Genomic DNA, 144,179 nt, shown 5'->3' on the forward strand with positions numbered 1-144,179 from the left:
AGATGGGTGGACTTTTATTCAAACATGCTGACTGGGAAAATCTGAGAATTGACATCCACTCATCTTAAAAGTTGCCAAGACTGAGAAACACGGCTTTGAATTGTTTTTGCACTTTCTGCTTAAAAAAGATCGTTGAGCCGTCATCCAAAGGAAACTCAACTAAGCTCGCTGTCACTCAAGTACCACAACATCGGGCAAAATAACCCGCACGCTTGATTTCTTGGGTCCCGCTGAAGTCTGAAATGCGCCCCAGCCCCGAAACGAACTACAAGCCCCAGAATCCTCCGGGGCGCAACACCTGCAAGCCGCGTCCCGCCTCTCTGTGAAAGTAGGAGGGGACGCGCCCAGAGAAAGAGATGAGAATGGAACTAGGGGAGGACGCACCGGCTGCACAGAAGGCGACTTCGTACGCGTGGGCTTGCTCGCAGCAGCCGCTTCCCCCCAGCAGCCGAGGCAAATGGGTTCGGCTGAATGTCGGGGGCACCGTTTTCTTAACCACCAAGCAGACCTTGTGCCGCGAGCAGAAATCCTTCCTCTGCCGCCTGTGCCAGGGAGAGGAGCTGCAGTCCGATCGGGTAAGCGCCCGCGCTCCGCCGACCCTCCCAAGGAGCGCGGCTGTTTTGCGAACACGCGAGCGTTTCCCCCTTCGCTTCAATCGCCGGGTGTGGGCAACGCCGAGGCTCCCGCTGTGGCCAGCGATGAAGGGACGGAGGGGAGGGGGGTTGCTCCCTTTGTTTCGGAAGATCGGAGCCCACTTTGTAAAGATCTTGCTAAGCTTTTTCCCCCTCGCTTCACCCACTTTTCGAGTCTCGCCCCATAAGCAGAAGCCATTTGTTGTTGGTTTGTTTTGCAAAGTCACACTCGCATGTTTACTTCGTGAACATGCAAAGTTGTCCGTCCATCCGTCCGCCCCCCCCCCCCCAATTCCTCAGGGGTTTTGGAGCTTTACGTAAGGAACGAGGGTTTCTTCCCGGTTCTCTTCGGCTACACCAATGATTCCCAACATGGGGCGGGGCAATTGGATTTTTGATGGGGGCAATTTGAACCTTGTTTAAACCAAGTTAATGGCCTTTTATGCTTCCTCCGGGTGAGTAGAGTTCGCTTTTGGAGTAAAGAAAGAGTTATAGGTGGGGTGGGGGTGGGTGGGATCAGGATTTTAGAGATGCTTAGGTGGGGTATGGCCCAAAAACGGTTGGGAACCACTGGGGTACACTGTTTAAAAAGCGAGGCAAGTCCTATATAGAAGCATCCGCTTTCTGGCGGGGGCGTCTCTGCCCTGCCTGAGCAGCCAAAGTGTAAGCGATAAAACTTGTTTTTAAATGCCCTCAGGCCAGTCGCTCTGCTGGTTGAAAAATGCGGAGAAAGTTTTCCAGCTTCTGCTTTTTGCACGCGAGAGTGCCGAATGCCGATTAAATGGCTTGGTGGAGATAATGTGGGTTGCCTTTTATCTCCGAAGCGCGCTGATTTCCGTTAAAAGCCTCGATAAAGATCACGAAAACTCCACTCGTCCACCCCCAAAGAGCCTCGAAGAAATCTTGCCCAGTACTCAAAATAGCCGCGTACTTCGGAGTCGTTTCCTTCCTCTTCCTCACCGTAACATCCCTTGTGTTAACCACTGGATCTTTTAGAGCCAGTGGTTCCAAGAGTTGATCTTGGCCCTCGATGCAGCTTTTGCTAAGGCTAATGTAGTCTTGGGCAGCCGTTCAAAAACTTCATCCGCAGGATGTTTTGGGGGTTGTTGTTGATTTATTTTTAAAATGGAGTAAAGCATATGCTCAGTCAGGCCAAGGGCAGTTGACTTGGGTGTTTATCCTCCAAGGATATGCATTAAGAATACAGCCCTGAAATAAATATGATGATAGGATCAAAAAGCTGCTAACTTTGGACAGCATGTTAAGCTAAAATGTGTTTTGTAGTGGGATGGCTGGATTTGCACACAACTAGGCTAGGCTAAGAGGGGCTTTAGCATATTGAAGGAATCCAGCCACTGTGATAATGTATTTTGTGAGCCAGAGTATCAGCTAAAGCCATAATATAAGGATAATTCATTTAGATGCAGCATGTTAGAACTTGGCAAATGCCTTTTAGTCCCTCTGATTTACACTTCCATTACAAACTGAATAAAATTTATATAAAATGTAGTTTGTTGGGTGAACCCAGCCAATTTGATTAATTCAGATCACATCTTAATCTGTTTCATGAGTACTGTGTAGTCTTCGTGAACGCATTGTTTCAAATTGGCCAATATTATTTGGAGGAAGTAAACAGTTGTGCCTGCGCACACATGCACAAACACACAAAGTATGGCGGCCTTGCCAAATCCCTCTCTTCCTATTTTTCTTGGCAGCTTTGCTTTTTTTCTCCCCTCTGATCCTGCAGATACATGCAATTGGTTTTGACTTTGTTTTGCAAACTTAGCCATTGTGTTACATAAATAATAGTTTATGCCATAGCGCAAGGCTTGAATAAACTCAGTATATTGATGTAGTTCATTCAACAAAAATATTTAAATGCTTCACAGCTTAAATATCTTTATAATTATTTGCCCTGAGTCTCCTGCTATTCAACTACATTTAATGACTTAGGGTTCCCATAAATATGACAGACAAAAACCTTTTGCTGAGTGTGCATAGTTTTATACAAACTTCCTTTTTTTGTCCATTGTTCCCCAGTAAAAAAAAAAAAAACCATCTCTGTCAGATGTTTTCTCTTTGGAGAGTTGTTCCAGATTGATTTTTTAAAAAGCAGTTTTGAGATACAACAATTTTTGAGATACAACAGTCATAGGTGAACAGTATATCTGTGTAATACATTTAATGTTGTCAGTACAATTTGTTTTATTTTTTTCCTAATGGATACTATCCTGGGATGTGTCTCTTGTGGGTCAAGGCACTAGGCTAGAGATCAGGAAACCAAAATTTCTGGCCTTAGGCATGAAAGTTGACTGGGAGTTTTCGGGTCTTAGTCATGAAAACTGGGAGTTTTCCAGCCTTAGGCATGAAAGCTGGCTGGGTGACCTTGGGCTAGTCCCTCTCCCTTACCTTCAGAAGTTGTGGGAGCTTCATCACTGGAAGTTTTCAAAAAGAAACTGGACTGTCCTTTGTCAGAAATGGTGTAAGGTCGCCTGCTTGGGAGGTGGGAGGGTGGACTAGATTACCTACAAGGTCCCTTCCAACTCTGCTAATCTATTAAAAGTGGCTGTTGTGGAGAAAATAGGAACAGGAAGGAGAATTGTAGGTGTTCATCACTTTGAGTTATTTATAAAAAAATGATAAAGGCAAGATATAAATAATAAATACCTTCACACTTTGTAGCTTTGTCAAGATCTGTTTCTGATCAATCATTGCCACTTTATTCCCATCAATATAGTAGGTATGAATCTCTCTTATTCTCTCTCTCTCTCTCTCTCTTTTTCTCTCTCTGTGTGTTCGTGTGTATAAAACATTTCAAAAAGTTTTGCCCTATTTTGTATCATTTTATATATAAGCGTATGTTAAGGCATCTTCAACCTTTTTGAGAAGAGTCCTTGAGCTCATTTTCTTTTACCCCTCTTCAGTAATGAAGGGTCAACAAAATTGGTTACCAGACTGCTGATTTCTAAATGATTCTTACTGGTTTAACATCAAGCCTTACATAAGAAGCACGTGTCCTAACTGGTGTTTATACCCCCTTTATTATGAAAGCTGACCCGTTAATTCTTTTTCTGGGCTCTGCTTTTAAGCAGTTAATGATCCAGCATAATGTTACATTTGTTATCCCTGAAAACTAAATGTATTCAGAGGTTTGGGTGAGGGATTGTATTCAAATATCTTTTGAAGATCCGCATAAAGAACTCAGAAAAGTTAGTGATACATGGCTTGTTTGGTTCTTTGCTTTTGGTTTAGGATGAGACCGGCGCATATCTCATAGATCGAGATCCAACCTATTTTGGACCTATTCTGAATTTCCTCCGGCATGGGAAACTGGTACTGGATAAAGACATGGCTGAGGAAGGTAAGTCTGTAGATTTGTATGTTCTGGAACCCAGGTATCAGTGGTGAGATACGACTGGTACACCCCAGTACAGGTGTACTGGTGCCTGCTGGGAGCACCAGGTACTGTTCTGGTATGGTGCTCCGGAGGGCCCACCCACTTACCCGCCCTCCGTACCTGTATTTGAGCCAATCGGGGCTTCCGCGCACACGCACGGAGCATACAGCACCTGTGCGATGCTCTGTCGAGCAGCTGGAGCATCACGGGTGTAAGTAGGCATTCTCGTGCTGTGCATGGGCATGTGGTGGACCATTCATTTGGTGACCATTTGAAGCACTGAAAAAAGTGAATTACGGCCGTTTATACCCAAGGGTGTATGCGATCATTTATGACCATTGCACTATCCTGGTGTCATGTGATCATCATTGGAAACCTTTCCAGCCAGCTTCTGACAAGCAAAGTCAATGGGTCACTTAAATGACAACACAATCCACTTAACAAGTGATTCGCATAACTGTGGCTAAAAAGGTCATAAAGTGGGGCAAAACTCAACAAATGCCTCACTTAGCAATGGAATTGTGGGCCCAATTATGGTCATAAATTGAGGACTAGCTGTATTGTTTATGGTGTGCAATGAACATAATTGATTGCTAAGGGCTGTTTATTAAAGTGCCTCTGAAATACACTTGGGAATACTCTTGTCTCTGTGTCTGTTGTCTAAAATCATATTTCGTGACAGTAATATTATAGCAGGACCTTAAGGACATGTTAAATATTTTCTGGCAATGTGATCTTTTTCATGAAAGTGAACGCTTCACATACTTTCTAAGGAAATGATTCCCCATGTTCTACAACAAGAACATAGAATGATGCATTATACCAAATTAGACTACTTGTCTGACACAGAAATAAACATATATGCAGTGATAGGGTACCAAAGGCATGCAGTGGCTCAGTGGCTAAGACGCTGAGCTTGTTGATCAGAAAGGTTGGCAGTTCGGCAGTTCGAATCCCTAGTGCTGTGTAATGGAGTGAGCTCTGCCAACTTAGCAGTTCGAAAGCAATAAAAATGCAAGTAGAAAAAATAGGGACCACTTTGATGGAAAGATGACAGCGTTCCGTGTGCCTTCAGCGTTTAGTCATGCTGGCCACATGACCACAGAGATGTCTTCGGACAACGGTGGCTCTTCGGCTTAGAATTGGAGATGAGCACCGCCCCCTAGAGTCGGGAATGACTAGCACATATGTGTGAGGGGAACCTTTACCTTTAACTAATAGGATACTGTCAAGCTTCTTTTTACTGACCAAAGGCCCATTCTTTCCATTACTCTTCTTAAAAATGGGTAAAATGGTTTTCTAAATTATTGAACATGAAAAACACAAATGTAACATAATTCTTAAAGGTAGATATAGCATAGTTAAAAGACAAACATCCTCTAAACCAGCGGTCCCCAACTCCCGGGCTGCGACCCACTATTGGGCCACGGCCCATTTAAAAGTGGCTCGCGTAAGCGGGGGTGGTGGTGAGCGTGTATGTGTGTGCAGCTCCACTCATGCAAATGGTGGACTCGGGCGCAAAGCTCCGCTTGCACAAATGGAGATGTATGCCTGTGCATGCGCCTACCATTCACACAGAACCATCCCCTCCCTCCTTCCCTTCTCCGACGTGTCGGGCCGCCAAGTTGGAAAGGTTGGGAACCGCTGCTCTAAACTGGCCCCAATTTACATGAAAAATTCTCCAACATTTGTTTTGCTCACATCTGAGATTCAGCCCTATCTACCATACTTTTTACCCTATTTCTGCCCTTTATGGTCCACAGCCACCCTTTATAAAATATTAACTGTAGCTCTGGTTGCTAAGACTTTCTTCGCTCCGGTTTATGATGACTTATAGCCAAGAGTCTCTGGGGTTCAGAATAGTCTGTCTTAGTCTTGACGGAGAGTCAGATGTTAACCCAGGGGACTTCTGGATGAAAAACAACAGATTTTACTACTGAGTAAATTACTCCTTTATTCCTTAATCAGTTCTTTCTCTTGCCCTTCTATATTACATAGAGATATGCTTATTCAGATTATCACTTATACTGGTTTTGTACCTTTTTCTTCCTATATAGTAGCTGCTTTTGATTGATTTATGCATAATTGTTGTTTTAGCTTTATTTTTATAATATAAGTAATGCCATTTTGGTGAAGAAGGCTGGATAACAAAAATTAAAAAATAGGCACTGCTTAGTTATTTTACCTATCTAGTGGCTTATAACTTGGTATCTCTTTGCTGGGCTGTACTTTCCAGATAGCTCTGCTAAGATGCAGATATCTTCAGAAGATTTTCTCCAGAGAAAACGTGAATTTCTGACATACTATCTGAACTAGCAAATTGCCTTAGTTTAGCACTAATATCTGCCCTAGTGCAGAAGGGTTAGTTTACATTCAAGAGGAAAGAAAAATGGCAGATTTATGGAATGATTCCCATAGACACAAACCTGTCTCGTCATAACAATTGAGCATCTCTATAATCAATTTCAACAACTCCATATTCAGGTAGTCCTTAAGGTATGACAATGGAGCCCAAAATTTCTCTTGCTAAGTAAGATAGTTGTCAAGTGAGTTTTGCCCCATTTTCCAACCTTATGGCTACCGTTGTTAAGTGATTCACTGCAGTTGTTAAGTTAGTAACATGGTTGTTAAGTGAGTCTGCTTCCCCCATTAAGTTTGCTTGTCAAGGTCCTAAAGGCGATCACATGACCCCAGGGCATTGCAACTGTCACAAATACATGCCAGTTGCCAAGTGTCCGAATTTTGATCACAACAAGCTCATGAGGATGCTGCAATAAGTCGTAAGTGTGAAAAATGGCCATGTCACTTTTTTCAGTGCTAACGATCACTAAACGAATGTTTATAAATTGTACTACATTTCCCTTAAAAAAGTTAAATCAGTAGGACATATAAGCATACTACACTAAACCTATAGCTAACATACTTGTTTTGCTGCTAAGATCCAGTTCGGTGCAGGGATTAAGGCACCAAGTTAGAAATCAGGAAACTCTGAGTTCTAATCCCACTTTAGGCATGAAGTGAGTTCGTTGAGAGCCGTGGTGGCGCAATGGTTAGAGTGCAGTACTGCAGGCTACTTCTGCTGATCACCGGCTGCCAGCAGTTTGGCAAATCAAATCTTACCAGGCTCAAGGTTGACTCAACCTTTCATCCTTCCGAGGTGGGTAAAAATGAGGACCCAGATTGTTGGGGACAATAAACTGACTCTGTAAACTGCTTAGAGGGGGCTGTAAAAGCACTGTGAAGTGGTATATAAATGTAAATGCTATTGCTATTGACCTTGGCCAGTTGTTTACTTTCAGACTGAGGAAGAGGGAACCAGCATGTCACTTCTGAAAAATGCTGCAGGGGATAGTTGCTGGGAGACAATACTGACTTGAAGGCACATTTCCCCCTCCCATTGCTGTTGTACCACATCAACCAGGTGAATACTGCACCTGCTGCTGGCTGCCTTCTGATCTTCAGCCTCATCTCCTTGTTGCTTGCACCCAAGGTGGATGCCCTTTCTCCCCCCCGCCCCCCAAATCCCTTTGGTATGCTACTGGACATTAATCTAGCAGCTGAAGTGAGGAGAAGAAAGGAGAAGGCAGGCCAGGCTAGTTTCTTACAAAATAAATGGGTGGAATTATAGTTGCATACTTCACCTTAATCTGGGTCAGAGATTGACGTCTTTTTATAAGTTGGCAGGTCCTACTACCCAACTTGGGAATTCCCGCATGGATATTGTCCTCACCCACCACAACCATGTTGAGTGGGGTTGAGACTCTGAACTTGAAAATAAAGAGCGGTTGTATTTATTTACTTCTGTACTGTGGTCCTTGCTTTGCTTTGGCTCTACCATTTATTTTTAATGGCCTGCACCCCCTTGGTGCAGTTCTGTGTTGGGAAAATGAGAAACAGGCCAAGTAGTGCATCCCAAGGGTGATGGTTTGTACCCTTGTAAATACACTGATGCTTGGTATTCTAAATATTTAGATTTAGAAGCAGCGTCTTTCCTTCAAAAATAAAAATTATCCTTCTGTTGAATGCTATTTATTACTCTGTGTTCAGAAATCCTAACAACCAGCTGCCAGTGACATATTTTAGTGGCACTCTTGTTTGTGATAGCAATCAGCTAATTAAACAGTAGAGCAACCCATCTAAATATATACACGCTATAATTTCCAGTGGTCAAGGAAACGAGTATAAACGCTTTAATTCAATTTCAACCTTTATTGTCAACGCACGACATGTGTACAATGAGATTGGCTGAGCCTTCCTTACTGCACCTTCCCCCAACATAAATACATATCACAGTGAAAGAAAGAAAATCCCATACCCAATAAATCATACTAACAACACACAATCCTCCATACCTATATGTGTGTAACTAGTATATTGCACCAAAATGAACATGTTTCGCCTGCCCTGCAAGTCTATCGTACTACATACTTATGATGTTACCTTGCATTTGGGAGTCTGACAGTAGCAGTAAGAGATAGAAGACAATGGGAAGGAAGGAGGAAGTCTAATGTTGAAAGCTACATCTTAATGTTGTTTTTATGTTTTTATTTATTTTTACTTTGCTCTTGGTATTTCATTCTCTTGTGTCTTCTCTAATTTTTAACATCAGCCTGAAGAGTGTAAAGTGTGCTTATAATAAAGGTTTTTTTCCAATTTAAAAAGAAAGAAGCTGATGAGCTAATTCACAGTGTTACGCCATTTTCAGCTTCTCTGTTCTGACAGTTTCCTTTCCTTGTGGGAGTAGTTGGCAGTGGTGAGAGTACTTGTCTGAATTATTCAAAGCACATTTTTCTTATAGCACAAAAAAAGGAGTAAGAATAGGGAGAAGAACTGACTGAGTTCAGGCAACAGTACATGAGATTTAAGGTGCAGTATGTGTTAAAGAATTCAGCTACATGTTATGGGAACCCATGTCTGGTTTATTTGGGGACATGTTATGTGCAAACAAAAATCATGTCTTGGTAACCTAAGTTTAGAATTTAGCATGTTACAAGAAGCCAACTGATCACTCTTGAAGAATCTGAAATTACAATGTTTTTTAAAAAACTTTTGTACATATAAGAATTTATTTAGGAACAATTACATTCAAATTGAGTTTACAGGGAATTTTGGAATTGCAAATAGGTTTAAGGCTATGTCCAGGCTAAATAAACTCTGACTGTGGTGAATTATATTTGAGAAAAGTAAGATACAATACAATGATAGCAAAGCATGCGAAGAATATATTGTTAAGTACGGAAAAGTATTAACTCTGCACTCCTACATATATTCACTTATCAAGAATAAGTGTTATTGATCTCAAAAGGGGTTGAGTAGACATTTATAGGATCTCACAATAAGAACATAGTCTTGTGCACACTTATTTGGAATCACAGTTAAGCATAGAAATTTATAGATAAATGTGGACTGATAGAATTTTGAAAGGCAAGAAATAACTACCATAACATGCTAAACATTTGGCTTGGTCTCAGTTTTTCTAATGTTAAATCTCATAGTAATCAAAACACGTACTATTGTAATGAAATTACAATATTTAATTCTATTTCTATTGTTCTGGTTCTGGATACTACTTTAGTATTGAAAGAGGCGAAGGAAAAGATGAACAACATTGTTGTCATGAAGATGACAGCAATTCTCTTTGGTGATTGGAAAAGAAACTGTTCTTTGTTTCCCTCCCCACAACTTTCAGACTGAAACTGGCTGTATTTTTTGCTTTGTTCTTTAATATATTCCCCTAATTTGCTGAGGAAGGAAAGTGACATATTGTGAGGTTCCTAATAAGGCTTCAGGTCCAAATAGATTGTTCTGATGAATAACAAAATGCTAGTTCCTAAGTGTAACGTTAGTTCCTCAGTGGTTTCATTAAGTGCCTGGATCCCACATGCATGCTGCTGAAATGCATCACGCAGGTCCCTCTAGGGAAGAGACGTGGGGATGCAAATGATGACAGAGGAATAAAATGGAAATCAACATTTTATTTGCTTATGGAGCAGTAATTTCATGCCAATTTCCCTTAGGCTAATATTTCTTAACCTCAGAAACTTTAAAATATATGGACCTCAAAACTTCCAGAATTCCCCAGTCACCAATTGCAACCTGGTCTCTGATATTTTGGGCTAGAAATTCCCAATTCCTTAATACTGCTCTTCTGTCTGGCTGGTAATTCTGTTTAGTAGATGTTGATATCCACTGTGATAAAAATAATAAGAGCCAAATAGAATCCAACAAGTTTTTATTTGGCCATCATTGGATTAGAGCTAGATAGTGGATATGGCTGAAGATTAAATTTTGAGTGTTTCTTCATGAATCAAATATCTGTATGGTTGGTGATATAATCTGGCTAGTTAGTTAAGGCTAACTAGAGCACGAGTGTTGATTCCAAGCAGTGATTCATTCTTGAAAGAGGGGGTGGTCCAACCCATGCTTAAGAAACCCCCCCCCCCCCAAGAAATCATGCTGGATCTGACTGTGTTAGTTAATTTCTGGACTGCTTCCTTTTTAGGGAAAGTTGCTAAGAAAGTAGGTTGCAGTTTCAAAGGTCTCTAGATGAGGTGGTTTCTGGATCTTTCCGAGTAGGGTTTCAAACCTGGGTACAGTGTAGATATGGTATTGATTTCATTTGTTGACTTGTGGCAGGATTACTGTAGAGATGGCATTTCCACTATTTTCCTTGACAGTATTGATACCATTGATTATTGTATCCTTTTGGACTGAATTAAGCGTTGCAAGTTATGGAATTGTTGTGGTTCTCTTTCTTCTTAGGCCATTTCAAGCTGGTGGTGTTGTGGAGATGAGGAGAGAGGTCTAACTCAAGGTTCTTGCTTTGTAGGATAGCTCAAGGCTCGATTCTTTTCTAACTCCTGTTTATATAAGATTGCTGGATGGGGTCATCCATAGGCATGGAGTTGGATGTACATCTCAATTGATACCATCAATATTCTGTCTTGATGTCTAGAGGCTATAGGGACCTGACTGGTGGGAACAGGCTCAGTCTTAACCCTTGTAATACAAGTAGCTATGGGTTTAGGGACCATCTGATCTAGAGACTTTCCATATTCTTTCTGGATAAACTAGCACTGCTCCAAATCTACCCAATGTGCAGTTTGGGAGATGTACAGCTCTTGTTCTAAGAGGAACAACACCAGTTGTGCCTATGTCTAAATCAGAAGGCTCTCCTCATAGTCATTCATGCTTTAGTCACCTCACAGTTGGATTACTGCAATGGCTCCATATGGGCTGTTCGCAATGACCTCTCAGAAGCTGCTTCTGCTGGCCCAGAATGCAGGGATTTGAATAGGGTAACTCTCTATTTTATGATCTACATTGATTACCAGAGCTTTTGAGCGTAGTTCAAGATCCTGGTTCATGAAGTTTTTTTCATGACACAGGGCTGGGTTATTTGCAGGACTGGAAAATAATTTTTGATTATTTTTGCTCTTCGAGTTAGATCTGGCAGGGCAAAGTTTGATCAGACATGGTTGACAATATTGCGTCACTTAGACAGTGTCATGAGGCAAGACACAGGAGTTATGCCTTCTCTGTTACTTTCCTGCCCTTTGGAACACAATTCCTCCTTGAGATTTGGTTGGCCTCAACCTTTCCTGCCTTTCAGAGGGCATACAAATCTGAACCTTTTCCCAAGCAATGGGGAAATTAAGCCAACAGAATAATTCTGTTGGTTTAATTTTTCCCAGCACTGAATGTCCTTATGTTTTGAATTTTGTTTTTATTTTTAAGTCATTTTATATGGACTTAATTGTTGTTTACAAATGATGTACACTGCCCCGAGTTACGTGCTGAGTGGGAGGCTTTATAAATCAAGCTAACTAAATAGATGAAAATTTATTCTTAAACCATCTGTCGAGTTGGTTAAGTTGTTTTTTTGATAGGCACGATTCTGTCACATTTCCATATGGGAAATCAGTTGGTTTTATTGGCTGAAAAGATTTAACTCACTGGATAGATTTATATATCAAACTAAGTCAGGATTGTTTTTTTTTAAAAAAAAAAAACTATATACACTGTATTGCCAAAAGTATTCGCTCACCTGTCTTTACTCGCATATGAACTTACTGTAAGTGATATCACATTCCTAATCCATAGGGTTCAATATGACGTCGGTCCACCCTTTGCAGCTACAGTATATTGAATAAGCCAGAATATTTTAGGTAAAGGTAAAAGTTCCCCTCGCATATACATGCTATTCGTTCCTGACTCTAGGGGGCAGTGCTCATCTCCGTTTCAAAGCCGAAGAGCCAGTGCTACCCGAAGACTCCTCCATGGTCATGTGGCCAGCATGACTAAACACCGAAGGCACACGGAACACTATTACCTTCCCACTAAAGGTGGTTCTTATTTTTTCTACTTGCATTTTTACATGCTTTCGAACTGCTAGGTTGGCAGAAGCTGGGACAAGTAACGGGAGCTCACTCTGTTACGTGGCGCTAGGGATTTGAACCGCCGAACTGCTGACCTTTCTGATCAACAAGCTTAGCGTCTTAGCCACTGAGCCACCTTGTCCCTCAGAATAGCTTAGTTAGCATATAATGCTTGGGTCTAAACAAGCCATTGGTATGCTCTATTATGGACGACTTAATTACCAACTAGCATTTACTATATTTACCCCAAAAGAATCTAGGTTTCTTCTCGAAGAATTACTTATGGGTGTAGTACATTTTCTTGAGAGAGTTAGAAAGCAACTTAACACGGTTCCGGTATAACTGCTGAACATGAGCAAATGAGTGGGGGTGCAAAGTGTGAATAGATATGCTAATCAAGGTTAGTCTTAAGCACCTCTATCTATTTGCTTATTTAGTTTGTTCATTTGTTAGATTTATTTCCCACCTTTCTATCAGGAGGTCAAGGTGAAATACATAGCACTCTGACCTCACATTTTTCTCCAAAACAACTATGAGATTGTTTAAGCTAAGACACATAAATATACATATGTGAGAGTCTTACATGCATACATTTGTTGAGGGAAAATATACTTCAGGATTGGTTTCAACTAGAGTTAGACATGAAAATGTGGAATGTTCCGGAATACATTGGAATGATTTATGGATTTCTAGGTTACATCAATCCAGGGGATGACTTAGTAGTTTTCAGAAAATTGGTCTTCTGAAACCATATGTTTGTGATACACCTGGTCCTCTTAAATTCACGTTCATCTTTCTTTCGTGTAAATGTGGAGTTTTCTTTTTGCTGGAAAAAAAAATCAGAGAGTGAAACCTCTTCAGGTACCTCAAAATTTGCTATGAATAAGATAAGGAGTATGCTAGTAGCTCCCCTCAGTTCTATTTACTCAGAAGTTCAGCTCATCATGAACAGATCATTAACAATTGAATGGGTATCTAAGGATATGTCTAGAGCTATTATATTTTACTGACTTTCTTAATGGGTTGCTGGAAATGTCAGACCTGGGCGCCATCTTTTACTTTTTGGATTTCAGGCCCACCACACTTTCTACTGTGGGAAAATGGGAGGGGAGATTATACAGAGTATGGATGATGTGTAGCCATAACAACATTCTTTCTCAGAAAGTCAATGTCACTTTGTCCCTGAACCTGGATGGATGTGGATGGGAGGAATCTTTCTTCGTGGCAATGAAGGATTTTGGATCATGTGATAGACTTGTGGGTGTTGGGGCAGGGTCTTGAACTTTCAACTGGGTGGGGAAAACCTGGAAGCTTTCAGATTCAAGTTTTTCCAGATGTACCAACATGACATCTCTAATAAAATGGAATTTTGAGGAAACTCAGGCCTTGAAGTTTTCTTTCGTTAGGGGTGTTTCTTGGAACCCTGACAGGAAGTATGTTTTAATTCAGGGGTCCTCAAACTTTTTGAACAGGCCGATTCATGGTCCCTCAGACAGTTGGTGGGCCGGACCAGCAGGGTGGGTGTGGCTAGGTGGTCATGTGACTGGGTGGGTGTAGCTAGGTGGTCATGTGACTGGATGGGCGTAGCCAATTTAGCAGTCCATTTTGCCTTTGTCGTTGCTGTACTTGCTCAACCCAAGGAATCTATTTACTTAAGACCCCCCGCCCCGCCCATAAAAGGGAAAAAGAGTGCAAACTTTCTTGCCACTTGCCTAACTTTATTATAACAGCAGCTTCGTGCTCCTTAAAATAGGCCATTAAAAAAAGAATAAAACAAACAGGATTTTCTTCAAAATAACTCCTGGTCATATGTTTCAGATAACCGCACAATAAACCAGACTGAGAACTACACCAATTTTGACTGCAACTAAAACCCCCAAGATGGGCATTGAGAGACATTGGAAGCAGGCGGAAGAAGGCGGGAATCAACACACACACACACACACACACACACACACACACACACACACACACGCAGCCTCCAATGGTGAATTAAGGAGGGATAATGGTCCCTCAGACTGTTGGGGGATATAGTTTGAAAAAAACATGAACAAGTTTCTATGAACACTGCACATATCTTTATTTGTAGTGCAACCCCCCCTTGAAATAATACAATATTTAAAATGAAGAACAATTTTAACCAACATAAATATACTACTAATTCAGTGGGAAGTGTGGGCCTGCTTAATTGGGATTATAGGGCTAAAGGTCTTTTAAGCCTGGAAGATTCACAAATGGATTTGCTTTTTGCCACAGTTGTGCATGTGTATATATACACATGGATATCTACCAAAATTGGTGGATGCACTTTATGTATGGGAAGAATCAAAGCAGTGGGTAAATCCTCCTTCAGGCATCATACTGTGGTCACATTTGAATTAGTGTTAGCCAACTTCAGCTGATTTTGAAAAAGCTAGGAGACATGGAGATATGTCCCCCACCCATCCATTTTTAAAGCGCTACTTTAAAAGCAGCCCTTCCCCTACTCACCCATCTGCCCTGGATCACATGACTGCGAAAAACACCTGAAAGGCTGTTTTTAAAACATTTTTAAAGTGTTTTTAAAGACTTTTAAAGCACTACTTTACAAGCTGGCAGCTGCTTTTCAAGCCAGCACCACCCCCTCCCCTACCCAACCACCGGCCCTGGATACATGGCTGTGAAAAACATCTGAAAAGCTGTTTTTAAAGACTTTTAAAGCACTACTTTACAATCTGGCAGCTGCTTTTCATCCCACTTTGCATTAGCGGGCTGTATCCAGCCTGTGGGCTGTAGTTTGAGGATGCCTGTTTTAAAGCTAATGAAGATAGCTGGAATTTTAAAAATGCAGTTACAATTTTGTGTTGGAGAACTAGGAGTGTGCATTTAAACCTCTTACTGTGTAAGAATGTTATGAGTAAGCTGCCAAGTATCTTAATACAATACAATAGCAGAGTTGGAAGGGACCTTGGAGGTCTTCTAGTCCAACCTCCTGTCTAGGCAGGAAACCCTATACCGTTCCAGACAAATGGCTATCCAAGGTCTTCTTAAAGACTTCCAGTGTTGGGGCATTCACAACTTCTGGAGGCAAGCTGTTCCACTGAGTAATTGTTCTCTCAGGAAATTTCTCCACATTTGCAAGTTGCTTCTCTCCTTGATTAGTTTTCACCCATTGCTTCTTTTTCTACATTCAGGTGCCTTGGAGAATAGTTTGACTCCCTTCTCTTTGTGGCAATCCCTGAGATATTGGAACACTGCTATCATGTCCTTCTTTTCATTAAACTAGACATATCCAGTTCCTGCAACCGTTCTTCATATGTTTTAGTCTCCAATCCCCTAATCATCTTTGTTGCTCTTCTCTGCACTCTTTCTAGAGTCTTCAAATCTTTTCTACATCGTGGCGACCAAAACTGAATGCAGTATTCCAAGTGTGGCCTTACCAAGGCATTATAAAGTGGTATTAACACTTCACGTGATCTTGATTCTATCCCTCTGTTTATGTAATAATAATAATAATAATAATAATAATAATAATAATAATAATAATAATAATAATATATTTATTTCTTAGCCGCACCCTCTCCCGAAGGACTCGGGGCGGCGTACAATGAAACATATGAAATAAATATGTGGACAAAACAAACATATAACAGAGACATATACCGAGACACACACAAGGAGGAGGTCGGCTGATAAATAAAAACAATTAAAATACAGTATTTAAAAACCCCTAGATAATTAAATATAATTAAAATATCCAGTTAAAAACCCGTCAGGAGCGATATGGTTGGATCAAAGTTGAGCCAGGCCAGCTGCTTGGAATAGGTGGGTCTTAAGCTTAATACGAAAGGAGCGGAGGTCAGAGGTATTCCTAATATCCGGAGGGAGGTCATTCCACAGGGCTGGGCCCGCCACAGAGAAGGCTCTACTCCTAGGCGCCGCCCCGCGACACTGTCTAGTGGACGGCACCTGGAGGAGGCCCTCTCTGTGCGAGCGAATTGGTCGCAGGGATGTAGCCTAGAACTGTGTTGGCTTTTTTGGCAGCTGCTGCACACTGCTGGCTCATATTTAAATGGTTGTCCACTAGGACTCCAAGATCCCTCTCACAGTTGCTACTATTGAGCAAGGTGCCACCTATACTGTACCTGTGCATTTCGTTTTTGTTGCCTAAATGTAGAACCTTACTCTTTTCACCATTGAATTTCATTTTATTAGATAGTGCCCAATGTTCAAGCTTGTCAAGATCCTTCTATATCTTAAGCCTGTGTTCTGAAGTGTTGGCTATTCCTGCCAGCTTGGTGTCATCTGCAAATTTGATGAGTTCCCCATTTATTCCCTCATCCAAATCATTGATGAAGATGTTGAAGAGTACTGGGTCCAAAACAGAGCCTTGGGGTACTCCACTACATACGTCCCTCCATGTAGATGCAGTTCCATTGAGAACTACACATTGAGTGCGGTTGGTCAGCCAGTTACGAATCCCTTTGGTGGTGATGCTGTCCAACCCACATTCTTCTACTTTATCTAGTAGTAGCTAATGGTCTAGCTTATCAAACGCCTTACTGAAGTCCAAGTAAACTATATCGACGGCATTCCTCTGGTCCACTAATTTTGTCACTTTGTCAAAGAATGCAATAAGATTAGTCTGGCATGACGTGTTTTTGACAAAACCCTGTTGGCTTTTGGCTATTACTTTGTTGACTTCTAGGTGTTTGCTAATTCATTTTCTTGATTATCTTTTCCAGAATCTTTCCTGGTATTGAGGTCAGGCTGATAGGTCTGTAGTTTCCTGGATCTGTTTTTTTTTCCTTTTTTGAAGATGGGAACCACATCAGCTCTTTTCTAGTCCTCTGGCAGTTCCCCGGTACTCCAGGATTTCTGAAAGATATAGTTCAGTGGTTCTGAGATCTCGTCTGCCAGTTCCTTCAGAACCCTGGGGTGTAATCCACCTGGTCCTGGTGATTTGAACTCGTCTAGGGTAGACAGGTGCTCACATACAGTAATAATACAATAATACAATAGTAGAGTTGGACGGGACCTTGGAGGCCTTCTAGTCCAACCCCCTGCCTAGACAGGAAACCCTATACCGTTTCAGACAGATGGCCATTTTCTTCCCTAATCTTATTTTGTTTCTCTTTTTATTTTTGTTTTCCCTTTTCCAATTGGAGGAAACTAGGAAGAACAAAGCTCTTCCCTTCTCGTCCCGTCCCTTTCCCATCTCCCATCTCCCTCTCCTGCCCTATCTTCACGGTAATAGAAAACTCAAGAGAAGCAAACGTTTTATTTAAGCATGCTATTTCTGTAATAAAAATGTCCTTTTGAATCTGAAGCATCTCTTTCTGGATTGTTTTAACAGGCTTGGTTCTATTCACAAGCACACATTCTACTAAATATAGACTCACTGAGCTGGAGAAACTGAAGTATTTCCTCTACACTTTGTTGCATAACAGTAATCATTTGTACACTATTAAGTGTGATGCTACTGAGAATGGTTCTGAAAAGATCATTCCAGCATTCTATTCATGTGCTTATTTTTCTCCATGGGGTTGTTGGGTTGTTTTTTTTTTTTTTTTGGTCTTATTTCATGTCAAGCCAATAAGAATTTATTGAGATAACTGATCGACTTTCAAATTAGGTAGAAAGGGCTTGTATAGAAATGGTGATTAATTTATTTTCTCTTTGCAGAATTCATTCTAGCTTCCTTATGGAAGAAAATCACCCCTCTTTTATTAAATTCTTCATTCAGAAATAGAGCATATTTATTATAATGAAATGAATCTATTGCATTAGAAAATGAGGAAATCGGATCTTTGAGAATAAATGTATTGCAATATGAATAATATTAATATTTTGAAATGATGCATTTCAATGGAAGTATTCTTGCTTGTTTGCTTGCTTTCATTAAGATTCAGTGTGATCTGCAGAGATTTCATAAGTACTATTTCTTTTTTTGCATTTTTATGACAATTCTGTTATCCAGGCTGATGTACCAAAGTAAACGAAAGTTGTGAGGTTTTCTGCCACCTTTACTAATACGTATCTATTTAGGATGGTTACTTCTTAGTTGAGTATTGGCCTCAGTGCTTCATCTCTTTTATCCTTCTGAAATCTGTATTCTTTCAAGTTTATTAAACATACTTTTGAGGTCAATTTTGTTCTTGTTTTTTTAGGGGGGGCTCCATGCAGTGATGGGATTCAAAATTTTTTACTACTGGTTCTGTGGGTGTGGCATGGTTTGGTGGGCGTGGCTTGTGGATGTTGTAGGGGAAGGATACTGTAAAATCTCCATTCCCTCCCGATCAACTGGAACTCGGGAGGCAGAGAATAGATGGGGGCAGGGCCAGTCAGAGGTGGTATTTACTGGTTCTCTGAACTACTAAAATTTTCCGCTACTGGTTCTCCAGAACTGGTCAGAACCTGCTCAATACTATCTTTGGCTCCATGTTTTATCTGATCACCTTAAACTTCCTTGTCAGTTAGCATGACCTAGTAGGGGGGAAAAAGAGAAACTTGTGTTATGTGAATGAACAGCATATTAATTACAAGCTGTTCAGTATTTGTCAGATCATTTCTCTCTTATTTTGACTTTTCAGAGTTTTTTTTGTCTTTAACTTTCGTCCTTTGACCGGTGCTTGGTTTCAATATTCCCCTAAAATATCATTTGGTCTAGTCCAGTCATCACTTTGTTTGAATCAAAAATTAGCACATGGTAACTTTGCATATACAAAACATAGCATCTGCAAAAAACAGCATATGCAACTTCGTAGGGAAGTATTAGAATTAAGCTGTAAATGGCCTGTCAAGCTATTTTCCTAAAATATAGAATTTGTCATTTTATGAAGATCTTGGTTTTATCAAGCCTGGGGCATGGCAAAGAGGATAATCTTATGTAAATGGAAAGGAATATATTTTCCTGATGAATTCAGATAAGAGCCTTATCTATTTTTGAAAAGATTTTTGCTCTAAAAATAAGAACATAAAGCAATAGGTTTCCACATGAGCCAGACGGAATAATAAGATTGTGTATTGAATTTATTCTATATTGATCGTAAATGAAAATTATATGGATATTTCTTCTTTTTTTCTGTTACTAGTTCTCCCACATTTTCTTTTTATTGTGTTTAATCACCCCATGTACATTTTTATTACAAACCACTACATTTTTACCAGTATTGTAATTGCATGTATTCTATTGTTAATAATAATTAGAAATCAAAACAAATGAAAGAAAAATAGATACATGTGCTTATGTGAAACTACGAAAAATAATGTAATTGTAATAGATTTGATTGAAGGTGGATTAATCTTATTGAGTGGAATGTGGAAAAGTGAAATTAAGTTTAATTATTAATGAAAGGATTAAAGTGCATGTCAGAAAGTATGAATTGGTATCATTAGGTAGTTGTGAATGCCCATGAAAGTAGGTATCTGGAGTAATCTTGAAAGGAGGGATATTAAAAATCTAATATATTAATTTTGATGTGGTTTGATTTGGTTAATGTTACACTCAAACGACAAAGGAAGAACCAGGCTTAATTGAATGTGATTCTAGAGAAAAATGACTTGGTCAGATGACTTGAATGAATGGATGGGAATCAGGTAAACATTGGGACTGTTCAGAGTTGAATGAAAATGATGTTTGTTTATCACATAGTTGCTAAGAAATATACATTTTTTATTAATTCAGAGTTTATGTTTTAGTCTGTTCATATGTACACATGGAAAAGGAAGGAATGCAGAAAGTCCTCAACGTACAACCACAATTGAGCCCAAAATTTATGTTGTTAAGTGAGAAATTTGTTAAGTTAGTTTTGCCCTATTTTACGACTTTTTGTTAAGTGAATCACTGTATCTGTTATATTAGTAACATATAACATGATAGAAGATAGATAGTTAGATGATAGATAGATGATAGATAGATAGATGATAGATAGATAGATGATAGATAGATAGATAGATAGATGATAGATAGATAGATAGATAGATGATAGATAGATAGACAGACAGATGATAGAGTATTTTTCGGAGTATAAGACGCAGTAAGATTTTGAAGAGGTACATTTAAAAAAAAAGTTTTTACATTCTGCAGGCCTCCCAAACGCTTTGCATGCTGCGGGGGCAAAAACAAGCAAAAAATGGCGTGTTTTTTGCGAAAATTGGCCTGTTTGCAAAAAACAGGGCATACATAGGCTTTGGGAGACTTGTAGAGTGCTCCTAGGGGCTGGGGGGGGGGCAAAAACAGGCAATAAACGCCCCATTCTTTGCTCATTTTTGCCCTCCCCAGTTTCCAGGAGTACTTGGCAGGCCTCCCAAAGCCTATGCACATCCATTTTTGTGAAGGGGGTGGGGTTTCGGGATGCCAAAAATGCTGTATTCACTGTATAAGACACCCCCAGATTTTCACCCTCTTTTTTAGGGGAAAAAGGTGCGTCTTAACTCCGAAAAATACGGTAGATGGAAGAAGATAGATTTGTATTCCAACTTTATTATTTTTACAAATAACTCAAGACGGCAAATATATCCAACATACTTTCCTACTCCTATTTTCCTCACAAGAACAACACTGTGAGATGAGTTGGGATGACATAGACATTGAGCTATAATATACATTTAGTATTAAATATGTCCCAGTATTAGAAATATTCCCTTACATCAGGGGTGTCCAAACTTGGGAACTTTAAGACTTGTGGACTTCAACGCCCAGAATTCCCCAGCCAGCCATGCTGGCTGGGGAATTCTGGGAGTTGAAGTCCACAAGTCTTAAAATTCCCAAGTTTGGACACCCCTGCCTTACGTAATTTTTCATTGTAGCTTTGCCTGCCCCCCATATATTTTGATTGCCTTTCCAAATTTGATCTCTGTGAAAGACATCACACTCTTGTCATATGAGCATATGATTCTGATGTGAGTTAAGTTTAAGAACTGCTAAATCTTTTCTGTTTAATACCCAAATGTTTATATTTTAATTAACATTACTTGATAGTGAAATTGTTCAGTACTTACTGTTTTAATGATATGCTCTCCGCTATTATTATTAGGCGTTCTGGAAGAAGCAGAATTCTACAACATTGGGTCTCTAATCAGACTAATAAAAGACAGACTGGAGGAAAAGGATTATACCGTAACCCAGGTGGGTTAGGAAATGTAGAATTATATTTAAGAGAAATTGAAAACAAAAGTGCCCAGAATGTTAAGCTTCATTTTACAAAAAAAATTTTTAACAACGATAAATGTTAAAAGACTGGGAATAAATAAGCCAGCATTTAATTGTTAAAGCAGGGGCTGTTTTAATTCAATTAATTTTGGGGTATTTATTATTCAGTGTTAATTATCCAATTGGAAAGAACGATTCTTGAAAATTCAGTCTATATTTGTTGTTATAAGAGAAGTGAGAAGCTGGAAAACCTCCTAGGATTTCACATATTAAGCTGCTTGTCCATATATCTTCTGTTTTGACTGGCAGCAATTCTCATACAGTACTGCAGCTTTTCCCAACCAGGTGCCTTCCAGATGTGTTGGCACAATTTCAGTTTCAACCTCCCATGATCAAAGCAATATGGGCTGGGAATTCTGGTAAATGAAATCCCAACCCATCTGGAGGTTGCTGAAATGAGGAAATCTGTACTTTTTAGATCTCTTTTCACTGGAGATACTGACTAAATCTTTCAAGGTGGATTGAACTTTTTATTCTCATGTGTGGTCTTGCTCTGAATCTCCATGTGAGAATAGTGCAAAATGTTTCATTTCAAGGCATGAAATTTTTCAGGCATGAAATTTGATGTCCCTCTCCTCCTTCCAAGTTCAGAACAGCTCACTCCTTTTGCCTTATAATGAATCACATCATTCATATAATGGCACTACTTACCTTGATTGACAGAATACTCTGGATCCTTAGCCCAGCCCTGCCAGAAGATGCTCACTTGGTGAGCTATAGCTCTTCTCCTTGCTCATCTAAAACTTTTCAGTCTAATGCACATGTGCAGATGTTCCAACAACTATCAATTGCTTCTGTTTTTTCTATAGCAAAGAGCAGTGATGGTTAACCCTTTTCTCCTTGCGTGACAAAATCGCATGCACGCAATAGCACACTTGCACGTTTGACAGCATGTGTGCATGAGCCCACACCCATAATGCAATGTGCCCTCTGCACATGTATGCATGCATGCAACCCTTGTAGTCCCCCTTACATGCATGTGACCCCCCCGCACGCATGTGAACCCCCCCCACCCATTTTGGGTCTAGCAGACTTCCCCGAAGTCTCCTGAAACCAAAAATGTGAGGGGGGCGTTGCACCCCTACCCCCCGTGCATGTCCGTGTGACCCCTCTGCCTCCTGTGCATGCATGGACGTCTCCTACATTTGTGCAGCAGAGACCTGAAAATCAGCTGGCCGGTGGAGCTCAGCTGGGCGACGGCTCGCATGCCCACAGAGAGGGCTCCATGTGCCACCTATGGCATGCATGCCATAGGTTCGCCATCACGGACATAGAGTTCTCACGCATGCCATAGGTTCGCCATCACGGACATAGAGTTCTCACGCATGCCATAGGTTCGCCATCACGGACATAGAGTTCTCACGCATGCCATAGGTTCGCCATCACGGACATAGAGTTTACTAGAACCTAGAACTGAGGATGGGAAGCAACTGTCTGGCTTTGTTTATTAATAGAAAATCTGGACAGGTAGACAGGAAAGTCCTTGCTGATATGGTCTGTTGTTCCTTGTTCTGTTTCTTCTAGGTGCCACCAAAGCATGTCTACAGAGTACTGCAATGTCAGGAGGAAGAGCTCACACAAATGGTTTCTACAATGTCAGATGGGTGGCGCTTTGAACAGGTATGCAAGATTATTTCATTTATTTATTATATTTATTAAAAGTTTATAAATATAGGTTTCCCAGTGTAGAATTTGATAGAGATTTCAGAATCTTCCATTTTTTAAAAATAGAATATGCAGTCATGCTTCACATATACATCTCTCTTGGCTCTTACAAGTGATTCACGAACCAGATTCAAAGAAGGAAAAAAAAACCCATGCTATCGACCTAATAAAAATTATTAGTCATTTTTTTCCACTTATGACTGCATGCCTGGGAATAAGTTCCACTAAACTGTATGGTGCTTAACTTTTTAATAAACCTGTGTTGTTGTGCAAGACATTTCATGCAATCCTGTTTTCAGTGCTTTTTAATAACCATAGGTAAAATTGCAGACATAAATTGTGAATTGGCAATACTCCCAATTCTTAGACTATCTAAGGTTAAGATTTATAGATTTTTTCAGATCCTAGAACATTCCAAACTTAATTGGAGATCGAGGGGAAATATTCCTTAGCCCTTTCTGGCATGATAAAAAAATCTTTTGGCAGATTGAATCTTTTTTTGGCTCTATTGAAAAACACGGTTAAGTTTCTTTTGTTTCTTGTCATATGAAGACCACTGTGAAGGACAAATGCACTCACATGAAGTCTTCTGCACTCATCTAACATTTGCCCTCTTCAGATCTTATGTTCCTTTTCAGACCAGCAATGTTTCTAAATTTTGCATCATTTAGCCTAACAAACATTAATCTCTTTCTACAGTTGGTGAATATTGGGTCATCCTATAACTATGGGAATGAGGATCAATCAGAATTCCTGTGTGTTGTCTCAAAGGAACTGTGCAGCTCACCTAGTGGCCTCTGTCCTGAGTCTAGCCGGAAACTCAAGGTTAGAGCAGTCCTTCAAATTTAAATGACTATGTTCTAAGCTCTCTTTTCAGCTATCAAATGGCAAATGTGTTAAGACTTGGTCTTTGTTGTTCCCTATCACGTCCAACCTAGTTTTAGAAATGTTTATTTCTAAGCCAATGGTCCATGTTTTCTGCCTTTCAAAAATATTATTTCTCGAATGAATGAAGACTCTTTTTACAAGGAGAGATGGAACAGAATTACATTTTGATACCTATTTCCTTTCATAGATCCGATAATCCAAAATTTAAATAAATGTATAGTTCTTCAGAATTGTAAGCATTTTGCTTACCATTCTGCATGGTATTGTCCTGCTTGGTTTTCTGTTACTTGAAATTCCAGAGTGAGGGATTTTCTGAAGTGAGGTGGTTAGTCCCAAGTTCTTCATTGACAAAATATTAATCACATGTGTTGTTGATGTATTTACATTCAAGTACATGATCCAGTTCAGCAAAAGTAACATGATGCCTTTGAGAGAGATTGTGTCCACCAGTCTCCCTATTCCATCTCATCTTTTAAAAGATTTTTTAAATTAAAAAATAAAACAGGTGAACAGAAGATGATATATATGACAAAGATGAAAAAGCACATATTTTCAGGAATGGGACACTAATCAGATTTGTAGACGACATCAAGCTAGCAGGAATATGCCCATACTCCAGAAGAAAGGGTTAAGTTACAGAAGGATCTTGACTTGAACATTGAGTCCTATCTGACAAAATGAAATTCAATAATGAAAAAGGTAAACTTCTACTTTCTAGGCAAGAAAAACCAAATGCACAGGTACAAAATAGGTGGTAACTGGCTCAAGAGTAGTAACTGTGAGATGGATCATGGAGTCCTAGTGGACAATCCGTTAAATATGAGCCAACAGTGTGCTGCTACTGCCAAAAAAGCCAACATAGTCCTAGGCTGCATTAACAGAGGGTTAAAATCAAGATCATGTGGAGTGTTGATACCATTTTTTAATGACTTGGTAAGGCCACACTTGGAATACTGCACCCAGTTTTGATTGACACAATGTAAAAAGATGTGGAGTTTCTAGAAAGAGTACAGAGAAAAGCAACCAAGATGATTAGAAGACTAAAACATATAAAGAACAGTTGCTGTAATTGGGTGTATCTAGTTTGATGAAAAGAAGCACTAGGGATGACATGATAGCAGTGTTTCAATATATTTTGGGGTTGCCACAAAGAAGAGGGAGTCAAGCTATTCTCCAAAGCACCTGAAGGCACAAGATAGAAACTAATCAAGGAGAGAAGCAACCTAGAACTAAGAAGAAATTTCCTGACAGTTACAACAATTATTCAGTGGAACAACTTGCCTCCATAAGTTATGAAGGCACCAGCCAAGAAGAGATTGGACAACCATTTGTCTGGACAATGTCTTGCCTGAGCAGGGGATTGGACTAGAAGACCTCCAAGATCCCTTCTAACTCTATTATTCTGTTATTCCCTAGTCTTAAAATTATTCTCTTAGCCTTTGGGCTATCCCAATTAACTAAACCCAAAGCTGAAGCTCTGTTCCAGAACCTTTTACAAAAGAGGTGGAATCACCAGGCCCCTACTACTGATATTCTTATTTCTGTTGTTCCTTCCTTAGGTGCCGCCTGCTGCAACACAGAATCCTGAGGAACAACAAGACCCAGAACAAGAACAGCAGAACGACGAGGAGCTGCAGCTGCAAGACGTTGAGGGGCAGGAGGAGGCACCAGTGCAAGCCGATGGGGGAGGTGCTTCAAAAGAGGGTGCATGGAATGCCTGTGTGGGCATCAAGCAATACACAGAAGCTTAAGGCTGGTGAGAGGTGGGGGGAAAACTCTGCATTTGGCAGCTGTTGCACTTTGGTCTAAACCGTTTATTTTAATACTAAATTTGTAGCAAGCTCCATCAACCCAAGATTCCACTGATTCTTTTTCTTCTTGTGACCTTTTAGAGGCCTTTTCCTTTCTGCTCTTTCCATTTTGCACTCCTTCCCCTTTTCTTGTTATTTTTTTTTCCTTTGATCCCTCTTCCTATCCTCCATGAGCCAAGAATCCTGCATTGTAGACTAGTTTAGACTTTTCCCTGTGGGCCTCTTTTTCCATTCTGTTTTGGTAAAGATGACACATCATCTGCACAGTCACACCTTTTATCCTTGACTCACCCGGAACCTTCCTTTTTATTGGATTTTTTTTTTTTTTTTTTTTGCTAAGGTGTAGAAATCTGTGAGGGACGCGGTGGCTCAGGGGCTAAGACGCTGAGCTTGTCGATCAGAAAGGTTGGCCATTCGGCGGTTCAAATCCCTACCGCCACGTAACAGAGTGAGCTCCCGTTACTTGTCCCAGTTTCTGCCAACCTAACAGTTCGAAAGCATGTAAAAATGCAAGTAGAAAAATAGGAACCACCTTTAGTGGGAAGGTAATAGTGTTCCGTGTGCCTTTGGCATTTAGTCATGCCGGCCACATGAACACAGAGGGATCTTCGGACAGCACTGGCTCTTTGGCTTTGAAACAGAGATGAGCACCGCCCCCTAGAGTCAGGAATATATGTTCAAGGGGAACCTTTATCTTTAGATATCTGGACTGAGACCATTCTGAATTTGTCTTCCAGAATAAGCCTCATGATTCTGGGAAACGGAGTATCACAGTAGAAGATTAAAGGCAGGAGAAGAGGGACTGTTAAATGACTTCTGAACATACAAAGCAGCCTTTTAAAAAAATGGAATGGAGTGTGACCTTTCTGACTTGGCTGTATCTTTTCTTATGGGTAGGACTTTTCCAGGGTCTCATACGAATGTCTTTTCTACCTCTGTTCTTTGAGATATCATTAACTGGAGAAGCCAGAGACTGGGTTTGCTTCTTCTGCATGCCAATTGTGTGCCTCGCTTTTGGCAGCCACGCCTCCTCCCATCACCAGCAATATATTGTTACTTATATTGTGAATCTAAAAGAAAAACCAAAGTTTCGTATTGCAAAAAAAACAAAAGCTGTTTTTCGCTAAGGGTAAATTTTGCAACTTCTTACTATCTTCCTTACTCCACTGTATCAAGGCACCTCCTGTTTCTTGCCAATCTTCCTTTTACTTGGAAACCAGAATGTTTTGTAATGTGATATCTTCTTCCTGGACAGGGAAAAGTTTTGCTATTGCTTCTGCTGGGAAGACCGTCTCCTTTCCTGCTTGAGTCCTGCCTGCCTCAGAGAGTACATTGCCTGTCAGCTCTATTGTGCACTCCCTCTACCTTGGCTGTTTTCCAGCTCCAGGGTTGTTTTTCCCCTTTGTCCCTTTCCTTAGCTTTTCCCTTCATTCGTATAAACTCTACAGACCTTCTGCCATGGCCATCAACAGCAGTATATTGTTTGTGGAAGTGTCTCCCCAATGGCTGGGGCTGGCCTTCAGTGGCACATCAGTGCATTGTCTTGTTTCCTCTCCCAAAATGTCTCCTGAGGCAGTGACTACAAACACTGCGGCCCCATACTTGGTTGGACCCCATACAGTAACCGCATGCCTTGGGGGACAAAAGAGCGAGATACTGCATTTTTGGGTTTCCCGAATGGATCCAAACATGGAAGTAGGCAAAAGCTATAGCTCCTCTTCTCATCTCCTTCTAGATCTTAATAGGGAAAAGCCAGACAATTAAATGAAAAAGGGCTGCCCAGTTCCTACCCATCCCCCATTATACAATGTACTCAGGTATCTCCCCTCAGGACTGGGTAGATGGGGAAAGGGGTAAGTTGTTTCTGGATGAGGAAGAACAATAGTCATTCTCCAAATCCATCAAGTGCTTCCAAAAGTAATCAGATCTTCCTTAGTATTTCAGGAAAGGCTGCAAACCTCTTGGCCTCAGGAAGTCAGAATCTGTCACTCCCTCATATCCCAAGACATTCAGTCATGTTCTTGAAGTAGAAAAGGATTGTGAGGGATGGCTCCTCCATGCTCTTGAAACCCCATACTTCCCCTCAACTAGAATGTCTCATATCTCTACTGCGAATATCCCTGTGACAGAAATTTCACAAAGATATGAAAGATGGACTCACAAATCCCCAAAGACAGGAAAATGGAGATCCCCAACACAAAGCAAATATTTTCCCAGCTATAACAACCACCCACTTTGTGAAGGGAGAGACAGAATTTACTTCTTCCCCTCTTAGGATATTTGTGGGTGCAATCACCCCATAAGGCAACAGTATATAATACAACAAATATGTAAGTTTATTGAATAAAAGCTTGAGTATAGTTGTGCAGTTAGTATATTTCTCAATTCTAACACAGCTAAATAGAGGTACACATTGCTGATCAATCCAATTTCCCCAAATAGTGGAAGCAAAGATGTTATCTAAATAAATGATCAGTTACTAAAGTTGTTTTAAAGGTCCTTGACTAGAGTGGAAAAGACAGTGAGAGAAGTACAAGGCAAAAGTATCAAACAAAATATAATAAATAAGCTCTTAAACTCTACCTGCACTCTTTTTGTTAACTCTTCACTCAGAGTTCTTTTTCATCTCCTGTTTATTGCATTTATAGTATCAGACCCGTGGTGGTGAACCTACGGCATGCATGCCAGAGGGGTGGCACACACAGCCCTCTCTGGGGGCACGCCCGCCATCGCCTGCTGCTCTTCTGGTTTCCAGCGGGCAAGTGTGCTCCGGCCAGCTGGTCTTCGTGGGTGCTGGAGCACCGGAAAATGGCTGAAAAACAGCCCCCCAAAGGCCCCCCAAAACAGCATGCAGATGCCAGCCAGCTAGTCTTTGAGTTTCCAGTGATTTAGCTGGCAAGTGTGTCAGAAACCCGAAGACCAGCTGGCTGGCATGTGCATGCCTGGTGTTTGGTTGTTTTGGGCTGTTTTTGGCCAGCTGGTCTTCGGGTTTCCAGCTTTCTGACGTGCGCATTTGGGCACTCGGTGCTGAGAAGTTTCACCATCACTGTATTAGACCTCGATCACCTACTTTTCATCAATCCTATCATAAATATTGTTACAATTTCCAAATTGTAGAAAAATATTTGAGCAGATCTTAATGGTGGAAGATATTCTTTTTTTACTTTTTATCCTGCCTTTCGTTATTGTTATAAATAACTCAAAAGCAGCAAATATATCTAATACTCCTTCCTCATCGTTGTCTCCCAACAATAATATTGGGCTGAGAGAGACAGAGAGAGAGAGACACTGGCCCAAAATCACCCAGTCAGCTTTATGTCTAAGGTAGAACTAGAATTTACAGTTTCCTGGTTTCCAGCCTGGGTGCCTTAGCCACTAGACCAAACTGACTTTCTAGTTCTTTACAAGTGGCACTTCTTCGTACTTTTAATCTTTTAATCATTTTTTGTTATTCATTGCTTTAGTGTACTCAGTCATGCTATTGAATTTCCATGCACATAGGTTTTGGATGGACTATATATATATTTATTAAACTAAATATTTGTCATACAGTTTATTAAGCTTATCCACTATGATTCTTAGAAGAGGTTGTTTGCTGGTAATAAATTCAACTGAAATTCCAATTGTCTATGGATCAATTAGCTCAAATAACTTTTCCTGTATACCGTATTTTTGGGACTATAAGACGCACCTTTTTCCCTCAAAAAAGAGGCTGAAAATCTGGGTGCGTCTTATGCACTGAATACAGCATTATTTTGCCTCCAGAAGCCCCTCCCCTTCACCAAAATAGCCGTGCATAGCCTTTAGGAGGCTTTCAAAGTGCTCCTGGGGTAGGGGAGGGCAGAAATGAGAGAAAAACAGTCCGTTTTTTTGCTCAATTTTGCCCCCCACCCCACCCAGGAACACTCTACAAGCCTCCTAAAGGCTATTCATGCCCCCCCCCCTTTTTAAAAACAACAGGCCCTTTTTTCACGAATTTTTGGGAGGCCTGCAGAGTGCAAAAACTTTTTTTTTTTAAATTTGCCTCTTCAAAATCTTGGTGCGTCTTATACTCCGGTGCATCTTATACTCCGAAAAATACAGTACTTTTGCTACCTCAGTCATGGCCAAGGCTTGTACTCTATGATTCAAAGAGGAAACTGGATCCAAATTATGTCAAGAAATCCGAAAAGAAGGAACTCGCACAAGTTATGAACAACTAGCTAAGGTCGCTGCTGCTTTCATGGTAGATTCTTAGCCAGAGGTAAGGCAGTTAGTGTTGCCTCAAGGAAGTAATGGTGGCTGATAAATAGGAAGGTAACCCTAAATTCAAATTGGGCCTAATATTGGGTGTGTGTATATATGGTAACTTCAGTCAATCATAGGTAAGGACACGTCTTAGGGGAAAAAAATGTTATTCATCATCACTCTGTATCTGGACCCTTCGCTTTATGGCTGCTTTTTACTAGAACCAAATTGAATCATTTTCTTCTGCCCCATTTCCAGGATTTAGTTAAAAAGGATTGCCTCATACTAAACATTGGATGACCAGTCAAGATCTATCTGAGCAGAATAGAGAAATATAACTCTCTATTTTGGGGAGGGATGATTTCTCAGAACTATAAAGCCACATTGTCTATTCTCACCAGGTGAATCAAAGCTTGCAACAGACTTTCCCATGAGACCCAGAACAAGGCTGCCCTCTAGGGAGCTCTAGGACACTCACCTAGAAGAATGGCCCCTTTGGCTGCCCTCAATGCTAGTGTCCACTTGGAGACATCTGTGGGGCTTCCACATAGAACTCTTTCTTTCTTTATAGCACAGTGTCAACCTCATTTGGGTAAAAGCATTTTAAAAATTGCAGACGATAACTGATAACAAGAACTAAGATTCCATCTTCAGAGACAGCTGTGGTACGTTTCACTGTAGGAAAACTGTAAAGTTTTTTTTTCTACAATGGGGACAAACATTCAACCCACCCTGATACATTAAAAATAAAATATTTGCCTGCAAAGATCTATAATGTATATACTGTTCATGCACTTCTTAAGGGTTTCTTTTCTTCCTTTGTGATCTGGAATATCAGTCCAAAACTGGGAAGGAGGTATACTCTCACAGAAAGCAATCCCAGATATTTTATAGCTTTGCCTATGGAATGAAGGGGAAGGAATAACTCCCTTTAGAATGTCATGCCTTTGCTGTAAAAACAAAACAAACCCCCACTTTTATTGTAAATCTAATTTCCTGTTCCTATTTTCCCACCTGATAACCTTGAAGACTACAAAGTTAAATTTGATATTCCCAAGAAAACCAGGTTTTGGATTAGATTAAATCCAGTACTGATTTAGGCACTCTTAAAAGCATTGATTTCATCTGTAATCAGAATAGAGAATACGGTAATCAGCTTTACGATTTAAGGCAGGGGTGTCCAAACTTGGGAACTTTAAGACTTGTGGACTTCAACTCCCAGAATTCCCCAGCCAGCATGGCTGGCTGGGGAATTCTGAGAGTTGAAGTCCACAAGTCTTAAAGTTCCCAAGTTTGGACACCCCTGATTTAAGGTTTTCTAATACTGTCTGGCTCATTCTGTAGGAAGAATACTATTGTTGGTCTTTTGTATAGAGGTACCCATATTTACCCTCTTCTCACTGTATAAATTTTTTGCTGTTGAGCAACATTGGCCTTTTCCAAGGATTATGGGCTTAACACGTAGATGAGCTTTGTCTTTTGTTGTAAAGGAAGGATCGAGGCATCACTAAGTCTCAATTCGCAAAGCGTTCCTTTCTGTGATCATCTGCAACGGGAGGCTCTAGCAGAAAAGGTTCCTTAATCTTTTGTCTCTGCAGGAACGTCTTGGCTCTCTGCTGTGGCCTGAAGGTCAGGTAGTCTTTGAGACCACTGGTGCTCTTTATCCATTTGATTCCCCTCCCCCACCCTCCAGCTGCTTTTCTAGCTACTACTTTTAGTTTTTCTCTTGCATCCTGTTCATTTGTTTGTCCTCACTTCTGTTTCCTGCCCTTGTTCCTCCTTGCCATTTTTTAAAAGCTGTTACAAACCAGATGTCTCAGGATATGATGCTAACGATGATCAATGTCTCTCTCTTTTTAAAGTTAACTTTTAAATCTTTATTTTTGTACTGTTATTTAAAAAAACAAACAATGGGGTGGGTTGTTAGAATAAGATGAAATATTGTATTTTCCCCACTTCCAAGCAGCACCCTCTAATTGCTGTCTGTTCTGCTATTTGGCAAAATACTGGATTACTTTTCTTATCCTTGTGTTAACTGTTGGAGACTTGGCATGCACTTTCAGGAACTAATTTTCTCCATGGCCCCCAAAATCGACTTTCCATGCTGTCACAGCTTCCCCTGCTGGGGAGAACAATGTAAAACAGACAGGACTTTCCTTCTAGCCTTGCAAGTTTGCTCAGTGTGGCAATAGACAAGAAAAGGACCTCAGGAGCTTTTAACAATGAACGTGTTGCATCCTGCTGCAATGAATGTCCCACAGTCCCTGTGGCTCTTTGTGGACAACCATCTCTGTTAAATGAGTTCTAACATTTTGGCCTGCAGGAATACTCTTGCAGTGCGAATGAGAGGAAGCATTGAAGAGATGCAGTACCTTCATCTTTGCTCTTTGCATCGCATAGCGTGTTTTTTCCAGAATTCCATTTTTAGCTGCAAAGGGCAGCATAAGAAGTTGTGTAAGAAAATACATCCCTTTTTTTTTGTAGAAAGAAACCAGCTGGAGTCTTTCTCCTTCGGTAGATATGCTTCTAGATGGAGAGCTTGGCTCATGTTCAAATAACAATTCTTCCTTGGGAGCAGATCCAATAATAAACCTTATGCCTTTAGACTGAGAAGGAGAGTGTTGTCCTTCTTGAGCAAGATTTTATTATTCCTGAAAGTACATCACTAAGAAGATCACGTTGGCTAGGTGTGAACTGCACCAGATTTTACCGAAACACAGCAGTGTCTGAAGGGAAAGTCAAGAGAGGCGTTGGAGAGTGGGCGGTGTGGGTATGTAATCTTTCGATATGAGCCCCATCACTTCCGTACACATGTTGTGACATAATATGTACACAAAGGGTAGACTTTGCAGTGCAGTTTTACTCCCCCCACCCAATCAAATGAAAACAAGCTACAGTGGATGTTGCTGCTGAAATGTGCCCCCTGAAGATCTAAAGCAGGGGTGTCCAAACTGCAGCAGGACAAATATTTCATTTTCCTTCCAAATCTGTCGCCAGAGCAGTTTTTCCAGCCGCCTGTTTCCCAGCCCTGTTATAATTCATTAGCTTTCCCAGATTTGCCATCTGGTAAGCAGAACAAGGGAGTGGGTGGCAGGACCTCTAAGAGAACAGCCTAGAGAAGAGGGGCCGGTGTTACTTTCTTTATACGTGTATCATTCCATGGAAGACCTGCCCAAAAGAAAGCATGTCCATGTGGGCAGCTGCGGTGGCACAGTGGTTAGAGTGCACTACTGCAGGCTACTTCTCCTGACCTTGAGCTGCTAGGGGCAGTTTGACAGATCGAATCTCACCAGGCTCAAGGTTAACTTCTGCTGACTACCGGCTGCCTGCAATTTGGCAGTTCAAATCTCATCAGGCTCAAGGTTGACTCAGCCTTCCATCCTTCCGAGGTGGGTAAAATGAGGACCCAGATTGTTGGGGGCAATAGGATGACTCTGTAAACCTCTTAGAGAGGGCTGTAAGGCACTGTGAAGCGATACGTAAGTCTAAGTGCTTGCAACTCACCAGACCACTAGGGAGAAGAAAACAGATTTGACTCAGCAATAATGTTGGTTTGATTTTTACCTGGTCGATCCATTTCACTTCTATTTATCTTACAGTTGCCATCTGTATAGCTGTTTGGAGATACTTTTTTTAAAAAAAGTCCTTATGGAATAGACATTAGAAGTAAAAATATATAGTGGGGAGATGGAGTTATGTGTTCTCTAATTGTGCCCCTTCCAACCTATTGTATGATTCTGTTAAATTTCTACAGGATTGGAGATAGTTCACAAATTCAGGTTCCCAGATACACAACTGTAACTGTAATTAGCCAAATACTTTTCTTACTCACATTTTCTCCATCCCAAAAAGGTCAGGCTGAAGGGAAGCACATACATTCTTCCCTATAGCCTTCCTTTCTCGTGATACTTGAGGAGGGTTAGTAACAATACTCTAACGGATAAGCATCTGCCTTTGATACACTTGAAAGCATGTGTTTCTGCATGCACACACAACCACCTATGTACAGTACATGTTTCATTTCAGTGCTCCAGGAAATATCATAGCCATTTATGTAAATCAACGGGACAGATATTACTTCTGATATAAAGCCACACTTCTAATATAAAGCCACAAAGATATCCATAATTATGTTAATTGAGACAGCAATTTTTAAATTGTGTCCAAGGATGCTGTGTAAAAACTCTTGAATAAATTTCACTATCTCATTACTATGTCTCATGTTCTCGTGCCCTTAGAGAATACGTACTCATCAGAATGTACATAGGAAACACTTCCTTCCATAATGGCATTTGACTCCACCAACACATTTAATTTGTTGGAAAGATAAGATTCTAGAGGGAGGAGGAGGAGGAGGAGGAGGGAGGAAAACAGCTAAAAGGTTGAAACCCAAGGAAATGGAGATTTGGCCTGCTTCTCCTTGGTGCTGGTCAGGCCTTTTTCCAGCAAGAAGAACTACTGCTAATTGGGCCTGAGGTTGTGGGCCTTGAGAGCTATTTTATGTTACGGTGATCTCAGATTAGAATGCAGCTTTCAGATCTTAACATTTCATTTTCCAGTGCTATAAAGAATAAGGAGATCTATTTTTCCAGCTTTTTAAATTCAAGAGAAAGTATGAATTCATGAAATTTATTTTCCTTGGATGTAACTGTCCAACTGTCAGAAACCTTAGGTTGTGTTCAAGAAACATACTAAATGAAACATGTTTTCCAAATATAGTTAGTAACTAACTGGAATTTATGTACTAAATGATATTTCATTTAAGGAAACCATGACTTAGTATAGTATGCAATCTCAGCCATAATTTTATTGATTTTAGGAGTCTGGCATTTAAACCGTTAGCAAAACATGCACAGTTTTGACCTCTCTGAAGTATTTAAAAGTTGTTTTTTCAAGGCATTGCCATTTAGAAAAAAAAACGTTCCAGGTATGAATTCAGCCTTTTATGTGCAGCTATTCACTTCTTTGAAAACATGAATTCAATTTTGTGCCTGAAGAAGGAACTAGAAATACTTTCAGTATTAAAGAATGCACTCTAAAAGGCTATTGATTCAAACCAGGCATGAATGGTCTTATCAGGTTGAAGTAACAGCTTCAGGAACCAGCTATATGTCATGGAAGAATAAGAAAATAGTTACTGGTTTTGAGTTTGTGTGTTCTTTCTGCCCTCTGGTGGAAAGCAGAAGGCCTTAAAAGATTTGGCCCCTTCAGTGCCAAAACAATTTGGACTAGCTTAGAATGCTATGAGCGGTTTCTGGTGGCACCCTAATTGTATTTATTTATCAAATGTATATAACCATCCATATCACAAGAAGTGTGTTTTTAATTAGTCCTGAAACCGGGAAACCGCCCTACGGACAAACCGGAAGTCACTTCCGGTTTGCTCGTAGGACTGGTTTTTGTCCTCCGGAGCCTTCAGGGGTCAAAAATCAGCCCTACAGACAAACTGGAAGTCACGATTCTTGAACTTCTGGGTTCCCCATAAGTCCATAAGCCCAAGTGACTTCCAGTTTGTCCATAGGGCGGATTTTCGATCTACAGAGCCTTCAGGGGCCTTCAGGAGGTTCCAAAGGTCGAAAATTGGCCCTAAACTGGAAGTTCCCGAACTTCTGGTTTGCCCATAGAGCCTCCGGAGGACAAAAAACGGCCTTAAAAAAAGGCCAAAGTCAGCACACATGTGGGCTGGTCAGTTGATAGGGCAACGCCTCGTATGCCCTGACAAATGGCTCCACGTGCCACCTCTGGCACAAATGTCATAGGTTCGCCATCACGGCCCTCTACCATTTCCGACAAATGGTTCTCCAATCTCTTCTTAAAAACCTTCAGTGTTGGAACATCCAAAATTTCTTGTTGTTCCACTGATTTATTGTTCTGTCAGGAAATTTCTCCTTAGTTCTAGGTTCTTCTCCCCTTGATTAGTTTCCATCCATTCCTTCTAGTTCTCTTCTTTGGGGTGCTTTAGAGAATAGGTTGACCCCCTCTTCATTTATTATGAATAAGCACAGGGCAAATGCTAGCAGCTTAGCAGCTGAAACCAGGGGTGTCAAACTCAAGACCTGTTGTCCAAATCCGGTCCATGGGTTCTTTAGATCTGGCCCGCAGGGCCACCCTGGAAACAGCGAAGGACTCACCCGCAGTGCCTGTGCCAGCGAAAATGGAGGTCAGGAGGGCTGTGTGTGACCCTCTTGAGCTCCATTTTTGTTGGCAGAGGGTTGCAGGAGGCCATCACAGCCAAAATTGAGCTCAGGAGCCCATTTTTGCTGGCAGAGCACTTGGGCCACCACAGCTGCCCCCGACACAACTGACGTCGAGCTGGCCATGCCCACCCTGGCTCCCCAAGGTCAAACACAACCCTGATGTCACCCTCAATGAAATTGAGTTTGACATCCCTAGCTTAAACAAAACATGGGGAAGTATCATTATAGGATGATACTTCTAGAACAAGCAAGTTGTCAATTTAATAAGGTCCTCTTGTGTTTACCAGCTCTTCTGTTTTTCAGGAGGTGGTGGTAATTCTACTTCAGAGTGAGTACAGTAGCTTCAACCCATACAATGCTAGCCTGCCACTGTCCTGCTACATTTAAAGTGATTCATAATATCATTGTAAGGAGTATGCCCAAATTGATAGGATGTTAAATAAAAGTTCTACAGTTTTTGCTAAGGACAAATATACCATAATTTTGCAAGTAAAAGTTAAATTTATGCTGTGCAACAAACCACCTCTTTTGGCAAGAGGCACACTAGTATTGGAAACCTCTGAAGTGTGTTTATATCATTTTCAGAATAGTTTCATTATAATTTCTGTACAAAGCTATAGCTCTGAACATAAGCTGAGGTTATTCGGTTACAAGATCCTTTGCATTTATTGACAGAATTTCTCTTTTGCTGTCAGATGATGTAAGGAGCTGAAATCTTATTTAAATTTGCAGTAAACACTCTGACTGCAAAACAGCTCTGCTCTTCAGTCCAGATCGATGAAATGATCTCATGCAAGACAGAGAATCTTAATTTTGCCAAGGGAGTCAATCTACCTGGATGCCTTAAAGTAGAAGCAGCTTGTTTTGATCTGGCTGCCCACTTGTTTCCCGGAGAACTAAAGGAAATGGCTGTCAGATATTGTGCACATGATGGTGGATCAGTTGGCCAAGGAAAGAGATCATTAAGTTGGGCATTTTGTGCAGGCAAGGCTATTATGCAAACTCATGGGACAACAGTCTCAGGGAGTCAAATCAATCTTCTGATTTGGCATTTTAAAGATTTTTATTACCAGACTTAAATCAAGAGGCCTCTCCTCCTACCTCATCCACGCCATAGTTTGGGGGTGAAGCTGCTGTTGGATAATGATGTCACTTTGAAATACATTTGTTTTCTGCTCATTGAGTGTTTCTTTCCAGATACGTCCATTGAAAACTCCAATAATCTTAGCAGTAGGAAAATCCATACATATTTTTTTTTCAAATAATCAGTACGTAGATAAGGCATGAGTCATGTAAGTAATAATACAACATTCACCTGATGCTCTTCGCTTAACATTACACAAACAGCTCCTCCCATTTCTCAGTGTTGTGGTCACTACCATTTGGAAATTGATTTTTAAATAATACAAAAAAAACTTGGATGGACTTCCAATTTCTACTTCCACATTTAAGATCCAAGAGAACCAATTTTCCTAATGCCTTGGATTTTTCATCCCAACTAATATAAGGACCAACTTACAGTCAATACCTTTTGAAGGAGGACACCATACATCTCTATTGTTTCGTTGGAACAGCATCTCAAATTTTATATTTATTTTCAACAATCTTTCTTCAATGGCCTTAGGCTTCTTCACACACTAAAACATCCTTAAAGACCAGAACTTGAATCTCAGATGCAACAGGAGCCTGATGTAAGGTGGGTTGTCTCCACAACTTTGGTTATTTGAAACAGTGGGACAAGGACTAAAGATGTCTCCTCAATAGTGTTTCCTTATAACAAAAGGAGGGATTTAGAACGATGCTCAGTTTGACATAGTTTGTTCCATCCATTCCTTCACACTAGTAATTCTGGTATACACTCCATAGTTATTGGGACGTGCACAACCCATTCCCCAGCTCACCACACCAGCTAGAAACCATTTGCCACTGGCTTCCTGGCAAACAAGAGGTCCTCCAGAATCTCCCTAGAAAAGTGAAACCAAAGAGCAGTCAGAATATGTAATTCAAATAGAAAGAAAAGAGAAAGCTCTGAGTAATGAGCTTTGCAACACTGAGTAATGCAAATGACATTGCATGCCAATAAGGCAGCTTCACGGGAGAGGGAAAAGTTCTTTCTAAATCATGGAAACTAGTGCTTAAAGTTACCTGACAGGAGTCCTTTTTGCCCTCGTGGTAGCCAGCACAAAGCATCCTGGGAGAGACCTGGTAGTGATAAGCTTCACTGCAGCTGTCTTGCTGAACTAATTGCACATCCACTTTTTCCAAAATCTTGCTTGTAGGGCCTGTGGGAGAGGAGCTGCAGGTTAGCAGAACTGACCCGAGGAAGAAGGTATTTCCTGTTCCTATGAAATTCCAATCTCCACATATTCTATAGCAAGCTTTCCTAACTTTGGCAACTTAATGATGCATGGACTTTAACTCCCAGAATTTCCCAGCCAGCCATGCTGGCGGCAATATTCTGGGAGTTGAAGTCTACAGGTCTTAAAAATTGCCAAGGCTGAGAAACCTTGCTTTAGAATATTTGGAAATTGGAATGAAACCCTGTTCTATAGGGAGGAAACAGTTTTTTCAGGTCGATGTTTACCTGCTTTATGCTTAAAAGTGTGTGACATTATAGTCACATTTCCCTGTTTTAGGAAATCTCCGTTGAATAAGAAATGGAATGGTACCTTTAGGCAGGGGTGAAATCAACTTACCTTTGCTACCGGTTTGCAAATGTGAGCGCATGTGTGTGCACACCACCTTTGTGCAAACGCAGGACTTTCCGCGCATGCGCAGAGCATCAAAATGGGACAAGCCTGCTACTGAGCGTGCCTGCAAAGGTAAGTAGAACAGCAGAAGGGGGTGGGATTTGCTGTGCTAGGCGATTTAGATTAGCTAGAAAGCAGGAAATCTGATGATTCTAACTAATATAAATCACATGTCACAGCTAACCGTTGGGAATACTGGTAGCATTTTTTTTACTACCAGTTCGGGCGGACCAGTCCGAACCGGTAGCATTTCACCCCTGCCTTTAGCAAATAAAACACCCTGTTGGAGCCTAACAGAGTGGGTTGAATCCAGTGGTGTTATTCTTCTGGCAGCTGCTGTTCTGGAATTAGTAGCTCTCATTCCAGATGCTTGGAAGAACCTCTGGAACAAACCTAATGTAGTTATGGAGGGGAAAAAGGAAAAGAACAAATCTTGTAAGTCCCCTCCCTGGCATTGCTAAGCATGTTGTGATATTTGCATGATTTATGCAAGGATCCACTAGAGGGAGCTTGTTATCAATCTTGCTGCAAAGCCCTTGCAATGCTTGGCCTGAGTTTAGCACACATGTAGTATTCCTATGAGGCTGAATTTGCTTTCACCAGCCAACCTTTAATAAGCATTGCAGACTCTTTTTGGCAAACGCTTAGGACGCCTTTTTTGATCCTATGATTATATCTGATCCATCCTTATAAATCTTGAAAAAGGGGGCCTTAAGGACACAAACCAAATACTGTACCTCCTTCCTTGACTGCACCCCAGCCTGTGACCCAACACAAGAGGCCAGGCTCAAAGAGATGGGAGCTGGCAGGCAAGCAGATGGGCTGGATGAAAGCAGAATAGATGACTGGGTGGTCAAGCTGCAGCAGAGCCACGTCGTAGTCGTGGCTGTCTTCCTCATAGTAGGGATGCTGCAAGATGCGGTTCACTTTGAAGGAAACCTCATTGTGGCTACTGGCATTCAGAAAGTGCTTGCCCAGGTATACGGTCCAGACTGTGGGGGAAACATGGCTGCAGAAGAGAAGAGTGGGAAATTGCTTAAGGAACTTTGGTTTTCCTCTTGCTAACTTCATTTGTCCAGCTCCCAAGTACAGGTCTGTCAGGGGAAAAAAACACCCTGGAGAAAATATGAGATCAATGGACCGAGGCTGATTCCCTTCCGCATATCTTTTGAGATATTAAGAAAAATAAAAGTCTTTATAAAGTATTCTAATTAATAAACAAACTTTAATAATAAAATAAAACAGAAATAACTAATGGTTACATTTTGATAATAAAAGCTCCGTCTGCCAAGTTCTGTTTGGCAGCCGAACAAAGGAGAAAAGAATTCTGGAATGTGTGACGCATGCGCAATAAATCACTTTCAGATAACATTTTGTTTTATGACCTGCGCAATAAAGCTTTCTTAGTTAACTCTTGAATGTCAGTTCATGCCTAGCAAACTTTTTAACATCGTGACAAGGTCAAAGGACTCTCTCTGTGTCTAGGGAAGAAAGGGAACTGTCTCAACACCTCTGTCACTGTGTTAATTGGTTTGCCAACTTGTGCTTATATTCTGAGTTATACAGCAGACTGAACTATTTCTTATCTGACAATGATTAGTGCGCATGTCAGATATAGTACGTCACACATTCTTTCCTTTCCTTCTGATCTTCCGTTCACCTGCCAAGAAGGATGCAGGCACATTTCTGCCAAAATGTAGTTAATTGAGTTAGCAAGTTTTGTATCTTTATTTTCTTTTATATTAAAGTGTTTTTATTAGAATATGCTTCGGGTTTTATTTCTGCTTATTCGGGAGTATGCTACAAGGAATGCCAAGATCCTCGCCTCTTTAATTCAGGGTGGAACACCCCCCCCCCTTGACAACCTCGTCAAACTCTGCCCAAGACCGAACATTTGTGGAACTCGCTTTAATAATGGGTAAAATTTTATTAGTCACAGGTCATTGCATCTTCTGTAGGGAGGCTTATCCTAAGGGAAGAACATTGTAAGCACGTACTTGCTTGCCGGGAGGAAAGGGAAGAGAGGAAGAGAGAAACTAGGAGCAGTTAAAATTAGCTTAGATAGGGGAGATAAATAAAGGAGTAGACATGTCGGTTTTATGCAAGAGTCCTATGGTATCTCAAAAGACCAACACATCTCTTATCATGTGAACCTATCTTGAAAAAGAAATGGTGAGAGGAAAGCAATGGGGTGGGGTAGAATAGCAGACAGGATGTTGTGCAATATTCTTCCAGAAGCAACCCTAGAACAATAAACAAGGAGAAACAAAAAGCTAGCAAAAGCGTTACTACAAGACTGTGGATTTGCTATAGGCTAAATGTATATATTTAACTATTTGTTCATGGTTATTAATTTATCTGACTAAGGAAACCCAGTGCATCTGATAGTGTGACATAAAGCAAACGTAGAAAGGTGAGTTTTAAGCCACCCACCCCATTTATTTACCTGTCTTCCTGGAAACAGTGAGCTGCCGTGATCACCCAGCGATCTGCAATCAACGTCCCCCCACAAAGGTGGTGCCCCCGCACTTGCAAACTCGCTTGCCAAGGCCACTCCCCTTCCACAGAATGACCCCCACCAACAATTCTATGTGTTGCCGTCTCCTGCACTCCACAGTCTGAGAAAAAAGAGAGAGAAACTTTAGGAAATAGAAAGAATGATAAGAATGAAGGCGAGTGGTAGAAGAGAGTGCGGGAGGAGTGTAATTGCAAGACTCTTTATGATGGATTTTGTTTTTCTGTTTTGAAAAATCATGCCTACAGAAAAATCTAGGTTTTCCTTTCTGATTACCACTCATTCACCCACTGCATTGATGCCACAGGCTTTCCTCTGGGAAGAAGTTTAAGTTGGTGTACTAGGGCAGTGGCGTCTCCTATCATTTTATCTTCACAATCATTCTTGTGAGGATATACAGGTTGCTGATGATTGGCAGATCCAAACTTGAGTTTCTCTGGACTCAGTCCAAATCCCTAATTACATTGAATTGGCTCTCTTACATTAATCACTTGGCATAGGATGCTGGTGAACAAATTGTTGGGAGTGTGCAGTTTGACTTCATTAGGAACAGCTGATTGGTTTCAGTTTGATTTCTTGGATTGGCAATCCAATTTGAGCATCAAATTAATTCAAAACGTTTTCTGAATTTTAGTTTAAAAAGCCCACAATTTGATCGCAATCATTGGTCCAATTCAAAAAATCAGTTTAGAGTCTTCACAGCATTTCCTTCTAACTGAATCTGGAAACCCAAGTATTTCCATAACCATTCAAATTATATGAGATTTTTAGATTAATTGCGTCTCTTTATTTCTTGTGAAATCAGAGCAGATTCTGTGAGAACATAGTCCAAGTTGTACATTGTAAACGGGGGCGCGTACACATGCCAGAAACTCGAAGAGCAGCCGCTCGGTGCCCATGTGTGCACCAGGAAGATGATCTTCCAGTTTCCAGCACTCCCGCTTGTGTGAAGACCAGCTGGCTGGCGCGCCAGAACCCGGAAGAGCAACAGGCAATGGCTTGTGTGCCTGGAGAGATGGCTCTGCGTGCCACTTCCGGCACCCATGCCATAGGTTCACCATCACGGGTCTAGTGCATGGCACTGAGGCCTAGTGTTAGCAACCCTTGATAGAATGAATAGCAGAATAGCTCTGCTACTAGGACCATCCTAAGCAGAAGAAACTGAGATTGCTTTAGATATTCCTCTGACCAAGATGGATATCTCTCCTCTGAGTTGCTTAGTTGCTTACCACAATGCATTTCATCCGATTGATCCTTGCAATCAGGGACCGAGTCACATTGAGGGTTGGGCTTCTTCACACAGTTCCCATCAGCACATTGGTAAGTGTAGAGTCCACAAGGGATCCCTGCAAAGATATATTAAGTGGTGGAAAGAGAATATGGTTTTATTCTTATCAATTGTTGCACTTAGTACAGCACTGCAATTTTCTCACAGGGTAGATCACTGGTGACCTTCCATATGTGCATGAATTACTATGTCCAGAAATGTTAACAATTAACCATGTTGGCTGGGAGTTATAACTTGGCAGTATCACTGGGTCCACAAATTTACCTACCAGCTGCACTTGATTACCGTCATGAAGCTCAGTCTCAAAGGTATGATAATGGTGAAAAGAAAGTGACAATCACAACATCAGTGCCCATTGCTTTAATATTAAGGAACAATTTGTACCCTGAAAACAAAGCTACAAGCAAGGCAAGCTAGACTGCTTTAAAATGCAGATGGAATCATAGGGAAGGAGTCACTTCGGTCATCGAGTCCAGCCTTCAGGAATCCGGATCAAGATGGTAGAGCCTCTGCTTGAATTTCCAGTAAAAGACTGTTAGTTTCACTGCTGGGCTGCTTGAACTGTTAGGAAATTTCCACCCCTTAACATTTAACTGGAATTTGACTTCCTATGTCTTAAATCATTCATTTCACTTCCTGCGTTCTGGAATAAGAAAGAGGAGGTCTTGACCTTCCCTCAGGTGGTTTCCTTTCAGGCATTTCAAGAACGTGTTGCACAAAATAGGGAAACAACAGAGGGGTCTGATTGGTTCAGAATAGAGTGGAATGATTCCTTCCCTTGATTTGAAAATTATACTTTCTATCGATGTAATCTAAATTTACATTTGTTTTTTTTTTGCAGCAGCATTGCATGTCAGCTCTCATTAAATTAATTACTATCCCAAGATCTTTTTCACGACTGCCATTACCGCTCCAATATATATCTATATCCTATCCATCTATCTATCTATCTATCTATCTATCTATCTATCTATCTATCTATCTATCTATCATCTATCTTAATCATCTATCAGTCATGCATCCATCCATCCTATATCTATCTATCTATCTATCTATCTATCTATCTATCTATCTATCTATCTATCTATCTATCATCTATTTCAATCATCTATCAGTCATCCATCCATCCATCCATCCTCTATCTATCTATCTACTATCTATCTATCTATCTATCTATCTATCTATCTATCTATCTATCTATCTATCTATCTATCATCTATCTCAATCATCTATCAGTCATCCATCCATCCATCCTATAGCTATCTATCTATCTATCTATCTATCTATCTATCTATCTATCTATCTATCTATCTATCTATCTATCTATCTATCTACCTACCTACCTACCTACCTACCTACCTACCTACCTACCTACCTACCTACCTACCGATCTATCTATCTATCTATCTATCTATCTATCTATCTATCTATCTATCTATCTATCTATCTATCTATCTATCATCTATCTATCTATCTATCTATCTATCTATCTATCTATCTATCTATCTAGTATGGGTGTGTGTTTATATATTATGTCTCTGCGTGTGTATGTGTGTGTATCCTGTGTCCTGTATTTCCTATATATATGGATATATGAAATGCAATACATTTACATTTCTCCCCAATCTAGATGTATAAAACTTTGTCTCTCAATACTATAGCAATAGCACTTGGTCTCATACACTGCTTCACAGTGCTTTACAGCCCTCTGTAAGCGGTTTACAGAGTCAGCATATTACCCCCAACAATCTGGGTCCTCATTTTATTAACCTTGGAAGGATGGAAGGCTGAACCAACCTTGAGCTGATCAGGATCAAACTGCTGACCATTGGCAGAGTTAGCCTGCAATACTGCATGCTACCCACTGTGCCTCCATGGCTCTATCTCAGTTAAAGTGATTTCTGAGGATAGCAGGTTCTATAAAGTTTCTTTAATAGATGTTCTTGATTCTATACCTTCATTGCATTGCTCCTCATCACTCCCATTGATGCAATCCAGATGTTTATCACAGAGCTTGGAGAACTGGATGCACATGCTGTCTTCCTGACATTGAAATTTTGCAGGGCAGACTAGCAAATTGCAAAGCAAAAGGAAAAGAAAAGAAGAAACATCAGGAGGCAGAAGAGCAACAGGGATTAAAAAGTGAAATGATACAAATGGCACCCAATACCTGATGTATTTTCATGCGTCTTTTTGTGTCGGTGGTCAATTAAAAGGCCTTTGCCTTTATGTTGTTTTTATAAAATAAGTGAATTTTTACTGGCCATTCAATCTAACACTGCTTTTGAAATTCAGCCACCCTGTACTTTATATGAAAATATACATTTACATTTGCTGTTTTGCAGCAACTACGTATCAGCTCACATTCAATTAACTACTATCCAAAGTTCTTTTTCACAGCTAGATGCACAGATGCACACACAGAGAGAGACACACAGGCAAACACACACAGAGAAAACATATAAGCAATAAATGTTTCCTAGAGCATAGTCTCCTCTTTGGATGTGTTTTTTTTTTTAAATCATAAAGAAAAAAAGCACGCTAGAATGTGATTCCTGGAGTTACAGACGTAAATCAACCAGCAATGATGTTGATCAATCCACATTGTAAGATAATGGGGTGGGTTTTTTTTTTGAGATTGTATGTTTGATTGTGTGTGAAAATGTAAGTCTACTCTCCCATGTCCAGGTTCTGTCAGTGGGGTTCATAGCTAAATGACAGAGCAGTTGATGAATGTGGCATCTATTTCTTCATTTATAGAACTCCTTTCCTATAGAAGATTGTTTGTTTCCAATTGTTTCTCACTGATGGCTGCATTATAAGAACTCCAGGTGATCCTGAAAGTATAATGTTCCATGTGTTTTGGAGAAGCTGGCTCATAGATAGGAACAAACTCTTCTGTGAGAAAAGCACATGTGCCCTGCAGAGATCCTCTTGATCAAAAAGGACGATTATTTACTAACAAAAGTCACAAAGACAAGCGGAGGAAATGATAAAGCATTGCTCACCACAGTTTCTCTCATCTAGTCCATTGGGACAGTCTTCAATTCCATCACAAGCTGGCACACATAAACCATTCACAAGGCAAAGGAATTCTCTGGGGCATGCTTTTTTTTAAAAAAAAAAATGGAAAATGAAATGGAATATTAGTTGGTTTTTAATGCATTTTCAAAATTCAATTTAAATATTGAAATATTGTGCTGTGCTTCCAATCTACTTTCCAATCTAAGATGTGGGGACTCTAGAAAGAGTGCAGAGAAGAGCAACAAAGATGATGAGGGGATTGGAGACTAAAACATATGAAGAATGGTTGCAGGAACTGGGTATGTCTAGTTTAATGGAAAGAAGGACTAGGGGAGACATGATAGCAGTGTTCCAATATCTCAGGGGTTGCCACAAAGAAGAGGGAGTCAAAAAATGGTGGGTTCCTACTGGTTCAGCTGAACCAGTAGTGGTTTGGCGGCCTGGGTTGCTGGAACCAGCAGTGACCCAGGTCTGCCAGGCCCCCAAACTGGTTCTCCGGGCAGTGCCATAAGCGGCACTATCTCGTTTTTAGCTTCTGCGTATGCACAGAACAATTTTTATTGTACTGCGCATGCACGCACAGCGGGTCCATGAGAGAACCAGCAGTAGTGGCTGTTGGAACCCATCCCTGGAGTCAAGTTATTCTCCAAAGCACCTGAGGGTAGGACAAGAAGCAATGGGTGGAAACTAATGAAGGAGAGAAACAACTTAGAAATGAGGAGAAACTTCCTGACAGTTAGAACAATTAATCAGTGGAACAGCTTGCCTCCAGAGGTTGTGAATGCCCCAACACTGAAAGTCTTTAAGAAGATGTTGGATAGCTATTTGTCTGAAGTGGTGTAGGGTTCCCTGCCTAGGCAGGGGGTTGGACTAGAAGACCTCCAAGGTCCCTTCCAACTCTGTTATTCTATTCTATTCTATTCTATTCTACTTCTAATTCTATGTGCAATTGAGCGTATAATATAATTTTGAAATCTGAGAATGAAAGATTCCTCTGTCAACAATAAATGATTATCATCAATATTATGCTAAACCCCTAAAAGTCTTTTAATCCATGTAGTATTAGCTGTAAAATTAGGAACTCTCTTTTGGAAGAGTGCATGAGTGATGTTTGCATTTGTGTGCATGCATTTGTACGTGTGTGCCTTCAATGCAATCTTGTGCATTTCCTGGTGTTTACCTCGACTAGCCCCTGCTATTTTCTTGGCAAGCATTTCAGAAACACTTCCTAGAGCTGAAGCTAAAAGAGAACACCTGGCCAACAATATCTAGCTGGTTCTGTGCTAAGGGGGAACTAAAAAGCATTGTCTTCTGGCTTCCAGCCTGGCACCAGCCTTAACTCTATACCAAAACTGGCTGTCACATTAGAAGCTGGAGAGCAGTGCACCACTATCTATGAGTTAAACCTGTGGGCATATTTGGAATGTTGGTTTTTGGTGTTGCATTTAGTTCTGACATTTTAGTATGATCTAAAATGAGGCCTGCCCATCACAGAAGAGAACAGAATATTACCTGATATTTTTTTCCCCAATTCGAAGCACCAACTTGTATGGTAAAAGTGCTGTGCTTTTAAGAAGCAGAAATTAGTTTGTGTGGATGGTATCACAAAACAGCAGGAACCCACCCACTCCTTGTGATAGATCTGGGAGCAGGTTAAGGCAGGAGTCCTGATCCATCGCAGAGTATTGAAAACCTGCAAGTGTAGTGCTGATCATGCAAAAGACACCATTCTAGGGAAATTTAGGGAAATGTCCCCTGCAATTAAATAATATTAATGTTCTGCTGTAAACCATCCAGTTCCCCATTAGTCTGAATCAAGTTTGGCCCCTGATTCATGTTCAGTCACAATGGCAACACTCACAACAAGGCATGTGTTGATTTTTCCATAAGTTTCCAATTACTGCATGAACAGCATCAGAGATGGTATTCAGCAGGTTCTGACCAGTTCTGGAGAACCGGTAGCGGAAATTTTAAATAGTTTGGGGAACCGGTAAATGCCACCTCTGACTGTCCCCTCCCCCATCTATTCTCTGCCTCCTGAGTGCCAGCTGATCGGGAGGAAATTGGGATTTTGCAGTAACCTTCTCCTAGAGTGGGAAGGGAATGGAGATTTTACAGTATCCTTCCCCTGTCACTCCCACCAAGCCCTGCCCACCAAACATCACCCACCAAGCCACACCGACCGAACCGGTAGTAAAAAGTTTTGAATGCCACCACCACTGAACATGTTTTAGAGACTACTATATACTTACGGTCTGACTGATTATATAGACTGTAAACAACCCTCACTCCAGGCCCTGTTAGGGAGATCTGAGAAGTAAAGTTGATGGTGACACCAGCTCTAGACATCACAGGTATTCTTTCAGCATAGGCTTGCAAAATCCGCAGACCACAGAATCTAGATTTTTTTTTAAAAAAAAAGACTAGGGCCATAAATCACAATCAACCATCTTGCCTTTGAAAACACCAGGGGTATAGGAAGAAAGATGCCATGAAATTTGGGGAGCAAGAGAAGGTCAAAATCATCTTCTTCTGGATCTCTTCCAACAGCCAGATTTGCTGATAATGAAGACAGCAACTGTGAGACATCTGCCATTGTAAAATTACCTACAATCCCCCCAGTGGATAAAATTAAAATAAGTTACTGTCTTCCAGGATCAGCTATACAGTGTGTGTGTGTGTGTGTGTGTATGTGTGTGTGTGTATACAGTATATATATATGTTGTATTCTGATCTTTTCCCGTGTAAGATTGAGATTGTCTTGGCAACGTTTTGATGAGGTCTCACTTGCCATCTTCAGGCTGGGTTTTGGGCTTAAAGTGTGGTCAGAGCTGCCGTCTTTCTATAAATCTTGGTGGGTGGGTGTGGAGTGCTGGCTTTGTTTCAGTAAGTGGAATGATTGGTCATGTGGTTGTATCATGATTGGTAGATTGGTGCTGGCTGTGTGTCCGTTGTTGTTTTGTGTTGTAACGGGCTGGGTGATGGGTGGGGCTCGTTTGTTGACTAGGGCTGGTTTCCAGATGTCTGGTAGGCGGGAGGTATCATCATGTTTATTCATGTTGTGGGGGTGTTTCTCTATTTCGATAGCTTCCATAATTATTCTCTTGTTGAAGTGTTCAGTTTTGGAGATTAACCAGGTTCCTTCAAAATTAATTTCATGTCCTGTAGCTTTAAGGTGCTGAAAAAGGGAGGAACTTTTTTCTTTTTTTCTTACTGCATTCTTGTGTTCTGAGATGCATGCATTTATTCTCCTGTTTGTTTGTCCTATGTATGTTGCAGGGCAGATTTTGCATGGTATTTCGTAGACTCCTTGGTTTTCTAGCTGGGTTTTGTCTTTGGGGTTTCTTAAAATGTTGGGTAGTTTTTGGTCAGTGTTGAAGGCTGTCTTGATATTGTGTTTGTGGAGAATTTTGCTGATTTTATCTGTGGTGCCTTTGATGTAAGGGAGGAGGGTGATGCTGTTGTCCTGTTCTGTGTCTCGGTTTTTGAGGGGAGTCTCCCTTTGGATTAGGTTGGTAATTGTTTTTCTTTGGAATCCATTGGAGATTAATATGTTTGTGAGAGTGTGTAATTCAGTTTTCAGGTGGTCTTTGTCGGCTAGGCGTTTGGTTCTGGAGATGAGGGTCTTGGCTACAGGGTCTTTATCTGTGCAGGGTGGTTATGGGATTGTGCGTTTAAGTAGCAGTTGGTGTGTGTTTTTCCCAGTAGATGCTGAGTCCTAGGGAGCCGTTGGGTTTTTTGTAGATTAGGACGTCCAGAAAGGGAAGTTTCTGGACGTCCTAATCTACAAATCTACAACCCACCCACCACCCATCCAATTTCTTGGTGGAAAAGATGTTTTATGAATGCAGATGCATTTTGTAAATTTAAGTCCTGCTGAATCCATTGAAGCTTACTCTGATTAAGCATATCTAGGACAGCATTGTTCCTCTTTAATTGCTTAATTCTTCTCTTCTAGTTCTAAAATATAGCAAGAGAGACTTTTAAACAGAGAAAATTTCTCAAGCTTAGTCCTTTTTATAAACCCTAAAAAGCAGCATGCTGGCTAGGTTGGATGACTGATATTCAGGTAGGAAGTCAATAGTTTTTTTAAAAAGCTTTCCTAGTTGTTTTACTCTCATAGATATGGTTTCTTGTAAGTCACTCCTGTAAAATGAACATACCAAGATCCTTACTTTCTGTTCTGGATGGTCCATTGGCCTTGAGTACATGGAAGGTCATACTTCTGCCTCCTGAGAGCATAAGCATCAAACCAAAGAACAACTCCGTATTCCAGAGATGGGACCTACAAAGAAGGAAATGCAGTGGATGACATAGGCCCATGAGGGAGAACCTATGGCACACATGCCACAGGTGGCATATGGAGCCCTCTCTGCAGGCACATGAGCCGTCACTCAGCTCAGTTCCACCACCACATGTGTGCACGCCTCCCACCAGACAGCTGATTTTCGGGTCTCTGCTGCAAGGTGGGGAGAGGCACGTGCATGCTCAGGGGATCACACAGGCACGTGCGGGGTGCATGAGAGGTGCAGGGTGAGCCCCTCCCTGCACCCCCTTTTTTGTTTTAGGACGTGGGGGAGGTCGTGCATGTGCAGGAGGTGCAGGGGATTGTGCGTGCGTTGCATTATGAGTGTGGGGATGCATGCACACTGCGCAAGCGTTCAGCACACGAGGAGAAAAAGGTTAGCCATCCCTGGGATGGGCCCATGATGGTGAACCTATGGCCCGCGATCCAGAGGTGGCACACAGAGCCCTCTCTCTGGGCATGTGGGCCACCACCAGCTGCTTTCCTGGGTTCCATTGTGCACATGCACACTGGACACTTAGTCTGGCATGCATGCGCACCAGCCAGCTGCTCTGTTCCAGGATCCAGTATGTGCATGCACGCCATCCAACTGGTCTTTGCACATACGCACGCTGGAACCCAGAAGAGGGCAGTCGGCCGGTGCGCATGCATGCCGGACCAACTGTCTGACGTGCAACGGAACGTGGACAGTCGCATGTGCTAGCTGCTCTTTTCCGAGTTCCTGCGATCCGGCACGCATGCATGTGCACTCCAGTTTCGGCACTCAGTGCCAAAAAAGTTAACCATCACTGGTGTAGGCGTTTGTGTGAGTATGTGCCTTTGAATCAGTCTGGATAGTCACTGCTGTTTTCTTGGCAAGGTTTTTCAGAAATGGTTTGCCACTGCTTCCTTCCCAGGGCTGAGAGGGACTCACCCAGCTGGTTTTAGGCTTAAGAGGAGGCTTAGGGAGGGCTGTAAAGCATTATGAAGTGGTATATAAGTCTAAGGCAGGACTAGAATTCATGATCTCTCAGTTTCTAGCTCAATGCCTTAACCAAAACACCTAGTTGTATCTCTTATGACATTGAAAACTGCTGAGAATTTTATTTGCATACATATGGAAATGGTGATTTGTCCCTGGTTCTTACAAAACATGAGGGCCGAGAAAGAGAGGGAGAGGAAAATAGTTTCCCTAAAATACAAAACAAACCATATTAAAATACATCCTTGGTGAGATCAGTAAGGTCTTATAAAATATGACAACGCTGCCACTTTCAGTCTTTTCAATACAGAGGAATTCAAATCTCCATTCTTTCAATGGAATTGTGTTAAATATCTGTTTATGGGCAGTGCTCAGTGCAACTTTTGAGGAACAGTCAAATATAAAGATAATAAGAATTTACAACAATAGGGTAAAGGTATATTGTCTGCACAGCAACTGGCTTCTCTTATTTAAATATAAAAGTACACACAGCTCAGTTTTGCTTAGGAACAGCCAAGATCGTACCATCAGGTGCCAAGTGCACTGTGTATTTGGTGCATAGTAACTTGGGTAGTATGGGGTCTTGATGTTCCCTTGCTGTCCCCAGCTTTCTTGCAGTGTTAGATTCATCTGGCAGGCTGAAAAGACAGAAGCATTGTCACACTTACTGGATCCCATAGAAAACATTGCTCAGGTTTATTATTTTGACAAAAAAATGAGAATATTTAATACAAATACTAACATACTAGGCCAGTGATGGCGAACCTTTTTTCGCTGCCATGCCAATAATGGGGGGAGCACAGGGAGGATTGTGCACCGGCATGCCACACCCATAATGCTATGTGTGTGACACCCCCCCCCCCCATGCATGCACACAACCAATGATACCACCCCTCCTTTGGCCGTGGTTTTTTCAGCTTCCCCAGGCTCCAGAGGCTTTCTAGGAGCCTGGGGAGGGTGAAAACAGCCTGCCCCACCTCCTCCCGGATGCCCTCCAGAGGCCTCAGGAGCTTCCCTGAAGCCTCCGGGGTGCAAAAAATGGACCTTCGGGGAACCTGGAAGTTTGGGAATGGTGGCTTCCAGTTTGTCTGTAGGGCTGATTTTTGACCTCTGGAAGTCACAATTCCTGAACTTCCAGGTTCCCCGTAGGCCCGTTTATCGCCATGGAGCCTTCAAGGGCCTTTAGGAGGCTTTCCTGAAGGCTCCGAAGGGCGAAAACCATCCCTACGAGCAAACTGGAAATGACTTCTGGTTTGTCTGTAGGGCCATTTCTCGCCCTCCAGAGCCTTCAGGGAAGCCTCCTGAAGCCTCTGGAGGGCAAAAAATGGTCATACGAGCAAACTGGAAATCCATTCCCGAACTTCTGGTTTGGCTGTAGGGCCAGTTTTTTGTGTTCCAGAGGCTTCAAGGATGCTGAAATCAGCTGGCCAGTGCACACATGCGTGCTGGCCAGCTGACAGGGCAACGCCTCGCATGCCCTGACAAATGGCTCCGTGTGCCACCTGTGGCACGCATGCCATACTTTCGGCATCACTGTACTAGGCTATGACAGATATAAATGAAGCCACTTATTTCACTTTTCTCATCTGATTCTCACCGGCAAGTTTTGTTTGCCAATGTTTACTATTTATATATACTCCTTGCATATTCACACATTCATTTTAAGCAAACTCCTTCAAGTTATTATGCACCCTGATGCCAATATTGAAAAAGGATTCTGACTAAAAAAAATGAATGTCAACCTTACATTGACTCAGACCATAATTTATCCAACTCAGCCTTATTTATTTCCTGCCTTTTCATAAAGAAGTACTAGACAACCTTCTTCCCATAATTCTCGGTTGGCATGTAAACCCAATACATGAAAAGGTTGAGTAGCTGGCCTATAGTAGGCAGCTAAGTGAACTCTTCCCATAATCAAGCAAAAGATTCCATCTCTCAGATCCACCGCCTAAAACCAGAGGTTCATTTTGAACGGTTTGTAGGCTTTATGAGCTATGTTTATGAACTCAGGGCACAAGAACTCCCACACAGCTCTGCCTTTATCTTTTTTTAAACTGTCTTCAGCTGTTTCCTACCACAGGAGCACTCTGCCCTGCCATGCTGCTGCTCCTTCCAGCTAACCAATGAGAAGATGCAAAACAAAAGCAAAACACTAGGTAGTTTTCTACATTTATATTTACTTATTGTAGCAGGAGCTGGGGGCAGGGAAAGTTTTGGGGGGAAAAAACCTTAACTAGTCCCTGTCCCTTTTGTTGTTATGATAACAACAAAACTGCTCATTGGAGGAAGACAACTGAGATAGTAAAGAACAATTGCAGCTTAGCTGAGGGAAGAACATTCTCCAGACTTTTGATATTCCCAGTTGGGTCATGTCAAAGTTCCTCAGTGTAATTGCACAGTATATTGCATTAATATACTGAATAGGCCTATAGACAGCCCAGTCCATGCTCTACTGAAACACCCTTTGGCTCTTACCTAGAATGTACTATGCTTAATCAGAGCACAATTTTTCTCTCTTTTTTACAATGACCTTAATGTCAGATATCCTTCTGTGTTAATACCAGATTTTATCTGAACTCGTCATCCAAATGTTTGTGAATCCCTTTGCTTAGCCCTACCCAGTTGCAGATATGTGACGTCTTAAAGTTAACAGAAGTAGTAACTGGAAAATATACAAAAAGACAGATCTTTAGAAGAACACAAATGGAATCTACATTTTCTAACTCTTTCTGCCCATATCTTTGTTTACCTTCAAAGGGCACAGCCTGAGCAGAGAGTATGAAAGGATCATAGTAGCTGTACATCCCCTTCTTCCATACAATAGACATGACTGGGCCAGAAGATAGAACTTCAACCACAGGTTCCTGCCGGCTACACCCATATAGTCTAAAGAATGAAAACAGATTGTTATCATATTCGTAAGTTGAAAATGATGAAAGTGGGGGGGAGTTATAAAGAAAGAGGTGCAAGAAATGAGGAGGAGAGGTAAAGAAAAGTCATTACATAGTGAAAAAGGCCAGGAAATAAATAAATGTCCCTAGATAAATAAAACATTCTGGCAACAATAAACAATGTTGGCTAGATAGATCATCTTTCTTTCAAATATTTAGAATTAGAATAACAGAGTTGGAACGGACCTTGTAGGTCTTCTAGTCCAACCCCCTGCTTAGGCAGGAAACCCTATACCATTTCAGGCAAAATTTACCTCCCTGGGGGCTAGAAATATATTTGGCACATTAAAAAATGTAAATATGGTAGTTTCCATATTCTTGTCATATCCTTCTGGCAATATGATGAACACCAAGAAATCTTTTGGCTCCACTTGTATTTTGAGAAGGAGAGGCTAATGTACTTTTCCTATACATTTTGTTTTTGGTTTTTTAATATCAGATTTCAGTGTGTAGAAGACATGGCTAAGAGAGGTTAGAATTCACCAGAATGCTAATTTCGATTTTAACATCAAGCAACAATGCAGGACTAGCCTTGTGAACCAATCGCCACACAAAATTGCACCAGATATTTCTCTTCCTTTCCCTGCCACTAACCAAAACCAAAACAAATTGCTTTGGAGACTGAGCCTTACTATATTCTACAGGATTTGTAATCATTAGTAGCTTTTTCATTAGTTTAATGGGTACTACATCCATTGATTATCTGGATCATCGTTTTGCAAAATGAAATTTCTTGTATATCCTGAACTGAAACTGAAATGTTCACGTAAGTGGATTATGGGAGAGATATCGTACTCATTATTACTCTTCTCCTCTTCCCATTGTTGCTGCTACGAAATGAAGGGTACCTACGAAGTGATGAGCTGTTTCTCCAATGGCCCAGCTGCATCATACATTGCCAACCGGTCCCTGCATTCCGAGAGAGTCCATTCCAGGTGAAGCTTGATCATGTGACCTTTGGGGCCATGGAGATGCCAAAGGCAGCTGGAGGCTACATAATCTGGACCCCTCAGTTTTAGAACCACATCCTCTCTGATGTAGCTGTACCTATAGCAGCCTAAACAGATGATACAGACAGAATTGAAGATTGCACCATGCAGTTGATAAGAGATGACATAAAACAGTTAAAAAGACGTTACAATATAGGACAAAATTAAATATATCTGGCAGCCAAGAAATAAATGTCATCGTAGATGTTAATATCGTCAGGAAATTGGGGCTTCTTTGCATACTTGGGTTATTGGAAAACTTGCTGGCACTGAGGAATAAGTATTGATTTATTGAGAGCTACATATTAATGTGCACCACAAAAAGCAGTTGCTCCCACATCCTTGGACTGTTTATTCCAACTGGATTTGTCCTATGCCAGGAGGCCTTTCCAGGAGAAGCTGCTTATCATATCCCAGTTTCACAAGAATAGATGACATAAAGCCAGAAAATACTTATAACAGCTTCTTCCCCCTGGAGTTATGCTGGTTGTCTTGGTGATCAACTTCCAGAAGTTAATGAAGACTGAATTTTCTGAAAGGGACTTTCAATTTACATTCTTTATTTATTATATATTATACATCTTGGTTTTAGTTAATGAATTGTTTTGGTGTTACTTTCCATCCTTTATTTGGGTGTTTTCTTACACTGTTAGATACGCCTCTGTGAGTCTGGAAAGAGTTGGTGGCATATACATTTAATACCGGTATATACATACACACCTGTGGTGGGTTCCAGCCGGTATGGCCCGGTATGGGCGCACTGGTAGTAGCCGGGAGCAGCGGCCACCATACCGGTACAGTGGCTCATTTGGCCCACACGCCCGCCCGCGTTCCATACCTGTTTTTAAAACTACCAGGCCAATTGCACATACACGCACAGCGTGCGGTGCCTGCGTGACCTCCGACGAGCAGCTGGGTGTCCGACGAGCAGCAGGAGCAGTGGAATGTGCATGCATGCGCAGCGCATGTGCACAACTAGGCCGCCCGGCCCCGTGTGCAGCATGTTGATAGCGTTGGGCAGCGGAACCCACCACTGATACCCACTCAATTAATATCTTACATAGAGAAAGGTATTTGCTTTAAGGTGGTTAGATATTTTTCATTTGATTTGTAAAAAATAGGCTCCTTGCTGAAACACTTAACTAGTGTTAAGACATATCAGGAGCAGAATTAGCATCATGCATGCTTTGTTGATTCATATTTCTTATTAACCATCTTTTTTCGCAAGATGGACTTAAAGAGACACTAACAAGCATTGGAGAAAAAATCAGCCCATACTAAAAATGCATCAGTGCAAAAATACAAGTGCAACATTAAAGTGGTACATAATATTAAAAAAAAATATTTCATTTTGGTCCCTGATGTCATATTTGTCGACAGGGCTGTCTGCAACAGTCTTTACTTCTACTTCACAATGGAACAAACATAAACAAATAAAGAATTAAATAAATAAAAGAAGGGGGAAACAAAGAGCCTACCCAAGGTGGATTTCAGCACTATTATGTCTTTGAGACTGGATTCTGTGGAAAAGAAAAAAAAAAGAAAAAGAAAAAAGGAAGACAAACACATGAGATGCCACAACTAAACTACCTATTGCTCCTTGTTCTGGTTCACGTCAGTTACATTCGTGGCGGACTTTACTTGTCTCTGTCTTGCAATAACACTTCAGTTCAGACCTAATTCTAAACATAGGTTAAACACCCTGCAAATTCACATTGTAAACATCCTCCTCCTTCTTCAACACATGCCAAAAGAGGAAGAGCTAGGTAGCCATTATCCCCTACTTTAAATTATGTGAGGTTTACTATGACAGCTGGATTGGTAGCTATGATTAGTTTAAGGAAAGTGTGAGAGATGGCTTCACACATTCCACTAATTGGGTTAGTCACACTATCTTGAAGATACATTTGGCTATTTCACACATCATTCTAGGCTCAAAACCAGGATCTACAATGATAGGTTCACAAGTTAAAGTCAAATCACAATATATTTTAGCAGTAGGATGTGCTCAGAGATATCTCCCTCAGTACACACAGGCTTCCATTCCCACCTGACCTTTTGCTTCAAAAAAGTACGAATATAAAAGAAGATACATGCTGCAGAGCAAAATGCCAGTTTCCATTTCCACCCACTATTTCCCCAAACAACTTTGACCTGAAATGTGTCCAATAAACTTTGTTAGAAAATAAACATGATATGCTGCTGCAGCCCAGGACTGTAGAAGGGTGTCAGTTTGTCCAAATAAAGGACAAAGAGTAGCAGGGATGGTAGGAATCACCCTGTTGGTAAAGTGGGTATGGTACACGAGACAGGAACTATGTGAGTAAATCAGTGCTTTTAACAAGTTGGTTTAGTACGGCAGTTATTTTGTGAATCAGGAAATCATAATAACCAGAGGTGGGTTGCCAATTTTTTACTACCGGTTCAGCCGCGCACATGTGATGCTTCTGCACATGCGCAAAAGTGTCCGGGTGTTTGGGAAGAGCCTCCCGCCACCGCTACTATTCCATTGCCCGATCCGGGCTCAACCGGGAGCAACTCACCTCTGTTAATAAAACCACGTATATTTGTATTGGTTTGTTGTATTTTTATTATTGATTTTTAAGTTGTTTTTGAGTGGGCGTTGAAATTAGCGTGTGGCCATGCAAATTAAAAGGGATCAAATTGAAATGAATTTCACAACAACACATGCAAATGTTCTAAAGTGCCATCCAGGACAAAACAGGTAGAATCCCATGAGCTACGCAAACCCAACCTGGGGATGAAAAAGCTGCACCACCTGAAAACAAGCTTGAATAGTCACAGCCAGAGCTGATTGTATGACCCCAAAGATTTTAGCACGATGGCCTTATGAAATGTTCCATATGTTGTTTACTCCTTATTTGCCTTTCTATGAGCTTTTCCTCCTGCCCTTATTAAAACATTCTTTTCTTTTTTTGCACATCTGTAACTTCTGTCCTAATAACCTGGGAAACCCTTGGTGCTTTTTGATCACATCCCAATAGATTTCTGAAGCCTTTCTCTGCAATGTACAGATTTTGACTTAAGATATGTATTTTCATGAATTTCCAGCAATCCTGCGGTTTATACTGTAATGCTGAAAGGATATATGGGAAGCACTGCCTGTTAAAATGTGGAAGCATTCACCTCTGAATTAAATTCTGCCCCCTCCTCTCCCAATTTACTTACAAAATGTCTGCCAAGCATGCTAGCCAGCCTTAGAGTGCCTGGGGAGGCAGTGTCAGAGGATAAAAGTGGCTAAAGCTGAAACCACTACAAGTTGTAATTAATTCTACCAAATTCCTTTTGGAGCAGTGGAGGAAAGGAACATTGAAGGATGGATTGAAGGAGCATCCTGACACTCACTAAGAAATGTATTGATAAACCCATTCATCAAATGCATTGATAAATCACTTCAGGATGCAAAACCTATCTGTAGAACTTGAGAGTATGCAACACTGAAGCAAGAGGATGGGGAAAAAATAGAAACAAAATGGTTTAGGTAAGTAAAGTTAAAAAAAAAAAACCTTTCCGTTAGACTTTAATATCAGCTATTTTGACAAGGGAAACCAGGCAAAAGGCAATTAAGGAGGTCCTTGCTTGCTTAGCATGAATAAAAAGGGAGGGAGAAAAAAGGATGACAACTATAACATTCTAAAAAGAAGATTAACTATTTGTGCACTTTATCTGAACTTACAATGCTGCAAAATCTCTGTGTTGGTATAAAAAGTGGTTAGAGGAATAGTAGAGTTACTTTAATGCAATAGCCAGCCTTGCACAAGCCTCCTTGCAAAATAAATATGTGACAAACATTGAAAGCAGATCTGGAGACAAGGACCAACTCTAGTTCTGAGTAAAAAAAGGCAACAGCATGGAGATCAAGTGCCTCATTTTCAGTCTCCCTGTTTCTCGCTCTCACTATTCAATTTCTTTCTTTATGCAAAGCAAGGGAGATGATGAAAGTACTGCAAAAATGCCGACTCATCAAGTGTGAGGTTCTACTCCGTTGTGAAATGGCCACAGGCTTGTGCAAGTACCTCAACTTTCAGTGTGCAATCATTTCTCCTGGGCTTTTCATGCTGCAATTCAGTCGAAAGAAAGTAAGATAAAATAGCACTTCTATTTGCTACTATGATTAAGGGGGAGTTATTTCCCTACAAAATTGTTGGAGAAGGGTCTCTGCCTCTGAAGACATTCTGAAAAAAAGATCCACTGATTACTTTGGTGATAAATCTTGTGCAGGATCTTGTGAGGCTATTGATGTCCGACTCTAATTTGCACAGAGAGGTTAGTATCTGAAATATAAAAGTTTTCAGCTGGTCTTTAGGTAAAATGCACCTCATAAGTGAGAAAGATCTTATCATCTCTTCCTGAATGAAAAGACATCTCCATTATCAATGTAGCACGCTAACCAAGTTATTGACCCACAATCCATCCTTGAGTTGATCAAATTCTCTTCTCGTTTGAAAAAAAATTCTTATTTTTTGAATTAATACAAACAAATTGAAAAGGCCTAGACCTAGATCTAGATCCAGCTCTCTTCATCTTCAGAAAGTACTAGTAGAAAGCAACAATGCTATTCATTTGATGATACTATACAGGGATCCATACAAGGAAATTCAAAGAATTGGAAATAATGATGCCTTTTCAAAGAGATAACCCTTGTTATAAAAGAAGGGAAACTCGTAGTGCTTTTTCACTTATTCCAATGGCCCAAAAGGGCCAAACTGTTCAAATAATCAGACCACCAGATAAATATAAAATACATAGAATATTTTTCTACTGTTTTCATTGGGATGTTCGGTTGAATCAGGTTCCTATGTATATCTTTTAGGAAGTGTAATCTAGCATCTAATAACAATTATTTTGGTTTAAAAATAATTTTTCAGTGTGGTTTATTCTAGAGAAGACATGCTTTACAAGATTAATCCCTCTTGAAGATTATGTCTTCTACATTGGCAATACAGTAGGTATATCTATATGCAATCCCAACCTACATGACTTCATTGCACTTTTCCCCCACAGTATCAAATTGAATTTCAAATTTGGAAGCTGCTTTCTTGGAAATATTAAGGGAAGATATATAGTTAGTACTTACCCAATAAAATTAAAGATTGTGGATCAATTTTGTATTCATTCTGATAAGACAGGTAACCTGTTCTGTTGAAGCTGGTAAGAAGTTCATTATAGAGTGTGTCTTTTACTTCTTCCACTGTCACCTCCACATGCTGATTTTTTGGGACTTGAAGGGCGAGCCAGAAGAAGCATGTCAAAGACCCTTCTCTATTAGACAAAATAATTTTCACATTTACCACCTCTTTTCTAGTTTTCTAGAAACATCATTAAATTATGATAACTAAGTTAAGAAGTTAGAACATTCCCAATCATCACAATAGATAACTCAATCCAATTATCCAGTTCCATAACCAAAATATATCCACAATTGTTTAAGGTTTATATTGCAACATCTAAGGCAGATATAGGCAGATGTCTGACTAGCAAGACCCACCGAGGTTTGTTTTTTGAGGGTGGGGAGAATCAGAAAATTCCCCCACTCTAGAAAATTAACCATTAAAGGCCAGATGCAAAACGATAATTAAGATTAGATAGAAAAGATTTCTTTGGGTGAAAATAATATTCTCCTGCATCCCATGAAGCACAAACCAGAATAACTTATATATACAAGTGTAAGCTCACAAATATTCTATTATTATGAAACAGTAAGTCAATACAAACTCTAAAAGCAGGTTGCATAAATGCACACCAAAGGATGTATAAGCAAGTTAGATCGGGTTCTACTTCTGACACCCATGTTCTATGATCTCTCAAAAAACTAATAATGCTTCACTCACCCAAAGGCATAGACAGCACTGGAGTTGTAGAAAGAGGCCAGGTTAGTGGCATGAATTAGGTCATTTAACTGTAAAGGAGATTAAATTATGTCAAGCTGAGATACCGGTATGTTCCCCTTAACAATACATGTCACCTCTCATTTAGTGTAGGAAACTAAATTGTCTAACTTTAATGAAGATCACCATAAATTTAAATTATCCCTGTTCCAATTATTTTTTTGTCCACAAGGTACAAAACACATTAGCAATATCTGAGTAGATGAAAATGATAACCGGAGAGAGAATATGGACATATTTAATTTTGCATGTAATGCTACTACAAAACTACTGGGGCAGATCAAGTAAAAATGCTGTCGAGGTTTATGCTTATATCAGTGGTGGGTCCCGGTGTCCTCCACATGAATGCATGCAGCATGCACGCACACAGCATGCATGCATCCTACCCTCCAGCGACACTTCTGCGACACTCCAGCTGCTTGGCAGAGCCTTGCGCAGGCGCTGTACGTGCCGTGCGCAGAAGAGTTTAAAGACTGGTAAGGACAAGAGGCGGGCAGATGGGCCCTCCAGAGCACCGTACCGGAATGTTACCCAGTGCTCCGGGCAGGCACTGGTATGCCCTGGTACGGGGCTTACCGCCTGCAACCCACCACTGGCTCATATCCATTAAACTACCTAGTCGAATATGCTATTTTACTCATGAAATCCTACCATCTTCTGTATCTTTGATCTCTCTGTCCAGAAAGCTCTGGATTCCATTCTCCCATGATCCTGGGAATACTGCCGATTGATGATCCTCAAGCTGCCAGAGTAGAAATGCAGATGAGCAGAATCCAGATACCACGATCTGTAGTCTGCCACAAAGAGATATGGATGCTAATTATTTCTGGGTAATAGAAGATTATAAACAGACAGAAATCTTGTTGTTTGTAGCAGTAGTGAAATTCATTTTTTTTACTACCGGGGGCGTGGCCTGGTGGGAATGGCAGGGGAAGGATACTGCTAAATCTCCATTCCCACCCCACTCTGGCTGGCCCCACCCCATTCTGGGGCCAGCCAGAGGTGGGATTTGCCATTTCTCTGAACTACTCAAAATTTCCACTACCGGTTCTCTGAACTACTCAAAATTTCCACTACCGGTTCTCCGAACTACTCAAAATTTCCACTACCGGTTCTCCGAACTACTCAAAATTTCCACTATCTGTTCTCTAGAACATGTCAGAAACTGCTGGATTTCACCCCTGGTTTGTAGTGTAATGATTCCTTGGCTGAAGTGTAGTACCTGACAATTTTAGATCAATGGTATTGGACTTAAATAGAAAATAAGATCTATACACACACACACACACACATGCACGCACACCAATTTAATAACACATTATGACAAAATAATCTCTGTACCTTATGTGGCCTATATCTTGACCATAGGTCAGGGGTGTCAAACTCATGTTTTTCAGATCATCACGTGACATATTGTGACTCCCCACACCTTCACTAAACTGGGGATGGGCATGGTCAGCACATGATGAATCTGGTGCGTAGGCTGTGAGTTTGACCCCCCTGCCATAGGTGAACTAAATAGTCACTGGACATGGCCATGAGACAGTCACATGCAGCTATACTGACTCCTCTCCCTGTAATGCTTTCCCTGAGCACTTTCTCTCCTTGACCCCCAATATTGGAATCAGGAATACGAAGAATGATGCATTGCGTTTGTTACCTAAGAAATACCAAGTTATTGCTCCAGCTCCACTCAACAGCACCAAGACTATCAAAACTGGGATGCAGCATTGCCAGATCATCACTTTACTCTTCTGTCTGTTTTGTGGTGGTAATTCCACTGGATCCTCCTCCTGTTCTTCTCCCTCAGTCATGGTTACCTTACCAAACAGCAAAGCAAGAATTAGGATCCACAATTTATATTTACGCTCTCCAAATGTGTTAGATTCCCACCTAAATACTTGGGGCACATTTATAGATAAGGAAAAATGGAAGCAAGCACAATTTTGAGAACGTTGAAGTATTACTTTCTTGCACTTAGGAGTACATTGAGTCCACAAGAAATAAAAAGAATATGGGAAGACAAGATGCTGTCTTTCTCAATTCAGTAAACAGCAGCCAACTGGCATGTCACTGAATTTTATTTCAGTACTAGATATACTGCTAGCATCTGATGCTACATCTGAAGGCTGCAGGCTACTTCAAGGATCAAAACAAGCACCATAAATACCCAGACCAAATTCTTAACTGCTTACCCATGGAGTGACCTACTGAAATTCAATACTGAAAGTCTGAAATTCACTGTAAATTTATCAGAGAATAAGCCACATTAAGCATAAGGACATCTTTTAGTTAAATGTACATTGGATCAGACCATATGTCAGCTTATAAACCATCCCTTTGCATAGTTTTGTGGTCATTTGATTATACACATTTTCATGATAGGATAAGAAATTAAGTAATGTTGGAAGAAATGTCCATCTGGGTTAAATTCCAAGTAGGGAGAAAGACACTGGAAACATGGAGGCTATTTGGAAAGATGATTTAATGGTGGACAGACCACATGGTTTGTGCAAGTCCTGGGCAAAATGATCACATGGGTGTGTGAGAGAGATTGATTTATAACCTCTCTTGAACCCTGCCTTGGAGCTTCCTGTTCCTGTGTAAGAAATGTATTCTGATTGGTTGTCAAACTCCCATGGGGCCATGCAGGAGTAACTTTGTAGGTTGTCCCATGCCTGGTTGAATCTTGCTGGATGATGATGTAATGCAGGAGCTTTGGGCAATTCCTATTATGGTTTAATGGCTTTGTCCTGGTTTGGGACTTGAGTGAGGGCTAATCCTATCACCCTGGAGCTGAAGGTCATTTGTGCTGTAGCTAAGCTGGCCCAGCCTTTGTCTTGTACAGAGTTCTGAGAACAGAGTTCACAAAAAGGCTCACTACATTATGCCAATGTCTTGGAGGGAAATATTCCTAATCAAAGCAATTGTATAAATCTGTGACGGCAAACCTATGACACATGTGCCAAAGATGGCATGCTGAGCCCTCTCTGCGGGCACACCAGCTGTCGCCCCAGCCCAGCTCCACCGCACATACAGTACATGCACAGCGTGCCTCCCGCTGTCCAGCTGGTCTTTGGGTCTCTGCTGTGCATGCGCTGGGCTGGGGCCTTCCCCAATCTCTGCAGGTTCCCCCCAGCATGCCCTACCTTTCTCCCCCAGTGCACCCTAGTGTTCTCCTGCATTCCTGCTGCCTGTGCCTTCCCCGATCTCCGCAGGTTCCACCCTCTGCAGATGCCTCTCTGTGGCAGGAATGGAGGAGAAAGCCTGGGCACCTGGGGAGAAACTGCTGAGATCATGACCCCCCCCCCCCCAAATGCCCTTTGGGCTTGAAAAGCCTCCTACACCAAACTGGAAGGCAAAATGGAGGGTGGAGAGCAGGCACAGGGAAGGGTGCATGCGCAGAGAACACACACGGGGTGGGGCGGATACATGGGGGGCACTCGCATTCCATTCATGTGCACGCTTTGGGCACTCGGCACCGAAAAGGTTAACCATCACTGGCATAAATTTACCATAAATAGAGGTAGTCCTTGCCTTACAGCAGTTCATTTAGAGACCATTCAATTTACACTGGCACTGAAAAAAGTGACTTAGGACCATTTTTCACACTTATGACCATTGCAGCATGTCTGTGGTCACATGATCTGAATTCACCTGAGATGCTTGGCAACTGACTCATATTTATAACGGTTGCAGCGTCCTAGGTTATACGATCACCATTTGTAACCTTCTGACAAACAAAGGCAATGGGGAAGCCATATTCACTTAACAACCATGTGACTAACTTAATACCTGCAGTGATTCCCTTAATAACTGTGGCAAGAAACATTGTAAAATGGGGGGGGGGGGAATTCACTTAACAAACATCTCATTTAGCAACCCAAATGTTGGGCTCAATTGTGATCATAAGTTGAGGTCTACCAGTATATATCAGGGGACAGACGTCTGACAAAGCTTATACTTGATCTGAATGTTGGGCTCAATTGTGATCATAAGTTGAGGTCTACCAGTATATATCAGGGGACAGACGTCTGACAAAGCTTATACTTGATCTGAAATAAATTAAACAGATTTATGCCTTCCTTTGTTTTCTTTTTACTATGGTGTGTGTGTGTGTGTGTGTGTGTGTGTGTGTGTTAAGGAGAAAGAGATTAAGTTATCTTCTTGAAATATTTATTACGTGCCCTCCCTTTGTGCCTTTTCTTGTCACAGAAAGTTTAATATTACATAGTAGCCCCCTTTGAAATTGGCAACTGAACAAAAATGTAAAGAGTATAAAACTAGTCCAAGTCTTTTAAGTGTGCTACGTTCCAAAGATTACAACTTCCAGAATTCCCAATCAATACAGCAGATGCTGCAAACTGTAATCTCAACATGTGGAGGGCATTAAGTTGGGGAAAGCTTCTTGAGATGAGGCTGCATCAGTTCTTCAAAAGCAGCAAGAACACTATTCTGGGCAATTAACACTGATCTTGGGATAAGTTACTGCCACATGGTTTGACCAGTATTGCTAATTCCAGAAGTATAGTTGGGCTTCAAGTTTTCCCTTCATCCAGGTTTCTTTCCTTTTTTTTTTTTTTTGCTTTCCATAACAAAATCTAAAATGTTAGGCTCAGCAAAGACATTTCCATGATCCAAAAATGGAAGTCACAGAGTTTCTCGACCATCTCACCTCCAGAATTAAGGCAGGAAAGAGATGGCTATACACTATCTCCTCATATAGAAATGCACAAGCACCTACTGTACATCCAGTCATCCATCTACTTACACCCGGCCAAAGACCAATTTGGGAGATATCTCCACTGACATCTTAGCTGCCAGTCAGAAAGACCAATACTAGCTTAAATAAACCAATACTCTGGCCCAATATTAGGTAGCTCCCCGTGTTCTTCTATATTATTAGTGCTGTGGTAATTTATGCACCCATCTTTAGGAGTTTTCTTCATTGGATCCCTTCGAAAATTGAATGTGTCTCAGCCTTCCTCTCCTCAGCAATGTTGGGGACCTCTTCCTTCCCTCGCCACATGTTTTATTAAATAAGACAGTGGTTATCTGGAGAGAAAAGTTGGCATCCTGAGGTCCACGAGCCCCTTCCTCCACCTGGTTCCTACCCCAAACTGCCTCAGCCATGTTTTCCGTCTGCAAGCGGCCTAGGGAAATGGGACTCCCGCCTGCTCCATCCTCCCCCCACCTTGCTTACAGAGTTTACTTCCCACCTTTATAGCTTCTAGTCCAGATCGCAGACCTATAGTTTGCCTTTCCAATTAATCACAGTAATGCACAAAAATATACAGTATATTCTTTTTGGTAGAACTATAGCAAAATGTGTAAAAGAAAATAATTTGGGCTTTCCATAATTGCTAATTCCTAGCAACAGCTAACAGTTAATCCCTTCCTTCCTCCCTCCTTTCCTATCAATTGTAGCACATAAATACCCACTCAACATCCACACTGATATATACGACTTTCCCTCTCCACTGGTGTAAACCTAATAATAGGCTCTTACCTTATTTGAAGCCTTCTGTGGTATTGTTCACTTGACACAGGCTCATCCAAAATGAGGCACACACAAAGCCATGTGTAAACACTGGTGAGATTTAATATTTACTCAGACCCAAGGTCTTCTCTGAGGTGAGTTGTCCAATCCGCTGCCCTGCTTTTTTGGCCTTTGCCCTATTCTCCATGGAAAGCAGGGCTTGTCCTGGGAATTGTCTATCACATGGCTGTCCAGCCAAAAGTTCTGAGTCACTTAACAACTATGCTGGTCTAACAGGTTTGTCAAAAACAACAGCACCACCATACCTGCTTGATACAGTTAATTCCTTAGAAAACTATAGTAGTTTTCAGTACCAAGTGACTTGATATATCTCCAAACAGAGACTAGAAAAACTAATAGCCCACAAGAGTTCAGATGTGGCTAGTGGAAGGTTAAATGGATATTGCAACTGGGAGGATAATGCTGTGCTTACTCCTAGCTCTCCCTCCCTCTGGACCCTGCTCTAGAAGCTGTTACCTAGTCGCCCAGCAACTGTTCCCTGTCTTAGTTACACCCCTTGGCTTCCAGCATTGGTGGAAAATAATAAGTAAGGCCAAAGTTCTTGATTTTAAGGAAATGTGGAATTGAGTGAAATCAAACAAATGCTGTGAACTTCAAAGCAAATAGAATTTAGCAAACTCAAAGAAATGCTAAGTAAGATTCCAAAGCTGGAGACACTGATGGGGAAGTGAGCTTAAAGGTGGTTGAGAGATTCTAAAGCAAAGAAATACCCAAAGCACAATTAACATTTTTCCATTGAGGGGGAAAAACCCTCAAAGACAGCAGCAACAGAAACTAGTGCGTCTGCATAAAAAACTTAGTGAGCAAATAAGAAGTAGAAAAAGGGAGACATCACTAAGGAAGAGAGTCTGTAGAGAAAAGTGAATGTGTAAGGTAATAATGTTGACAAAAAAGTGTAAGAACAAAATTGGTTTTTATTTGGATGCCATTTTTATTCTATTGTTAGCTACTTGCTATAGCAAGGTGGATGGACATATAAAAATAATGAAACAAATAAAAAGCACTTTTTAGATAGATTTAAAACAAAATAAAAATAATCAGTATTCCAGCTGTTCAATGCAGACGGCCGAGTACTAATAAGAAAATAAAGACAGAACTTTTAAACTTTTAGTACCAGGTACTCCCACGTAACACCGCTCCTGCGTGAGCTGCACTGGCTGCCTGTGGTCTTTCGGGTGCGTTTCAAGTTTCTGACCACCATCTTTAAAGCGCTCCATGGCATAGGGCCTAGCTACCTGCGGGATCGCATCCTCCCACACACATCCCTGCGGCCAATTCGCTCTCACAGGGAGGGGCTTCTCCTGGTGCCGTCCACTAGGCAATGCCAGCGGGCGACGCCAAGGAGTAGGGCCTTCTCTGTGATGGGCCCAACCCTCTGGAATGACCTCCCCCCCGACATTAGAACCACCATTGACTTCCGCTCCTTCCGACAGAAATTAAAGACACACCTGTTCCGACTGGCTGGCCTGGCATAATTATAACGTCTACCTCCTGGCATACATATTTCTTACTGGTTTTTAGAGGGATTGTTCTTTTAAACTTAATTTTATAGGATATTGGGGTTTTAAATTTTGTGCATTTTAAATTATTTACTTAGCAGTGCAGTTCTGCATATCTTTTTATCCTCCTCTTATTTATGTATCTATCTATTTAATAATTTTAATTGTCTTTCTGATATGGACTGTACACCGCCCCGAGTCCCTTTTGGGAGAGGGGGCGGTCTATAAGCGCTAAGAAATAAATAATAATAAATAATAATAAATAAACTCATTTTTTAAAAAAATATGAAGATGGTGATTTTGTAAGCTGGTCTAAGAAACAGCCAATATAAGATAATTTGGAAGCAACATTTAATGCCTTTTCCTTTCTTTCCCCTTTCTCTTTCCTTTCCTCTCCTTTCCTCTCCCTTCTCCTTTCCCCTTCCCCTTCCCTTCTAACTAAACTAAAACTGACATTGATTTTACATTGCTCTTTAATATTATCTTTGGATCATCTGAAATGTCTGATGACTGATCCTTCTAAGCCACCACCAGATGGACAACACAAATCCTTCCATTAGTTATCATGCATGAATTCCACGCATGCCTTACCAATGGCTAAAACAGTGAGGTAAGTTACAATTCAATAACATGTGAATAGCCTCAGGATCTGATGCTTATCTTAAAAGACTTAAAGTCAAGTCAGATATGCAGCCTTGTGATTATCTTTGAAAATCCTTATTACATTACTAACAGTTTTCCTCACAGGAATCCAAGGCATGAAATTCCTCCCATTTCTAAACCTGCCCTGAGGATAACTTTCACAAGCAATTATAAAGTTTTAAAAAAAGTGATAAAGATTTCCCTGTCCAGTTGCGTCTGACAGTGGCTCTGTTTAAGATGGCTCATGCCCTGGTAGATAAGGAACGGCAGGAAGACCTGGCCACAGACATCTTTGCCAAATAGTCTACCAGTAGAATCACTCATGTTGCTTGGGTCTGGACAGAGTTTGCTGAGTAGTGCAACGTCTTGCAAAGTCATCTGGATTTTACTTGCAGTCATGAACTTCGAAACAGTGAAACAAAAATGCAGAAATCATGGTCTGGATGTTGGACCAACTGGATCTTTTGGGTAACTAGAAAGGACATGTGTGGCTTTATTTGGGAAGTGTGAAGTGCTTCTTTGAGAGACAAAAATGTACTGTTTGCCTTAAAGCAGGGGTGTCCAAACTTGGGAACTTTAAGACTTGTGGACTTCAACTCCCAGAATTCCCCAGCCAGCCTGGCTGAGGAATTCTGGGAGTTGAAGTCCACAAGTCTTAAAGTTCCCAAGTTTGGACACCCCTGCCTTAAAGGAACCAATAGACCACACAGAATCTGTAAATAACAAAAGAAAAAGAAAACTGAAAGGCTGTGTGGCCCTGCCTCTTTAAATCATTTCCCTCAAAAACATGTACATATTCTGCCACAGTGTTAGAAGTGCCAAGTCAGGTATCTCTGCTAACACTTTTATTGTGGCCCTGCTGGTCTTCCTAGATTTGTCTGCCAATTCCCTTGTTTTTGCATCTTTCCTCGAAGATGTGCAAGAAACAAAGTAGCAGCTCATCCTCTTTTAGTACTTACTCATTCAAAGACTGCACTGCTTGGACTTCACTGTAGCCTGCACTACTACTTTTATAAAGATTTTATCATACAGAGGATGTAAAACTTTCAATCCCTGAAGTTATATCATTGTTGCTGAGAATTGATGTTGAAGTTTTCCTTCAATCCAAGTCTTAATGCCAACTAAATGTAGTCAAATATTACTGTCTACTCCATCAAAATGTGGATTTTAGACCACAAATTTGGGTAAAGAACTTCCCTCATATGCAAAATGCTAGGCATAATGTAGGTGTATTGATCAGTAGCATTTCTTTCATTCTACTAATCATGGGGCAAATTAAAAATTGCCTGCAGATTTAGATTCTTATTATGTAAAATGCATCAGATGGAAATGTGTTTATTGAGTGTGAATGTTAATAGGAAGAACAATTAAAACAAGCATGAGAGCTTGCTGTGATTAAAAAACAGGAAACCATCAAATATCAAGTCATTTCAATGCTGCAACCTCTGTATTGTTGCAATTGGCAAGCAGTTTTCAATTTACTATTGTGCTTGTAATGTTAACCACATTTTTTTCATACACTCTTTGTTATGAGAAAAGCAGAAAAGATACATAAACAAGTTGTTGATTGACAAAATATGATAAAGAGAAAGAAAGTCTCCTCCATCCACATAGAACAGTAGCCATGTTTTGTACACTGTGGGAAAAAATCAGGAATGGCTGATTATATCCTAATGAGAGATTCCTCCTGTTTAAATTAAGAAGTTTTACTCTCAGTTTACCAGGATCTTAGATCAAGCAAACACTGAGTGGTGCATTGTGGACTCCACTCCAAAATGAATGTTTGGAGGCAGAACAAAGGCTCCATTTGAATCTTTTTCAATTGTCATTAAATTAAACTTAACTATACTTAGCCTGCTTATAATCTAGCCTAGTATTTATAATTTCCACTTTAGATACATTCAAAATATCAATTAGGTCAAAGTTTCTTAAAGAGATAGCCAGGACTTTGGGAGGGGGGATGACGACACATGAAACTTTGAAAAATTCTGATTGTGCACTGTTGATGTAGAAGATTAGATAAATGGGCTTGATTCAACATGAACTAGAAGAATAGGCACAATGGAAAGTATGCTAATGAAGTGTTACAATTTATTCTCTTTCATTGTGTTATTATTAAAAGTACTGCCACACTGCATGACTATGGCAGTTCTATTGTTCCTTCAAAGACAGCAGGAAGTCTGACAAATGTTGACTGAATTTGTATTTGAAATTGGTTTCGGTTTTAGGCACAGGTGCAGATCTCTCTGCTTAAATGAGCTGATCCACCCATCTTCCTAGCTAATGACTTGATGTTTTCTTCAAACAAGGGATACAATGAAGATAATTATCAGATTTCTCACATGGGAACTGGGTTATGTTGCTCCACAAGATTTTAGTGTTAATGAAATGATCATTTGTCTGATCAAACAAAGAGATTATTTGTTCAATATCCCAACTGCAAATACTTTTTTTAAAAAAAAAACCTGTGTCACATTTTCCTCTGTCACTTCACAAGGAATAAAAAAGAACACTTAATGTGTATATGAATATTGAAAATATATAGAGAAGAGATGATAGCACAACAAATAGATCTAAAACCAAATGTATTCTTATTAGGTATACAACTGGGGAAATACAATAAAAGAATTATATTTTTAATGTTACACATAATAACAGCAGCTAGAATTATGTATGCACAAAATTGGAAAAACAGAAGTACACCTACAAATGAAATGGTAATAAAAAAAAATATTGTGCCGAAATGGATAGGTTAACAATGGAACTTAAAGATAAAGGAGAAACAGAATATTACTCAATATGGGACTTATGGTATAAATGGCTAGATAATAGATGCAGATATTAGAAAATCAACAATGAAAGAAGATTAACAAATTAGAAACAAATACAGGTATAAAAATATACATAAGTATATATATTGCAAGCGATAGTATTATTGGAGTGTACGCAACAATAGATTAAAACGTATAGAGTGATAAAGGTATAGAGTGTTATGGCACAACTATGGAAATAATAGACATAACTATATTGTACAATATCATGTATTTAAAAATAGATTATAATACTGTATGATTAAGAAAATAACGGTTACAATTAAGGTGTATAAGGTAAAGATAAAGGTCCCCTTGCACATATGTGCTAGTGGTTCCTCTAGGGGACAGTGCTGTCTGAAGGTGTCTCTGTGGTCATGTGGCCAGCATGACTAAATGCCAAAGGTGCATAGAACACTGTTACTTTCCCACCAAAGGTGGTCCCTATTTTTCTACTTGCATTTTTACATGTTTTCGAACTGCTAGGCTGGCAAAAACTGGGACAAGTAACAGGAACTCACTCCGTTACATGTTGCTAGGGATTCGAACTGCTAAACTGCCGACCTTTCTGATCGACAAGCTCAGTGTCTTAGCCACTGAGCCATTGCGTCCCATTTAGGGTGTATAACATAATCATTAGAATAAATAGAAAAAGTACAATAAAAACAGTTATATATAAAAAAGAACATATATAATTAAAGATCCCACTTTTTTCATGCAAAAAAACTCAAGTTAGCTATTGGCACGAAACACAAAATAATCAAAACAGTAGTAATAATACTTTTTTTAGATAGTCCTGCAGAAAAAACAATTCAGATTATTTCTCTCTCTCTCTTTTTCACTTCATTGCAATGTTGCATTTAATCTTTTAATTTTGGAGAACAGATTCATGCTGTAAATAAAACTTGTCCCTTATAAGAGGGGAAGATGGGAAAGACAGCCAAAGTAATACTTGGATATTACTATGACAAATATGAATTGTATAATATTTCCAAATAATTATGGTTAGCCAGGGGATGAAATTAAGACATAAATAATAAAGTGGAAGAAATTAAAACAGTCAGTGTTGGGGAGAATATTCATGATAATAATAAATCTTTTGCCAACAATGTTTTTGATTCAGATAATACCCGTTTTAATAACTGATGTACCACTTAAGCAATGGCAAAAAGAGATATCTAAATGTGTAGGGGAATGGGAAAAACACAAGTTAAATACAAAGTGTTAAAAGACACATAGAAAAAAGGAAGATTTCGTTTACCAGATCTGAAATTGTATTTTGCTGCTTCTTGTTTGGGCCTGGATAAAATAATGAATGTTGCTGAGAAATGGGACTTTTATGTTGTTGTTTGTTGTTTATTGGATTTATGTGCTGCCCTTCTCCCAAAGGACTCAGGGCGGCATACAACATTAAAAAAAAAACACATATTACAAAAGTTAAAAAGAAATTAGATAGAGTATCCAACAAACCCAAATAGTATGAACAATAACATTTTAAAAATTGGATTAAAATTAACAATTAAATCAAGCATTTATTTTATTTTGTTCAGGCCAGGCCGGCTTGATTTTAGAGTTAGACGGTCACAATATTAGATTCAGATGGCATGGATATTTATGGTACAATAAAATGAAAGTTAATGTGGAATTCAGAAACCATTTTGACATACCATATTGAAAATATGGAATAAATATAAACCCCCAGTTGTGCCCCAAACACTGTTATGGATTTCAGCTCAGGAGAAAATGGAATAAATGGTGAACTTTCCTTGAACTTCCTTTCTTTTTTTTCTTTTTTAATAAAATCTTTATTAAGTTTTAGCAAAACATATCAAAACCCAGGAAAAAATAATAATTTATATTTGGACTCAAGCCAAGGTGCTGCTCCTAAGGGAGTCCACGGACAATAAAGCAGCTTATTATATGAAACAGTATAAAGCAGTTTAACAAACGGGAGTCTCCACATTGCAGCCTTGTGACCCTATAATGCTCCATCTTGACAGCTGAGCCAATGTATCTGAAAGCGTTGTGAAGCTCCTTTATGTTTGGAAGGGTTTCAGGTCTCTGAAGTTTACAGCTGCTTTCTTTCCTCCTTTGCTGAGTCTTCTGCCTTATCCTGCCCATTGGTTTCTGGACTGCAGGAGAAGGCTTTGAAAGAGAAAGGTGACTTGATGGCTTTTTAATCACTTCATGGGACAAAAAGGGTTTTCTGTTTGCCTTTGTTACTGTCGGGACTGTGACAACTCAGAACAGAGCAGTGCGACCCTTGCTCAGCATTGCAAGGTCAACAAATTTGGAAACAATTGCTGAATGTCTTCAAACCCTTTTCAGGGATTGGGGAGCAGAAGCAGTGGAAGGTATGGAAGCGCTCAAATTCAGAGCAAGGAGCAACGAAAACAGCAACAGAGATGATCTTCTAGTTACTCCTCCAAGACTTGCATTCAAGAGACTGGAGAGGCATGTAATAAAACACAGAGCAAGGCACCTTTGAATAATAACCACAATACTGTTAAAACAAAACAAAACAACCAACCCCACCTTGCTTCAGTTAGATGCTGATTTCAGTTTCTCAGACTGACTTGAATGTCACTGGGTAGAACCCTACTGCAATTTCTCATAAGATCATTGTTTCAGTTACAACGAGCAGACAGAATTGCAAAAGCGTCTGGTAAACAGAAGGGAGGAGGCTTATGTTTATATATCAACGACTGCTGGTCCAGAGACGTAACTATACTAAAGAAACACTGTGATGTGGACTTAGAGACATTAATTATCAATTGCAAACCATACTATTCTCCACATGAGTTCTCTTCCTTTCTCCTAATTGCTGTGTATGTTCCTCCATAAGCTTGTGTAAACAATGCATTACGAACTCTAGCTGACCAGATTATGGAGGCTGAAACCAAATACCCAGATTCACTGTCCATTATTTTAGGAGACTTAAGCAAAGCAAACTTAAGGAAAGAACTTCCAAAATATTTTCAGCATGTCAATTGTCCCACTAGAGCAGGGGTGTCCAAACTTGGCAACTTTAAGACTTGTGGACTTCAACTCCCAGAATTCCCCAGCCAGCTCTGCTGGCTGGGGAATTCTGGGAATTGAAGTCCACAAGTCTTAAAGTTGCCAAGTTTGGACACCCCTGCACTAGAGGCAAGAATATTTTAGACCATTGCTATGCAACACTAAAAGATGCTTATCGGTCTTTACCACGAGCAGTTGTGGGACACTCTGATCATTGCATGATTCACCTCATACCTGTTTACAGACCAAGACTTAAAACCATGAAACCAACAATTAAATCAGGGAGGACTCGGACTGAGAAGGCAAAGCTAAAGCTACAGGCTTGCCTAGACTGCACTGACTGGAATGTTTTGGAAGATACCTTTGCAGACTTGGATGAGCTCACAGATACTATAACATCATATGTCAGTTTTTGTGAAGACCTATGTGTGCCGACCAGAAAACTGAGAATATACAGTAACAATAAACTTTGGTTCACAGCTAAACTTAAGCAGCTACATCATTCCAGAGAGGAAGCCTACAGTAAAGGGTGATAGAATCAGGCCAGAAACATATTAACAAGGGAGATCAGAGCAGCAAAAAGAAGCTACTCTGAAAAACTAACAAATCAGTTCTCAACAAATGAACCAGCCAACATGTGGAAAACTCTTAAAAATATCACCGGTTACGGCAAACCTTCCTCCAAAGCTGAAGGAAATAAACAATTGGCAGATGACCTGAATGTGTTTTACTGCAGATTTGAGAGAAAACTACTGCCACCCATCTCCACAATCCCCATCTCAGATACACCAACAACAGCTAAGCCTCCTACAACGGGCCCTATCCCATTGAGCCCACCACCTCTGGTGATTACAGAGAATGAGGTGCACTAGAGATGTGCTATGTTCCTTCTTGCTTCAAATGCTCTACTATCATCCCAGTGCCAAAGAAACCCTCCATCAAGGGACTGAATGACTTCAGACCGGTTGCTCTAACATCTATAGACCTTTGAAAGACTAGTGCTTGGCCACCTTAGAACCACCACAGATCCACTATTTGATACCTTGCAATTTGCCTACCGAGCAAATAGATCGACAGATGATGCTGTTCATATGATTCTGCACTACATCCTACAACATCATGAATCTCCAAAGACCTATGCAAGAGTCCTCTTTTGTAGACTTCAGCTCAGCATTCAATACCATCGTTCCAAATAAGCTAAATCAGTCTGCTGTACCTGACCACACTTGTAAATAAATCGTAAGCTTCCTAACAGACAGGAAGCAGCAGGTGAAGCTAGGCAAAATTGCATCAGATACCGGTACAATTAGCACAGGAGTCCCTCAGGGCTGTGTGCTTTCTCCACTTCTTTTCTCTTTGTATACCAATGACTGCATCTCAAAAGATCCCTCTGTAAAATACTAAAGTTTGCAGATGATACAACAGTGATTGTTCTCATTCAAGACAACAAGGAATCAGCATACAGATGGGCAGTTGAACAACTAGCTTTGTAGTGCAGCCAGAACAATCTTGAACTAAATACACTCAAAGCTGTAGAAATGGTGGTGTATTTTAGAAGAAAACCTCCTATATTACCACTTCTTACAATACTAGACAACACAATATCAACAGTAGGGACCTTCACCCAATATCATAGCTCAAGACTTAAAATGGACATCTAACATCAAAAATGTCATCAAAAAAGCACAACAAAGAATGTTCCTTCTGCGCCAACTCAGAAAGCTCAAACTGCCCGAAGAGCTGCTGATTCAGTTCTACAGAGGAATTTTTGAGTCTGTCATCTGCACCTCCATAACTGTCTGGTTTGGCTCTACAACCAAACAAGACAAACATAGACTTCAACAGATAATTAGAACTACAGAAAAAAACGATTGCTACCAATCTGCCTTCCATTGAGGACCTGTATACTGCATGAGTCAAAAAAAGGGCTGTGAAAATATCTACAGACCCCTCACATCCTGGACATAAATACTTTCAACTTCTACCCTCAAAATGACACTATAGAGCACTGCACACCAGAACGACTAGACACAAGGACAGTTTTCCCCCGAATGCCATCACTTTGCTTAACAACTAAATCCTACAACACTGTCAATAATTTACTAAGTATGTATTACTATTATTCCTCTCTTCCTTTCTGGTATCTATCTCTCCCCATTTATGACTATAACCATGTTGCTTATATCTTTCAATTTATATTTTTTTTATTTGTTTCCTGGTACAATTTGATGGCTTACCAGTAACCTTGACTATCACTAAGTGTATCTTTTTATTCTTGATGAATGTATTTTTAAAATAGTTTTTATTAAACATTTTTACCTTTAAAAAAGCAGAAGGAAAAACACAACAAAAAACCCAAAAAACAAGACAAACATAATAATATAAATTAGTTTTACAGCCTTCTGTATCAGCATTCTGATGAATGTATTTTTATTCTCCTTATGTAGACTGAGGGCATATGCACCAAAGACAAATTCCTTGTCTTGGCCAATAAAGAATTCTATTCTATTCTATTCTATTCTATTCTATTCTATTCACAGTTTCATAAGCAATTTTCATCCATTCTACTACTTTTTCGGCAGAAAAACAGGACACACTTTACATTGTCCAACCTTTAGAGAGTGCAGGTTTCATGGGGGTAATATGATAGCATCAAAAAAACCCAAGGATGACATTTTTTAGTTTGGGGTTTTTGGAGGTATCTGTCAACATCCCATGTTTCACTTAAGGAAAGATGAAAAATAATGCAGCTGAAGTTTGGCTATTTGCCATCAACATTCAAAGGATTCTAATTGGCCAAAAAGGAGGAAATGGCTAGAAGCTGCATGGCTCATAAGTTGTCTAATTTCCAAGGTAGGAAAATTTCTTCCAGAAATAATCAGGCCTTGATATTTGTAGGATGTTGAAGATGAAACCTTCAGCTGAGGCCACAAACTAACAAGAATCTACCTCTTTGGATTGTTTCCTGTCTGACGGAACATCTAGCAGGTTTTGCTAGCATGAGATTACATAGGGCAGTCTAGAACAAAAAGCAGTGTCTTCCTTCTTCCTTCTAAAAACTGTAGACCTTTACTTTGGGTAAAACAGCATTGTCAAAGCTGCACACCACTTCTCTTTTTTTAATATATATAATTTTTTTATTTTTGAATAAACACAAACAGACAAAACACAACAAACACTACAAAAATATCCTCCATTACAAATTGTAAAAAGTGTGTCAGCTGGTTACAAAGAGCTTTCGTGCATCCCTTCCACAGTCATCACCTACAATTCATATCAAGTTACATATTTTAAATCAAATATATTCCTATATATTACTATCATCATACCTCAATCTTCATATGACTATAATTGTTTTTACATTCCTTTTATATAAAATATTCCAAAATTTAAAGCAAAACCACATGATGGCATTCCTTTATCTATTTTCAATATCATCCAGCAACATTACATCTTTGTAACACTTTCTAAATAAAAATTAATTATGTTTAATAACCAAGTTTTTAGACCTCCTTTCTTAATCACTGTTTACAATTTATTTCCAATTTCCCTTTTATCATGTCAATACAAATATAACATTATTATCATTATCAATCATTTATTTAACAATATCCGTCATCATTTCATTTTTTTTTTCTTGTTTCTTTTTTGGTCTAAGTTTAACTAAATGATCACCATTTAGAATTTATACCAGATTTCCTCTTATCAAACCAATACCTATATGTACATTGTTATCATTATCAATTATTTATCTAACTATATCCATTATCACTTCATTTTTAACACAACGCTCTAATTTTAACTAAATTTGACTAATATTTTGTTATTAGTTTTCATATCTCAACCTCACCACCTCTCACCACTTCTCTATGTAATATCAGAAGCTGATTTCAAGTCAGCTGTATTAAATGACCCCATACCCACCAAAGGATGCACATGCAATGATCAATGAATGTAGAAATCATGCTAACTAGTCATAGTACGAATTAGCATATTTGCTATACCTAAGACCCAAAACATGAATTGATCCCAAAGCACCAAATAACAGAATTTGGATCTGGATTTGCAAGATATATTTCTGATGGAGATGCCTAATGTACAGGTGCTCCTCAATTTACAACCATTCATTCAGTGACTTTTTGAAGATACAACGGCACTGGAAAAAAAAAGATTTGCAACCAGTCCTCACACTTACAACCATGGCAGTGTCACCCACGGCATCACCTTGCATATCAACTGAAATCCTGGCCCCAACTGTGGTTGTAAGTCAAGGGCTACTTGTATTCCCACATGAAAAGGAAATAAAAATTAAAAAGAACTGATCAAAATCAACACCAGTAGCAGCAATTTGTGTTAAAACTCTTGTTGGGTGAAATTGTACATTTTCCACCAATTTTAGAGCAAAATTTAGCGATGTAAGATTCTTGGTTGTGAAATTCTATGCCGAAGAATAATAACAAAAGTATTTTAAAGAGAAAAAAAAAACTTTGGAGGCACTTAAAGCTGGCTCTAGGACAACTTGCCAGGGCAACTCACTGTGGTCAATTTGCCAAAACTGTCTCGCCCTGGCCGACTCATCCTGGTTAATTCGCTCCAGCTAACTCACTGTGGGACAACTTGTTGCAGCCAACTCACCAGGGGTTGACCTAACCTGCTGCAGGACAGTTCAATGGTGAGATAATTCAAGAGAGGGACAAGTAAATTGCGGAACTTGTCTTGCTTTGAGTCAGAAGTCCTTGAGACTGGGGTGAGCTGCAATTCTACTTGTCCCTCTCTTAAGTTGTCCCACATTGAATGAGTCGTCCCATGGTGAGTTAGCTTCTGGAGAGTTGTGTCATTCCACTTAAACCTTTCTGGCCAAGTTTCTTTGAATGATATCCCTATAAAGTATGAAATCTTTTATCTATTTTTTTTATTACATTCAAAACCGTAGAAATGGTGGTGGACTTTTGGGGAAACCCTCCCACACTACCACCTCTTACAATACTAGACAACACAGTATGAACAGTAAAGACATTCAAATTTCTAGGTTCCATCATATCTCAAGACCTAAAATGGACACCTAACATCAAAAACATAATAAAAAAGGACAACAAAGAATGTTCTATTCTTTGAGCACTGCACACCAGGCACAACTAGACACAAAAACAGTTTTCTCCTGAATGCCATCACTCTGCTAAATAAAAAAATCCCTCAACACTGTCAAACCATTTACTAAGTCTGCATTATTATTACTATTATGATTATCCTTATGATTTATATTGATAAATATATGATTTATATTTATAGTATGATTTGATTGCTTATTTGTACCATTTGACTATCAGTAAGTATTGTACCTTATGATTCATGACAAATGTATCTTTTCTTTTATGTACACTGAGAGCTAGACACCAAAGACAAATTCCTTATGTGTCCAATCACACTTAGCCATTCTATTCTATTCTATTCTATTCTATTCTATTCTATTCTATTCTTAGAAATCATGTCAAAAGAATGGAGATCTATTTATGCTTCCTTGACTGGAGCAAGTGAAATACACCCACACCTACACACGGATACCCGAAACTATGTGATTGGGCTTGATACATTGACACTTAAAGCTTGAAAATTAATGTAGAATGTCTAATTCCTTAGCATCAGAGCTAAGGAATTAATGTTAATATAAGGCAACTTGCAGTTGGAACAGAGTTCTTTTCAGGTGGGGAGGGGGAATAGAATGTCTAAATTCCCAGCCCACAGGCTGGATGAGTCACGCGCTGCCCACGCCCATGACCGGTCCAATGAAGAGGTAGCATCAGAGCATGTTAATGCAAGGCAACTGGCAGTTTGAACAGAGTTCGTTTCAGGTGGGGAGGGGGAGTAGAATGTCTAACTCCTTAGCATCAACACGTGTTAATATAAGGCAAGTGGCAGTTGGAACAGAATTCCTTTCAGGTGGGGAGGAGGAGTAGAACATCTAACTCCTTAGCATTGATGCATGTTAATATAATACTGTATAAGAAATACTGATGATCTAATGATCATTTCAAAAAATTCTTTCTTATCAAGCACCTAGAAGCCAAGAGGAACATACGTGCTGAATTTCAAGTTTGTAGACTTTACAATTCTGGAGATTTTGTGATGATTGAGTGGTATTTGGCTTTTATATATATAGATAGATAAAGAAACATATTGCTCTCAAAAGAGGCTTCCCATTGTGGACTTAGACAGAATGATGACTATAATGTCTCTGAAGATCCCGCAAGGACAAATAGGCTTCTGAGGAACTGGGGATCTGGCTGGAGGATGCAGTTCTGCAGATATCATTGGATTGGCCTTGATTTAAAAACATGAACCTGTTATTTCCCATAACATTGTTAGATAAGTCTTCATTTCTGAGTAATTCTATTCCATCAGTATTGCAGATAGATGATTTTGGCTCGCTTGAATCATCTATGGAATACTGCTCAGGGGATTTTGAAGATAAGACAAGAGGAATTCTCTCTTCTGTGTTCTCATTCTGTTCTACTGTTGATGCTATTGGGAAGTCACCACCTGATGGAAGACTGCCTCTTGAATAATCTTGAAGAAAAGCATAATTTTCTTGGTCACTCATCATGTTGGTAGATGATGCGACATTGTGATTTGCATCATGGAGTGGTTTGTGGAAATAGGAATCACTATTTTCACTATGAGTTAAAGCATCATAGGTAAAATACACCTTGCAGGAATCAATCTCAAGGGAATCAAGATGATGGAAGAAGAAATAGCCACGGTTTGTAAAACAGCTGCTTGAGGACTGTCCACTGGTCTCTGTTATATTTTCAATATTTTTGAAGTATTCATTAGGAGGGAGAAGATAGGACTTGTTGCTACAACTCTGCATTATCTCTAACACAGAGACATTGGAAGCTTCAGCAGTAATATGGAAGGAAGAAATGGATGCTGGGGAGGACAGCCACTTCTGCTGGTAGGAAAAGTACAGAAAGGGGGTTTAGTATTCAAAATGAGCTGCAGTACATACCTTAACATATAGATGTTCAATAAATTTTATCCCATTTCCACAAACTATTGACCTGTAATATATCTGTTTTGTATACGTATTTCATAGATAACAACATAATGTGCCATGTTCCCCAGAGCAACCTCTCCCAGCCTAGCGTCTTCCAGTTATTTTAGCTCCAACCAGTAGGGTCATAACTATAAGATACTGGAATGGAGAAGACTGAAATAGGACAACTTTGTATTTGAAATTTAAGTTTAAGTTTGCTACAAGAAACTGGTCAAATGACCGTTAAGGGAAATGCATGGGAATTAAGAATAGAAAGGAATTCAAGGTGGCTGGACTTAGATCTCTTGCAAGTGTGAAGGGACTCATGACTGATGTATTTGACCCCTCCCTCAGGCTTGGCCTTGTCATATCCTACAATCTCTTTCTTCTAAAAGGGAAGTGAAGTGACTTCACTCCGCTCTACAGCCTCTTTGACACTTCTGAAAGCCAGTTAATGATGGACAGAGGAAGCTAAGAGGTGATTTCCTAAATCATATGGTGCTTCCTTTATTTCACTAAGATAGATAAAAGCAAACATTTTTACCCTCACTGTGAATGAATGCCCTCACTGCGGTAACTGCTATATAGGGCATTAACTTTATTCTTCTTTCTTCTCATTGAGATCTGTACATAGGATGCTCTCTAGCACTTTTAAGTTTTCTAAACCTTTAACCAAACTAAAATATGATTAAATTAAATTAATGTAATTAATTAATATGAATTAAATGATTTTCAAAAAAAGGGGGTGTCTGATAATTTCGGACACATTTAACACAGAACTGAACAGATGTTCATTTTAAAATAAATGTGCACAACAGCTTTTAATTAGGTTGCTCGTATTTATTCTGCAAATATGGGTAGATATCTTAATGTACCCCCATTACCCTTTCATTTTGTGTACATATGAAGGAACACATTGTGAAATTAACTTCTAATCTGTTTAGAAAAATAAAAACTTTTGTGATGCAGATGTACCGCATAATGATGACATTAAAAAAAATCACCTTTTAGAATGTCTATGCATTCTAACAGCTACCTTACGGCCTTTAACTTTATTGAAGTGGGGATGGTAGCCTTTACCTTATTCTTCACCTAAGTCAAAGGTGCCAATTCGCGGGCCCCTGGCTGGATATGTTACACTGGCTATGCCCACTCCCCTTTTAGCGAAGGGGGGAAAAGTCGCGATGTATCACGTGATGACGCTAGTTTCACACCCCTGATCTAAGCGCTAAATGTTATTTGAATAGTGTTGTTGGCAGGGAGGGGAGACAATTTCCTTTTTTTGTTTCAGTTTTGTTTCAGAGGGGGAAAAAAGGAAAGGTTAATCATTTCCTATTACTCTGATAAAAACTAAAAACAGCAGCATTGGCTTCCCAGTTTAGTTTTTTTTATTATTATATTTTTTTCAGCCAAATGTGGTTTGACCAAAATTTTGAAAGTGAAGTTTTGAATATTATATATCATTTTGGTTGCTTTGATTTTATCAGACAGTTGACCTTTGTCATCTATTACAGATTCTCATTACTCTAGTGGTAGTGACATAAGTGCAACCTTAATTGTCACTGTAGGCTCTAAGTAAAGTGTTCCTGCAGAATGTTTTGATCATGTACTATTTAGAACTAGAAACTACACTTAAAAATAAAGCATGTCCATATATGATATACTATTGTATTGTATTGTATTGATGGGATGGGGGGAGAGAAGGACTAGAGAAAGCTCATTCTCCTGAATGTATTAATTGCATTGCTAATTTGCTAATATGATATATTGATATTGAAGATATATTTTGATCTAAATACGTACACTGAAGTAAAATGTAGGGATGTATGAGAATTATACACAACCCATTTCAAAGTATCCCAACATTTTGGAGAAGCCCAAAATATATAGAAATCTGGATATTTCAGAATTGTACAATTAATTTAAAACCATTGCACATCCTACTAGATACAAGAATGCATACAATGTGGGTAAATAAGTACTTATATACAATTTTAATAAAATCAGTAATATTGGTAAAACTAAATAAGACAATTGCCTACTGCTAAACAAATATCAACATTCAGTTAGTAAACAATAAACAAATTTGTTTATTAGGGCTACACTGATTTCACCAAGAATCAGTGATTACAGTGTACTGTAATCTCTGATGAGTAATTTAAGGAAAATTATTTTTGTGAAATTATTTAAAGACATAATTATGTTAATTCTCCATTTATTTGGTAGTAATAAACATTACTGATTAACAATAGTATTCCTAAATTTCATCTTAGCTTGATTATTTAATCCTGCACCCAGATGTTACTCTATATGCAGTGAGAAGCATGCCTCAGGTTAACTCTAGCCTGCTTTCTCTTTTCCAGATAGCAGTTATGTCCTAGGCTACATATCCATCAATTTCACAGCACACACACACATACCTGGATATCTCCTCCATGGATACCAGTGAGAGATGGAAAGAACTCAGCTGGATCTGGCAAATTGATATTAAACTTCTTTCTAAAACTAAAACAAGAGAGAATGAAAAGTACTGTAAGTAAGTGTTTGGAGAACATCACAAGCAAGCACAGAAACAGCAGACCTGGATCAAAACAGTAAACATCTCTATTTATTTTTGCATCTTTTTCAGAATGCTTTAGAGCAGGGGTGTCAAACTCATGGCCCACTGGCCGGATGCATCACACGCTGGCCATGCCCACCCCTGGTTTAGCGAAGGGGAAAAAAGTTGTGATATATCATGTGATGACAACGCGTCATCACAAGTTTGACACGCCTGCTTTAGAGGTTGGGTGTTGGTATTTTTGTGGTTATCCTGTTACATAGCAGCAAACTAGTGTGGGCTTCTCAAATGTATTTATAATGTTGTTCTGGTTTCTAGACTGAGACTGGCCCTATTTCCTGATAGTGGATATCATGGAAGGAGTGATTTCACAGAGAAAGGCAATATAGAATTGGCATATCTGATTTTTAATGGAAGACCCTCTTTTCCTTTTAGAAATTGAAAATAATGAGAAATTACAAATCCTGCATTGCAAGATTTCAGAACTTTAGAAGAGTTAATTATATTTTCATTAGAAAAAAGTTAACTGCAAACTATATTCAGAATTAAAAGATGAAATCAAGTGGAACAAAGGACAAAATGTTGCAGCACTTATTTTGTCACATAAAGGTGAAGGGAAGATAAAAATATCTAACTTTTGCCAATATTCATTATTATTTTAAGAAACAACTGATCATATTTACTAGTATGGTTCTTTAGAATAGGACCTGGACTCCAAAATATATGAAGGGTATCAAATAAACGTTGGTACATAGGTGATGTTCACTCATCTTTGATCTTATTTATCACATATGTTGCCAAAACTTTCTTCTGTTTCACATAGCAAAGAAGCATTTAAGTGATATGAGTTCATGCTATTGACCAGATATGATGATAGAGACCACCTTTTTATTACTTAATGGAGCTGTCCCCTATATGACTCACTCCATATGCATTGGGCTACAGCTCCCACATTTGGACCACATCAACCACTTTGGAATGTCCATCGTAATAATCAACCTTTTTTCAATGTAATTAGTTCTACATGACCACTCTATGGACATTTGAACCAGGTTTAAGCTCTTTTAGGTCCCTTCAAAGGTTGAGTCTTGTGTGTAATGCATTTTGAAATGTTCATATAGTCACACAAACTAGTGTGATCATATTGTCAATCAAGAAAGTGTCACAGAGAATAGTCTCTGAGGAAATCCCCATGCTGCTGTAAATACAAGAAGTATGTGCTAAGCATGCAGGGCATTTTTGATTCAAATAAAAGAATGGCCAAGTGCCCCTGCCTGTAGGTACATATAGAGCTATGGTGGTGCAGTGGTTAGAATGAAGTACTGCAGGTGACTTCTTCTGAGTGCCAGCTGCCAGCTGTTCAGCAGTTCAAGTCTCACCGGCTCAAGGCTGACTCAGCCTTCCATCCTTCCGAGGTTGGTAAAATGAGGACAAAAGTAACAAAATGTAAATTTTCAGCTCACTTTTACCGTTTTGATGCTGGAGATACAATCAGCAAGAATATGATGAAGATGGAAATGATGAAACTCCCGACACTGGCTACAACAACTGGAAGGACTGTACTTTGTGGTGGTGCTACACAAACAACCAGAAACAAATAAGTGGAAATTAGCTATTCATTGAAGATAAGAAGGTTTTATCTGAATATAGAGGGAGATTCATTATGCAAAACAAAATGGGTTCATGGGTGTACAGCTCAGTGCAATACTGCAAACTTGAGCTTTGTTTAATGAATAAGATAAATTTTTGTATTGCTTTTGTAATTATTTTCTAATTATTCTGGTCTTGCTTTTCCTTCAAGTAGTAGAGGATACAATGTTAATTTCTACCACTTACATCCCAATAGGGATGCTCCAAACCATCCTATGAAGTTTAGAGTTGATTGAAGATCTGAGCTGGTTCCCTTGGCCCTATTTTGGTATATAATAGCCCTCCCTAATGTGCATCATGATCCTTGGAGAAAACTCATTGGTTCCTATCAGGTTCTTTGTTGTTTTTGACATTAACCACCTCCGCAGTAAAAAAAAAACATAGTATGAGGTGTGGTAAAGGGAAACACTAATCTTCAGAACAATCTTTATTTCTAAGAATAATTGCCAAACCCTCTTTAAAAAAAAATGATGATTGGCTACTAGCCTATGTTTTTCATGTTTTGACTGGATTTGTGTTGTATTTATTTTATAACAATCATTATTGTCTCCTTCCTTGTGCATTTATAGGTCCTAATTTATAGAGCATGAGGAACTTACATTCTATCTTTGACTTGCAATAGTTTTGTGAACTAGTTACTTGTCTTTAAGTACTATCAGTCTGTCTCTAATGTAAGTGTTGGAGAATAGCATTCTGAAGTCAAAGAACTGATGTGCAATTCTGAATCCATCTGTAACCAGAGGCACCCATGGGAAACAGGAAACCAGAAAAATCAAGATGGCACTACAACTGGATGAATGAGGTTCTACTTTTGTTACATTTGTCACAGTGGCTGCCAGCCTCACATTTTTATCTCCCCTGTTGACACCCTTGGTTGCACTAGCTTTAGGGTATTTAATTTTAATTGACATTGAGTCTTTATTGATTAGTCCATGGGCCATATCAAAGTGCAAAGTTCCAGAAACAAATTATTACTAAAATTTGATAAAAGCAATTTAAAATGGAATTTGATAAAATACAATTTAAATGAAATTGGAATAAAATATGATTTTATTTTTACGGGTAAAAATAGCAGTTATTGTGTGAAAAAGTGGAATGCAGATAGAAGCTAGTATTTATTCATTAGATTTATATCCCACTATTCCTTCAGGATTTAATTTTTGTCCACATCAACAATTCTATAGGATTGGTTGAATTAAGAGATAGACTCTGACTCAATATTCTCAGTGAACTTCCATGTCTGAAAAAGACCTGAACTTGTGTTTGTCTTAGTTCAATCCTAACCCAATACATAACCATTATATCACACTTGCTGTTATAAATTCCAGATGTATCCTGTTGCCCCAAAAGTTGGGAACCCAAATAACATCCTGAAAAATATACTGATTAAAAATTCCTCATGAGACTTTTTATATCCTGAAGCAAAAGACTCGAATCCAATCGTTCACACATCTGACATTGCAACGCAAAAGTTTTAAAGAGGCACATTAACTTCTATCAATGGTCTCAACGACTCTTTTTTCCAGCTCAGTCTGAAGCCTGAAAAAAGACTGGCTGTTTTAATTAATAGCAGAAAGGTGCTGTGCGTGTATGATCCAGTCAGAAGCATTTCCTAATTCAGATTTTAATTTTAGTTTGTTTTCTTTAATGAAAGTGGTGTTAGAGATGTTTCTTTAAAAGAATTTCACTTCTTTATTTATAGAATATGTTAGGATTATAAACTATCTGGAATCATACTGAAGATGATATTATATGAATATTATAATAAATACATTTCTGAAGGATGCTCAATCTCAAATGTATAAATGCAATATTTTAAGCAAACTAGGTTTTTGAGTAAACATCTTCAAAAGTAGTCAGACAAGAAATTGTCCCTAATTTTGCATGAGTGAGATGCAGGTACCTTAGAATCTGCCCATTCAACATGCTGTATATTAAATTGTAGATTTGTTTGTTTGCCTAAAACTTTCTCTCACATCCTAACTCATATGCACATCACCAGATTTCTTATTTAATTTTTTTTAAGGTCAAGTATTATTGTTAAACATCATTTAACAATATTTACGATGTTCTTGGGAGTTATCATTTCAACATATTCTCTAGAGATGACCCAAGCCTTCTATTATGCACCTTACCTTCAGGATCTGTCCTCCATCTTAAAGGAGGCATGCTCCATCTGCTCCATCTGCTGTTGTACAATTTCATCTGTTTTACTTTGACACGAATGGCTGCCTCAAACACTACGTCCGGAGAAAGGTTCTCCAATATTAGCCATTTCTGATCCTGAATTATGGGCAGGATTGTGTCATTCTGCAAAATGGAATTAAAAGCAATGATATTTGAGATGTGTGTAGTTGTAGTATATATAACATTTGCATATTTCCCACCAAATTATGATGGAGAATTCATTGCCTTATAGCTATAGGTCTTAAGGCTTAAAATATGTCTATCCCACCTTTAAATACTCCAGCTTTGGCCACTTTAATATTACTGCAATACTAGCTATAGATTTCAGTGATTGGAAAATATACCCACAAACAAACACACGCACGCACACACAAACACACAAAATACACATTGCAACTATTGACTACAAGAAGACTGCCCAACCTACAGTCTTATCTTCTCCATATACAGTATGTTAGGCTACAGTTCACACCCAACCTGGATATTCTAGGGATGTAACACCTTTCAACAGTACTCTCTTAGAGAATTCAGTTCTTTCTGAATTTGTGGATAGATCTCCATGAATACAAGAAACCTCACATTATATAAATAATGCCTCACGTCTGTTGTTAAAATTTGCAACAACTAAAGATGCATCTTATCTAGGTTAAAATTGAAAGAATGTTTCATTTTTACCACTTAAAGATGCTTCCTCCAAGGAGCACCAAGGTTTTATTCAGAGTTCTCCCATTGCCCCATTTCATCTTCCTGGAAACCTTGCAAATTAAGATGAGGTACATCAACCTGAAGGCTTCAAAGTATAAGTGGGATCAGTGGCATTTGGGGCAGTGGTGGGTTGCAGGTGGTATGCCCGGGTACGGGTGTACCAGAGCCAGCCCGGAGCACCGGATACCGTTCCGGTACAGTGCTCCGGAGGGCCCGTCCGCCCGAGGTCCTTACTGGTGTTCAAAGGATTCTGCCCTTCTGCGCAGGTGCATGGCGCGTACAGTATCTGTGTGATGCTCCACGCAAGGAGCATTGCGGAGGTCCTAAGATGCATGCGCACGCTGCTTTCATGTGCACGCGCGCTGCACGCATCCATGAGGACACCGCCGGCCTTGTTCCAACCGTATTGGTTGGAGGATTTGCAACCCATTACTGATTTGGGGGGTGCAGGAGGATGTAAAAGAAAACCAAAGCAGTTGAAGCAGCATGACTGAAGCCTTGCCCCCTTTATCAGTAGGTCAACTGACACTCTTCCGACTCTGATGGATGCCACTGGTGAAGTTTTGAAATTGGATCTCTCTTGTATCAATTCAGGGTAAATATGTTAGCTTTTATTTTTTCCCAGTTTTGAACTGTTGTCAAATGCAATGATGATGGCTGAGCACAACCAATTGTTGGATATTGTGTGAAGCCATTACTTGGGATTTAGCAAATTCAGCTTGACAATTAAGTCACAATTGATTAGAATTTGACAACTTAGTAACCCTAAATCTTGATTTATAAATCACAGTATCTGGGTTATGTTTGGCTTTGGTTTAACATATATGAACTCAGCCAGCTGACCAGCTGAAGATGTCTCAAAGACATCTTCAATCTCTTGTTGCATCAGGTCATGATCCCATCATGTTTTAAGACTGCAATCATTGTATCAATGCCACCACTCCCTCCCCCGCAAAAATCCCTATAACTACATGCCTTAATGATTATTGTCCAGTTGCACTCACTTCTATTATGATGAAATGTTTTGAGAGATTGATAAAGGACTATAAGGTTCCATGCTTTCCCCCTACATTTGTCTCATTACAGTTTGCCTATCAAAAGAACTGCTCTATAGATGATGTACTTTCCTGTGTGCTTCATCTTAGGTTGGCACACCTGGAGAAGGAGATACTCAGGTGTGAATGCTGTTGGTTGTTTTTAGTTTAGCGTTCAACACAATCATTCCTTGGCATTTGGGCCTATTAGGTTTTAATACTCCTTTATGTAATTGGATACTGGATTTCCTTATTGATAGGCCCCAGTTTGTGTGAGTTGGAAGAAAAGTTTCCAACTCCTTCTCCTTGAGTACAGGTTCCCCACACGGCTGTGTCTTGAGTCTGCTACTGTTCACCTTGATGACCCATGACTGCAGTATCAAATCTGCTACAAATCATATTGTGAAGTATGCGGATGACACAGCAGTGGTGGGTCTTATCCGGGATGACAATGAAGATGCTTATAGGGAAGAGGTGAAGGCTCTGGTGGACTGATGCAATAACAGTAACTGGCTCTAAATGTTAATAAAACAAAGGAGATCATTGTAGATTTTAGAAAGAGCCGGTATAGTCATACTCCACTCAGTATCAAGGATGCAGTTGTAGAGGTGGTCAACAGTATTAAGTATCTGGAGGTGCAGATAACTAACTATCTGAATTGGTCTCTCCGCAAATCATCCTTAGTGAAGTGTGCAAACCAGTGTCTGCATTTCCTGAGACAGATGAGGGGAGCACATCTTTCTCCTTTTGTCCTGGCCACTTTTTACAGAGGCACAATTAAGAGTGCTTTAACAAATTGCATCACTATTTGGTTTGGTGGCAGCAGTGCCTCAGATAGAAAGTCCATACAGAGAGTAGTAAGGACATCCGAGAGGATTATAAGAAGCTCGGTTCCTGTTATTCAGCATACTGCTTATAAGCGTTATGTGCTTAGAGCTCAAAGCATTGTTAGAGACCCCACACACTCACTTTAAGGTCTGCTTCTGTTGCTCCCCTCTGGGAGGAGGTTTCAAAGTATTTCTAGCAGATTCTGTATCAGGCTTTGTTCCCGATGCTATCCGTCTGCTAAACTTGCAAGATTAATTTATCTTGACATGTACATGTATACATCCAAACTAGACTGCGTTGTTTCTCTGTGTCATATAATATATTTGGGAATATGCATAATTTTGTATTTATTTATTTTGTCATGTCTATGTTGTGTATATTGGAGGCGGTGACCCTTTGAGAGCTGTATGCAATGAAATTTCATTTTAATATATGCCAATTAGTGTATATTCAAAATGACAATAAAGCTATTCTACTCTTAACTGTAATTTATTCATCAAAGCATGGCTAAGCATACAGTGCCTTAGACTGGTTTGTGAAGTAAGCCAAAAATTTGGGCTGCAGCCGATTGTTATCAAGCTTCAAGAATTGCTGATAGTTCTTGTACTGTACTGTATTGTTTTGTTTTCCTACACCATATTGCTTAGAATGTTATTGTGGGTCCAAAGCAGAATTGCAGAATAAGAAATAACCAGGGGTATCAAAGTTGTTGTCTTCCCCAAAGAAATTTTCCTGCTTACCTCACCATGAGAAGTTGCTCTATACCGTATTTCATATTCCAGGTTTCCATGTAGGTAGTGGGAAACAGCACAAAGTGTCCATGTTAAATTGTAGGAAGGCTTGTGGGCATTTGCCAGTTGAAAGTTGTAAGGAGGCTGAAGCTGGACTAATTTTGAAAGCAAAAAAGAAATTGATAACTAACTTTTTTACTAGTATACTGTATATTTTAAATCGTGGCTATCATAAACTTCAGTAAGAATATAATCATTTTCTGACCACTTCCCCCATTTCTGTGTATAGTTGATGACAAAACAACAGCCTAACGGCAAGAGAGATAGTTGTCCTGACTACCTAATAATCCTAATTATTCTCCAATCCACTACAATTATCATCATTGGACAAACAGGGAGCTTGAGTTAGAACACTTTGATGGGCAAAGGCGTTTTAGCCAGCTAAGAAGCAGAAATGGAATAATACTGCACAATCAGGAATCAAGTGATACTTCCTGTGGTTTATGGAGCCTGGGTGTAGCCATTTGCTGGGGACATAGTCACAACAGTTGCAAGGAGATGGGAAGGAATGTGTTCATGCTACCCCCTTCTCTAACTCACACCAGTTGTTGCTGGAGCTATCCTAGGAGAAATATTTTTGTGAGTAAAGAAGCCTTGCCACATCAAATGCAATCAAAGCGGGGAAACATTTAATGTGTATATGCACATGTGTGTGACAGGGATTCCCTTTGGGGCAATTGCTTCTATAGATCAAGCCACAACAGCTGCAATAAGAGAACCAGGAAGAGAGAGATTGTTTTTTTTTTTATTCCACACACCCCTTCTCTCTAACTTAGAGCTGTTGTTGCTGGAAGCATTTGGAAGTGCATTTTCTTTGATGGCACTCGCCCATTCAAGATGTCAAATTATGCAGTTTTTGCTACTTGCTAAAAAAATTACTCATATATCACATTTTCATACTATCTAATCTCATGATTCTTGGCAGGAAACAACAATACAAACTATAGAAAGGCAATAAATGAAATAAAAGCTTGAATGAGGAAAAACAGGCTCCAGCTCAGCCCTATCAAAACTAAGTGTAGACCGAAGTCACTGGAACTGTAGTGACCTCAAATATGATTCTGAGTAGGCTTCAGAGGTGATATTCAATCAGTTCTGACAGATTCTAGAGAACCGGTAGTGGAAATTTTGAGTAGTTTGGAGAACTGACAAATAGGCTGGCCCTGCCCCTGCTTCCTCCCAGCCTCTCAGCTGATCTTTTGTTGCCCTGAACAGGAGAACGGAGCTGGAAAGCAGGTTAGTGGGGTGGGGAGGAAATGGTGATTTTGCAGTATCCTTCCCCTGCCACACCCACAAAGCCATGCCCACAAAGCCACACCACACCCACAAAGCCATACCACACCCACAAAGCCAAGCCCACAGAACCGGTAGTAACACATTTTAATCCCACCACTGATAGGCTTTCACTGTCTCATTCAAATTTGTTGTACAATTCTGGAGTCCTTCTGGCCTCACAGTTCTTGTTTGAAGAGGGTGACCAAAGGCACCATTGCATGTGTATCAGTTGCACCTGTTCTTGGACCTTCTCATAGACACTCGCATATTAGTCATCTCTGGATTGGATTATTGCAATGTGTTCTACATCAGGTTGTCTGGAAGTTCAATTGCAATGGTGGGGCTTGTTACGGGCATTTCTCATTATGTTTATGTAACTCCTCTACTCCATGAGATGCACTAGGTGCAACTCAGAGTGCTGGTTATCACTTATGAAACCCACAGTGGCAAACCCTGCACTTTGGAATCATGGCTCTGCCAATATGCAGTTAGCTTCAAGCTTACAGTTCTTTAGAAAGACAGTTAAATATTTGATTCTTTCCCTGGGAGCTTGGGTTAGAATTGAGTTCCCAACTGGACAAATGCAGTACATACTAGTTCTGACTGTGATTTCATTGTTTTAGTCAGCTGGGGTGTATGGTTTTCCTATGTATCTTTGTTTAACAATATTTTTGCCACCCAGAGTCATACTGTTTCAATTAGATGGCCATTTAAATGTTCTAAATAAAGAAATAAAACCAGATGTAGGAAGAATACATGATGATCCACCTATGCAACTGGGCAACAAAAGTCTGCATAAAAACCAAACCAAATAGAATCTTAAATACCAGAAGAGAGGGAGCCATCATATCACTTGGCTCATAGTGTTTCCTGACTGTAAGGACTACCAGAATGAAGGCTTGCTTTCCAGTCCATGCATCCTCCACCCCTAACTTCACACCATGATGCTGAGCAGGTATGCTGGGCAAGTTGTCTTTGGATATTCTCAGGACAGGAAGACTTACTTTGGATTAGGTGGTCTTTTAAGCATCTTGGGTAGTATAGCACATTTTGCTGGAGATAAAGCCATATTGGAATAGGGTATTGAGGTAAACTTCTGATTGAAAGGAGCCTCCATAAAGAAAGGGGGATATATGAAAACAGCCTCCCCAAAGAATAAGTGCTGTTAACACATTCAGGCATCCCCATGGCAACAGTTTATAGCTGGCTTTCAATCCAGAATATCCCAAACATAGCGAAGTTCTCATTCTCACCTGTGACACTATGTGTATCCAAAAAAGGACCTTTTCTGGTCCACAGATGACTATTATTTCAGTAAACATTGAGGGTTTGTCTATATTTTAGGAAGAACTGTTTTGGGATTTGTGCCAAAAATATAACTGCGATGTCCTGTGTATACAGCAGACCCACAGAGACAACCATCAGAGACCTAAAATACAGAGCAGGTGGCTTGTAGCAGAGGGGTCCCACCAACAGTAGGCAATTTTGCGAAGTCCACAACAATATCAGAAATAAATAACATAGAAGTAATAACTGTAGAGCTGAGAAACTACATTGTTACTTTAGTGTATAAACCACCATTAACTGAGATCAAGAGTGATGAATTGAATACATCTATTAAGGATAAAATAAATTTTGTCACTGGAGACTTTAATTGTCACAGCAGCATCTAGGGGTAACCCGATGATGACAGAAATGGGAAGGCTGTGATATAGTGGGCAGATTCAAACAACCTGGCTCTTTTTATATGACAACAAATTATCAGCTTTAACAATGGAAGGTAGCACAGGGGATAGAATCCATACTAATCTGCTATAAATCAGTACAGGCTTGGAAAGTAGATGTGGCTCTGAATGAAGCTAGCAGAATTATTACCGGATGCCTTAAACCTACCTCTCTAGATAATAATAATAATAATAATAATAATTTAAATTTATTAGCCGCACCCTTTCCGAAAAGGACTCGGGGCGGCGTACAATGGAGTAAAAAACATATAACATTTACATAAATCCATGACATACATAAGTACAAAGACACACATGTTCGGAGGAGGTTAACAGATACAATACATAGACAATTAAAAACCATTAAAATACCCTAATTACAAAACCCCATGTACAGTCCAAATTCAAAATGTTAAAAAACAGACAGTCAGGAGGAGTACGAGAAAATTACGGTTGAGCCAGGCCAGATAGTTGGAAGAGGTGGGTTTTCAGTTGTACACGGAAGGAGCGGAGATCGGAAGTAATCCTGATGTCCCGGGGGAGGTCATTCCACAGGGCTGGGCCCATCACAGAGAAGGCTCTGCTCCTGGGTGTCGCCCCCCGACACTGTTTGGCGGTCGGCACCCGGAGAAGTCCCTCTCTGTGAGAGCGGATTGGTCGTAGGGATGTGTGGGGCAGGATGCGATCCTGCATGTAACTAGGCCCTGTGCCATGGAGCGCTTTAAAGATCATAATCAAGACCTTGAAACGCACTCGGAAGACCACAGGAAGCCAGTGCAGCTCGCGCAGGAGAGGTGTTACAGGGGAGAATCTAGTCCTCCCCATGATCACCCGCGCGGCCGCGTTATGGACCAACTGTAGTCTCCGAGTGCATCTCAAAGGAAGCCCCATGTAGAGAGCATTGCAGTAGTCCAGGCGAGACGTCACCAGCGCATGGGTGACTGTGCGTAGGGCATCCCGGTCCAATAAGGGGCGCAATTGGCGCATCAGGCGAACCTGATGGAACGCCCCCCTTGCCACGGCTGTTACATGGTCATCCATGGACAGCCGGGCATCCAGGAGGACGCCCAAATTGCGCACCTGTTCCATAGGGGCTAGTTGCACGCCCCCAATGGCCAGAGATGGAAACACCTGGTTGAACCGGGGCGCCGGAAGCCACAGCCACTCCGTCTTGGAAGGGTTGAGTTTCAGTCGGTTGCCATCCATCCAGATCCGTACGGCCTCCAAACACCGGGACATCACTTCGATGGCCTCATTGGGGTGGTTTGGGGTGGAGATGTATAGCTGAGTGTCATCAGCATACAGATGATATCCCACCCCAAAACCACGGATGATCTCGCCCAGCGGTTTCATGTATGTGTTGAACAGGAGAGGCGAGAGTACCGAACCCTGTGGCACTCCACATGTGAGAGGCCTCCGGGTCGATCTCTGCTCCCCTGCCAACACACGTTGCGTCCGGTCAGTGAGGTAGGAGCCAAACCACCGTAACACGGTGCCCCTGACTCCCAACCCCTCCAGCCGGTGCAACAGGATACCATGGTCGATGGTATCGAAAGCCGCCGAGAGGTCTAATAGGACCAGGATAGAGGAACAACCCCTATCTCTGGCCCGCCAGAGATCATCCACCAATGCGACCAAGGCCGTCTCCGTGCTGTGCCCGGGTCGGAAGCCGGACTGGCGCGGGTCTAGATAATCATTTTCCTCCAGGTGGCGTGGGAACTGCTGTGCCACCACACTCTCTACAACCTTCGCTAAAAAAGGAAGGTTGGAGACTGGACGGTAATTGACTAGGTCCGTCGGGTCCAGGGAAGACTTCTTGAGCAGGGGTCTCACCATCGCCTCTTTCAAGGCGGCTGGTAGAGACCCCTCACCCAACGAAGTGTTCACTAGGACCAGGAGCCAGTCACGTGTAACCTCCCAGGATGCCAGTACCAGCCAGGAGGGACACGGGTCCAATAAACATGTGGTGGGTCGCAGACGTCCACGCAACCTGTCCAAATCCTCGATGGCAACCGAATCAAACTCCTCCCAAAGCGGACCCTCAAGACTCGCCACGGGCGTCTCTACTGAACCACTGAAGGGGGTCCATCCCATCCGGATTTGAGCGACTTTGTCATGTAGATATTTCCCAAACTCCTCTGCTCTACCCTGTAAAGGGGCTTCCCGCGGCCTCTCAAACAAGAGGGAACGAGTCACCCGAAACAAGGCGGCAGGGCGGTTATCTGCAGACGCAATAAGGGCGGCGCAATGTTGACGTTTGGCCGCTCTTAATGCCACAAGGTACGTCCTCAAGTAGGCTCGTGCCTGTGCTCGGTCAAATTCGGAACGAGAGGATCTCCAACGACTCTCTAGGCGTCTCCTTTGGCGTTTCATCACCCTTAGCTCCTCGGTAAACCAGGGAGCCAGGGTGGTTCGTCGCCGCAGGAGAGGCCGCAAAGGCGCCACCCGGTCCAGGGCCCCGGTAGTCGCACTATTCCATGCGTCTACCAGGTCCTCCACTCGGGGGCGGGTCAAATCCACAGATAAGATCTACCATCTAGCCAACATTGCCCCGGCTGCTGTTCATAGAGAAGCAGCAGCACACCAAGAGAAGCTCAAATCATTACTATCTAGGCAACTCCCTCTCTATGACCTACAACCAGCTCATCAGAGATTAAAACTCAGGAAAAGCTTCCTTAGATATAAAGAATTTTAAAGCAGGGTGGATTATGGAACACTACAAAGGACCAACATTGGATGGAAACAACGCAGGAGCTGGCACCTGGGTGTGATGAAACCTGGGAAGTATGGAAATTGTTGAATAAACTGTGCATGGGTACCACAAGATCCAGAGGCACTCTGAACAAATGGGGCTATTAAGTGGCTTCTGATCTTTGTGATTGTGATGACATGCAGACAACAACACAAATCCCGATCAGTATATACATGAGGACTTCATGGCAGTGAGACAGAACACAATCAATGCTGCTGGTTTCTGGGCAGGATCTGCTTAATTTGTACATATTTTAATCTTGAATTTTATATTTTAAATTTATGTCATATGCTATACCTTATTTTAATTGTGATTCTTTTGACATGAATAAACAAACTTATGATTTCATTTATGGTCATTATGATGAGTAGACCTCATAGATAAGGACAGTGGGAAATGATAGAGCTTGAAATTAAAAGATAAGAGATAAATTGAACATGTTCCTAGTCTCAATATTATGAGAATTGATATGGATTGTGCAATCCCTACACTATTATCTTGATGCCAGGTCAGTTAAAAACATATTTATCTCATATTAAAGGAAGAAGTATATTTGGCAAGTTTTACTGAAATTTGGGTAGACAGTTAACAAGCTGACATTGATCTCACCATGAGTGAATCAAGTACTTTCCTTTGATAAAGTGCAACTTTCCTAGTTTGACATCCTCTAATAATGTTGCAACTTTAACTTTCCCAGTTCCACTCACATGGCTTTTAACCATGTTGACTGGGTTTTTTAAGGAGCTGTAAGTGCAATATATCTGAAGAACCTCGGAATTGGAAGATTATATAATGCCTATATAACTGGTAAAATAGTGGTGGTGGTCTCAAATCCTTTCCAGAACATGGGAGACAACAATAGTTATGCTGAGTCTAATCTGATTTGGCATAAAAGTCACAGTTCTCATTATTTCATCTCATCAGCGATCCTGGCAGAAATGTTTCATTCACATGCATACATAAGGTCAGATGACATGGGAAGGTTCTTAATACATGATACATTCTGAATATTTTGAGCTGTGGGTTTGGATGAATGTTTCAGTTGCTTTGAGAAACTGCAAGCATTCATTATAGTACTGAATTATGACCTACTTGTGTTGTGATTGTTGCTACTTTTTTCTTCTTCTTCACATCATTATTCATTATTTCAGTCCAAAGCTATCATTATCTTTGAGTTTCCACTACTGGTTTAGCAAAGACTGTATTTAATTGGTTGAATGTCTCTCATTGATAGCTAAAATAAAATATAACAGCTGTTGCCTATATGTCACAATGACTGGGCCGAACCTAATTTCCATTGCATAGTGCTATTTTGGCTACATGAAATATAGCACATGGAATCATAGGAATGGAAAACAGGAAAATATATCATACAATCTAGTGAACTAGCACAAGTATCAAATATCTCCAACCAGACATTTCCAACTTACTGTTCTGAAATGGTTCCATTGTCTGACTATGAATCTCTGTCCACTTCTCCCCAGCGTAGCAAGACACAACCAAGAGAATAGTGTCTACAATAGTCAAGCTGTAATCCTAAAAACAAATATAGCACTGTTAATTAAAAACAGAACTAGTTATTCTATCACAGATATTGTTGCAAAGAACAGTACATAAAACAAAAGTATGTCAGATGATGTTTTGTCAACTCCTGATAGGTATGGCTATTAAATGTTCTTAATTAAAATTGGAGATTTGCTGTTCAGTTATATAATTTGCAAGGGAACTTTCACTCAGACATACTGTAATAATACAGCAGGTCATCTTAAAAATGTTATTTTGGGATGCATTTCTGAGTTGTAGCATATGTATGATTTTGTGTGTATGTGTGTTGCGTATAGTGATACATTCTTCACAATTTTAAAAAAGCGTCTTTAAATAACTTTAATTAATGTTCCTAGAACTGGCTTTGGGGGGGGGGGAGCAATGATTTTGATACTGTTACTATAAGTTTTTTTTTATGTAGTCTTACATGAACCTTTTGAAAAAGGTTTGAAAAGCGTAGTTGGTTCAGAATACTGATCCAGATTTCTTTTCAAAGTTAGGTGATTTACCCCTATTTTTTTTTAACACTTTAATTTAATGAAGTTCAACCTTTACTAGCTTCTGGTTTATTTGGGATGGGAATATAACCAATTTCTTTTAAAGTCCTAAATATTTTTTACACAGGAAGCTTAAAATTGTGTCTATCTGTTCAATTATTCCAGAGAATCAAGGCCAATATAGGTACGATATCTAAGCCAAGATTGTCAATAGAAGAGGATGCAATTCAGAAATGAGGATTTCTTCTCAGATATGAAAATAGGGTAGCCTGTCTCTCCACTCCAACTCTGTTTCCTAATATGGAAGTAGGCTGGTGTTCGTAAGAGAGAAAGGACCTTCTTTATAATGGCGCCTTGGTTCTGAATCAATTTCCTTTTCCTGGAACTGTATTTTAACTCCTTTTTTTTTTAAAAAAAGGTATTTGGAAGACAAATTTTACAACTCTTGATTTTGATGCTATTTTGTATCATTTTTTTGTTATAACTTTCTATTCATTTTTTCTCTAATTAATGTTTTGTGGAAATTTGGTACTAATTGGTTTTTTAATTGATGGGGAGATGGTGTTTGCATATTTAATTGTACATTTCAATATTATTTTTAATTTATGAATTGTGATATTAAGTTTGAATTCAATTTCAATTGAAACAAGTAAATAAAATCACCCCACAACCGTTAACTCAGTTGTAACTGTTATACTGTATATATCCTTAAAGGTTGGAAGGCTTTGGTGATAGTCTTTTTTCCCCCTCTGCCAAAGTAAAGGGAATGGATCAAAGCAATATGGAGAAGAATAAGTGTGGTATATAATAGAAGACCAGAGTCTTCATATACCAATATCAGTGAACAAGTTAAAGTATTATTGTAACAGAAATTTTAGCCCTATATCTTGAAATGAGGCAATTTTAATATGCTCAAATATGCAGCCAAAGGACAAAGAACTTTTTGGTGTTGGAGGATTAATCACTTTGTAGCTGTAAGTGTGCTTCATTAAATACTGTTTTTTCCAGCATCATATACTAAGAACAACTTTTGTAAAAAGATTGTTCACATTAGCCAAGATTTTGTAAAAGGATTACTTACCTCAAGAATCAGCTTACAGCTCCTTATGCTTGTGCCATTCATTTGACATGTCTTAGGTGGTTTCCTGCAAGGAAGACTTGCCATAAGGCACATAAATTTCTAAATTTTGCACATAAACAATTCATTCACACAATGCAAGATAGCAGTTGTAGGATCAGATAATTCGCACACAGGAAAGGTTTATTAATTCAATATCACTGATAGAATTATTCTCTAGCCAGGCCCAATTCGGAATATTGATGTTTATGTGAATAAAACTGTAATGTAAATTCAGAATGAAATAGATATTTCCCAATATTTCTAAATTTATATTTTAAGATTAACCGAGGAAATCTTGCCATTTGGTCCTATGTTGTGATAGCTTGAATCTGAACTTCATTAGAGGCAGCATTCCAATTATGGATTTTGGAAGAAATATGCTGGAAAAACATATTTGTACACAAACTTTGGAAGTGTAATCCGATTACAGGACTATTTTTGAAATGGCATTTTTTTGTGTTTTAATTCTGGTATGGTAGGACTTCATTTGTATTACATACAACCTGGATTCTTTGAAAGGAAAGGCAGCATATGAGCAAAATACATAATAAAGCATGCCTCCAACTCTTTTCAGATAAATTATGTTCAGGTGCCAGTCTGCTATTTCCATTTTAAAGACTCCAGATGAGTAAGTATACTTTTGAATAACAACAAATTATAGAACCAGACCAACATTTTAATGCATACATTTCAACTGCATACATTTCCAAATTTTAATGCATAAATTTAAATATTTTATAAAACTAATAGGCAGGTATAACAAAAGCAAACTGGCCACAGCCAACTGGCTGCAGCCAAATTGCTATGGCCAACTTGCCACAGGACAATTCAACAAATACAAAAGTTAAATTAATTTTGATGGAACCATGGCTAATAATAATAAAACAAGGAAAGTTAATCCAGAAATACAAGAGTTACAATATATTTTGTTGATTTTGTCATTTATTAGATTATGTGATTTATTACAGTATTTTAGTTTGGACTAACTGATTTTATATTTTTAGCTGTTTTTTTGGGGGGGGGGGGTTTCCTAGTTTGTATACATTGCAGAATCCACTGGACTTGGGCAGCTAATACATCTAAATAAATAAATAATAAAATAACTCAGAATTCCCCAGCCAACATGGGGAAACCAAGATTGAAAAACCCTATTTACAGATTACAATATTGTCAACTGTGTTACAAGTTAACTTGTTAAACTTTTAACTGGAGAGTGACTTAACCAAAAATTAAAAATACTAAAAAAAATTGAGCTTGACTATTTTGATGAAGACTATATATGAAAAAGTTTTACTATCAACCCCGAAATTGGTGCTGATCTCTTGGAATGGTTACGATCCACATTTTGAGAATCTCAGGGATTAATAAAATTCTTATAAGACAGAAGTGCAAAGTATTAAAGTGCAGAAGTGTAAGTATTCAAAGTCAATATCTTCCTAAGGGTTTTGAAGACAACGTGCTTAGTGGAAACCAATATTCTACATATCTCTTTGACAAGAGATTAGATGATTTTTTCCAATGATGAATGACTTGAATAGACCTAGGGCAAGGCAAACTGGTTTTTATCTTCTAAGTGCATTTTACTGATTACTTACTCATATTCAACCGAAGCAGTGAGTTGGCATTGCCCTTCCGTAGCATTTTTCACAGGGATCCAGGTGCAAATGACTGTCTCAAATGAGTCATATAAACAATCCAGATCTGAAGAATCTGTTAGTAGAGAGGTGAAAATCTGTTGTGTCATTTCATTTTGTCTTATGCGAAACTCACTGCGCCAGATCGGCTGAGCGGGCAAAAGAAGGCTTATTCCTCCCCCCTCTTTTTTTTTTCTTTTTAGTGGATGAGCAGATTTTGTTATTGGAAAAGATATAATGGATATGGCCAGCCATTGGGCAACACTTTGGTTATGAAAGAAATATTCAATATATCATAGGGTACTTTTTAAAAACCAATGATGGGTAAACAACTATGTTGCTCTTTAGTGTTTTCTTTATAAACTGGTCTGAGATGTTGATTTCAATAACAAAGTATATAAAATGCTTCTGGCACCTGCTTTTTCTCATGGAAATCTCACACCCAAGCTAGCTCCTGCTTCTGTTCCTTCTGGACTTTCCTTGTCATATGTAAATTATTAGCTTCCCCTTCTCTTACTTACTTACTTGAACCATATTTTTCTAATTTGGGTTTGGGTCAGAAAGCAGTGGGATAGTTCTGCTTATTTACAAAAATAAATGTGGGATAAAGCCTCTTCCAACCATCAATCCATTCAATTCAGCCACTTCCCCACTATCCCTGGAATCCTTTTCTCCTCTTCCTTTCATATCACACTGAACAAGATCTGGGGCTCAATAACTTGGCACCTGCCAAAGCAAGGGCCCCACTACGCACCATGATAGTTAGTAAGCCAACTTATATCATCACCCTGTTGCTTTGCGGGGCCTTGTAAGTGAACAGTTAGAAGAACAAGGTGAAAGAAGCATCAGCCTCTACTCATTTTGCTACCTTCTTTTAAGTCTGACTCAAAAGGAGAAGGCAAGCAAATGAATAAAATCACTACCATAAAGCAACAAAGCAAAAAGGGTCACTGATTGTATCTTTACTCAGGGATCCCTTTACAAAACATTGCAGATAGCTGAGCACTGGGTTTAGAAGATCTCTTTGGTAAACCATTGCAGCTACAGTATACAGAATATACCATGGTTTTTGGTTGTGTTTTGCACTGGAAAATTGGGATCTCAGGGTCACGATTTGAAAACTACTAGATTAGCATTTGACCCTGACACAGCTCTCGTGTTCATTCTGAAATCTATACAGAAATCAAACTTACTCTGCCTGGCTCCTGATGCTTGGAAGAATGAGATAATGTAGAGCGGAATGAGCAGGCGGGTCTCCATAACCAGAGATTTGAAAAGCTGCGGAAAATAAAAGAAATGATCTCAATGAACCTCACCTGAAAAGGTGTTCATATTTCAATTCACTCACTCACTCTCCCACTTATCCATTCCCTCATCCATTTATTCTCTGGACACATCTCACAGAATTTGCAATTTGATTTCTTTAGTAAAGCCATTCTGTCATATCCGTTTGATATCTCAACAACTTTGGATAATATCAACATGGATAAGTTACTGGATTTTCTTCATCAGGAGGGAGGTTTATTGTGGTACAATAGTTCTGCTTCTACTTGCAGGAATTGTATAAAAAAGTATTTATGTCTTTGAATTCTGGCAACTATGTTGTTGTATACCATAAGGCTATTTTGTCCTGAGTGCTATTTTTTTTTTTGTATCTGTATGAAGCTTCTGAAGTGATTATCAATCATTTTTGGAAAAGGATTCATCTCTATTATATATATATTTTACAATATCTAAATCACCCTCTGATTGAATTGATGGAGGAAATGTAAGGCAATTAAGTGATACTTAATGTTGACAATGTGGAGAATGTGTAGATAGAAGTCAAAACCTTGCTTATTCTCAGTGGGTCACTCTGTCTTGGAAATGTTAGATAGAAAATATCTGTGAATGTAAACAATATAATTGGATGTCTCAGTGATCTTTGAGGTGAGAAACACTTAAAAGAAGCTCAGCTAAAACGTTTCTTAAGCGAAGACTGCTAAGCTATTATTGTCTATACATTAATAATGCTCAGATTATTGTGACATGCTTTATATGGGACTATCTTTGTACTTGGTTTGAAATGGTATATGTATATCCATGAAAGCAGGTTCATTGCTATAAGTAGTTATCTAGTCAGGTTAATAATTTTACATATGATATATAAGGCATTTTTATTTATTCATTCATTTGTTTCTATCCTGCCTTTACTATTTTTACAAACAATTCATATCCAACACACCTTCCTCCTTCTATTTTCCCCACAACAATGCAATGAGACGAGTTGGGCTGAGAGGGAGCAACTGGTCGAGGGTCACCCAACTGCCTTTCATGGCTAAGGTGGGGCTAGAACTGATGGTCTCCGGCTTTCTGATGCCTGACCCACTAGACCAAACTGCTCTTATAGACCTCAGTTATTGAGATTTTCAGGAGAAATCCAACTGCGTGTGCCTGGAACCACAAAATTCCATATTGCAGTTACTGCACTGCGGCTTTCTCCGTAATGATAGCTGCTTTCTGGAATGTTCCATCTAGTGAACAACATTATGCTCCTCCTGTTACATTCTTCTTAAGATTTACAATTCACCTAGGCCTTTTTACATGAATGTGGGATAAAGGGTTTTGTTTTCATTTCCCAAGATTTCTTTCTCTTGCCTTTTTTAAAAAAAACCATTTTTATCATGCATTTATATTTTATAATATCAAAGATTCATTTATATAGGAAGTAGCATAAAATATAATAACAATATCAATGATATGGTTCCTTAAAACCATCCATGTAACTGAAGACCTTCACAGGATACCCTTAGACCTCAAAATACTATACATTTAATTTTGTGCCTGCCAAGAAACCATGCTAAGTTTGATTTTTAATTAGAATTAACATTATTTTAACATAAGCACTAATTGGGAGGCTGACATGCTGCTAACAAAACACCAGACTTCAAGGTCAACTTTATTTCTAAGAATGTTTCTGGACACTACTTGGTCTATGCAATTATTTCACATGGGCTCATTAGCGTTTTTGGAAAATAAAATTGTTGAGTAATTGCAGCCTAATTCTTTGACTTAGAAATTAAGAATGGGTGGGACAACACTTAGCTAAGAAAGGAGCTTGTTTTAGAAAGCAGTTTTGGAAGGCTAAAGGGGAGATGGAGAGCATGCTCATCAGTTTACTTACTAGTGTATTGTTTTGTGAATAGCCATTCCCACCATGGTGGCTGTTTTGTAAATGGACAAAGTCTTCAATGGCAGCCATTTTATAAGTGCATCCCAAATTGTTCTCAAAATTCCAAATAGGTTTAAGTGTTTGCTGCACAAAATGTATAAACCTTTTTAGTCTCCACGATCTGGCAGTGTAAAAATGTATTTGCAGCCAAAAATACGTCAGGGGACTTGGGCGTAAAGTATCAAGAAGTGTCCTTTTCAGACATTTTTTTCCTGATCAAGAACAGCTTAAAAGATGCTACCCATTGAGTATGCAAATGTTCATTGTATTTCATTTCCTGAGTACATTTTCAATCGTTATTCTAATCACTCTGACATTTACACTTGAAGTGGAAAGTTTCTCAAAATGAATTCTTCTTTACGATAGTAGAAGCTATCTCAAAATGAATGGATTCTACACACCACTTTTCTTTAGGCAGTTGAGTATTTTCTTTTGAAACCTAAGATTTCTTCAGAGTAGTTTCTTTCTCTTCATCAACAACATATGCATAAGGAAACAAAGCAATGGATAACAGGATTCTAGAATTAAGAAGCAGCAGCAGTTGATTCTCTTTTATAAGTGTTAAGATTAAAATAATTTCAGGAGTTTTATTTTTTTAAACCAATTTATCAAGTACCAGGTTTTGATATTTTGATATAAATATCAAAACTATATGCTCAATAGAGTACTAACTTTATTGAGTATTTTGTTTCTCATAATGACCAATCAGATGTCACTGGTTTGCTCACAAACAGGAGGTGAATTTGAGGATTTGAGGATACATTATTGTTAGCCCAGGGATAGTTGACTCAAAACTAATATCCCTTGATAACACCTCTTTTCTCCAGGAATCTCCTTAATTCCCTTAAAAGCCATCCGGGATAGTGACCTGCTATTAAAGACACCCAAATTCAAGGCCACCCTCAGCCATGTAAGATCATTCAGTCTTTCTCAACCAAACCACCTCCACAGGAATTTGTTTAAGGTCAGAAATGGAGCACTGTGTACTACCTTTTGCTGCAGCATCCAGGACATATTAAAAAAAAGCAATCAAATGTATAAACAAATAAAGCAAGTTATAACAGTTTTCATTCACTTGGGTTTGCATAGCACATGAGGAGTCTCTAATTAATAAATTCCAATTCTTAATCCCATTTCTTTGAGACCTTTGAGGGAAGAACGATGAGATGCATGAAAGCTGCCAGATTAGAAGTTTGCTGTAAGACATCCTCTCTTAAACTACCCCCTTTAACAACATGCATCCATTACCTGGTTTTATGATAATCTTCTTCTAGTCTCATGAGTGAGGTTGGACGTGCAGTGCTGTTGATCCTGGCTTTTGGTGTGACATCCCAATAACAATCGCAGCTGCTGGATTATTAGCCTAACTATGTGCTATCATCAGACATAAGAATGTTCTGGTGCTAATACATATTCTCAACCTTTACCTTCACACAGGAAGCATAGAATGAGACGAAACCCAAAGTATACATTGTAAAGCATAAAGGTTTAAAAGATGACAGTCAAAAAGCCCCAGGCCACAACATAGACCACTTCCGGATCTGTGAAGTCAGAAAATAGAGGTTTGATATCAAAGCTACTTTTCAAGATGAAAGTCTGTAGAGATTCTCAGTCCTCCAGGTCATGGTTGTTCCAAAGGTGCTTTTTCGGGAGGCAACTGAACTTTCTTGTTTTTTTCTTTGAAGATGTTTTGCTTCTCATCCAAGGAGTTTTCTTCACTCTGACTGGATGGTGGGGAATGGAAGGATTTATATTCCTGGCAGACAGCTGGTCATGTGCATCCTTTTAAAGGGTTGTTGAAGCGCCAATTTTGTTGTATTTAAGTACAATGACAATAAAGATTATACTTATCTGTGATCTTGGATGAGGAGCAAAACATCTTCAAAGAACCCTGTAGTAACCTTGTGACTATGCATGCTACTTCTTAAAATGTCCAGATACCCCTCAGTTCTTTCTATTTCGTGACCATTTCACACTGAGTAGAATTAGTTAAAAGGAGCTCTTTTGAAATTACACTATAAGATTGAAATATACTGTAGAATACACATCATCTCCAGTCCCAAGATGGTTACTGCTCCTGTTTTATTCAGCTTTTTGGGGAAGCCTGATCAAGCCATTGGCACAAGCAGTTTTAGGTAGCCTCCAGTACCTAACTAGGTCATCACACAGAAAACCATTTTTGATCCTCTTTAGACTTCCTCTTTTATTGAGTTGTTACAGTCATCTGGAGGTTTATCTGTGTCAGCGGGTTCATCTGAGTGATGCAAGTGGATGTAGAGTCTTCTTGGAACTATTGAAAGATATTGATTGGAGATAAATGATGTTCTATCACTCCCCTCCCCTCGGTTCAATTTTGACATAGATGGCCTTTTTGACCCTTCTTTCAAGCCAGCATTCCTCTTTGTCCAAAATGTAGACTTTGCTGTCTTCAGAAAAGTAGCCTTTGTCTTTTAAATGCAGATGGACTGCTGAGTCTAGTCCTGATGGGTTTGTTCTCCTATGTTGTACCATGCATTTAAGAAGTGGTTGTTTTGTTTCCCCAATATACAGATATGCACATATCTCATTTCATTATACTGCATATACCACATTGCTCAGTTTGGGTCTGAGTGTTTTATCATTGGGGTGGACAAACTTCTGCCTCTTGGGTTTGAAGTGTGCATATTATGTGTATTATGTTGGCTGAAGATCCTCTTGAGCTTTTTTTATATTCCTGCACCGCATGGAATGACAACATTGCTTCTTTTATTGTTCTCTTCGTTGTCTGTTACGGAGGAGCTCTGCAAGATCTTTTTTGAGATTAGATGAAAGCCCACTTGGGATAGCCACATGTTCTGAGGTTTTCCTTGATGTGCTTTCATTCTTTTTCTTTCCCATCTTTACTGATGGCAGGTCTTCAGCTCAGTGGTGTAGGTTTCTGATGACTCCCATTTTATGCTCCAGTTGGTGGTGGGAATCAAAATGTAAATATTGATCTGTGTGAATGGATTTTCTGTAAACTACAATGTTAAGGCTTTTTTCTTTCTTAATGTGTACTGCACGGTCCAGGAAAGCTAGACTATTTAAGGACTATTTTCCTTAACATCTTCCCATGTGAAATTGATGTATCTGTCCATAGAGTTGATATGTTTGGTGAATGCTTCCAAATTCTGTGTTTTGATCTTGACCCAAGAATCATCTACCTACCTATACAAACGAGTGGGTAGAATTCCTATGAAGGAGTCTAAGGCTTTGGTTTCTACCTCTTCCATGTAGAGGCTGCCCAAAATGGGGGACACAAGTGAACTTATGGCGCAGCTATGGTTTTGTCTGTAGAAACCTTCATTGTATTTAAAATAGGTAGTGGTCAAGCAGAGGTGCAGCAGGGCACATTCGTGGTCTGGGCTTAAGCTAGACTTAAGGTGCTGTATTATAGCACTCATTTTTTCACTACCATGACAGGTTCGGTAGTTGGAATGCAGGTGAAGAGGGAAGTCACATCATAGGAAATCATGGTTTCATCCAGGTCCAGTTTTAGTTTCCAAACCTTGCTGGTGAAGTCCTGTCATAGGGTGGCATAGGGTTTCTGCTTAGGCAGGTGGTTGGTCTAGAAGACCTCAAGGTCCCTTCCAACTCTGTTATTCTGTTATTCAGTTGAAGGCTAATGATTTATTTCACATATTGGCTAAGTAAAAATCAGATGATATTCACAGCACTGTAAGTTTTGGTGGTTTGCCCCTGGATGTTGATTAATGTAATTTGGGGGAACTTAATGGACTATGAAAAAAAAAATTACATTGCCCACTTGCACTCCAAATGTGGATGAAGGACAAAGCATTAACATGGGCAATAAATAAAATACACCTATTCAGAAATTAGTTCCAATGAACACAGTAGAATTTCCCTTATAGGATAATGTACATAACTTTGCAATTCTAATTATTTGGAGAGTGTTGCGAATCAGACAGAAGAGTGATTAGCTTTTGTTATTCTGTAAAATGATGTAATAGATAAGATTAGGAACTTGGAACATGGAAACCTAGGTTCAAATCCCTATTCAAGTATGTGTGATATCTCACCTCAAGTTACCTCACAGGTGAGCTCAGGCGTTTTAGCTGACTATAATGTTCACTAGAAAATCTATTATGAAGACCTCAGATTCACCTGAGTAGTGCTAATGGTTCCTGTAGTCTGCAATTTTTTCTGGAAATCTATTCATACTCCCACAACATACCCTATTTTGGTGTCAATTTAACAGAAAGAAACCAAATTGTCTCAAACTGTTTGTAAGTCATCATAATTCTCTTCTGCATTAAACAATTTTTATTACAGAGGTGTTTATAAATTTCAATTTCATAAAATTAACAAAAACATTAGAAAAAGAAAACCATTGCAGCAATGGGGATGAGAGAGGGAGGAAGATGAACCATGCAGCCCTTCCCTAAGTAAAGATCCATTTCTGTACAATAACTGATGCTATTTGTTTGGAATTTAGCAAGTTTCTAATCTAAAACTTTTTCTGCCGTTTAACGGTTATGAACAGAAAATACATGGAAATACCATTTTCAAATATTTCAACAATGTAAATACTGCTCTTGTATAACCTCTCCTACCCCAAATGTATTAATCTTGAATTACCAGCAGTATCTTTTTTAAAAAATCCAAATTTAAAGGAATGTAGATAAAATCCCCCTAATTAGCTTGTCTTCTTACTTGTTGGACATGATGCTACTATTCCTCGTTCCACATTTAAATATATTACCATGTTTCCCTGAAAATAAGACAGGGTCTTATTTTCTTTTGCCCCATGAAATATGGCCTTGGGATTATTATAGGGGAGGACTTATTATTTTCTGGGGAAGGTGAGAAGCGAGGTGACCTTTTATCTTTCCAGCTCTGTTGTGTTCCTTGCCATTGTGCTCAGGGAAGCAGCTGGTAAAAAAAAAACCCTTCTCGTGAGTTCAAACTTCTTGAAATTGCAAGAAGGTTTTTTTTTTTTTTTTTTTTTACCAGGGGCTTCCCTGAACACAATGGCGAGGAACGTGACGGAGCTGAAAAGGTAAGAGGCATGCCTTGCGGCCCAACACCGCCTACCTCGCCCCAATGGTAAAGGTAGCCTGCCTCGTTCCCTTCCCCACCGTCCCTTTAGCGAGGGGGGGCAGGTGGGGGGCAGAAGCGAGGCGCGCCTCTTACCTTTCCAGGTCTGTTGCGTTCCTCGCCCTTTCACCCATTGAATCCCCTTGTAAAAAAACCTCATGAGTTCAACTCGCAAGGTTTTTTTTACTAGGGATTCAATGGGCAAAAGGGCGAGGAACGCAATGGACCTGGAAAGGTAAGAGGCACGCTTCGCGGCTCAATACCACCCATCTCGCCCCAATGGTAAAGGCAACCTGCCTGGTTCCCTTCCCCACCATCCCTTTAGCGAGGGGTGGGGGGGGAGAAGCGAGACACGCATCCTAGCGCTACCAGAGACTGACAGCTCTGCTGCGTTCCTCACCCTTTCGCCTATTGAATCCCCTTTAAAAAAGAACCTTGCGAGTTGAACTCATGAGTTTTTTTTCTTTACAAGGGGATTCAATGGGTGAAAGGGTGAGGAACGCAACAGACCTGGAAAGATAAGAGGCACGCCTTGCTTCTCCCCCCCCCTACCTGCCACCCCTCGCTAAAGGGACGGCAGGGAAGGGAACCAGGCAGGCTGCCTTTACCATTGGGGTGGGCGGTGTTTTTTTGCGCGAGAAGGAACAGGCGGGAGGGGGTGATCGCATTGCTGGCCTGCTGCTGTTTTTGCAGCGGGCTCTTTTTGCGCAGGAGAAAATGACGGGAGATGGGAGCACTTTGCTTCGCCTGCTGCTGTTTTTGCGGCGAGCCCTCTTTTTGACCCGCAATCTGTACCAGTAGGTGGTACAGTGGTAACGGCGGGGACTGGTTGCGCATGCGCTTAAATAGTTGGGGGCGGGCTTATTTTGGGGGGAGGGCCTATTATGGTGCATGCTCTGAAAAGGTCGATTGGGCTTATTAGCCGGGCATGTCTTATTTTCGGGGAAACATGGTAGTGTAATTTCAAAAGAGCTCCTTGCAACCAAATTATGCTCAGTGTGAAATGGTCACGAAATAGAAAGAACTGAGGAGTATCTGGACATCCTAAGAAGTGGCATGCATAGTCACAGGGTTACCAACCGTTTTCTTTGAAGATATTTCGTTTCTCATCCAAGATCACAGATAAACCTCCAAGTGCTTCAATGACCCTCTAAAACAGTGTTTCTCAAACTTGGCGACTTTAAGTCCTGTGGACTTCAACTCCCAGAATTCCCCAGCCAGCTATGCTGGCTGGGGGATTCTGGGAGTTGAAGTCCACAGGACTTAAAGTCGCCAAGTTTGAGAAACACTGCTCTAAAAGGATGCAAATGACCAGCTGTCTGCAAGGAATAGAAATCCTTCCATTCCCCACATCCTGTCAGAGCTGAAGAAAACTCCTTGGATGAGAAGCGAAACGTCTTCAAAGAAAAAAAAACAAGAAAGTCCAGTTGCTTCCTGAAAAAGCATCTTTGGAACAACCATGACCTGGAGAACTGAGAATCTCCACAGATAGTTTTTGGTACTTATCATATCTCCCGGAACCAAATAATAATGAGTACCGAGGTACCACTGTAATATATTAATATGCAAAAAAAAAAATAGCGTTCTGATATTTAATGGATTCCAGATACAATCCTGTCCAAAAGTTTGAGAATTGTGAAGTGAAGTGTCACGTGAAGTGTTAATACCACTTTATAATGCCTTGGTAAGGCCACACTTGGAATACTGCATTCAGTTCTGGTCGCCACGATGTAGAAAAGATGTGGAGACTCTAGAAAGAGTGCAGAGAAGAGCAACAAAAATGATTAGGGGACTGGAGACTAAAACATATGAAGAACGGTTGCAGGAACTGGGTATGTCTAGTTTAAGAAAAAGAAGGACTAGGGGAGACATGATAGCAGTGTTCCAATATCTCAGGGGTTGCCACAAAGAAGAGGGAGTCAAACTATTCTCCAAGGCACCTGAGGGTAGAACAAGAAGCAATGGGTGGAAACTAATCAAGGAGAGAAGCAACTTAGAACTGAGGAGAAACTTCCTGACTGTTAGAACAATTAATCAGTGGAACAGCTTGCCTCCAGAAGTTGTGAATGCCCCAACACTGGAAGTCTTTAAGAAGATGTTGGATAGCCATTTGTCTGAAACGGTATAGGGTTTCCTGCCTAGGCTGGGGGTTGGACTAGAAGGCCTCCAAGGTCCCTTCCAACTCTACTATTGTATTGTATTGTATTGTATTGTATTGTTGGAGACCATTCTGTCATACTGATTGAATTAGAGTAACAGACTGGAAGCTTTAAAAGGAGGGTGGTGCTTGAAATCATTGTTCTTCCTCTGTTCACCATAGTTATCTGCAAGGAAACACGTGCAACCATCATTGCTTTCCACAAAAAGGGATTCACAGGCAAGGATATAACTGCTCCTAAGATTGCACCTACATCAACCATTTATTGGATCATCAAGAACTTCAAGGAGGGCAGTTCAATTGTTGTGACAAGGCTTCAGGGCGCCCAAGAAAGTCAAGCAAGTGCCAGGACCGTCTCCTAAAGGTGATTCAGCTGTGGGATCGGAGCGCCACCAGCGCAGAGTTCGCTCAGGAATGGCAGCAGGCAGGCGTAAGTGCATCTGCATCAGTGGTGGGTTTCAAATTTTTTTTTACTACCTATTCTGTGGGTGTGGCCTGTGGTTGTGGGAGTGGCTCAGCAATCATGTGACCAGGTGGGAGTAGCTTGGTGATCATGTGACCAGGTGGGAGTGGCTTGGCTGTCATGTGACTGGGTGGGAGTGGCTTGGTAGTCATCTGTCTGGGTGGGAGTGGTTTGGCAGTCATGTGACTGGGTGGGCATGGCCAATTTAGCCGTCCATTTTGCCAATTTAGCAGTCCGTTAAGCAAAACACAGCAGCCCCCTTTTCTAGTCTTTCTAATACTGCATGAAGTTTTTGTTCTAGGTTTTTTTTTTTACTAGGTGGGAGAGGTTGGCAATGCCTGGGGATTTCTGGGAATTGGTGTTAGAGGCACTAAAATAACCAAGATGATATAAGGTCTACTGCTGCAGCAGGAGGTTGGACTAGATGACCCCTGAGGTTCCTTCCAGCTCTGAATTGCTGTGCTGTTTCAAAGCATCCTCTGAAGCAAATCTCTAGTGCCAGGTTTGTGATCCTTCCTTCCTCTCCTTTTTCTCTGTCTCCCTCCCTCCCTCCCTCCCTCCCTCTACCCATCCATCCATATCACATTCACCTTCCCTTCCTTTCTCTCCCCTCCCTCCCTCCCTTCCACTATTGATTAGCTTAGCCTGAGCAAGGATAGCTAGCCGCACTTTCAATAACCTCTCAACTCCATGCCAGAGGTCTACAAACTTGGCAACTTGAAGACTTGTGCACTTCAATTCCCAGAATTCTCCAGCCAGCAGAATTGAATTCTGGGAGTTGAAGTCCACAAGTCTTCAAGTTGCCAAGCTTGCAGACCTCTGCTCCATGCACTTGGAGATCCCCAAATGGTGAGGATTTCTTTTTTTATTTCTCTCTTGACCCCCCCCCTTTATTCCCAGGGGGCTGAGGGGGGCTTGCTAGTCCCCTTCTGCTCTATTTTGGGCCTAGCAGGCCTCCCTGGAGCCTACTGGGAGCCAAAATGGTCCCGGGCCCCCTCTACCCCTCCCACTCTATTTTGGGGCCTGCAGGCCTCCCTGAAGCCTGCTGGAAACCAAAATGGTCCGGGGAGCCCTCTACCCCTCCCCCTCTATTTTGGGGCTTGTAGGCCTCCCTGGAGCCTACTGGGAGCCAAAATGGTCCTGGCCCCCCTCTACCCCTCCCCCTCTATTTTGGGGCTTGCGGGCCTCCCTGAAGCCTGCTGGAAACCAAAATGGTCCGGGGAGCCCTCTACCCCTCCCCCTCTATTTTGGGGCTTGTAGGCCTCCCTGGAGCCTACTGGGAGCCAAAATGGTCCTGGCCCCCCTCTACCCCTCCCCCTCTATTTTGGGGCTTGCGGGCCTCCCTGAAGCCTGCTGGAAACCAAAATGGTCCGGGGAGCCCTCTACCCCTCCCCCTCTATTTTGGGGCTTGTAGGCCTCCCTGGAGCCTACTGGGAGCCAAAATGGTCCTGGCCCCCCTCTACCCCTCCCCCTCTATTTTGGGGCCTGAAGGCCTCCCTGAAGCCTGCTGGAAGCCAAAATGGTCCGGGGAGCCCTCTACCCCTCCCCCTCTATTTTGGGGCTTGTAGGCCTCCCTGGAGCCTACTGGGAGCCAAAATGGTCCTGGCCCCCCTCTACCCCTCCCCCTCTATTTTGGGGCCTGAGGGCCTCCCTGAAGCCTGCTGGAAACCAAAATGGTCCGGGGAGCCCTCTACCCCTCCCCCTCTATTTTGGGGCTTGTAGGCCTCCCTGGAGCCTACTGGGAGCCAAAATGGTCCTGGCCCCCCTCTACCCCTCCCACTCTATTTTGGGGCCTGCAGGCCTCCCTGAAGCCTGCTGGAAACCAAAATGGTCCGGGGAGCCCTCTACCCCTCCCCCTCTATTTTGGGGCTTGTAGGCCTCCCTGGAGCCTACTGGGAGCCAAAATGGTCCTGGCCCCCCTCTACCCCTACCCCTCTATTTTGGGGCTTGCGGGCCTCCCTGAAGCCTGCTGGAAACCAAAATGGGGCTGATGGGGATCCTGGAAGGGGCGGGGGAAGGGAAAGTTGCGAGCCAGGTGGGCATGGTGTGTGCATGTGTGCAGCAAGCTCTGTGCCGGGGAGAGGGGCTAGAGAGGCTTGTAGGCCGGTGGAGGAGGCAGTTCAGTTGGGTTGCAGGGCAGGCACCACTTGGCAGCTTAGGTAGGGAAGCCACCCGGGAGGTGAGGAGTGACTTGGTGGGGCGGGTGGGTGGGGCATTAGCACTTAAAACGGTCTGCGCATGCGCACAACGGTAAAAAGGGATGAATTACATTTTTCCATGAAGATTTTTTTCTGCATATGCGCAGAACAGAAAACCAAGATGGCAACGTACCAGTACGGTCATTGGTCTGCAGGAGTTACTACCTATTCACCCATACTGGACCTAATAGGTAGAAACCCACCTTTGATCTTCATGTACAGTGAGGCAAAGACTTTTGGAGGCTGGCCTGTTGTCAAGAAGGGCAGTAAAGGAGCCACTTTTCTCCAGGAAAAACATCAGGGACAGACTGACATTTTGGGAAAGGTTCGAGGGGTTGGACTTTCTGAAGGCTGGCTTTCCATTTTCTCTAACAAATCCCCTTTCCAATTATTTGGGGCATCCACAACAAACCTTGTCTGTAGAAGAAAAGGTGAGCACTACCATTGATCCTGTGTCATGCCAACAGTAAACATCCTGGGTTCCTGCAGGCACTCCTGCCGGTTTGTTCCTGTACATGCTCTGCTTTGCACGCACATGCTTGATGCGCACTGTGTGTGTACATGCCCAGTGCAATTAAAATTGTTCTGTGCATGTGCAGAAGCGAAAAGCAAGATGGCGGCACCTATGGTGGCCCCGAGAACCTGTTTGGGGGTGTGGCAGGCCTGGGTTTCTGCCAGTTCCAGTGACCCAGGCCGCCAAACCACTAATGATTTAGCCGAACCAATCCAAACCCACCACTGATCCTGAGACCGTTCATGTGTGGGGTTGCTTCTCAGCCAAGGGAGTGGGTTGACTCACAATTTTGCCTAGGAACACAGCCATGAATAAAGAATGATACAAAAACATCCTCCAAGAGCACCTTCTCCCAACCATCCAAAAACAGTTTGGTGACAAACAATTCCTTTTCCAGCATGATGGAACACCTTGCCAAAAGGCAAAAGTGATGATTAAAAATGATTTTGGGTCCGTGGCCAGGAAATTCCCCAGACCTTAATCCCACTAAGAATATGTGGTCAGTCCTCAAGAGGTTGGTAAACAAACAAAAGCCCATGAATTCTGACAAACTCCAAGCATTGATTATGCAAGAATGGGCTGCCATCAGTCAGGATGTGGCCCAGAAGTTGATTGACACCATGCCAGGGTGAATTGCAGAGGTCTTGAAAAAGAAGGGTCAACACTGCAAATATTGACACTTTGCATAAACTTAATGTAATTGTCAATAAAAGCTTTTGACACTTATGCAAATGTTTGTACTTATACTGCACAAAGATTTTCCAACACTGGAGCAGCAGACTTTGTGAGACTTAATCTTTGTGTCATTCTCAAAACTTTTGGCCAGGATTGTATATGCTGAGATGCAAGTTTTAATAAAGAAATTTGCTGCTCCAAGGATCTAAACAAGATGTTAGTCTCTATAATTGTCATATGTTAGTAAAGGGCTGGAAGTGTTTGTTTTTTCTCAATGCACTTTGAGAGTTCTTACTGCAGCAATATTTCCCTTCCCTATGTCAGTTGCTTCTAAGAAAAACCAGCCAAGCTAAACATCAAAGTGTAATATAATTAAGGAGGTATTTTTAAGTTTTAAAAATATATTGACCTTTTCAAAAAGTTGTGATGTTTGTTGCTTGAGGAACATTTATACTCATGTGTGAGCTCACACATTTTGGTTGGCTTGCAGTTCTTGGGAGGCAGAGGAAGCAGTGTGGGTGGTGGAGGGTGTTGTGGTCCCCATATGTGTGAACTATAGGCGAGTGTTGGAGCTAAAACAGATAAAAGTGGAAAGCAACTGAATTGCGGTACGAAATGTTGGCCTATCAGCTTGGTGTTTGCATCAGTGACCATTCCGCTTTTTCTTTTAGCAGCACATCTGGTCACCTCAACCTCCTCCTCCTGCAGCCGCCTATAGGTTTTCTTCCAAAACTCAGAAATAACTGGGGCCATGTTCAAAAATAAGCAATGTATGTGGAGAGGAAAGAGGAAATACATTTTACGTAACTTATTTGTATCTTCCTGGATAGTGTTTCTCTCTAGCCACATTTGGCCAGATTAAGATTCCTCTTTTTCAAGCTAGCTGTTTGCAGCATTATCGGGCTACTATTTGGGTGCTACTTGGAAACAAATATGCAATACTCTGTTTTCTTTGGTATATGCTTCCAACAGTTCCTCCTGGTTATCTGACTTTCCCAACCCATTGTTTTACCCAGATGTTTTAGGACAACAGATCCTGGCATGGGAAGAACCTCCATTGCTGTTTTGAACTTAGTATTTACATGCATAACAAACCATATTGTTAGAATTATTGAGGAGTCCAGCAGCATCTTTCACTATGTTTATTTACAATGAAGGTCACAGATTGTTTCCACTGCTGGTGGCCAACTCATTTTTTCTTTTTGTTATTGTATGAAATAATAATTCCCTATTCTTTATAGCTAAAAGGTTAGTCAATTCTGAAGTAGGTTCAGCTACTTCTTATAGAATACATAACTTTCTCAGAATTCCCCAGGTTCTCTTGAAATTCTGAGAGCCTCAACATATCTTGGGAGTTGGGAGAAGCTGCCTATAGGAATTTGGAATAGGGCTGCCTTTCTTCGGAAGTAGGAGAAGGTGATCTTGTGGATGTATCATATTTAGAAGTAGGATATTGGTTATGGTGATCCAGCATGTCTTTTTGACTCTCTCTCTCTCTCTCTCTCTCTCTCTCTCTCTCTATCTCTATCTCTATCTCTATCTCTATCTCTATCTCTCTATCATCTATCTATCTATCTATCTATCTATCTATCTATCTATCTATCTATCTATCTATCTATCATCTATTTATCTATCTATCTATCATCTATCTATCTATCTATCTATCTATCTATCATCTATCTCTCTATCTCTGTATAATCTATCTATCTATCTATCTATCTATCTATCTATCTATCTATCTACCTATCTATCATCTATCTACCTATCTATCTATCGATCTGTCCCTATCTCTATCTCTAATCTATCATATATCTTAATCTATTTAACCAACATTCTAAGACAAAGGAAAACCACACAACCCATCTGGAGCTTGGCTTCTGAGAAAAAACAGAGTAGCTGAAGTTTGGTCTGGAAATTTTGCCTCAAGATAGGCTACGGTATTTCAAGGTTTACATTGCAAGCCTCTGCAATGAATCACTTAGAGTTGCACCTCCTATATTAACAGAATAGACTGAATGGGATATGCTCTTCATATACTACTTGACTGATATTCCCAGTAACTGCTTGGATGTTTATATTTTACTTCTGGTCAGTTGTATAGGCCACTATTACACACACTATACTAGAAAATATACTGTTCTTCCTAGCATTGCTCCTTCTGTTTTTTCTTTTTTATTTGTCTTTTTTTCCTCATTAAAAAAACTCTTCATAAATACAATTTTTAAAAAATGATACTGTAGCTGTAGATGCAAAGAAGCATTTAGCTCAATGTGGAAATCACTTTATCCAATTCTGTTCAGGTCTGCAAATCATGACAAGATATTACCTTTTTCTTCAAATAGAAACCATATTAAGAGAGCTTTGTTCAAAAATACCTGGGGTGGAAATATGTGTTAAGCTATACTGAATCATTTTCAATCAATATTTGGGTATTTACCGATTATTATATCTTTCTTTTTCCATATAATGCTTTTGTATCCTCCTTTCTTTTTCTTTCCTTAATTTTTGAAACAAAGAATTAGGATAATTTACACTTTTAAGGCAGGCCTGGTGGCTTGGAGGCACCAAATTCAATTCTAGGGCGTCACTCATTTCTAGAACATTTCCTCAATAGACCTGTCTTGCAGACTTTGAAAAGTTTTAGCTTTTATTTATGACTAATAGAAGGGATAAGCTTTCCTGAATGTATTAATTCCAACTTAATTTAAAACACATGTATCAATTCCTTCATTTTTATTGGTTTTATTATAAAAATTGAATACCATGAAATACCACATTAGCTGCACATGGTAACATACCATAAATAACAACCAGAACATTTTATTTTTATTTTTTATACATATATAAATAAGGCAGTGAAAAGTAAAGATTTTTCCTCCCTAATTACTTTTAACCATTTTTCAATTAAAGGTCAATTTGTTTCCCCTTATCTTCTAGCAGTTGGCTTTCTCTTATTTCATCTCATAGTATGCTTCATGCTATGATTAAATTGGATCAACTACTCTCATACCTTGTATTCTAACTAGCACAACAATAGGTTCTTTATTCTTTCCAGTCTTAAAAAAAGAAATTTCATGAATGAAAAGAATTACAATGCCAGAAAACATTTTTAAAAGAATATTTTACCCCGCCACCAGAATGGGCCTTGCACAAAATTTACCGAGCTTTCCAAATGCATCCTGGGGATGGCTCAAGTTTTGTTTTTGTATCTCTACTTGTTGGTACCATCAGCATGATTTTGATTGGTTCCATTCCTGTCAAGAACAAACAATCAAAAACATCCAATTCTTATTTTGTGCAAACTGGCAGCATCTTGATTAGTATCTACTGATTTCTGTTTTCAAGACACAATAATAAAATATAGCATGTTCTTGGTTTGCTTTTGCTACTAAGACAGCAGCAGCAAAAGCAAAATGCAGTAATTTGGGAATTAAAAAAAATGACATATTGGCTAGATTTGTGCTTGAAAATTCTAGAGCAGTTCTAGACCAATTTCCCCTTTCTGGATGTGACAATGACTTTGGGGGAAGTCACCTACCTATTTGATGATCTTCTGACCTGCATGGCTAAAGTGGGAAACATAGTACAAGACTAGGTGGGAGTAGAATACAAGGTTGGCAACATAGAAAAGTGTAGTTCAGGGGTGTCCAAACTTGGCAACTTTAAGACTTGTGGACTTCAACTCCCAGAATTCCCCAGCCAGCTCTGCTGGCTGGGGAATTTTGGGAGTTGAAGTCCACAGGTCTTAAAGTTGCCAAGTTTGGACACCCCTGGTGTAGTTGTTTTGAACTTCTTTTAGAATCATAGAAATTCTTTATCAGCAAGTGTGATTGGACACACAAGGAATTTGTCTCCAGTGCATAAGATCACAAGAGTACATATAAACAGCAAGTACTAGGTCATAGATCATAATAAACAACCATTGATAAATCATAACAAAGCAATAGGAGAAGATAGTAGGACAGACGAAAGTATAAGAAACGATACACTCCTCAGATATGAAAGGAATCCGATTGTCTTTTACAGGATTTAGAAAATAAACTAAGAGAAAAGGGAAAAAAAATGGAGGATCTTTCACTTTCGATTTTTGAAGAATATGTGGTATTGTGTTTTGGTTCCCATAATAAAGAGACCTACATCGGTGTGGTATACCACTATGCTTTTAGTTGCACGCAATTTATTTACCAGGTGCGTTCTTACTGGCTCCTTTAAACTGATGTTGAAACCACAAATCACCAGAAAAGATGCAATGGTTGAAAAAGCTGGTCCTGAATATGATCAGAATAAGAGTTGGAAGGGACCTTGGAGATCTTCCTAGTCCAGACTCCTGCTCAAGCAGGCAACCCCATATTATTTCAGACAAAAGGTTTTCCAATTTCCAATTTCTTCTTAAAGACATCTCTTAAAGCGATCACGCTAAAGCACAGGTGTCAAACTTGTGGCATCATGTTGCCGTCATGTGATGTTTCACAATGTGATTAGGGGACTGGAGAGTAAAACATATGAAGAACGGTTGCAGGAACTAGGTATGTTTAGCTTAAGAGAAAGAAGGACTAGGGGAGACATGATAGCAGTGTTCCAATATCTCAGGGGTTGCCACAAAGAAGAGGGAGTCAAACTATTCTCCAAGGCACCTGAGGGTAGAACAAGAAGCAATGGGTGGAAACTAATCAAGGAGAGAAGCAACTTAGAACTGAGGAGAAATTTCCTGACAGTTAGAACAATTAATCAGTGGAACAGCTTGCCTCCAGAAATTGTGAATGCCCCCACACTGGAAGTCTTTAAGAAGATTTTAGATCACTATTTGTCTGAAACGGTATAGGATTTCCTGCCTAGGCAGGGGGTTGGACTAGAAGACCTCCAAGGTCCCTTCCAACTCTACTATTGTATTGTATTGTATTGTATAATGTTTTTCCCCTTCATGGATCTGGGTTGGGCATCCAGCCTTCGGGCCACCAATTTGACATCCCTGCTCTAAAGCATGCTGGTTGGGGAATTCTGGGAGCTGAAGTCCACTCATCTTAAAGTTAATATTGAGAAATTTTACCATAAATGGCAATTTAATTGAACTAAATGACTCAGATCTGGATAGATAAGCCCCTTCTTATATGTACTGTATTATCACCAACTGCGGTATTTGGAACAGGGTACCAAATAATGGAACATGCTTTTAGAATCCATGTGTTCTATTAAAAAACAATTTGTTACTGTATTTCATTTTAATTTTTGAACTTCAATTCTTTCAACTCAAAGGCAAGGGCATGATAGTCAACCATTACTTCCCCCATTTAGAAACTGTTACTGAGTGGGAGGTTAATAAATCTTATAAGAAAGGTTAAAATTATTCAAAGAATCTGGAACTGATTACTGCCCTAGTTATAGAATATAAGACCAAATAACACTAATGCAGATTGATTAATTAAATATTTTTACATTCTTAATATAAAAAAGCTTTTCTATGAGCCCACAAATTTTACTGAAGCCAAAGAGTTCAGAAAGGGGATATTTTATTTTATTTTTAATCTAAATTATACAATCCTGTTTTTCCACTAACTCTTTAGGATCTATTATAAATCAATACACATTGGATATTATTTAGACAGAGAGTAGTGGCCCAAAAGACATTTAGCTCAAAACATCAGAACTTTGTGTCCTTCACAGTTGGTTTTTATGTTTTATAATCCCAAAACATTGAGGTTCAGTTCACATTACACTTTTATTTGTGGTTAACCACGATCTATTTATTAATATTTCTAGGCTTACATGGCAACTGAAGTATAAACAATATGGCTAAGGTTGTGGTACATATACAACTATCAATCAATTTCTTTTAGAATAAAATTAGTGATTAAATTGATTGATTTAATCCCAATGTTATATTTTGGCTTCACAACCCAAAGTCAGACTCTTGTCTTCCGATTATATGGGAACATATGAATACTTGCACATATGTATTCATCATACTATGTGTAGGAATTGTAGTTAAGAATCGCATTATAACTCAGTACTGGAATGCAGCAAGTCTTCAATTTATTGGCTAGAACTCACAACTGGTCTATTATGGATTTTAACAATAGAACTACTATCTTGCCACATGTATTGTGCATATTATATTCACTCCATCGGATCCCTGATCTCGCCATTTTCTAATAGACTTGCTAGGAGTGACAGAAGACAGCCAGTCCAGGCTGTTCTTGAGATAGCCGTGGTTGGCCTACATTAGGTGTAAAAACCCAACCACTTCTGTTTCAAGAAGCACTTTTTTTTTTAAAAAAAAGCTACCTCTGTATGTAGTTTTTAATCAGATGAAAATCTTGTAGGAAAGAGGAAACCACACAATTGGGTCAATATTTAGGGCCAAAATAAGCACATTACCACCAAGACATCCTGCATAAATAACATGTTCAGTTTCTTGAATGTTGAAAAGACAGTTGACCTACCTATCATCTTATCCCATCCCATATCATTTATTTTATACAATTACAGTGCCGCCTCAATTGCAAGACTCTGATGGGATGGATGGATAAAGGGAAAGGGAGAGGGAGGTTAAGACACCATGCTAGAGACTGTGTCCTGCCTTAGGCACAAACCCAGCTTGGACCAACTGCTCTCTGTCAATCCTAGGAAACAGGTAATGGCAAACAAATTAAGTCAAGGAGTCAAGACAAGTCATGTATATTTGATGCTAAAATCAGACCACCTATTCTACCTATTTTATATAGGTAAAAAGAATAAATGTACATACATAGTAGGATTGCCAGTGGCATATCTGATTTCACACAAAACACAACTCTTAGCTGGAGCCTATGACAATTTTGGTTCTTCAAAAAAGAAAGAAAAAGCTTATTAAAATGAAGCATGTTTTCATAATGATTTTATTTTCTAACATTTAATACATTGTCTTAATATGGCATGAGTTGTACATGACAATAAATTTCACTAGTACTTGGACTGAGATTTGTTAAAATCCTCGAAAAGGCATATTCATTTCAATATGTGCTGAAGAAAAGGAAAGTGGGACATTCATTGCATTTTCACATAAAAGCTCCCATTTTCTGTAAATTTTCATCCTATGAAGTGGATGAATGTTTTTCAGCATTTGCAAGCTGTACAGAGAACACCGATTCTCCATGCATCCTACTTAAGAACAGTATTGTAAGGACTTTCCCACAAATGGGCAGTAGCTGAATTTGAGCACACGTGTTCAAAAACTGAGCCTATGTCCTGTTTTTGAACATTGCTAACATTTTACTTCAAAGGCTGTATATGACTGAGAAAAAAAATCTACACAAAATAATAAGCTAGACTTTTTCCAATAGTTTTCCTAATCAAAATACTAATTCACTGCAAATTTACTACGTCTGTGTTTAGTTGTGGGAGAATTCAGGGACTTATTTCTCCCTTTGTATCCCTTTTGTAGACACACTACCAAAGGGCAAATACTTAAGAGATTTTTACACATGATCAGAGCCTTAGGCAAAGCAAGCCACATTTGTGGATGCTTCCAACTAGATAACTCCTAATAACTACTAATCAAATCATACTATCTTCTTTTCCATCTTTTCAGTTCCTGCAAGGTAGGCCAGTACACTGAAAGGAGTTCCCTGGGGTGTTTGATGACAAATGAAGTTATTATTCTCATTTTCCTCATGCCTTAAACACTCTTTTCATAGTACGTGTAATGGCTTTCTCCCATCAGTCTGCATGCTGGTTTTCCTATATTTTAGAAATATTTCCACCAAAAGTGACATTTGTACTCTTCCCAGGGACTCTAAAATCTTGTAATAGAAAATCTTTCTCATAGGGAAAATAAGCCCCACGAAGAAAAGGACAACTCAAAGTGCAATCAAGAAGTTTTAATATTTAAAAGATACACACATATATACACACACAAACCATTGTTTGATGATTTCCACAAAGCACCATAAATTCCATAGGCTTTCCTGTTTCTGTTATCTCTGTTATCTCCTGCGTATCTCCCAGCTAATTCAAAACATTTTTTTTCAAATTTTGTATCAAAAAGGTCTCTTTAGCACCAAGAATGATAAAGGTTTTATATAGCACCAAAAAGTAGGCCTGTAGCCTCATAAAAACTATACACAAACTTTGTCCTTGTAACATTAGACGCTGCTTCCCAATAGAAGCACTTGAGGGAGTTCTGCTGAGACAGGAATGGAGGCAAAGGCTCAAAGAGTTCAGTTCTCACATCTGGAAGCAATTCAGTCCTAGAAATTCTGGTTGTTCCCTCTGGAGACACAGGGACGCCATGTGTTGCATATAGCCAACAGCTGGTTATTTAAAATACTACTTTGCAGAGAGCAGGAATTCAGATTGTTATGCAATCAGCTACAGCTTTCCCTGTATTACAAAACAGGCATCCTGATACTTCCCATAGCCTGCCTTACAAGGTTACCCACTGGGTCAAAATAAAAAATGCATGTTCTGTCTATTTCCCTTTAAAAAAAAACCGAGAAGCCTCTTGGTTTGCAATTACCTGTGAGTGGAATAGGCAGCAAATGCATATAGCAGGGTCTGCGTGTCTTCCCCATCTATACACACACATACACACACACATAAAAACCCACAGTGCATTGTAATAGAAATTCTTTAGCATCTAAGTCAGTGGTGGGATTCAAATAATTTAACAACTGGTTCCCTGCACTAATGATTTCTTCCAACAATCAGTTCGCCAAACTGCTCAGAAAGTTAACAACCGGTTCTCCGAAGTGGTGCGAACTGGCTGAATCCCACCACTGATCTAAGTCACATTTTGGGAAGTGCTCAGTGCTTTACTTAAAGCAATCTTCCCCAAACTTGCATCTCCAGATGTGTTGGACTGCAACAGATGCATTGGAGGTTGTAATCCTGCCTTATCTGCAAGGTATATGTTGGTAGAAGATGATCGATATCCTGACCACAACTCTGTAAGGTAGGTCAGCATTTAACACAGATAAACAGTGATTTGGGGAATAAAGGGAGGTGTGTCATCTAACTTATACTTAATGGCAGAGTGTAAATTGGGATAGATAAGAAAAGAAATGTGCCTTTATATCCTCCTGAACAATTGTGATTTATCCTGATGTGATAGAGAGAGAAAATTCTGGATGGACATTTCAGGTTGGAAGGTTAAGTTTCAGATCACTCTTTGAATGACTGCATAGATAATTCTTCCAAATGTTCGATCCCCCAAACAGCTTATTTTGCACTTATTTGATGGTTACTCTTGGGAGAGCAGGGGAATGGAAAACTAAGGAAAAAGGAGAATAAAAAGCTGTTTCCTGGAAGAGGGTATGCTGGATTTTGAATGAATATGCACTTTGCCATATTTTATTGCATGCCTCATGTGAGAATCAAAAGGTAAAAGTTCCCCCTAGAAACCTTCTTCCCTTCATGTTTTTCCATCCTTGGAGTAGCCTATTTCTTTTGTAGCTTTCGCAAGAGAATGCCAGCCTGTCTCCATATGTAGAAATGGCACTTGCTTCCCTCAATGAGAGAAGCTGATATGCAAGCCACTGGTATCTTTCTTTTGCTTATAATTCCTTGGGATCCTTTGCCTTACAATTAATAGTTTACCCAGCTAACCAGTAGTGGCTGCATAGCATCTTAGGCTTGAAGGGGGAAGATACTTTGGAGCATGGGGAGCAACACATGGCACATGTTGGAAATATCTTAAAACAGCAACATAGAAATGCAGTTGCAGCATTATCTCTGGAATAGATCTCTTAGCTTTAACAAGTAACTGCCAGGGGCTGTGTAGACATTCTTCAAAGAATGTATCCCTTAGAATCTGAAGCCCTGCCCTGCTCCAATCACTAATTCTATCAGGAGCCACTATGTCAGATCACAATGATACTAAAGGAAACCCCACTGATTATTTTGCCCACATCATGGCCTTTGTGTGACCTGCCTATGGGAAAATCTGTAATATCAATCTAAGTCAGTTGAAGGAAAATGAATCCTGTCGTAATACGTTTATAGATTTGCTGCGATTCAATCAATTACAATATAATTTTAGGCACCAGCATGGAACCTCTTTAGGAATCTTCTGATTTGGGGGATAAATTGGAAGCATTATTTCTACTCTTTTGCCACCTGGGCTAAATCCTAACCCTGCATATGTTTAACATAGTGATGGAAGAGATCCCTACAGTGTTACACAGAGTACTGCATGTCCATTAGACAGATGCACAGATCACAGTTACATTTGCCAACCATATAGAACATTTACAAAGATAAATTTTGTGAAGGTGATGGCAACTATCAGTCATACAAGGCTTCTCACCAGGAATTCTTAGCAAAAAGAAGAGGACTGTCAGGCACCTACATGTGGTTTGTAGATCTGTAGATAAGATACGGTAACTTATCTCATTTGAGGTACTTCAAAGAGTTTACCTCATGTAAACAATCTAAATTAGAACATTCTGCTTAGGAAGTGTTATGTCCAAACAAAGATGTTTACAAAATGATTCTGAGTTAGCAGGTACAGAAATTTCATGAGGCTGCTTAGGATTTTCAGTCCGTACCTTACAATCACATCTAGTATTGAGAAGGACAAAACTTTTCTGGAGGTTTTTTTTTTTTTGACCCATGAATATTTTTTTCCCAGTTGGCATTCTCAAAAGAAAAAAAAGTTTTCTTTTCAGTGCTCTCTGTATTTTCAGATCTGTTGGTCATTTTCTGTATTATTTGCAGACGTTTACAGGAAATCAAGAGGATGTTGAGAGGTTGAATTTGTGCTTTGGAGGAAAACAGCTATTCAAGACTGGGCTTGATCAAATAACCACTGAAAGTGATGTAGATATCCACATCGTCACTGTAGATGGCGTTGTCACGCTGTCGCTTGTAGAGACGCACCCAAACCTCATCGTTCTCCCGTAGCTCCAGCATCAAACTCTGGCTTTGCATGATGCTGCGGTCACTGGGTTGAGCATAGAGAATGACTTCTTCTTGGTCGTTCCGCATGACGTGCATGTAGGTCTCCTTGAAATTCCAGGTGTGGACGTTGAGACTGAAAAAATACAGGCCTGCCACATAGCAGTAAAACTTACCCTTAAACATGTCAAAGTGGCTATAGAGGTTCACAAAGACAGTGTCAAAGATCAAAGCCTGGTAGCCTTCATTACTGTGGAGAGCCTTCTTCCGGCCCACTGAGAAAGCTGCATACTGGTGCTTGCAGGGATCTCCAGGTGCCCCCATTTGTCCCTTGCTGCCCTTTGGACCCTGGGTTCCCCGATCACCAGGGGGTCCCTCTTTGCCCCATTTACCAGGAATTCCAGTCTCGCCTTGGTCTCCTTTTTCTCCTGTGGAAAGAAGGAGAGGAAAAAAGAAAAAAGAAAGGGAGAAGCTCTGTAAGACAACCATTGCTTGTGGGGGCTCCAAAATCCTCCCTTACAATGTAATTTCATGCATGCGTAGCATCTCTAGCAACCATAATTAAAGAATGGTACAAAATTCCAGAAAGGGAGATGGAACATAGGGGTGATGCAGGATATAATACCCGTGTTTCCCCGAAATAAGGCACTTGGCCTTATTTTCGGGGAGGTCTTATTATTTTTGAGGTGCAGGAGGCGGCTAGCATGGTCACCTCATAGTTGCTGCTGTGTTGCAATATTTTTAGGGAGGGCTTATTTTCAGGGGAGGGCTTTAGCACATGTGCTCAAAAGCCCAATTGGGCTTATTATCCGGGGAGGTCTTATTTTCAGGGAAACAGGGTAGGACATGTGGCAACAGATCCTGCCCTGAGGAGATGCTTAAATGACCCAGATGGAGAAAAAATTTAAGTTTAACCTGTATCTAAGTAAAACATACAGGCTATACTTTCTGTAACAGGCCTTTCTTTTGTCTGTATTAAATGTGCTTTAATTTTTTAATTTAGGACATGTGGCAACAGATCCTGCCCTGAGGAGATGCTTTAATGACCCAGATGGAGAAAAATTTTAAGTTTAACCTGTATCTAAGTAAAACGTATAGGCTATACTTTCTGTAACAGGCCTTTATTTTGTCTGTATTAAATGTGCTTTAATTTTGCCTGAAGAAATTGCATGTTTTGGTCCTCACCTGTGCTAACTGTAGACTTTTTAATCAAATGAAACTTTATAGCAGAATTTTCCAATTTGTCACTCCAGATGTTTTGGACTTATTTCTCAACAAGTTTGGCCATTGCAGCCGAGTGATATATGACTAAAGGTTTAATGTGGTTAATTATTCCTTCCCTAAATAAACATTTCCATGGTGGTTGGCAGTTATTGGCTTGGGAAAGATGATGTGCATGCCTTTAGCACAATAATATACATGATGATTTACTAAGGCAAATAAACAAATCACAAGATCCTGCCAGGGAAGTTTCCAATTTGATTTAGGTAAAGAGATGAAGTGAGGAGGAAACCACGAGAAGGTAGCATGAGTCAGAAAGTAACAGATGATAATAGCTTACCTTTCAGAATTGTGATGTTGATATATGGACGAACTTCTGGCATTACGAATGGTAAAGCCTGAGGTCTGTCTGTACCAAGACTGGCTTCAGAGGAGCCAGGGACATCTAAAGAATCACAACATCTCTTGCAACCATTCAAGCTGGTAGGGACTTCTTGCTGGCCAAGCTCTTCACTGGGAGCCCCAAGCACAAAGAATGGGAGCACAAGAAAAGCCAGGGGCATGCTGATTTGGAGGGCTTTCATTGTGAACTGCAAGAAAAAAGAAAACCAGTGAAAATGATTGGACACCAGAATGGAGCTACTTTTTTCTATGAGAACTGTTCAGAAATAATAAGGAAGGCAAGCAGAATTCCCTTGCCATTGAAGATTTACAGTGACCAGCTTCATCCCAAAACAGCCGGCTGAAAATCCATTAGTTCTGATATTTGTCTTTGTTTAACACATGAGAAATAGTCATCATCCCACTACAATATGCCAATCAAGGAGAAATGTTTTGTGCCACATCAAACAACTATTCTGTGAAGGGCTAAATATCTCTACAAGTAACATGCCCCAACTGAACTCTTTATATTTCATTTCCCTCTGATTATCTATGGAGATTCTCAGTCATATCCAGGTCATGGTAGTCTCAAAGGTGTTTTTTTCAAAAGGCAATTGGACTTCCTTGGGGAAGACATTTCGCTTCTCCTCCAAGAAGCTTCTTCAGTTTTGACTCTGTTCAGAACCGAAGAAGCTTCTTGGATGAGAAGTGAAACATCTTCCTCAAGGCAAAACGATGTCCAGTTGCCTTTTGAAAAAGCACCTTTTGAGGTTTCCCTCTGATCATCCTTTTTATTGTTCTTACTTCCCAGCCATTAATAATGCTCCCTTAGGATAACACTCAAAGCATCTATGAGTTCAAAATGTTGTAGAGGTAATCCGCAACTTACAGGAATTCATTTAATGATAGTTCAAAATTACATTGGTCTCAGAAAAAGTCACTTATGACTTGTCCTCAAAGTTATGACCATCCCACCATCCCCTTGGTTACCTGATTATAATCCAAGTACTTGGTAACCAATTCACATTTAAAATTATTGCTATATTTTAATTGGGTCACATCATTGTGATTTGTGAACTTCCTTGCTGGCTTCTGACAAATAGGAAGCCAGATTTACTTAACAATCATGATTCACTTAACAGCCATGTGATTTTCTTAATGACCACAGGAACAATGATAATAGAATTGGATCCAGTCATGTGATAATTCGCTTAACAACTTCATTTCTTAGTGAACAAAATTATGGTCCCAACTGTGGTCATAAGTCAAGGACTACTTATACTTTAATAAATGTATTGATCCTAGAACTTAGTTTGGGAGGAAATAAAGAACAAATAAATTCGTTTTGTATAGATATTTTCTGTCTCCATTCTGTACAAGTTATTAATTGAAGCTGTGATGGAAGGGAAATGTTTATTACTCAGTTGTACAATACAGATCACAAGGTGATCTATAAACAAGTTATGTCTTATAGTAAATCAGGGGTGTCCAAACTTGGCAATTTTAAGACTTGTGGATTTCAACTCCCAGAATTCCCCAGAATTCTGGGAGTTGAAGTCCACAAGTCTTAAAGTTGCCAAGTTTGGACACCCCTGGAGTAAATGAAGCTGACTGTAAAACTGATCCCTTTAGGACGAGTGTTTTTTTCCTTCCATTTCTCTGAATGGAAATAGAAATGTAAGATGAAAAAACTATATTGGTAAAAATATCTCTAGCATTTACACCAAAGATCCAGTGCTCTCAAAATCATTTTCTATTATTTCTGCAAAGCCTCCTGATTTCCCTTGCCATATCTAGCTTGTTGAGACAGTCTCCAAAAATTGTATGCAATTGAACAGAAGAACATAATATATTGTTTTGGCCTTACAACTGACTGTCTGTAAATAGTTTAGTTACAGAAATCCATAAAATGAGCAGTTATCACTTTTAGCTATAGTGCTTTTTTAAAGTAAGCAATCCCCGAATTGAGCTCAATTCCTAGTAAAACGCATGCCCATTTCCATATAGTTTTCTTGATAGTATGAAAGCAGATTGCAACAACCTTCTTCAAGGATTGGATTGGGTTGCTGGTTTTTTTCCCTTTAGGCTTGCCCAGGGATTGTCTTCAACCCTAGAGTAAGTCTCTTTTTCCAAGTATTGATCAGGCTCTACTCTTACTTACCTTTTTCAGCCAAGATCACCTTGATGTTGCTGCCCCCTAGTTCCCATCAACAGTTTTTAATTAAAGCTGCCCTTAAATAATTAACTTGTTTCACTGTCCTTTACCCTCACTTTAACCTGTACTTTAATTAAAGCCATGATAATATCTAGATTTCAATCTCTTCACTTTGATGACAAGCCCTGCTACATTTTTTCAGTGCTTTTGTGAAGGTAGTTGTCCTTGGAAGGAAGTCCTAATGAAACAGCTGAATAGGAAGTAACTAAAATATTGATTACTGGTGAAGAGAAGGCGGGAAAATAGTAGCCCAAATGTCCTTAAACAACAACATTCCTATCCTTAAATCAGGGGTGTCCAAACTTGGCAACTTTAAGACTTGTGGACTTCAACTCCCAGAATTCCCCAGCCGGCTCTGCTGGCTGGGGAATTCTGGGAGTTGAAGTCCACAAGTCTTAAAGTTGCCAAGTTTGGACACCCCTGCCTTAAATCAATGTCATTCTTTAAATTAAAAGATTACATTAAAATATTTTGAAAGAGAGGCAATAGTTATTTGGAGTGGTTTCTCCTCAGGTTATCTCTCTGGTAAGTTGCTTACCTACTAAAGGATGCAGTTTATTGTAATTTTTCAAATAGGGCTTATCCATGTGATTATCATGTGGCATTAAGATGAGTCACTTACTGTTTGGGAACATTATGGAGCCATAGTGGTGCAGTAGTTAGAATGCAGTATTGCATATTAACTCTGCCCACTGCTAGCAGTTCAATCCTCACCAGCTCAAAATTGACTCAGCCTTCCATCCTTCCGAGGTGGGTAAAATGAGGATCCAGATTGTTGGGGGCAATTTGCTGACTCTGTAAACCACTTAGGGAAGGCTGTAAAGCACTGTGAACCGGTATATAAGTCTAAATGTTATTGTTATTTCTCCATAACCAGACCTTCATCTTGCTGTAGCCCACTATTGACGTTGGGCTGAGGCATTTTGATATCAAAGTATTTGATTTTCCCTTTTGCAACAACGTTAATACCTCCTACCTCCCCTATGCATTGCAATTTGCATACGGGAGGTGGTTTTGAATGATGCCTAGGGAGTGTGTTGCTGCAAAAGTAGAGATAGGTCTCCCATGGGCCCGCTTTCCTCACTGTTCTGGTGGCTGGAATCTGACTTCACAATTAGGCTGCCTGCTATATTCTGCAGGAACTCCTAGCCTTCTAACTTTCACAGGACTTTATTATTATTGTATATCTTTATTTATTGGCCCTAATTGCTCTTTCCATATCATTCTCAGTTATGCCTCTTTATATTCTACTGCAATATTTCTCAACCTCAGCAACTTAAAAAACACATGTAGACCAACTTCCAAATTTCCCCAGCACGACTTAAGATGCACGACCTTCAATTCCTGGAAGTCCCCAACCTGCCTGCTTTAAGATATGAGGATTCCAATGCCCAGAATTCTCCATGCTGGGAAATTTTTGGAGTTTGAAGTTCACTCATCTTATCACTGAGGTCCGCCCCACCCTCTGCACCAGAGGTGGTATTCAGTAGGTTCTAACCAGTTCTGGAGAACCGGTAGCGGTTTGAGTAGTTTGGAGAACTGGTAAATACCACCTCTGACTGGCCCCTACCCCAACTATTCTCTGCCTCCCAAGTCCCAGCTGATTGGGAGGAAATGGGGATTTTGCAGTAACCTTCCCCTGGAGTGGGGTGGGAAAGGAGATTTTACAGTATCCTTCTCCAGCCACACCCACCAAGCCAGTCATGCCCACCAAGCCACAGAACCAGTAGTAAAACATTTTGAATCCCACCACTGCTCTGCACCCCTCAAGATGCACCTGAGGAGAATCTCACGTATGACATCTACAACAATTTGGTCAGTTCTGAGAGGTGCACAATGGGGACCCAAATAACGGGAACCCCAATAAAATGCCAGTGGATAAATCTGCCCTTATTTTATATCGCAACGTTGTTGTTTGTGCTCATGTAGGGATGCTGGAAGTAACTGTGAATCTAATTGTCCCTTTTAAGAAGGCGACCTTCTGAGACGCTATAAAGCAGGAGTCCCCAAACTTGGCAACTTGTGGACTTCAACTCCCAGAATTCTCCAGCCTGGAGAATTCTGGGAGTTGAAGTCCACAAGTCTTAAAGTTGCCAAGTTTGAAGACTTCTGCCCTAAAGAGTTGCTTTCTGTCCCGGGATGAAGCCGTAACCCTTTTCTTCACTCTGGGAAAAGTCCTCCGCTCCGGAAAGAGCAGAGCTACGCGGGTTTACCGAAGAGGTGGGGGGGGGGGGGTATTTGGCGGATACGCAGCACCGCGACGGGGCGGGGGGGGGGGGGGGGAGGACAGGAGGGACGCCGAAGCCGGGTGGCATTTGATGACTGGCGAGTAGGCAAAGTCAGGAGGGGAAAGGAAGGGAGAAAGATGAAGAGGATTACAATCTGCAATGAGGTCCCCCTAACTCAGTGCAACAACCCGGGAGGCTCACCCCAGTGGAGATGCGCGTCGCCGCAGGTCCTTACAGCAAACCGTCTCTGTCCCTCCGCTGGCTTCTCAGTCCCTCCTGCGCATCGGGTGACCTCTGCTCGCGAAGGGCTCTGCCTGAGGGTTTCTTCAACAGCTTCTTGCTGGCACACAGGCGCCTCCAACCACCGAGCCCGCCTAGGAGAGACTCTATCCCTCCACGCTCCCTTCCCTTTTTTCCCCTCTTCGGGCTCCGCAGGGTGTTAGGTTTCGAGCGCCGTTAACTCTTTCCTCGGCAATAGGAGCCGTTTTCTCTCCCCCCCCCCCCCCGCTTTCTCCCGGCCTGGCCCATCTGCGCTTGCTCAGCGCCGTCCTTTATTCTCTCTTTTGGGACATCCGGAACCCCAATAAATGGTGCTACGAAGAACTCTTAGTCCAGGGATGACTCCTCCGTAGTTAACTAGAAGTTGGTCCCAGGTAGCGGAGAACAGGATTGCAATTGTCCTTGTGTGTAACCAACGGAGCAAATGGTTATTAGCGATTATTAAAGGTAAAGGTTCCCCTCGCACATATGTGCTGGTCGTCCCGACTCTAGGGGGCGTTTCAAAGCCGAAGAGCCAGCGTTGTCCTAAGACATCTCCGTGGTCTTGTGGCCCGCATGACTAAACGCTGAAGGTGTACGGAACGCTGTTACCTTCCCACCAAAGGTGGTTCCTATTTTTCTACTTGCATTTTTACATACTTTTGTATTGCAAGGTTGGCAGAAGCTGGGACAAGTAACAGGAGCTCACTCTGTTCGGTGCTGAGGATTCAAAACGCCGAACTCCCAACCTTTCTGATCGACAAGCTCAGCATCTTAGCCACTGAGCCACCGTGTCCCTTGCCAATTATTAGCAATTAGCAAATTATTAGCAAGGGGGGGGAGGAAAAAAAGTAGACTGAGGTGTTTATTGCCACCTGATGTTATAGACAACTTCACTAATCAATAAAGGGCACCATTTGTATATCAAGATTGAAATGAGTTATCCTTGGTGCTCTCTGAGCTTGTTTGTTTACTTGCAGATGTTTCATTGCCCAAACTAACATCAGATGATGATAATGCCTAGTTTAGCAAGAAAGCAAGCTCAGAGAACACCAAGGACCCCTAACTTTTCCAATCCTTAACCACATGGATGATGTTCGGAGATGATAGGAGGGATATCCAGATGCATTTGTGGACACAAGGTATGGGGCCCATGAATAAATAACCATTTATTCATGGGCCCCATATCAGCAATGGGCAAGTTTGAAGCCCTGAGCTGTGTGGCTTCACCATCTATTTCTTGCAGATCCCCCAAATTCTTGTAGTCACAGATGCTGAAATCCAACCAATCTGAGTAGAGAGGGCCACATGAGAATTGTATTGCACAGTTTGAAGTAGAGCAAAATATACACCTCCCCCATAAAACCAAAATATCCTACCCAATAGGCAACATAAGAGCCCAGCTAATCCAGTCCGACTAAAATGTTACCTATCACTCCTTGTCCTGATACAGAAAGATATGCCCAAGGCCATGGTTGTGCTGCGGTAGCATGATGTGCTACAATTGGTAACATCCATAAGTCACCTACAAATAGGCAACATGGGATAGGAGTAGTTAAAACGTGCTGGTACCCCTAAAAAGAAAGACAAAAAATCCCCCATGAAAAGCAATGTGTCATCTGAAGCTTTGGACAATTTGTAATGCTACATTGGGAGCAGAACCACCATCCACAGCTGGCAATGTTCAGCTATTGTATGGTTTAAATTGACCTTCAGTGAGCTACACAACTATCGGGAGAAGAAGAAAACACTACTTTAAAATTGGAATATCTCAAGTTGGTTTTAAGTAGCCTCGGCTATGGGCGTAGAGGAGGCCAAGTTAACGTTTGACTTTGGCCTTATGAAATGGCATTATGGGGGCATGTTTCTGCTGTGATGAGAGCAATGTTTCTCAACCTTGGCAACGTGAAGATATGTGGACTTCAACTCCCAGAATGTTACAGCTCTGGAATTCTGGGAGTTGAAATCTACACAACTTTGAGTTGTCAAGGTTGGGAAACCTGTCTTAGAAGAAGCAAGGGGAATGCATAGACTTTCCCACTGGGATCTTTGCCTTTCTCCCATATATCCTTTGGTTTCCAAACCTAATATACACTGCTAAATTGAATATTCTGTTGCTTGTTGTTGTTAGTTACAAAGTCATGTCCAATCCATCGCGACCCCATGGGCAAGACCCCAAGCCTTCCTGTTCTCTACCATCCTCTGGAGTCCATTTAAGCTCATGCCTACTGCTTCGGTGATTCCCTCCACCCCCTCATTTTCTGTCGTCCCCTTCTTACCTCATTTTTCCCAGCATTAGGCTCTTCTCCAGTGAGTCCTTCTTTCTCATTAGGTGGCCAAAGTATTTGAGTTTCATCTTCAGGATCTGGCTTTCTAAAGAACAGTCAGGGTTGATCTCCTCTAGGACTGACTGGTTTGATCTCCTTGCGGTCCAAGGGACTTGCAGGAGTCTTCTCCAGCACCATAGTTCAAAGGCCTCAATTATTTGTCACATTCTGTTGCTTACTGATACGTTTTCATCTGTTTCCTCTAATGCCAGATTTTATTCCGATGATTTCATATAGTCCCAGTGGTCAATGGTTGGCTGGGAATGTTAGGGACTATAATCCTAACACATGGGGTTGGAACGGCTGATATATAAAGAAGTATTTTAATTGAGAAAATTCTTGGCTGCTGAAGCCACAGAAATATTCCTTGTTCCCATCTTCATTGTTTAATGCTCTTTTTCTGCACTGGCTTTCTGTAAGCAGACAACTCACAAAAGGGAAATAAATACATATAGCAATAGCACTTAGACTTGTATACCCCTTCATAATGCTTTACAGCCATCTCTAAGCAGTTTACAGAGTCAGCATATTGCACCCAACAATCTGGGTCCTCATTTTACCCACTTCAGAAGGATGGAAGGCTGAGCCAACCTTGAGCCTGATGAGATTTGAATTGCCGAACTGCAGCTAGCAGTCAGCTGAAGTAGCCTGCAGTAGTGCACTCTAACCACTGCGCCACCTCACATATAGTTGTCGGCTATTTATGGTTATTTGCAGTGACCATGATTTATGTCATTTTTGTCAAAACCCAGCATTTACTTCCAGGTTTTGGCAACTTCCAATAAAGAATCAGGGATTCACTTCATGACCATTGCAAAAATAGTCATAAAATTGGATCAGAAACACAATCTGCTTTAGGACCATTGTGACTTATGAGTGTAATGGGCACACTCCATTATGATCATAAACTGAAAACCACCTATAAAATTCAGATGTACACCAACTTGGGTATTCCTCCCCTCCAATCCTAACTCCAAGAATTCCCGTTACAATGTAGAAATAATAAGCAAAAATGTGAACTTTGCTCTGGTCTGTCTGACTTTCTTGTGGTGGTTGAAAGATCAAGGGGCATACAGTTGTTTCAGAGGAACCCTAGATTATAGCCCCATTATAGCCCCACTGAATCTTTCTATATATCTAAAAACGGCTGTATGTGTGTATGTTCCAACATAATTCTGGAACACCTCAAGCAATTTCAACTAAACTTGGTACACAGATGACTTACTCTCTGGAAACAAATACTGTGGGAGTAAGACACCCCTAAAATGCCTCAGAGTGTGTTTGCTGTTAAGATACAGCATGTTGTGCCTTAAAATGACTTCTACTGTACTGCCATAAAATGGCTTCTATTGTGCAGCTCAGTGGAGTTGCCATGGTAATGGCTTCACAGTACTCCACAAGGGGGCTCCCTCTGGTAAGGGGGAATCTCCAACATTAGAAATTACATTTGGTCCGGACATTTTTCCTCTATAAATAAATACCCGGGCAACACCGGGTTATTGGCTAGTAGAAGTTAAGTATAGAAATATACTTATAGGAATCCTGCACACAGCTACTTTTCAAAGATAGTGTTAGCCATTTAATATATTTGCTGTATGGGATGGGATACTTTGTGGGATGTTTTGCATCAGATTCAGATAACAAAATATAACTTGGCTGGTTTTGGCTGTTCTGCCCCTTGACTTGAAAGCAGCACATTTGCTGGGCTGCTTCTGGATGTACAAAGTCTCTTGCCAGCTGCAGGGAACAGTGGGTCGACTTTTATTTATGTTGGCTTTGTTCTCTTTCATTCTGGCAATTAAAGAAGGTGAGGGAAAAAAATCGATCGGCTGGCAATCAGAGTTTAACTAGAAACTGGGGAGAGGGGCTTCTAAGAAAGGAGAAGGCCCCACTTCTGGTTAAATATTGGGGAATGAAGGATCAAAGAAAATCAGTTTTGCTTTTCACGGAGGGAAGAATTGCAAGATCAGCAAGTTTACTGTAGCCCTTTCAAGTTATTGGAGGAAAAGCTGGATAAGACTCTGGAGTGGACAAATTGTTTCCATTTGTTTAGATTAGGGAGTCGGAGGAGAACTTGCTGGTGCCAAATTTGGTGTGCTTCCCACAACTTGGCAGAAGAAACTGAGAACAGAGAAGCAAACAGAAAGGCTGGGGAAGTATAAGAAGGAAACGTGGCAGGGAGGAGAGAACAGAAGGTACTGGGGAAATTGCTGGTTTTTAACACTATCCAGAAGCCCACAGTGGAGAAAAATGGGGATGGTTTCTTTGAATCTTGGTGGTAGGGGAGAGCTTCCCTTAAATTAAAAAGAAAATAGCTGAGATGTGAATAACAGAACTATGTCCAATCTTTTTGTGATAGCAGCTAGGTCACTTTAACTCTGTTCTTGCAGTTTGTCCTTCGGGATTCCTAAATATGCTGAGGCTTGAGAGGGGGAGCATTCTTCCCTGCGTCCTTGACTATTTGCACTTAACTTAACTTAACTTTATTGGATTTCTAGACCGCCCCTCTCTCAAAAGAGACTCTGGGCGGTGTACAGTCATATTAAAATAGTTGAACAGTAAATATACATGTTATAAGTATACAATAAATAAATTAAACATAGGACTGGAGGAGGTAGTAGAAGTCCGATGCACACAGGCAGTTCCAATACTTTAGTATTGGTGTTCCAGCCATTGAATTCATATTTTGTTTTAGGAACATGCAGTTTTTGTGGCTTCGTTGTTTATCTTATTTATTTATTTGGTTTGGCAAGCATGTATGAGAAAACAAGTATAAGTATGAATATAACCTATAAGCATATAAGTATAAGCAGGTATATGTATATACATAAGAAATGAGTACAAATAGATGGGAATAGTAGGACAGGGAAGGTAGGCACGCTGGTATGCTTATGCAAGTCACCTTACAGACCTCTTAGGAATGGGATGAGGTCCACGGTAGACAGTTTAAGGTTAAAGTTTTGGGGGTTTGAGGATATATAAGTTTATCATAGGTAGCGCTCCTAGAGCTACCTTTAATAATATAAAGGGTTTTTCCAACCGTGGTCAATTGAAGACATGTCTTCAAGTGACCAAGGTTGAGAAATCCTGATTTGCAGGGATCTTGAGAAATCCTGATATTGTAGGTAATGACCAGGCTGAGTTCAAGGGAGGGGGTCAAGCACATCATCAGTCATGAGTTCCTTCATGCCCACAAGAGATCTAAGCCCAGCCCTTCTTGAATTCCTGTGACTCTTCTCTACCACCAATTTGCTTGGATCATTACCAGTTCAAATTCTTGTAGAGCAGGGGTATCAAGCTCAAGGCCCGTGGGCCAGATCCGGAGCCGAAAACAGAGATTGGGAGCCCAGTTTCACCCGCAGAGCCCTCAGACCATCACAGGCACATGAATACGAGTGACGGCAAACTGGCCATGACCACTCCGGCCCCCCAAGGTCAAACACAACCCTGATACGGCCCTCAATGAAATCGAGTTTGACATCCCCTGTTGTAGAGAGTTTAAGCTTGCAATAAATCTTTATACTCATATCAACTGCTTGGATCTCCTGATTCCCCTGGCCCTTGACAGCTATATAGGTATCTTGGGATTCAAAGAGCTTCGAAAAACTACATGATGTGGCATCTTAATATACATCCTCTTTTAAAAATGCAACAGGCTTCTGACATGTGCACTGCAAGCTGGGATGGCAAGAGAAAAAGGCAAATCTCTTCAAAGCCCCTAGTCTTTTCTAGAGAGAAACAAGGGAAGAATGGTTTAACACCTCTTTCTGTAATTCTGAATCTGCATATTACCTGTGATGGAAAGACAAAGGAAGGTCCCTTTAACCTGATTTTTGTCTGAACATAAGATCTTCAGATCCTAACACCAAGAAGGGCAATGCCTGGCCTTGCAAAGGTTGTCATTTTGTATTACTGTAGCCAGCAATAGTAGAAGAAAAGGATCAAAAATAAAGATGGAGGTTGCAGTTCAATATTTGCATGAACGAATATTGTCTACTTGTTCCTTAACTGAATGATGGACAATGTTATGTTATTTATATCTTGCCTTTACTGTTGAATAACACAAGGTGGCGAACATAACTAATATTTTTCCTCCTATTCTACTAGAACCCGGTGAGGTGAGTTGGGCTGAAAGAATGTGACTGGCCCAGGATCCCCCAGCTGGCTTTCATGAATACAGCAGGATTAGAACTCTTGGTCTCCCAGTTTTTAGCCAAGTGCCATGATGGCGAACCTATGGCACATGTGCCACAAGTGGCACATGGAGCCCTCTCTACGGGCACACGAGCCGTCTCCCCAGTTCAGTTCCAGTTCAGTTGCGGTGGAACCAGCCATCTGATTTTCAGACTCTGCCACACATGCGCGGGGGATGGGGTGCATGCAGGAGATGCGTGCTCATGCATGGGGGGTCAGGGGGTTATGCACACCTGGGCAGGGGTGGGGGTGTATGACACCCCTCCCCACAGTCTGTTTTTGGTCCCAGGGGGCTTCAGGGAGGCCCAAAACAGAGCACGGGTGGGGGGGTTGCATGCCCTTGTGTAGGGAAGCATGGGCGGGTCACATGCGCATATGCAAAGGAGGTGGGGTGCACGGGTGGGTGGGTGTTGGCACATGACAACACAAGGGTTAGCCATCACTGCCCTAGTGCCTTAACCATTAGACCAAGCTGACTCTCATTCAGACGAATGGCACATGTGCATCGGAGGTACCTTTTCACATTAAAGGTGGGTCACCTGTGATTCTCCATATATTGTTGAAATACATCTTCAGGTATTCTCCACTGACAGCCATGTTGACTTGGGCTTCTGGGACTAATAGTTTAATTGTAGCTGTGATGGTAATGGGGAACAGAGTTAAGTACTCCATCCAGCTTGCTAATCAAATTTCAATGATTTTGAATGTTTAAAAAACAAAATGTTTTCTTTTAAATTCTGGAAAAGGTGGAGGATGGGGAAATATGACAAATTATCCATGAAATAACTGTATGGAAACAATATGTATGGAGTATAAATTAAATCCAGTTAACTATTCAATTTTTAATAATAATAAAATAATCAAATCACTCCCTCCTTGCAGCATCTGGAGGTTCTGTGAATTAAAGCAATAAATGTACTCTGGGATAGGATGCTTCTGCCTTTTAATAGACAGAAATATTAGGGAACCACAAAAGAAGGCATAACAGATAATACAGCAATCCACAAATAATAAACTACTGAATGCATTATTAAGCTTAGAAAGAACAAGCAGAAAGCCAATTTCTGTCAATATGGTTTGAAACAAATGAAGCAAAATAAGAGAATGAGAGATGGAAAGAGGAGGAAGAAAGGACAATAAAAGAATCATTTGTGTGAGATCTCAAGAAGCTTCATAAAGTAGGGTGTATCGATTAGCAGATTCCAAGGAAAAACCATTTGTTGGATAGCAGATAGATTTATGCAGTAGTAGGAATATATGGAGAGAGAAACACTAAAGTTAGAAATACAAATTTTCTTTTAAAAAATTGAGGTTGGTGTGTGTAAAATATAAATGCTGTTTAAGAAAGTGCATAGTGTTAGGAAAGCCTATATTATTTAAGTCTATCTTCAGCCAAGAGCCTGTATTAAACTCCTTATGAAGTATCTGAACTGCATAAGAACACAAGAAAGAAAGAAAAAATGAAGGAAGGAAGAATTGTTAAAACCTAACCAATTAGAGGCATGTTAGGGAGAGATATGCAAAGTATAGATCAGGAAAAGGTTGATTAATGTGTAATTTTCTCAATATCTATTGCCCCTAGTGGTCAATACATTTATAGGAATATATGAAGTTTATTTTCAACACCCTTTGCTTTGCAGTATATCTTTGCTATTTGATAGGTTTCATATAGGCTTTTGGTTGGCAACTTGAATCAATAAGGTTTTAGATTTAATGCACCTTGGACCCATTGATAAGAGTTCTTCTTATGCATTTAAATGAGATTTCCTTGAAATTTTAAGACGCATAATTCTGATAACTCCAGTTAAATATCTCAGTGACTTCTAGCTCATTTGTAATACATTTTAGCTTCCTGGTGGTATTACACTTTTTCATAAATATTAATATGGTTGTGCATATAGGTTTGCATGAAACTTTTATGTTCAATACTCACTACCTTTGATTTATAGCCGAGTTTTGAATCAGTTCAGAGTAAGGAAAGTAGCAGAATTCTACTTTCACACTAAGTAAGGAATGAGGCTGCTTTCTTCCCTCTCATATTTTGCTAATGAAGCAAAGATCTATCATTTTAAAAAAATGACTAAGTTTTTAATTATTGATAGCCAGCATCCCCTAGTCAAAAAATACTGCCTTAAATTATTTTTTGGGAGGGGCTTTATTTAATTTGCTTTTGAAAGCAAGAGAGGTGGGTTTTTTCTTTGTTTTTTGTTTTGTTTTGCTAAAGCTGAATCCAAAGCAGTTTCTTTTTCTTAGATTGGTGACTCTGATACGATGCTATTGTGAATTTCTTTGTTGTAGGTTTTCATTGTAATAACTTTATTGCTAATCTAGGCTCCGGCTGACATCCCTCTCTACCATTTTTTTTAGAGTGATTGAAAAACCTGATTCAAAATGCTATTATGTCCATTTGTTCATGGCTGAGCTTGGAATTGTCACATAAGATATGTGTGTGTTTAGAAAGGTTCAGGTATCTGCCAGGAGATGTAGTGAGAAAGATTGATTCAGTTAGTAATTAGCGATATGGATCTAGTCATTAATGGATCCAGTCAAAGATCAGGTTTCAAGAAATTGCTGCCCTTCAGCTTTCGGTTCCATTCAGATTAATGGGATTTGCTTCTGACTAGACATGCATTGGTTTGCAGGGTTGATATATGATCACCTCTTGCTCTCACAGCCACTTTCTTTCAGCCCTAGATGGCTTTTAAACCTTTGTGCCTGCTTCCAGATAAAGTATATTTAGCAAGGCATTTTCACTATCACGTACCTATTTTAATTATTTTGAAAATGATGGTTGTCATTTCAAACCATCCATTCTTATAAGTAGAAAAAGAGCAAGAGGAGCCTTCTTACTCCCATTGCGGTCTTTCCTGCTGGGAAATATTATGGAAGAAGGTTCTCTAGATACTTTTGAAAAGTGAGATCCACATGGCAAACCCCATGCAAATTGCCAATCAGGCTAAGAGTGGTTCCAAATGGCCAGGAATCCTGCATCTTTTTTGTTTGTTGTCCCTTTATAAACACAAGAAGGCATAAGAATAATTTTAAGAGATCAAACTAGTTTCTTTCCTAAATCAAGCATTGTGTCTTCAGCAGCACTTAGACTGAACACAGGGTTATGTTGGGAATGGTCTCTCCTTGTTTGACTCCAGATTCTAATCATTAGAAGTGAAAACCCCCAGGGCCGTGTAGATCATTCTTAGCTATACCTGTCTACAGTGGTGGATTAAGGCTCACTGATGCCCTAAGCACTGACAAATTTTGGTTCCCCCCTCCTTTACACATACTGTACAAATCTCCATTATTTTTTTCTTTCTTTCTCAACTTTGTGGTGCCCCCTTGGGCCTGGTTCCCTAAGCATGTGCTTAGTCTGCTTAATGGTTAATACACCACTACATGTATATACTGGTAGCTACTTAGCCATGCATGATGCACAGGTTATGCTTTTTAGTTCCTCTTTTAAAAAAAACACATAGTGACTTTGAACTCTAAGGATAAAAGTGGAAAAACATTTTTTCAGTTTATCTGTATTGTTGTGCATAATCTCCTGTGATGCCATGTCACTAGAATGGAACAGATTGAACAGGTCATTTGTGCATCAGCATACAGCCAATGCATGTCTAATTTTGGATTACCTTCTTGAATAAAGAGCCAGACAGTGTTTTGAGAATGACCAGTGGTCTGTGTTGATGAATTGTATTATTGAATGACAGCTTTCTCCAAACAGAGAGCTGTAGTTTGATGAAAAGGCTTAGGATTTTTGCTAAACTTTTCTAGAACTTTCAGAATTATTCTTCTCAGTGTCCGTCGAGAGCAGAAGTGGCTATTGGCCTTGATAGAAAAGGAGATGCGTGTATACCATCAATGACCTCATTATCTAGTAGACCATTCAGTCCTAGGTGTTATATTCTGTGGCATCCTGCTGTCCGGTTCTCTCTGCTGTTTCCCTGATGGCACTGGATAGAATAATGGTTACCATTCCACTGCCTTTCCTGCCCTCGCTACTTCTGGAGAGATGGAATGGTCATTAAATCAGGTTTAAGCCTGCAATGCAGACACTTCCGATGAACTTTCTCCACTTTCTCTTGGCTTTCTGTATTAATGTCAGCCAATTATCTGACCTTTCCCTTTACATTTCACTGGTTATGGGGGGGGGGGTTGTGGGTTTTTGTGTGTGTGGAAAAGCTGGCTGAGTTGCTGAGGAAGAGCAGGTCGGCGTTTGGATTAGGGAGCTCTGTGAGAT

The 144,179-nt window shown here is 40.3% G+C and overlaps 4 protein-coding genes across 6 annotated transcripts; 1 reads left to right on the forward strand and 3 right to left on the reverse strand.

Moving 5' to 3' along the window:
• The first annotated feature begins 339 nt into the window (after positions 1 to 339).
• KCTD17 (potassium channel tetramerization domain containing 17) lies at positions 340 to 34,421 on the forward strand. Of its 3 annotated transcripts, none has more exons than XM_081957300.1 (8): positions 340 to 575; positions 3,885 to 3,993; positions 21,425 to 21,516; positions 23,125 to 23,220; positions 23,965 to 24,090; positions 25,713 to 25,909; positions 26,702 to 31,361; positions 31,505 to 34,421. In XM_081957300.1, the coding sequence occupies exons 1-6, from the start codon at positions 357 to 359 to the stop codon at positions 25,902 to 25,904; spliced, it is 834 nt and encodes a 277-aa protein (XP_081813426.1). In that variant the 5' UTR covers positions 340 to 356; the 3' UTR covers positions 25,905 to 25,909; positions 26,702 to 31,361; positions 31,505 to 34,421. The 3 variants fall into 3 exon arrangements, with proteins under 3 accessions (XP_081813426.1, XP_081813427.1, XP_081813425.1); XM_081957301.1 differs by having other exon boundaries at positions 27,220 to 31,361; XM_081957299.1 differs by having other exon boundaries at positions 25,713 to 31,361.
• Positions 34,422 to 37,622: 3,201 nt separating this feature from the next.
• TMPRSS6 (transmembrane serine protease 6) lies at positions 37,623 to 66,682 on the reverse strand. The gene is made up of 18 exons (XM_081958248.1): positions 66,594 to 66,682; positions 62,745 to 62,904; positions 61,736 to 61,878; positions 61,028 to 61,095; positions 60,274 to 60,458; positions 56,654 to 56,695; positions 55,039 to 55,243; positions 53,985 to 54,121; positions 51,758 to 51,870; positions 50,141 to 50,250; positions 48,218 to 48,363; positions 45,950 to 46,048; positions 44,897 to 45,010; positions 42,883 to 42,999; positions 41,585 to 41,756; positions 39,876 to 40,147; positions 38,534 to 38,670; positions 37,623 to 38,352 (listed from the first exon to the last, which is right to left on the reverse strand). The coding sequence occupies exons 2-18, from the start codon at positions 62,896 to 62,898 to the stop codon at positions 38,191 to 38,193; spliced, it is 2,376 nt and encodes a 791-aa protein (XP_081814374.1). The 5' UTR covers positions 62,899 to 62,904; positions 66,594 to 66,682; the 3' UTR covers positions 37,623 to 38,190.
• A 13,501-nt stretch (positions 66,683 to 80,183) lies between these two features.
• On the reverse strand, positions 80,184 to 106,568 carry IL2RB (interleukin 2 receptor subunit beta). The gene is made up of 10 exons (XM_081958645.1): positions 106,408 to 106,568; positions 103,142 to 103,226; positions 101,910 to 102,024; positions 100,276 to 100,339; positions 98,583 to 98,688; positions 91,351 to 91,496; positions 87,992 to 88,166; positions 85,676 to 85,781; positions 84,067 to 84,151; positions 80,184 to 81,559 (listed from the first exon to the last, which is right to left on the reverse strand). The coding sequence occupies exons 2-10, from the start codon at positions 103,206 to 103,208 to the stop codon at positions 80,819 to 80,821; spliced, it is 1,605 nt and encodes a 534-aa protein (XP_081814771.1). The 5' UTR covers positions 103,209 to 103,226; positions 106,408 to 106,568; the 3' UTR covers positions 80,184 to 80,818.
• A 17,516-nt stretch (positions 106,569 to 124,084) lies between these two features.
• Positions 124,085 to 133,698, reverse strand: C1QTNF6 (C1q and TNF related 6). The gene is made up of 3 exons (XM_081957401.1): positions 133,362 to 133,698; positions 128,677 to 128,926; positions 124,085 to 127,543 (listed from the first exon to the last, which is right to left on the reverse strand). Exons 2-3 carry the CDS (start codon positions 128,918 to 128,920, stop codon positions 126,996 to 126,998), a joined length of 792 nt encoding a protein of 263 aa, XP_081813527.1. The 5' UTR covers positions 128,921 to 128,926; positions 133,362 to 133,698; the 3' UTR covers positions 124,085 to 126,995.
• Between the last annotated feature and the right edge of the window lie 10,481 nt (positions 133,699 to 144,179).

The sequence above is a fragment of the Natrix helvetica genome (genome assembly GCF_964273705.1).
Source record: "Natrix helvetica genome assembly, chromosome: 6".
Classification (NCBI taxonomy): Eukaryota; Metazoa; Chordata; class Lepidosauria; order Squamata; family Natricidae; genus Natrix; species Natrix helvetica.

Bases quoted from the DNA above. Each gene is read 5' to 3' on its own strand.
- KCTD17 (XM_081957299.1), top strand. From the start codon at position 357: ATGAGAATGGAACTAGGGGAGGACGCACCGGCTGCACAGAAGGCGACT. The intron at 23,221-23,964 runs GTATGCAAGATT...CTCTTTCTACAG, and splicing joins ATGGGTGGCGCTTTGAACAG to TTGGTGAATATTGGGTCATC. The intron at 24,091-25,712 runs GTTAGAGCAGTC...TTCCTTCCTTAG, and splicing joins AGTCTAGCCGGAAACTCAAG to GTGCCGCCTGCTGCAACACA.
- TMPRSS6 (XM_081958248.1), bottom strand. From the start codon at position 62,898: ATGACTGAGGGAGAAGAACAGGAGGAGGATCCAGTGGAATTACCACCA. The intron at 56,696-60,273 runs GTAAGTACTAAC...TCTTTTCCACAG, and splicing joins ACAATCTTTAATTTTATTGG to AATCCAGTCTCAAAGACATA. The intron at 43,000-44,896 runs GTATAGAATCAA...ATATCTTTGCAG, and splicing joins TGAGGAGCAATGCAATGAAG to GGATCCCTTGTGGACTCTAC.
- IL2RB (XM_081958645.1), bottom strand. From the start codon at position 103,208: ATGGAGACCCGCCTGCTCATTCCGCTCTACATTATCTCATTCTTCCAA. The intron at 91,497-98,582 runs GTAAGTTGGAAA...TTTCAAAATTAG, and splicing joins AATGGAACCATTTCAGAACA to TCCAGCTTCAGCCTCCTTAC. The intron at 84,152-85,675 runs GTAAAAGTGAGC...CTCTTGTTTTAG, and splicing joins GTATCTCCAGCATCAAAACG to TTTTAGAAAGAAGTTTAATA.
- C1QTNF6 (XM_081957401.1), bottom strand. From the start codon at position 128,920: ATGAAAGCCCTCCAAATCAGCATGCCCCTGGCTTTTCTTGTGCTCCCA. The intron at 127,544-128,676 runs GTAAGCTATTAT...TTCTTTCCACAG, and splicing joins CAACATCACAATTCTGAAAG to GAGAAAAAGGAGACCAAGGC.